General features: G+C 49.0%; 9 protein-coding genes across 20 annotated transcripts; 4 read left to right on the top strand and 5 right to left on the bottom strand.

Annotated features, from left to right (window-relative positions):
- The first annotated feature begins 231 nt into the window (after positions 1-231).
- Positions 232-17,216, top strand: NPR2 (natriuretic peptide receptor 2). Of its 3 annotated transcripts, none has more exons than XM_070431227.1 (22): positions 232-1,478; positions 2,317-2,504; positions 7,715-7,828; positions 8,125-8,260; positions 8,745-8,839; positions 9,062-9,194; positions 9,415-9,499; positions 9,977-10,097; positions 10,260-10,334; positions 10,534-10,611; positions 10,839-10,943; positions 11,065-11,136; positions 12,722-12,881; positions 13,066-13,221; positions 13,304-13,472; positions 13,625-13,771; positions 14,236-14,359; positions 14,544-14,612; positions 16,057-16,231; positions 16,303-16,401; positions 16,667-16,758; positions 16,889-17,216. In XM_070431227.1, exons 1-22 carry the CDS (start codon positions 812-814, stop codon positions 16,952-16,954), a joined length of 3,126 nt encoding a protein of 1,041 aa, XP_070287328.1. In that variant the 5' UTR covers positions 232-811; the 3' UTR covers positions 16,955-17,216. The 3 variants fall into 3 exon arrangements, with proteins under 3 accessions (XP_070287328.1, XP_070287327.1, XP_070287329.1); XM_070431226.1 differs by having other exon boundaries at positions 9,968-10,097; XM_070431228.1 differs by lacking the exon at positions 10,260-10,334.
- Positions 17,217-17,300: 84 nt separating this feature from the next.
- Positions 17,301-19,595, bottom strand: SPAG8 (sperm associated antigen 8). 2 transcript variants are annotated; one of them, XM_070431230.1, is made up of 7 exons: positions 19,542-19,595; positions 18,664-19,444; positions 18,373-18,547; positions 18,115-18,160; positions 17,917-18,031; positions 17,732-17,794; positions 17,301-17,622 (listed from the first exon to the last, which is right to left on the bottom strand). In XM_070431230.1, the coding sequence occupies exons 1-7, from the start codon at positions 19,568-19,570 to the stop codon at positions 17,434-17,436; spliced, it is 1,398 nt and encodes a 465-aa protein (XP_070287331.1). In that variant the 5' UTR covers positions 19,571-19,595; the 3' UTR covers positions 17,301-17,433. The 2 variants fall into 2 exon arrangements, with proteins under 2 accessions (XP_070287331.1, XP_070287330.1); XM_070431229.1 differs by having other exon boundaries at positions 17,732-18,031.
- Positions 19,596-20,575: 980 nt separating this feature from the next.
- On the bottom strand, positions 20,576-22,905 carry HINT2 (histidine triad nucleotide binding protein 2). The gene is made up of 5 exons (XM_070431225.1): positions 22,573-22,905; positions 21,259-21,399; positions 21,058-21,162; positions 20,880-20,952; positions 20,576-20,759 (listed from the first exon to the last, which is right to left on the bottom strand). The coding sequence occupies exons 1-5, from the start codon at positions 22,651-22,653 to the stop codon at positions 20,668-20,670; spliced, it is 492 nt and encodes a 163-aa protein (XP_070287326.1). The 5' UTR covers positions 22,654-22,905; the 3' UTR covers positions 20,576-20,667.
- A 1,647-nt stretch (positions 22,906-24,552) lies between these two features.
- FAM221B (family with sequence similarity 221 member B) lies at positions 24,553-32,019 on the bottom strand. Its single transcript, XM_070430119.1, has 7 exons — positions 31,701-32,019; positions 31,281-31,538; positions 30,963-31,106; positions 25,866-25,976; positions 25,490-25,687; positions 25,181-25,300; positions 24,553-24,818 (listed from the first exon to the last, which is right to left on the bottom strand). The coding sequence occupies exons 1-7, from the start codon at positions 32,017-32,019 to the stop codon at positions 24,781-24,783; spliced, it is 1,188 nt and encodes a 395-aa protein (XP_070286220.1). The 3' UTR covers positions 24,553-24,780.
- Positions 32,020-35,274: 3,255 nt separating this feature from the next.
- Positions 35,275-58,920, top strand: TMEM8B (transmembrane protein 8B). Of its 5 annotated transcripts, none has more exons than XM_070431218.1 (13): positions 35,275-36,004; positions 40,382-40,571; positions 41,190-41,397; positions 47,690-47,823; positions 48,142-48,410; positions 49,007-49,332; positions 52,234-52,327; positions 52,502-52,625; positions 52,715-52,857; positions 53,064-53,242; positions 57,386-57,532; positions 57,666-57,782; positions 58,033-58,920. In XM_070431218.1, the coding sequence occupies exons 1-13, from the start codon at positions 35,470-35,472 to the stop codon at positions 58,507-58,509; spliced, it is 2,943 nt and encodes a 980-aa protein (XP_070287319.1). In that variant the 5' UTR covers positions 35,275-35,469; the 3' UTR covers positions 58,510-58,920. The 5 variants fall into 5 exon arrangements, 4 of the variants coding, with proteins under 4 accessions (XP_070287319.1, XP_070287320.1, XP_070287321.1 ...); XM_070431219.1 differs by having other exon boundaries at positions 58,029-58,448; XR_011473396.1 differs by lacking the exon at positions 58,033-58,920 and having other exon boundaries at positions 57,336-57,532; positions 57,666-57,751.
- Positions 58,921-59,854: 934 nt separating this feature from the next.
- On the bottom strand, positions 59,855-60,838 carry LOC139021053 (olfactory receptor 13C7-like). The gene has a single exon (XM_070431223.1). The coding sequence runs from the start codon at positions 60,836-60,838 to the stop codon at positions 59,855-59,857; it is 984 nt and encodes a 327-aa protein (XP_070287324.1).
- Positions 60,839-67,225: 6,387 nt separating this feature from the next.
- LOC139020482 (olfactory receptor 13J1-like) lies at positions 67,226-68,233 on the bottom strand. The gene has a single exon (XM_070430118.1). The coding sequence runs from the start codon at positions 68,231-68,233 to the stop codon at positions 67,226-67,228; it is 1,008 nt and encodes a 335-aa protein (XP_070286219.1).
- Positions 68,234-91,330: 23,097 nt separating this feature from the next.
- On the top strand, positions 91,331-92,714 carry HRCT1 (histidine rich carboxyl terminus 1). Its single transcript, XM_070431224.1, has one exon. The coding sequence runs from the start codon at positions 91,881-91,883 to the stop codon at positions 92,220-92,222; it is 342 nt and encodes a 113-aa protein (XP_070287325.1). The 5' UTR covers positions 91,331-91,880; the 3' UTR covers positions 92,223-92,714.
- Positions 92,715-93,829: 1,115 nt separating this feature from the next.
- Positions 93,830-99,534, top strand: SPAAR (small regulatory polypeptide of amino acid response). Of its 5 annotated transcripts, none has more exons than XM_070431217.1 (7): positions 93,830-93,906; positions 94,420-94,552; positions 94,757-94,811; positions 95,328-95,531; positions 95,996-96,092; positions 96,651-97,535; positions 98,067-99,534. In XM_070431217.1, exon 7 carries the CDS (start codon positions 98,328-98,330, stop codon positions 98,553-98,555), a length of 228 nt encoding a protein of 75 aa, XP_070287318.1. In that variant the 5' UTR covers positions 93,830-93,906; positions 94,420-94,552; positions 94,757-94,811; positions 95,328-95,531; positions 95,996-96,092; positions 96,651-97,535; positions 98,067-98,327; the 3' UTR covers positions 98,556-99,534. The 5 variants fall into 5 exon arrangements, with proteins under 5 accessions (XP_070287318.1, XP_070287314.1, XP_070287315.1 ...); XM_070431213.1 differs by having other exon boundaries at positions 97,948-99,534; XM_070431214.1 differs by lacking the exon at positions 95,996-96,092 and having other exon boundaries at positions 97,948-99,534.
- Positions 99,535-121,896: the final 22,362 nt, after the last annotated feature.

Genomic DNA, 121,896 nt, shown 5'->3' with positions numbered 1-121,896 from the left:
AGGAGGAGGGGCTGCGGGGCGGGGGCGGGCGGCCTGCCCGGGGAGTCACACTCGGCCGCCGCCGGCGGCGCAGCGAGCGGAGACGGGCCGGGCCGCGGCGACCTGACCTGGACGAGCGGCGCCGGGGCCCAGGCGGGGGGCGGGAGGAAGCGCCGGCAGCGCCTGCAGCCGGGCCCGGAGGAGCGGAGCGGAGCGGGGACACGGGCGGGGCCGCCGCAGCTCCGGATGGGACCAGCGCCCTGGGCCCGTTAGTCCGAGCTGGAGCTTCGGAGCAGCCTTCCCCGGGAGAGTTGCCCCTGCCTTTCTCCGCCCTCCGGCCGGGCCTTGCTTCGCTGCCCGCCTGCCCATGTCCCCGTCCTTCCGCGGGGCGGGCCCCCTCCCACCTTACCCGGTGGTCCACCTTTGCGCCGCTCTCTGCCCTCCTAACCCCTCCAGCTGCGACGGCCCCCCAGGCCTTTCCTTTGTACCGGCCTCCCCCCCGGCCCCCACCCCATCGCAGCCTCGGATCCCCTTTTCCTTCTTAACTTTGGATTCAGAAGCCGACTTCACCCCACGGCCCCCATCCCAGTGGCAGCCCCTCGGCCCCTCCCTCCTCCCGCCACCCCGCTCCTAGTCCTCAGCCCTCACCCACCCCGGGGCCCTCCATCCCCCCTCTCCCCCCACCACTGTGCTCCCTGCCTGCCTGGCTCGCCCTCTCCTCTCCCCTGGCCTGGCCGTCGTCCCCGGTTCCAGGCTGGGTGGTGCTCGGGCCTGCAGGGTAGGCCAGGGTGGCCCCCGGTTCTGGGGCCGGCGGGGCTGCTGCTTCCTCCCCATGGCACTGCCATCACTCCTGCTAGTGGTGGCAGCCCTGGCAGGTGGGGTGCGTCCTCCCTTGGCTCGGAACCTGACGCTGGCGGTGGTGCTGCCAGAACACAACCTGAGCTATGCCTGGGCCTGGCCCCGGGTGGGTCCGGCGGTGGCACTAGCCGTGGAAGCGCTGGGCCGGGCACTGCCCGTGGACTTGCGGTTTGTCAGCTCCGAACTGGACGGCGCCTGCTCCGAGTACCTGGCACCCCTGCGCGCCGTGGACCTCAAGCTGTACCATGACCCCGACCTCCTGCTGGGCCCCGGGTGCGTGTACCCCGCCGCCTCCGTGGCCCGCTTTGCCTCCCACTGGCGCCTTCCCTTGCTGACGGCGGGGGCTGTGGCCTCTGGTTTTGCGGCCAAGAGTGAGCATTACCGGACCCTGGTGCGCACCGGCCCCTCTGCGCCCAAGCTGGGTGAGTTCGTGGTGACGCTACACGGGCACTTCAACTGGACGACCCGCGCGGCCCTGCTGTATCTGGACGCTCGCACGGACGACCGGCCTCACTACTTCACCGTGGAGGGCGTCTTCGAGGCCCTGCAGGGCAGCAACCTCAGCGTGCAGCACCACGTGTACGCCCGTGAGCCGGGGGGTCCTGAGCAGGCCACCCACTTCATCCGGTCCAACGGGCGCAGTGAGTGTGGCCGCGGCTCTGGGAGGGACAGGGAGGAGGGTCACCGTATTCTTGGGGCTCATCTGCGGTCGTCATGGGCAGGCGCAGATGGAGACGGGCGTGGAGGCGCTGTTTGTGGTGGTTGGGGTCCAGAAGCATGTGGACAGAGCACCTGTGTGAGGGCTAGGGCATGACACGATGGGAGCTTGCTGACGTCATAGGCAGATGTAAACAAGGAAGAAGATCGTATGAGGGGCGAAGCTTGTGTCAGGGGACAGGGTGGGGTTGGGGAGAAATTGAATTTGGGGAGCAATGAGAGTGCCCTAGAGTAGTGAATGAGTTGATGGCCACTTCAAAATGGGTGACTATCTGTGAGCAGAGACTGGGATACCAAGACCCTTTATAGTGTGGATCTATGATAAATCACTAAAACATGGATGACTTTATCAGTGGGCTTCAGGGTTCAACAGATGGGGTTGGGAAAGACATGTAAAGCTCAAACTGAGAAATTCTGAGCAGCAGTGCCTTTGAGCCCTGGGAAAGGCAGGGCAGTGGGGGAGTGAGGAGGGCTGGATGGGGAGCAGCAGGCAGGGGTCTGGGAAGAGGAGGGGCTGCAGGCTGATAGCTCCCTTCCTCTGGGGCTGGATCAGGCTCTGACCTCGGCCAGATGGTCCACACAGCCCCAGGGTACTTATGGCATAGACTCCCAGGGGCGGGTGGGGAGCATCTGTTGGGTGGTTGATAGCTTAGGGCACTCTCTTCCTTACTAATGATGGCAGTGCAGATGGTTTCAGAGAGGGGGCTGTCTGGGGACCTGGATGCGTTCTCAGGGTGCCCCCTGTTGTATACCTGCTCCCAGTTGTGTACATCTGCGGCCCTCTGGAGATGCTGCATGAGATCCTGCTCCAGGCCCAGAGGGAGAACCTGACCAATGGGGATTATGTCTTCTTTTACCTGGATGTCTTTGGGGAGAGTCTCCGTGCAGGCCGGCCTTGGCAGGACAATCGCACGTGGGAACAGGCCCAGGCCCTCAGAGAGGCCTTTCAGGTATCATTTAAGCCAAACTTGAAGGAGGTGGGGGAAATGGAGCTTCTTTGGAGATTCTCTGTCTCTCACAAGACCCCACAGGAGCCCAGGAACAGGGCAGGGATTGTGAGCTGCAGGAGTGAAAGGAACAGAGGCTTTTCTAGTCTAGTATCATTCTTTACTACTCCCTCACCTTGGTGACTCCTTTTCAGTGCGTCTGCCAAGGCTACCTCCTAGGATCCCAGAACACTGACTTTCCTAAGTGCCAGGAGTAGACCGTAGTGTGGGGGAGAAAAGTTCAGGAAAAGATCTGGTCCCAGCTGGTAGGAGGGCATGCACCCTTTTTGGAGGGGCAAGGCGCGATGTGATACAATTAGGTACAAGTGCTAGAAAAGATATGATTGTGTATCCTGGAACAGCACTAAGAACTTTAGTGGTTCAGAGGAGGGAGCGTCAATGTGGCTGGGGTTAGGGATGGCTTTTATAAAGGAAGTGAGACTGTTGTGACTTTAAAGATAGATGTCATATTCCTAGGCAGAGTGTGAGCGAGGATCCAGGCAGCCTGAGCAAAGAGAAAAAGATTGGAATGGGCATGTTTAGGGGATCAAGAAGATACTGACCTGACAAGAAAGAAGGGTTCACCTTACATAGGTACAGGAAATAATGTTTCACTGACTCATGTATGTAAGGAGAGCTCTGAGCTAAGATGTAGGCACTTGGACTTGACTGTGGATCCTTGAGATTTTTTCGTAAAGAGAAATATAACGACAGAATTCAGGTTGGATTGGAAGAAGAGGAGGCTAGAGGCAGTGAGGCCACCTGTGAAAGGTTAGAATGGAGTGAGGTGATATGACTTTGAAATAGGGTGATGATAGCAGGAATGGAAACAAATGGATTTGAGAAACAATTTGTAGGGAGAATTGACATGACTCTGTTCATTTCACTCCTCTTATCAAAACTTTCAATGCCTTATTTCCTACAGAATTAAGTCCCAACTCATTATTTTATTTAAGACCTTTTACAGTCTGTCCTCAACCTACTTTTTCAGTCTTACCTCCTACTGCCCTTCATGCCAAGACTCCAGCCCCTGACTCCTGGGCCTCTCTGCCCCCCCACCTTTGTGCTCTTTGATTATTTTGTCTGAATACTCTTCCTTCCCCCAAAAAATCTGCCTCTCAAGATCCTACCCATGAATTGTTCCCTGATCCACTCACCAATATTTCACTGACTTTTGTATGTAAGTATTTATTATTTATTTATCCATATCCCTCCTTTTCCCAAAAAGGATTTGGGATGGTGTATGGGATAACCTTAAGGTCCTTTTAGCTTGGAGATTCTTTGACTCTAAGTAGACGTTTATGAGGGTTGGACTTAGATGGCCATCTTCTCCAATGAGTAAGATTTCATGAGTAAGATTTATACATGCGATTGTGACTGACTAACGTGCATCTCACTGTGAATGACATTATCTGTTTGCATGCCTGAGAATGAGTTTGTGACTGTCACACCTGAACAGGCAGTGGCAGGACAGGTTTTATGTCATAACTTTTGCCTAAAACAGCCTTCTCACCTTTGTTCATCTGGATAATGCTTGCAGATCTTTCAAGGCTCAGACCAATTATTTTCTCTTCTTGGAAACAATCCCTGAATCCCCCGGGTAGAATGAGTTTCCTACTCTTGTGCTTAACTCTGTCTACTGTGGAGTTTATATACTATTCACTCAGTGTTTAATTCATTTGAAGGCTGACTTATTCTCTTAGTGTTTATTGAGCACCTGCTATGTCCCAGTCACTGTGCTAGGTATTGATATACAGTGGAGAACATAACAGATGAAGTCCCTGCCTTTTTGGAGCTTACATTTAGTAGAATAGACAGACATTAAGCAAACAAATACAAATATAAATGGTGATGTGTTAGTAATTTTTTAAAAAAGACAATAGACCGGTATAAAGAAGAAAAATAACAAGGGGATTGTGTTTAGCCAGTTTGGTCAAGGAAGGTCCCTAGGGCCCTCCTGGATGGAGGATCCCATAGCCTTTGGGGTGTATTTTTTCTGTGGAAGGAACACCTCTGTTTCTTGCATGAGAATTTCTATCAGCCAAGGGGCCCCAGCACTTAGGGTAGGGGGAGGAGGGATATTGTTAGCTAACAGTTCTATAAATTAATTCCCAGTTTTCCTATTCATTGTAGGCATTATTCAGACAGAAAGACAGAGGGAGAGTTTTCTTACAATACAACAGGAGGCGAAACAGGCCGTCGGGAATATGCTGATGGGAAAACCAAGGCTTGGGGTGGGGTGGGGAGGGGATGAGAGGATGAAAGGGTGTCCTCTGGCAAAGCTACTCTTGTCCTTTTCCAAAGCTGAAGCAGGGCAAGGGTGAGGGAAGTTGGGTGGTCAGGTCCAGCCAAGGATTAAAGAGCAGAGCACCCTACTCCAGAGATACCTGGCCCACTTGGGTCCCAAACCAAGCCAGTCTGAAACAGGTGGCAGCAGAGGCGAGGAGGCCTTGATACAGATGCTCAAAGCTTTCCCAGGAGGGTCTCATGTTCAAGGAAAGGTCCCAGCTCATGGAGAGCTGCTTGAGGGCAGGGATCACATTCATCGTTGTATTCCATGTGCTGAGTACGTATTTGTTGAACTGAATTAAGGTGTATGTTGGGGACAGCAGGGAGAGGGCTAGGAATTCGTCTAGACAGGAATAGAGCTGGCAGGTGCTGTAAACCAGGATGATCAACCAGGGAAGATAAGCAGATGCAGTGGAACTAAATAAGCAAATGACTAGGCTCTGAGGACCCAGAGCCCCTGACTGAGCATTTGAGGACTCCAGGGTCAGGAAGCCAGGCAGAGGCCACGACCTAGGTGGGGACACATGCAGCTAGAATGGAATAAGCACTAAACCAAGGGCTGTGTGGAAGGTGAACCTCTTGGGGAGGCCATTCTTTGTCTTTTTAAGTCACAGTGAACAGGGCTTCCTGCAGCTGCTGGAGCAGGTCGCAGTGTGGGTGGCCCCTCAGGCAGAGGCAGCCGTCTGCTGCCCTTGCACTCTTCCTGGGTGCACTCCTGGCTTCCACCGACTGCTAAACCCTTTTTTTTGTGTATGTCTGTGTGTGTGTGTTGAAACCCTTTTTTTTTGTGTATGTCTGTGTGTGTGTGTTGGGTGGGGGGATGGCGGGGGGGCGGGGGGAAGGCTTTGCTTGTTTTGTGTGTGTTTTTTTTCACCTGGGATCCATTGTGAAATAGAACATAATTACTTACCTTCACTTCTCTTTGATTCCCGCACAAGCACAGAAGCTCTTTGAAGGTTCTTCCTCCCTCCCTTCCTTCCTTCCTTCCTTCCTTCCTTCCTTCCTTCCTTCCTTCCTTCCTTCCTTCCTTCCTTTTTTACTAGCTAGTAACCCCAGCAAAACAGTCTAGTGTAGCAGTTTTTAAAGTGTGGTCTTGGGATCCTGGGGGCCCCTGAAATCCTTTTAGGCAACAGTGAGGTCAAAACTATTTTAAAAATTATACTAAGATGTTATTTGCCTCTGTCACCCTCCTTCCATGATTGTCCAGTGGAGTTTTCCAGAGGCTACGTGACGTGTGATGATGTCATCCTCTGGCAGCTATGGGAAGTGTGCTTGTGTTTAAAAAATTTGTCAGTTTTAATGTCTAACATTGTAAATATGACAGATATAGTCCAAATAAACAAAAGTTCTTTGGGGTCCTCAATAATTTTTAGCAGTGTAAAGGGGTCATGAGACCAAGAAGTTTGAGAACTGCTAGTCTAGCAAACAAACAAACCTCTCTAGGTTTACTGTCTAAAAACATGAAAAACCTACCATTAGCCTTTATATGGAAACATAAATTGTGTTAAACCTGATCTTTTCCAGCCCTTTTACTGACTTTTTCATTGTTTGCCAACAATATCCCACCCTCCTATGGTTCTTTAATTCTTGGAACAGATGTTACTCAACGAACCCTTCCGACCCCATCCTCAGTCCCTCTCTCCTTTTTAATTTTGCCCGAGAGCAGGAGGGCATTAGAAGTGTGTGATCAAAGCATCTGAATGCTCCAGTAAGAATAATTACCTCACAAAGCGAACTCCAGGCTATAATGAATGTACATTAGAAACTGGCTTCATTATTTCCTACCTGGGATACATTGATATAAAATAGATCATATGTGACATGTCTGGTATCTCTATATGGGCTTTCTGTGGCAAGAGCAAACAAAACGGATAGAAATGACTAGATTTAAACCTGTCATTTCCCAGTGTCACGTTTCACAATATATATATAGATCTGAGGTCTTTCCCTGAGGTTGCAGAGCCAGTTTCCCGTCCAAGGCAGAGGTCAGTCTCAGTGATTGTGCAGGACTGGGGTGGAGGTGGAAGCCAGTGTGTTCATCAGCTAAGAGAGCGGAAATGTGTGAGGCCAGCGGGAGTGAGGCAGACACCCCAGCGAGAGACAGGGACACACTGACTTGTGGCCAGTGAGATGTGTGCGTGGCCGAGACCAAATGTGTCGTTAACTTATCTATGAAATGTGTGTAGGCGTGTGACTGTGTGTTTCCTCTGTGACGCATGTCTATTACCTAGTGACGTGTAGGATCGTGCCAGTATGCAGGACGGTGCTGCCTATGGTACGTGTTCCACACACGTTGGATGAATGGGCTTACGGCTTTTCACAGATGGAATCACTGTCTCAAAGTATTTCCCCCAGTTGTCATAGGACCTGAAATCTCTGATTCACAGGGTGGAGGCACTGTGTTTAAATGTCCCAAATGGAAATGTAAACATTTTACTGATAATAGTAACAGTAATTAACCCCTCAGAGAGGAGCTGTTGCCCAGTGGCACCCTTGAGCAGGACCAGGTACCCAGAAGGAATGGGACAGAGATGCTGTGAGTGCTGTGGCAGCTCTGTAAGGAGGCCTAGGTGGTGTAGGGGCTTCGGAAAGATGAGGGGCTGGGCTCTGGGGATGGAAGACCAGGCTCCACTGTCCCAGAACCATCCTGTCTACTTTTCATGGAGGTGCGCCAACCCCCCCCGCAGACGTGTTAAACACACACTACACATACCCCTCACACACACGCACACAACATAGAGTTTAGCATCCTCTCAGCCTTCAGACTCACCCACGTATATTTTATATCATGTGTATTTCACCAAGTGTCCTCTCCTGCTTCCCCTCTTCCCCTAAAATCCATCTTGGACATCCTGTTCACTCTTCCCCATGTGCTGTTGGGACAGATGGTATTGGTCATCACATACCGAGAACCCCCAAATCCTGAGTATCAGGAATTCCAGAATCGCCTTCTGATAAGAGCCCGGGAAGACTTTGGTGTGGAGCTGGCCCCCTCCCTGGTGAGTAGATCTCTTTCCTGAGGATCAGGCCAGGCTTTGAGGGAAGCTCTCCTTCCTGACTCAGCATTAAGCAGTGGCCGTGGAGCCAGCCCTGCGTTGGGGGCTGTCCACTTCCATCCAGGATTTTCCTTCTGCTCTAGCATCCAGTGAGGTAGGGGTGAATCTTAGGAATGAGAGGAGGGAAGAAAGCAAACCAGAAGAGAGAAGAGGTAGAAGGAGACCCCAGCAATGGGAAAGGGGGTGGGGCCGGGGCCTGGCAGGATATTGGAGAGCACTGCTGGAGTTTCCACCCCCAGATGAACCTCATCGCCGGCTGCTTCTACGACGGGATCCTGCTATATGCCGAAGTCCTGAAGGAGACAATACAGGAAGGAGGCACCCGGGAAGATGGACTTCGAATTGTGGAAAAAATGCAGGGACGAAGATACCACGGTAATAAAGAGGGTCAGATGGAGGCCAGAGGGCTGCTATCAGGCTCAGAAGTGGAGCGGGTAGAAGAATATACAGATATCAGGCAGGGAGGAGAGTTAATAGGGATCAGAGAACATGGCAGAAGTGGACATTACTGAAAGTGGGGTTAGGGCCCTGACCAGTTTGGCCTAGTGGATAGAGCGTCGGCCTGTGGACTGAAGGGTCCTGGGTTCGATTCCAGTCAAGCATATGTACCTTGGTTCCAGACATATCCCCAGTAGGGGGTGTGCAGGAGGCAGCTAATTGATGTTTCTCTCTCACTGATGTTTCTAACTCTCTATCCCTCTGCCTTCCTCTCTGTAAAAAAATCAATAAAAATATATTTAAAGAAAATAAAAATAAAAGCAGGGTCAGGGACAGACTGTGTGGTAATTGGAGGAACTGTGGAGATAGGCGAGGGGCCTAAGGTAGATCTCAAAGTAAGGGCTATGCTTTTCTATCTCAGGTGTAACTGGACTGGTTGTTATGGACAAGAACAATGACCGGGAGACCGATTTTGTCCTATGGGCCATGGGAGACCTGGATTCCGGGGACTTTCAGGTAATGGAGGAGGAGGCAAGAAGGAGAGTGTGGGCTTTGCGAGTCCAGCTTTTAAGGGTTCAACGGGTTCAATCAGAGGAACCAGGGGCAGGGACTGTTTCCTTTACTGGAGCTGCATCTGGGTGGGTAGGAAGTTGGGGGAGAGCAGCCAAAGAGCGGGGTGCTCTGGGGAGGAGGCTGGTGGGAGCAGGCCTGTGGGCCCAGTCCTCTCTCTCCTCCCAGCCTGCAGCCCACTACTCAGGAGCTGAGAAGCAGATTTGGTGGACGGGACGGCCTATCCCCTGGGTGAAAGGGGCGCCGCCCTTGGACAATCCCCCCTGTGCCTTTGACCTGGACGACCCATCCTGTGATAAAAGTGGGTGTGTGCGGGGACTGGGAGCACTCCTTCCTCCCTTTCCTTCCCGTCCTGTCTGCCCTCACTGGCGCCCCACCTTAGCTCTACTGTTACCTCTACTTCTACACCCCTCCTTACTCTTCCCCTCAAGAAGTCTGTCTCCTCCCTGCACCTGAGCACCACCCTCCCCATGCTTACAGCCCCACACGCAGTCTTCCTCAGGGTCCCCTCTCCCCTTTAGCTCCATTTTCAACTCTGGCAATTGTGGCGCTGGGCACAGGGATCACCTTCATCATATTTGGTGTTTCCAGCTTTCTCATCTTCCGGTGAGTTCTGCGCTTTTCCACTGACTTCCCGTCTCCCACCTCCCATTGCCACCCAGCATTCTGGCTGAGGCCAGGTAGTCCCTATACCATGGGCTGGGGGCAGGCCTCTTAATTTGGAGGTTGTCTCTTGGACCTAATGTCCTCCTCTCTAGCCTTTTTCTTTCGTTGTCTTTTAGCCTCAGTGTTGTTTTCCCCCTTTCGGTTCGACACGGGGTATACCACCTAGTGATTTTGAGTGGGTCTTATAAGGGCAAAGGCGAATTTTCCATGGATGCTGCCATTTCCAGAAAAAACGTTTACCGTTGGCCTCGGTGTTTCTAAATGAGCACACGGCGTGTGTCAGATATGTCAGTCCTGGGTCTCGGGTGTAACAATAGCAGCTTCAGGAGCTGCAGGGGAGCCCCTGCAGCCCCACCGTTGGTTTATGGGATGGTAGGATCCGGCTTGCCAGGCAACTGAGGTGTGCAGTCCTTACAGAAAACTGATGCTGGAGAAGGAGCTTGCTAGCATGTTGTGGCGCATTCGCTGGGAAGAGCTGCAGTTTGGCAATTCAGAGCGATATCACAAAGGTGCAGGCAGTCGCCTCACACTGTCACTGGTGAGCCCTTGTCTCAGCTGTACCTCCGCTTTCCTTTGAGTTCCTGTCCTTTCTTACCCTGGACCTTTCCCAGCACATTGGCCTGTAATGATAGCCCCTGCACTACCACCATCATCTAATGTTCCTTTCATCCTTCCGCCTCCATGTTGCCCTTGGCCCCAGCGGGGATCCAGTTACGGCTCGCTTATGACAGCCCATGGGAAATACCAGATCTTTGCCAACACCGGTCACTTCAAGGTGAACAGTCATCCGCTTGTTCTGGTCCCCACCATTTCATCCTGTTTCATTCCCATCTGTCACCTCTTCCCATAAACCTCTGCCCCTCATAATGTTCAGCTGAGCTCCTAGATCTTCCCAGAGTTCTCCAGTATTCCTAGAACCCAGAAATGCCTTCTGATATTAATTTTTCCTTTCCCCCCTTCACTCCCACCATCAGGGAAATGTTGTTGCCATCAAACATGTGAATAAGAAGCGCATTGAGCTAACCCGGCAGGTTCTGTTTGAACTCAAACATGTACGTAAAGGTGTATGGATTGAGGGCAAGGGGTAAACAGGGACAGGGAAGAGAAAGGGGAGGACTGTGAAGAGTGAAATTGGTTAGGAGGGCAGTGGGTTCATTTATAAATGACTTTGAGTTATAAGTACAATTGAGAGAAAGGCCCTCTCGTATAGTGGTAGATTTCAGCATCTAATTTTTAGCTCTCTCAATTCTCTTTTCCTTCCCCCCCTTTTTTTTTCTAGATGAGAGATGTTCAGTTCAACCATCTCACTCGCTTCATTGGTGCTTGCATAGACCCTCCCAACATTTGCATCGTCACTGAGTATTGTACTCGTGGGAGTTTACAGGTGTGGGATAGGTGAAGGTTACAGAGGTGGAGGAGACAGGCTCAATGTTACATTGACTCCATGCAGCTGATAGCTAGTGGGACGAGGGTAGTCACATAATCCATTTCATGTCACTTGCCAGGATATTCTGGAAAATGACAGCATCAACTTGGACTGGATGTTTCGTTATTCACTCATTAATGACCTAGTTAAGGTGAGTCTTCCCTCTGACTCTTTAAGAGTTCATCCACTTTAAAATGCCTCCATTTTTCTATGTTTGTTTATGATTTCTCCTTCTAGTCCTCTCTCTATTTCCCCTATTTCTATTGTTGAGTAATAATGGGTAAACAAAGGGTCTGGGATTTTTAATTGGGGGAATGAGTTTTATCTGCCACAGACAGTCCTGTACTTATAGAGAATTTTTGTCTTTCTTCCCTAGATATCTCAAATCTCTCTCCATATTTTTTATTTATTTTTAACCCTCCAAGAGCTCATATTAAAATCTCTCAGCAGGGAAAAGATGAATGGGGTCTCCAGAAATATTTATCGCTTGTTTTTTTTTCACAATTTATTCTCTGACCAATATTTGGCACATCTGTTCTTTTGTTCAGAAAAACTGAAATGTAAAAAAGAACATTTACTAGTAAAACTAAGAGAAACCAAGGAAAATTATAGTAAACCTTTGGTATCTTCTACTATATTACGTTTCAGCTAATTTTAGGTGACCCAGAAGTCCATGGATTTGCAATGGTATAAATTTGAATCTTGCACGGGTTGGACAGATGTTTAGAAACAAGTGTCATAGTCAATAAGCTAGCCTAGTGGATCATTCGTACCACACTTAAGCCAGCTTTGGTAAAAAATAAATAAATAAGTAAATATATATATATATATATATTTTTTTTTTTTAAATTTCAGAGAGGGAGTGGGAGAGATAGAAGCATCAATAATGAGAGAGAATCATTGATTGGCTGCCTCCTGCCCTACTGGGGATAAAGCCCACAACTCGGGCATGTGCCCTGACCTGGAATTGAACCATGACCTCCTGGTTCATGAGTTAATGCTCAACTAGTGAGTCACACTGGGCCGGGCCAGCTTTGATTTTTCTGCTTAACTCTCATAAGGTTATTTTATCAGCCCTATGAGGCCAGAAGTTTCAGGCTTCTGCACTGGCTTGGCAGCTGTCTCCTACTTTTGTCCATTTCCAGGTTTTTATTTTCCCCCAAGTTTTTCTAATTTACTATTTTCTACACTTTCTCTCTGGCCTAGCATCCCCTCTGGTAGGTCAATTTCCTCCTCCATCCTTACTTGCCTACCTACACATGGGTATCCATTAAGGTTTACAACTCATTAATCTTCCTTGATACATCTAAGTACTCTTGATACTTGCTTGGGTCTCAAGTCATGTCTTCCTAAGTAGTGGCCATGCACTGGAGGCCACCATGGGTGTCATATCATTCTTGGCGTTCACTCTCATAGTTCTGCTCCCTTCACTACGCAGAAGCCCGACTGCCCTTTCCAGGCTAATAACTGACGGCTCCCCTTGCCCCTCCTCATAAGCATTTCTTCTCTCCCTAGTGCCTGGGTACCAACAGCCTGCACATGGCACAAGGAGGAGATGGTTATCCCATTCTGCCTGTCTCCTTGGGTGGAAACTGTGTACAGAAAGCCTTCCACAACTAGCTTACTGTTTTTATGGCCCCAAGATCTTTAGATAGCTGGCTAATGCCTGTCTTATGGAGAGGGGGTATCCTAAGTTAGAAATAATCCAATCTCATGACTTGATCTGTATCCTGCAGGGCATGGCCTTTCTCCATAACAGCATTATTGCATTCCATGGGAGTCTCAAGTCCTCCAACTGTGTGGTGGATAGTCGTTTTGTGCTCAAAATCACAGACTATGGCCTGGCCAGCTTCCGATCAACTACTGAACCTGATGACAGCCATGCCCTCTATGCCAGTGAGACCTCCCCCCACAACTCCTCAAACCCACTTTTATATGGCTCCTCTAGCCCTGGTCATTTCCACCTAGGGAAGGTGGGAGAGGGAGATGGTGTGACAGTAATATGGGGAGCATTATGGGGATGAGCCCAGGTGGTCTTGGGAATACCTTTTTTGAGGACCAGCCTATTCCCTCTTTTCAGAGAAGCTGTGGACTGCCCCAGAGCTACTCAATGGGAACTCCTTGCCAACCACAGGCATGCAGAAGGCTGATGTCTATAGCTTTGGGATCATATTACAGGAGATAGCACTTCGCAATGGTCCTTTCTACTTGGAGAGCCTGGACCTTAGCCCCAAAGGTGAGAGTCAATCTACTACCCCTACCCCCTCTCCCCCACCTGGGGGGCCCTGTTCTTCATCCAACCCCTTTATCTCCTTCAGAGATTGTTCAGAAGGTCAGAAATGGTCAGCGGCCATATTTTCGGCCTAGCATTGACCGGACCCAACTGAATGAGGAACTAGTTTTGCTGATGGAGCGATGTTGGGCCCAGGACCCAGCTGAGAGGCCAGACTTTGGACAGATTAAGTGCTTCATTCGCCGCTTTAACAAGTGAGAGGGCACCGAGGGGCAGGGGCTCCTCATCAGGCCTAGTGGATGAGGTGGGGCTGGTCGGGTCCAAGAGGGTGGGTTGGTTGGGTAGAAAAATACTGAGAGTCTTGAGAATCTTGGAGCAGGTACCATATTCTGGCCTTCTCCCCCAGAGAGGGTGGCACCAGCATACTGGACAATCTCCTGTTGCGCATGGAGCAGTATGCCAATAACTTGGAGAAGCTGGTGGAGGAACGCACGCAGGCCTATCTGGAGGAGAAACGCAAGGCTGAGGCTCTGCTCTACCAAATTCTACCCCAGTGAGACTTTTGTCCCCCTTCCTGACTTTTCCTTTGATATTCTGCTCTGTTGGATTCTGCCTCATCAATCTCCTGAGAACTCACCTCCCAACTGCTTTGTTACATCTGGCCACAGTGAGCCTTTGTGGCTAGAGACTATTTTCATCCGGTCTCCAAATGAGCTGTGCTACCTTCTTCTTAGGACATTGGTCTACCATGCCTTTGCTCCAGCAAGTGTATGTAGAACAATCCCAACTTGAGACATTTAGCCACCATCCCCAGGGAGCCCATTCCATTCCTCCATCGCCTTTACAGCTTACCTTGCTTGTGCTAGACTGTGCTGTCTTCCCAGCCACCTTCCTTCTCCTCCACCAGGCTCAGCTTTCATGTTAGAACTCATTTCTGATCCAGCCATACACTCCTTTCCTTTCTCCCTGTCTCCTCCTCTTTCTGAGCTTGGCTCAAACTGCACCCTTGCTTTCTAGTTCAGTGGCAGAGCAGTTAAAACGGGGAGAGACTGTACAAGCTGAGGCTTTTGACAGTGTTACCATCTACTTCAGCGACATAGTTGGCTTCACAGCTTTGTCAGCAGAGAGCACCCCCATGCAGGTAAGAGCCATGGGTGAGATTAGGGGGTGGGATAGCGACCTGGGGGAGCTTCACTGGGACATAGGGATCCTTGATAATAGGAAAGATTGGTTTGTTCTGGAGTTCCCGTGTGGCTTTTGGGTTAAGAATGCTTAGAAGGTTGGACACAAGTCTCAGGGCTTTAACTTTCCCATCCATTCATTAGGTGGTGACACTTCTTAACGACCTGTATACCTGCTTTGATGCCATAATTGACAACTTCGATGTCTACAAGGTGAGAGCTTGAGGCTACCCTTTCACTTAGACCACTTTAAAACCCAGTCTCCCTGAACCCCATACACCTTACTTGTTCTGTGGTCATTTCCCCTCCTGACTCTCCAGTATCCTAGAGCCAGAATGCCTTTTGTAGACCAATGAGGCTCTGGCACTCTCACTGTACCTTCCAGTCAAATTTCTTGTGAATCTTTAGGCTTCCCTAATGGGAACCATCACAAGATTTAGCCCCTATCTGCTACATTTTCCTGAGGGTATGAATACAGCCTATCCATCTTTTCTCTTCTCTACATCCCCTCCAGACATAGAAGAATCATACAGGATGTGGGTACAGGAATGATTAATTGGGGTGAGGGACAAGCTATGTTGTAAAAGCCTTTTGTTGAAGTCATTGAGTTGGCACAGGGTGGGCTTTATTGTGCTTGGGAGTAAAAATTACTTGGATTTGCATATTGGCTTTGTGGTTAATTGTGTGGCCTTGGGCAAGTAACAGAAGCTCCCTGTGCCTCAGATGTCTTATGTGTAATATGGGAATAGTTTTTCTTGTGGAAAGTGCTTAACATTGTGTAGCTAATATCCCTTCCTGTCCCTTTGGATTTATTCTACCATCTCTGTTATAATTGTAATATAGACCTCCCATAAGCCTTTACTAAGATTCACCAATTTTTAAAATATATTTTTATTGATTTCAGAGAGGAAAGGAGAGGGAGAGAGAGATAGAAACATCAATGATGAATCATTGATCGGCTGCCTCCTGCAGGCCCCCTACTGGGGATCGAGCCTGAAATCCTGGCATGTGCCCTTGACCGGAATTGAACCCCAGACCCTTCAGTCCGCAGGCTGATGCCATATCCACTGAGCCAAACCAGCTAGGGCTGATTCACCAATTTCTTATATATCCCCCCATTTGTTTTATTTTAAAAATCTATATAATTATTTTTTTGAAGCATTTAAGAGTAAGTTTCAGGCATAGTTCTCCTTTATCCTAAACAGTTCAATGTTTAGTCACTAAAGACAGGGACATTCTCTTACACAGCTTCAGTACAATAGACAAAACCAAGCCCCTGCCTTCTTACTTTTGACAGTTTAGACTGTCTGAGGCCCATTTCATTGGGCCTGCTTGACCTCTTCTAGCTTCTGTCCTATTTTCTTGCTTCCCATTTCCTGACAGCAGAGCCTGTTTGCCCATGTCCTGTTGCAAACAGGGTGCCCATTAATTTAGCAAACATTTACTGAGTATTCACAGGTACTGGGGAGGAGCAGGAGGGTTTAAAGATTCCCCTTCCTGCCCCCGTATTCTCAGGACCATAACACTTATTTTTCTCGTCTATGTTCTGACCTCCCAAAGGCTGTCAGGAGACAAGTGGTGTTCAGCTTGTCTCCTTGTACTCCTCCCTGGGAACTGATACAGGTACAAGTGACATTTTAATCCCCCTCTCAATCAGGTGGAGACGATTGGAGATGCCTACATGGTGGTATCTGGTCTCCCGGGCCGAAATGGTCAACGCCATGCCCCGGAAATTGCTCGTATGGCCCTAGCATTACTGGATGCAGTTTCTTCCTTCCGCATTCGCCACCGACCCCATGACCAGCTGAGGCTACGCATAGGGGTCCACACAGGTAAGGTTAACACTCACTCCAGCCCTAGTATCCACCTTCCCCAGGCTCTCCCAACCTGTGTCTCCTCATAGGGCCCGTCTGTGCTGGGGTCGTTGGCCTGAAGATGCCCCGCTATTGTCTTTTTGGAGACACGGTGAACACTGCTTCCCGAATGGAGTCTAATGGTCAAGGTGAGACATTAGCCCTCAATCTCAGCTTCAGTCTCAATCTGTGTCCCCCTTTTCTTCTTTTCAGAGTTCCTCCAAATCTCTCAATCTGAGACCACAGTTCCTGACTGCCCCATCCTTGGACATATTTAGGTTCTGGTGCATGGGCACTGGGAAGACCGAGAGCCTCCTGAGGGGTGGTGGTTGGGTAAAGCTTTCTCTGACACCACCAATTCTTCTGTTGCCTTTTCTTTTCTTCTTCTTTCCACCATTCCCCATCCCACCCCAGCCCTGAAGATCCATGTCTCCTCTACTACCAAGGATGCACTGGATGAGCTAGGATGCTTCCAGCTAGAGCTTCGGGGGGATGTGGAGATGAAGGTGATGGCAGGCCATGGGGAGAGGGTTGGAAAGGGAGGATGAAAGTGACTATGGGGATCGTGGGGGAAGAGAGGGAGATAAAGGGAATAACACAGAAGAATCTGAATTATATCCACTCCCCTACTCCCAGGGAAAAGGGAAGATGCGAACTTACTGGCTCCTAGGAGAGCGGAAAGGACCCGCTGGACTTCTGTAAACCTCAGTTCTTTTCAAGTCAGTCTCCTGCTACTGGTACCTGGGTAGGCAGTGGCTATCATCTCTCCATACACCAGACATGGACATTGTCATATGGGATGGAAACCAGCGTGCACAAAAATCCTATCTTATATGGAAGTTCTTGACCTTTGAAGCTCAGCCTTGTACATATACCTGCCCCTCTTTGGCCTGGTCCCCTTCTTCCCTACCTTCTGTATATATCTGTATCTAAACCAGAATATTTTGGTCAAATATAAAACAAACAAAAAAATAATGATGTCATAGTCGGGGTTAAGGGCAGTTCCAAGGAAATGTTATGGGTATGAACATGGAAACTCAGGGAATCACTGACTCAGGATGAGAAAGAATCCTTTATGTAAAGCCCCTTCACCAAGTATAAACAGAATTCACTTCCTCCCACCTTTCCAGTACAGACAGAAATAGATTCCATATTCCACATCTCACTTCCCTCCTCAACCCTTAGACAGTTCTACCCGCCTCACCACCCTGCCCTCTTCCCTGACAGCCAAGAGAAGAGATTTGTCCCAATTGGTGGGAATAATTCTCAGGTCCATCAGGAAAAGGCTGTTCCAGGGACAGAGGCACTGGTGTTGAGAAGCTGCAGTTCTTCCGGAATGGCGTGTCCAGTGTCTTGATGTTACTGACACCCTATAGGAATGCCAGAATAAGGACAGATCCTACTCTCTGCCAAGCCAGAAGAGAACAACCTCTTCCCTTCCTTCTTCCCCACTCCCAACATCTAGTCACCCTCACACACCGGTAGCTGTGGTGCCCTCTGTATCCAGAAAGTTTCAGGTTGCTCCTTGCAGTAGTCATGAGACTGAGAGGGAAAAATACTGAATAACTCTTGGCCTGAAGCCCCCTTTCTAAACCTCTGGGTCTGCTGCTCCCCCACAGCCCCCCAAAGCTCAGCTTTACATGTGGGGTGGAATGAGTTCTTACCTTTGTTGGGGCAGGAGCCCCTGCCTGCACCAGCTCCTTTTTGTAGTCATGGTGTGTCACAGACTCAACCTCAAATTGCTTCCTTGTCAGTTCTTGCTCTGCCTGCACCTCTTTACTATACAGTTATGGGGGCATAAAAGCTGTTCTTCCCTGGTTTTTGTCCTCCCCCTCCCCTTCCCCCTTCATCCAGACTCTCACCAGATCTGGTGGCACAGCAGTATCTCCAGCATGGCTTCACGTTTTCCTGTGGGAGTGGGGGGTGGGGGCAGGGAGTGGATAGAACTGACAAGTCTGGTTAGGAAGCAGGCGCAGAATAAACAAAGTTGAGAAAAGGAAGGAAAATTGTGGGGGGTTGCCCTTATACCCATTGGACAATCTATAGTCCCACCAGAAATTCCTTTCTCTTTTTTCTCTGACTAGTGGACTCATTCTGACCCATTCCCTCATGCTCCACACCTCGAATTGGCTGACAGCGGTTTCGTGGGGTCTGGTATGCGTCTTTCTGGGTGGTGCTGAGGGGCATGGGTGATTGGAGCTGCAGGGTTAGCAGTCCCTGGTGTCCATGTCGGAAATAGAAACTCTCGGAGCCATCCTGCATGCTTGGGACTTGATCCAGATGGTTGGTGGCTCTCTGTGGGCCCCAAGTTGAGTGATCATAATATCCTTTCTGTTACCCACTCTCATCATACTACTATCTTCCCCAGGCAACTCCTTTTAAGAAAAGGGAGTAGGTCAAAACCTGAATACCTCTTCCTCCCAGTTGTAGAGAAGGCAGTGGCCCCGTGGCAATGTTTTACTGAGAACCTCACACTTCACTTCAGCCTCAGGGGTCTTCAACAGCCCCCTTTGGGCAACAGGTTCTGAAACTGGCAAAAATGTCCAGGGTTGTTTCTGAGGCTCGCAGTATTGGTAGTGATTCCCGGAGGCATAATTAGGGACCAGCTTTGCCCCAGGATGTCTGGAGCTTGTAAGAGCGTTGGGGCTGAGCTCAGGGTCGGCACAACCAGGGCGAGAATCCAGACCAGTGCCTTTACTAGAACCATAGCCACGGCCAGGGCCAGGGCCAGATCTGGAGCCAGGAACAGGGCTAGATCTGGAGCCAGGAACAGGGCCAGATCTGGAGCTAGAAACGGGGCCAGATCTGGAGCTAGATACGGGGCCAGATCCGGAGCCAGGAACGGGGCCAGTGCTAGAGCCAGGAACGGCGCTAGGGCTAGTGTTAGGGTAATCTGTAGAACAGGGATCCCGAGCAATATAGGAAACATCAGTCTTAAAGCCAAGTCTCCCATGGCCTATCTTGTGGGTAAAACTGGGTCCAGTGCAGGGCTTCCCAACAACACTATTAGAGGAGGGGTCCGAGAGAGGGCTTCGGTCAGAATAGGGCCCTGGGGTCTTTGCAGATAATACAGCTGCTTTGGCAGTGGAGACGGCTGCAGTGGCTGCAGCAGCTGCTGACGCTGCTGCCCTTGCGGCTGCCAGGGCCCTAGGAGTGACATCCCCTTCGGAGCTGGGCAGTACGGGTAAAGATCTGAAAGAAAGCAAATGCGTCAAAAGCTCGGCAGAGGAAGGAAGTCCGCTGACTTTCCTCGTCCCCTAATGCCTGCAGCCAGAGCTGCGGCTCTCACCGCGACCTCGTAGACTCAAAGGTCTTCATCTTCGGACACCAGCTACCCGGGTTGCCATAGAGACGGCAAATAATTCCCGGAGCCTGCGCAGAACTATAGTTGGGCGGAAGTGCCGGGTGGGGGGCGGGGGCAAGTTCCCTGCGGGGCGGAAGTCTTAGAACTGGTGCGGGTCGGGAAGTTTTCTTTCCGTTTGGACTCCATTCCCTCTCATCTCCGGCTTTTAAGGTTCCGCTGATCTAAGGCCTCTCCCTCCATACGGAAGCATGATTCTTTTAAGCTTTCTAAGGTGGCTGTGTTAGAGACAGGCACAGGGCTATTATGTAGGGGATAACAGCAGCTTCCCCGTAGCTCATTCTCAAAAGTGGGGGTAGCCTTTTCAAACATTTAAGAATGAAAATACACCAGACAACAGCTCAAAGGCAGAATGGTGAGACTCAGGGATTAGTCAAAGGGTAACAGCTTTTTTGGGGTGTGATTACTTCACCCCAGTAAAAGGCCCTCACACTGACCACCCTCCTCCCAGATCCTCTTATAATTTGGATTGGCAGCTGGATAAAGGCCATGATAGAGCACATCTCACATTCAGTCTCTTTTTTTTTTTTTTTTTTTTTAAATTGATTTCAGAGAGGGAGAGGGAGAGCGAGATAGAAACATCAGTGATGACAGAGAATCATTGATTGGCTGCCTCCTGCATGCCCCATACTGGGGATCGTGCCTGCAACCCGGACATATGCCCTGACCAGGAATTGAACCGGGACTTCCTGGTTCATAGATTGATGCTCAACCACGGAGTCATGCCAGCTGGGCTTAGTCTCTTCTTATTCATTCAGGCTTATTCCTACTGCTACTTATCTGGAAGCTTGACTCAGGTGGGCCACTAGTCATGACTCACAAATCTATAGGCAAATGCTTCTTTAAATACAGGAAGGGCCTCCTTCATGTCTCTTACTCAGACCATAGTCAAAGAGGATCATAACCTTTTCCTTCCTCTTTGTGGCAAAATTTCTTTATATATTTAAGACAGAGATGCAAAATTGAGGGAGAGCAAGTTTATTAGATCACAGGGTCCCTTTCCTTCTCCCCCTTCCAATCATCCAGGCACAGGGTCCTTGGTCAGTTGGTAGGTTCAACCTGGAGGCCACTGGAGCTGTCGGCCCCCAAGCACGTGAATGTGCAGGTGATACACAGATTGTGCTCCCAGCTTCCCATCATTGATCACTGAAAGGGAGCTTGGGGTTAGTGAGTCAGGACCATGGGAAAGGTCAAAGAATGAAGATCATATTGAGAAGCAGGTATGAGAATTCATCGGTGAAGGGGCTCAATGGCTAAGCCACTCACCAAGTCGGTATCCATCTCCCAGCCCCTCAGTCTTTGCTGTCTTCTTGGCCACAAGGAGAAGGTGTCCTAGAAGCTACAGGGAAAGGGGAGGGAGACAGGTGGCTTTATTTACAAGGAGCAAAACCTCTAGATGAATCCAGGGCTTCCCCCAGCCAAACCCTTGTCCTATTCTTCCCACCTGCTGGTCTTCTTCTTCAGCCTGGCTAATCCGAGGAATGGGCTTCTTGGGAATGACCAGGAAGTGCACAGGAGCCTGAGGAGCCACATCACGGAACACGAGACACTGGGAGCAGTGACAGGCCAGAGGGCACCGTGTTACTTCCACAGGCTGGATGGTATCTATGAAATCCCTATGGGATGGGTCCTAAGGGCACCCCACCTGCTGGTCCTCATACAGAACGTCAGCTGGAAGGCTTCCATCCAGGATCCTAGAGAAGATAGTTGGGGCTGTTCCCCTAGGAGCTGCCTGCTGGGCCTTGGTCACTTCGTTTCCATCATTCACACCTGCAGCTCCTCGGACCTGAAGGTGGGTCAAAACCGAGGGAGAGAGTTGGGGCTGACAGAAGCTGGGGTCTGAAGGTCATGGACGTCACCCTTCTAAGAACCTATTCGTGGTTCCCACACCAAGGAACGGTTCTTCAGTTGCAGACCATCTGCAGCAGAGAGTAGGGTCAGAGTTAGATAACAGGCAGTAGCGTAATGGGACTCTGCAGCAGTCCCAGTGATTTCTGCTTCTAAAATGTCTAGGAAATTTAGCACTGTTCAGGGGAAAGATCCAGAATGAGAACCTGGAGACTTAGTGATTTGCCTTAGAAAAATCCCTAGTGATTTGCCTTAGAAAAATCCCTTCTCTTGGCTTCAAATGTAAAATACAGGGAGCGGTTTACATCATCTTTTAACACTACTTGGAGTTCTTTCCACATACTCTCACCTTGTTAACGTTGCCACTGATTTCCATTATTTACTTTCTGATCTTTAAGCCATGTTACCTGTTTTATTCAGATTTTAATACATTTGCCCTTTGACACAAGGGCGTCTAGGTGTCACATGTGCCCTTTGACGGTGAATTTTAACTCCAGGCCCTGAATCAGTGGAAGAGTTCAGTTCCGTGAACTCGGCCCCGGGGATTGAGGGAAGGCAAGTCCCAGTTTCCCACCAACTCAGAAAGGCTTCTCAAGTCGGTGCTGTCACACTGCGGGGGGAGGACTGGCTGAATCTGACCCCTCCAGGCGCTCTGGCCAAGTGGGGAAGACGAGAGGCTAACACTGGGACTCAGCAGAAGGCCAGGAGCCTGCAGGGCAGCAGACAGGCTGCAGGGAGACCGGAAGCTCCCTTCCTGCAGGGGGCACGAGGGGGCTGCCCGGAGCAGGCGTGGGGTAGCTGGGCTTCCGGCGGGTTTAGGAGGCAGCAGCCACTGCACGGCCCCGGCCCCGGCCTCGGCCTCGGCGCCCGGGGCTGTGCAGGGTGCAGGTCATCGCCAGCTCGCTTCTCCCGCGTCGAGGTTTCGGGGAGGACGATGCCGCGACTACCGGGCCGATCTCACCGCAGAGCCATGGAACTTGCACGCCGCGCTCCGTCCCCGCGAGGCCGCTGGGCTGTGCGCGTCTGGGGAGCCGGGGAGGAACGCGGTCCTCGGCCCTGGTGGCCGTCAGGCGCGCAGAGCCCCCTCCTGGTCCCCACGGCCGCTTCTCACCTGCGGCCCCCGCGGCCCCGCGACAGCCACAGCCCTGCGCGCCACGCGTAGCCCGGCGGCCAGCAGCCCGGCCGGCGCCATCTTCCTCTCGTCCTCGGGAACCCGTCACCCAGGTCAGTCCCGGGGCCGACCGGCCGCCGGGGCGGGGCGCCTGGGAGCGAGCGGCGGCGGCGATTGGTCCCGCCGGCTCCGAGCGCGTCGCCCCGTAGCTCGGAGGAGTGGCGGGATCTTCCTCCCCTGGGCGCCTTTGCAACTCACTCCATTGGCTTCGTCTTCTCTCAGCGGGACCGTCCCTTTTCCATTGGATCTCCTAACTGGTTTCTCCCTCCATTGGAAGGAAAGAGAGACCGGGAGGTGGGGCTGCCCCGCCGCAGTGTGGCCGCCGGCGGGGGGCGCGCTCCGGGGGCGGGGCCTTGCCTCCGGTTTGTGCTCGGCTGCTGAGCTGGGCGGAGAGGGCTGCGCCTGGTCCTGCCCACCAAGCCCGAAGGTTGTGTACCAGCGATTTCAACCCTTTCCATCTCCCGGCACACACTAATTACTAAAATCCTGCGGCACACCGAAAATACATTTTTTAGCGACCTGACCCAAAAGAGGAGGTATAATTTTGATTCATTCCCGGCACAGTTATTGTTATGCTGGCAGTTGTCCTTTTGTAATTTGGCAATGGAAAAAGGTCAGTGCCCCTGACTAAATGGGCAGCTATTGCATGGTTTAAAAATTCTTGTGGCAAGAAAAAAGAAAAAAAAATGTGGCACACCGGTTGAAAATCGCTGATCTAAGGGCAATTCTTCCTTAATGTTCTTGTTAACATTTACCCCAAGATTAAAGATTCTACAGTTTTAAGGATGGTTTTTGCATTTTTCTTTTTAACGGGAGGAGCTGGGTGTGTGTGTCCTATTTTTACCACAGGATTAATAAGCAAATGTTCTTTCCTAATTAGAAAAGGTGGGTGATAGGGTCAGCTCTGTGCCTGGTGTTTTTAGGGAGCAGAGTTAGAAGGACAAGGGAAATGTGTCATGGCTAGGTCTGAAGTATATTTCGTTCTGCTGCAATATATATTATTGACATAAGAAACATGGGGTTCACAAAATGCAAATATACTAAGGTAAATATACCAGGTAAGTTTTAGTCTGATGTTTAACACATAGGATAAAAGTCACCACTGTATTTTTAGTTTGTGTATATGTATGTTTTAGCACATAGCCTGACACATAATTTGTAGAATGAATAACATTTGGTGTTTTCTCTAATTTCTTTTTATAGTATAACTAGAGGCCCGGTGCACAAAAATTTGTGCATGGGGGGGGGGGGCCCTCAGCCCGGCCTATGCCCTCTTGCAGTCTGGGACCCCTTGGAGGATGTCCACCTGCTGGCTTATACCCGCTCCCTGGGGGATCGGGCCCAAGCTGGCAGTCAGACAGCCCTCTGGCAGCCCGGGAGCCCTCGGGGGATGTCCACTTGCCAGCAGGGAGCAGACCTAAGCTACAGTCGGACATCCTTAGTGCTGCTAAGGAGGTGGGAGAGGCTCCCACCACCACCACTGTACTGGCAGCTGCCAGCCTGGCTTGTGGCTGAGCAGAGCTCCCCCTGTGGGAGTGCACTGATCACCAGGGGGCAGCTCCTACATTGAGTGTCTTCCCCCTGGTGGTCAGTGTGTGTCATAGTGACCAGTCATTCCCAGTTGTTCTGCTGTTAGGGTCAGTTTGCATATTACCCTTTTATTATATAGGATAGAGGCCTGGTGCATGGGTGAGGGCCGGCTGGTTTGCCCTGAAGGGTGTCCCGGATCAGGGTGGGGGGTCCTGCTGGGGTGCCTGGCCAGCCTGGGTGAGGGGCTAATGGCTGTTTGCAGCTGCTCTCTGAAGTCCCCAAAGACCTTTTCATTGCAAAAGCCATTGGACACTTTTTAGCCTTTATCTTACTGGAGATCAAAGTGCATCTAACATCACGGCTTACTCCATCCTTCTTAAAACCCCCTCCCTTCTTGGCTTCTTTGAAGCCACTCTCTCCTTCTGATGCCAGGACTAGCAGGTTAAATGTGGGTGTGGTGAAGGCAGATGGCTGGATCTAGCCTCTCTCTCTTTCGCCCCCAATAGGTACTGACTCTGAGGTCTTAGAATATCTATCTCTGGGCGGGGCTATAGCTGCCCCAGACAGAGCCAGGTCAGAGTCCAGTGGCTTCTCCTTTATTGCTGATTTGGACCAAGCTCACACAGGCCTGTGCCAGCTGTTGACAGTGTCTGTCCCTGGAGGAGGGAAGAGCAGAGGTGAAAGGGTCAGGTACGGGGGTTAGCTGTAGGGCCAGGTTGGAGACTGGGTGAGTCAGGGAGCCCAGGGGGACCAGGGTGAGAGCTGGAATGGCCAGAGGGCCCCTGCTTCTGTAGGACCTTGAAGTCAGAGTTGCTGATGATGGTTTCTCGGAGGGTAGGAATCTCTGCAAAAGGCACATAGTCTGCTCCTGGGGGTGGAAACCAATGCAGGTATGGGATACAGGGGTGAATGGGGTGAGGTAGTGTTGGGTGGGATGGTTGAGGATGGGAGAGCCTTTCTGCCTGGCTTTCTGACTACAGACCCTGGAATGGATCCCTGTTCCAGGTAACCCCCTCACCGCGAGGCCTCCCTCCTCGTCGCCGGGTCTCCTCAGTCTCAAAGAAAGTCTCATGTTCCTCCCAACGCCGGTCACAGGCTGCACAGAGGAAATTTGACTCAAAGCAGTAGCAGCAACAGCCTAGGGCAAGGGACAGCCAAGAAAAGCATAGGGAAATGGGGCTTCGCCCTGGGCTGACTACATTTTTATCTCTTTCTCACCAACCACAAACCTGTCTCTCCTGCCAACTCCCAGATACTTATTCCCAAACCATATGCATCCTATCCCCACCCATGCCCACCTCTGCACTCCCTTTGTTTTAGAAGGTACCTTTGACCCTGCAGGGATGGCACCCGGTAGCTGCATGGTTTTCATGGCTGTGTTTGCAGCGACATTGGGCTCTCCAGGCCTTGGGGTCAAAGGTGGCCCTCCTCTTGAGCCAGAACTCACCCACCTCCTCTGGGCTTGACGGTATAAAGCAGAACATGAGGCAGCGGCACTGACTCACATTGCAAGGCACGGATATGTCTATGGGAATGGGGATGGGTGGTAGGATTAGACCAGCAGCTGATGGCCCTGGCCTTTCCATGCCAATGCCCTCTCCCACACCAACACACACACTTTCTCTCATATAGTCCAACACATGACAGTATAGTTATCTCTCCTCATCTGCAAGGGCTGGGAGGGATAACTCAGTTCTCCCTACCTGATATGATCCGGTGCTCTCTCAACAAGTGTCCACAAAAGCACTTGGATTCATCCCCAATTCGGAAACAGTCCCATAGATAGTGGGGGCAACGCCAACCAATGTAGAGACCTGGGAATGGTGGGATTGAGTAAAAGGATGAGTAAGAAGGAAGAATGGCCTGAGCTCCCCCAGGTGTTCTCACCTATCCCCTGGGGGTATGCCTCACCTCTACCCCCAGGTGTTCTCACCTATCCCCTGGGGGTATGCCTCACCTCTACCCCCAGGTGTTCTCACCTATCCCCTGGGGGTATGCCTCACCTCTACCCCCAGGTGTATTTATCCCTACCTATGAGTCCTCATACTAATTTAGATTTTTCTCCTCAAGGTTTTCTTATCACCCGTGAGTGTTTCAGTTCCCTTCCCACCCCAGGATCCACTCCATCTCTGTCAGCCTGTCAGAGATGACTGAACTCAGTCTTTAGTTTCTGAGCAGGAAGATAATAAATGAATTTTTTTTTTTTTTATTGCTTAAAGTATTACTAAGGGTATTACATATGTGTCCTTTTTTCCCCCCCGCCCTTGACAATCCCCTGGCCTCCCCTACCCCCCAGTGTCTTATGTCCATTGGTTATGCTTATATGCAAGCATACAAGTCCTTCGGTTGATCTCTTACCTCCCTCCCTCCTGCCCCCCAACCCTCACCGGCCTTCCCACTGCAGTTTGACAATCAGTTTGAGGCAGCTCTGCCTCTGTATCTATTATTGTTCATAAGTTTATAATGGTCTTTATTATCCATGAATGAGTGAGATCATGTGGTATTTTTCCTTCATTGACTGGCTTATTTCACTTAGCATAATGCTCTCCAGTTCCATCCATGCCGTTGCAAATGGTAAGAGTTCCTTCTTTTTTACAGCAGCATAGTATTCCATCGTGTAGATGTACCACAGTTTTCTAATCCATTCATCTACTGATGGGCACTTAGGCTGTTTCCAGATCTTAGCTATGGTGAATTGTGCTGCTATGAACATATGGGTGTATATATCCTTTCTGATTGGTGTTTCTGGTTTCTTGGGATATATTCCTAGAAGTGGGTCACAGGGTCAAATGGGAGTTCCTGAATTTTTTTTTGAAGATGAATCTGAATCCCGATGAGTTCTCTGTGACTGTTGGGATTCTCATCTCCTCCCCTCCCTATATTAGAGCTCAACTTTGGCTTCCTTGAAGTTTCTAAGGTGAGGGAAAGAGAAGATGATTGGCCAGGTGTAGAGTAGATGGTAGGGACTGGCTACTAAGGAGCATGGTTGTTGAAGGGACATGAAGAGGAGGAGGAGGTTGAGCAGGCCTGGAGTCAAAAGGAGGGCTTCCCTCAGGTTGGCACCTTCATGCTTCCCTTCTGTGTTCCTGGTATTATTAACTAGTGCCCTTGAGAAGGGCTTCCGAGGGCTCTCTGAAGGTCAGGAGAAAGAGGTAGGCCAGAAGTTATGAGTAGTAAAGACCAAAAAATAGAGGCTTTTGAGGCTAAATAAAGGGGGCATGGAAAGGAAAGAGAGGCTAAGAAGTATCCCTGAGCTCAGGCACCAGGAAGGTGCCACAACCCTTTAGAGCCTGGTTTTAGTAGTGGGATCTGAAAATGTCTCAATCTCACTGCAAGACAAGGGTGGTGGTGCTGTGTAAATGTGGGAGGAGAACCAGAGAGCACCTGCCACTCATCCTCCATGAGACCTGAGAGTACCCCAACTTCTAGCCAAGAATCCTGTATGAGTCCCCGTGGAGTGGGACCTTCAGCTGTAGCACTCTTATTCCGATTTAAAGGCTGCAATGAAGTGTCACCTCCACCAAAAAGTGTCCCTGACTTCCCCTTTTCTAGGACCCCCTCTCTTGCCTTCCATGGCTCCCTGTGCTACTCTTATCACAGTACAATGCATTGTAATGAACTGATCACTAGTATTCCTGTTAGACTGTGAGGTCCTCCAAGGAAGGGTCTATCTTTTATCTATATCTAGTCCTAGTACAGGGCATGACACAGAATAGGTGCTTGGAGAACACAGATTGTTTAACTAAATGAATGAACCAATTCCTTCAGGAAGGGAGATAATTTCTTCAGTATGCCAGGAATAACCATGAAGTTCTATAAGGAGGATGAGAAAGAATTAGTGTCCTCTGGTCTTTGACTCTGGCCAGGGCCATAATCCACAATTCTGTGCCTAATGGTCAGACTAGGTTTTCTTGTATTACCTATGATCTCTCAAGGTCAAAAGCCTGTCCAGATGTGGCTTTTGGCTTTGCTGCTTCTGTCTTGATGCTGACGGGGCCTGTAGTGCCAGTGCCCCAATACACCAGGGAATCTTGGTTGAAAGGGCAGAGTATAGAATGAGTCACAATGGGGGTGGGTAGGGACCAGGATTCTACTAGAGGAATTCTGAACTTCATCCAGAGTAGCAGGATACACTGCATGAGCAGGTGAGATGTGCAAATGAACAGGGGTCAGTGCCCAGAGATCAAGGCCTGGCCTGAGAGCCTGGGAGAGTCAAGTCCAAGCACTGATGTAGGAGTCAGTGTCCAGCTTTCAGATGAAGATTGAAGTTTGAATAGGGAGACTGGCAAACCACACCTCAGACTTGATTACAGTGGTCAGTGCCCTTTAAGTGGGACCATTGACATCTAGCTGAGTATTCCGGAATGGTGCCCTCTGCTCTCTGCCCTGATTCCAAATCCTCTTTCTGTTATGAGTGGACAAGGACTGGCAGGGGGAGGAAACATTATCTGGGATGCCATTTTGATTCTGTACAACACAGTTAATTCCATGATCATGTAATCACATTTGCATGATAACATCTCTTTGTGCTTAGAATGTCTTCATACAAGATACAGCTGTTTTTATATGAAAGATGTCTTCAACCCAGCTCTCTCTCCTGAGCTTCAGATCCATAGCGCCAGCTAGCTACTAGACTCTTTCACCAGCATGTTCCACAAGCACTTTAAATGTGTTATAATTATCCCTTCCAAACCTGGCCCTCGCCCTTTGTCTTCTGTTCATCCAACACATACTTAGCAAGCATCTACTCTTGTCTTAGGCATTCAGTTACTGACACCATTCTCCAATCAGTTAGTTAAGCCAATTACCTAGATGTCATTCCAGGCATGTTCCTTTCTCTTATCCTACACATCCAATGATCCAAAGGTTAGTTTTACCTTCTTAGCATTTCTTGAGTTTGTCTACTTTTTACTTCTACCCATTCATTTCTTATTTGGATATTAGCAGTGCCCCACAATGCAGTCTTCCTGTCTCCAGCTCTAACCTTTCTCTAGTCTATCCTACTGCCAGAGTGATCTTACAAAAACACAAATCTGTTCGTTATTGTTCCATTTAGTCTTTTGGTGACTTTAGGTTGCCCTCAGGATATAATCCCAGCTCTTGAGTTTGGTACAGAAATACCTGCACAATTCTGCCCTTCCAGAGCTGAGCGGGGCTACTCTGCCCAACACGCTATGCAGCAGGCATACTGCATTGCTTACAGTTTCCTGCTGGTGCCTGGCGCTGTCATGGCTCAGCATACCTCACGCTTTACCTGGCTGCCTCTTGCTACTCATCTTACAGATTTCAGCTGAGAAGTCATCCCTTCCAAGGCTTAATCCCCAAACTCCCACAATTGGGTGCCTTCCCTGTTTCTCTGTTCATGCAGCACTCTGGGCTGAGCTAAATTATACCAATTATTAGAATTAATTGTTATTGTCCTTTTACTTATTGGTGTCTGTCATTAAAGTGTAAATTATTTGAGGGGTCTTTGCTTGGAAACCCCATCCATACCACCAACTCCACAACTAGCTATGAGCCTCGTACATTGCTGGTGCTCAATAAATGTTGAATGAATAAGAGAAAAGCTTACACTTGATATTTCTCTACAGAGCACATGTATTGACTCTCGAGGGACAGAAGATCTCCAGTATTAGAAGAGAACCCCAAATATCTTTGTTCAGGATTGCATGACACCTAAATTTTAGTATAGAGATTCCTGTTTAAACAAGAAAATGAAGTCCAATCTCAAGAAGTACAGTGGCCTTGAAGAGTGGGGAGTAGACATGAGGTTCTAAGGAGAATGAGGGTACTGAACAGACCCTACATTTGCAAAAAGAATAAAAGTGACATAGCATGCTAAATAAGCAAACAAAGCTGGTCAATGACTGAAGACTGAGAAACAAATGAGATCACTATGACTTTCTTTTCCAGAAGTGGAGGTGGGAGGTCCCTGCATAGGGACTGAGGAAAGTAAGTTACATGGAAGAGGGATAGGACATAGAATTACCTAGTTGTCTTTATATCTTAGGCCCATCTAGTTTTGACATAACTCTACTCCCATCATAAAGAGGAAGTACGAAAAACCAAAATAAATGCAGTGACATGTTGAATTCAGTCTAGAAACACCAAAATCCTCATAGCAGGTCAGGATGACCCTCTTACTAAAGGTAACCCCTGTAGATATAAAACTCAGTAACATTGGTACACACGTTCACACACAGGATGGCATGTGTTTACAGAGTACATCTGCACACCCTTCATATAGACATAGATAAGCACAGCATGCCACTAACAGGACTGTCAGAGTACTAATCCTGGGCTGAGACTTGGAACCAACAGGGTGAGAAGATGTGACTCCTGCTCTTTGGTGGAGGCTCACAGCTCTTGGGTACTCACGTGATCATGGGTCTCATATTCAGGGGTGACTGCTTTTTAATAGAGTTCCAACAAGGGGCCCCAGGCCTTTTGCCATGTAAAAGCAACAAGTCACGTGGAGACTGTCCAGGTCCTCTTCCTTAGGGTCTGTTTGGTGCAGGCCATCTGAGCCCTAGATCTGGGGCTAGCCTGTGACCCTTCTGTTTTTAACAACTTTAGCGCAGTCACCTGTCCCTACTTGGGCTTTATATGAGTATTCACTCTTTTCATCTGCAACTATACTATCCACCGTGGCCCACCTGCCTGCTTCCCTCCCAGATTTCAGGCAGGTGGCATTGCCATGTCCACAAGGTGCAGCTCTCCACTGAATGGGCAAGTTCCCAGAAACTGATGGGCTGGAGGATGATCCTGTCACAAGCCTCTGAGAGGCTGCCTGGGCTCACCTGTCTGGGTGGCCTTCAGGGCTGCATTCTTCTCCCATTGGAAAGGATTGTTCACATGAGCACCAAACTTGTCTCTTTGCATTGCCTCAGGCACTTCCACCAGCTCTGCCTGCTTAGCAAGGACCACTGGACTGGCTGTATCACCTGGAAAGAGAGGGGGTGTGTAATCAAGGAGAAGTGAGGGGGCCCCAACACGAAGAGAAGGGGTCAAGTCAAAGAGTAACCCAATCTCCTCCTGGGGCAGGTGAAAGACAGTGATGAGAATGGGGAAAGGGTGGGAGCAATTACGGCTAACTCCTTTCTTCTCCTTCTTCTTGCCCAGATGACGTCCAGGCTGAGCCGTGTGAGTGGTGCTGACAGTGGCATCCTCCCCCTCCTTGTCCTCTCCTTCCTCTTTCCTTTCCTCTGCAAATGTGTCCAGGTGGACCTTGGCTGAAGGGTCTAAAAGGGAATACTCTGGGAGGATATCAGATTCACGGATTTGTGTGGAACTTCCTGGCCATGAGATCTCAGAGGAGAGGCCTGTCTTCAGTGCATCAGAGACATGGTCTGGTGATGAGTTATATAAAGTAAGGTCCTCTGGGACCTTAGAGTGTTCTAAAGAGGCCTTGGAGATGGAAGGCTCCAAAAGGGTTTCAGAAGTGTAGGTCTCTAAAGGGGTCTGGGAAGTGGGTGGCATCATCTGAGATTCAGAGGTGTTGAGCTCTAAAGGAGTCTCAGGGATGGAAGGCTCCAAAGGGTTTTCAGGGGTGTAGGTCTCTAACTCAGTATGGGAAGTGGGTGACATCATCTGAGATTCAGAGGTGGGGGGCTCTAAAGGCGTCTCAGAGACGGAAGGCTCCAAGGGGTTTTCAGAGGTGTAGGTCTCTAACTCAGTATGGGAAGTGGATGGCATAGTTTGAGATGCAGTGGTGTGGAGCTCTAAAGAGATATGAGAGATGGAAGGCTCCAAGGGGGTGTCAGGGATAGGGGGCTCCTGTGAGTCCTCAGCAGAGGGGTCCTTTGAAGAAGGGTGCTCCTCTGCATCCATGGTGGTATGAGGCTCTTCTGCTTCCATCTAGTGGTAGAATATGGTACAGGCTTTAGATTGGGATTGGAGGGTCTACAAATCAGGTATGGAATTAGGATATATTTTAGTGCACTTGAGATATAAGGGAGAAGCAAGATGAGCTTTGTGTTAAGGTATGCTACCAGGAGGTTCACACATGTGCCTAGACTCCATGTATGGGTTTGGAGGGAGCTGGTACTTAAAGAATGAAAGACTGAAGCAATCAGAATCCTATCAGTAGATGGTAGCAGAGGACCATGCCTCAGGAGGGAACCTGAACATAGCAACTTGGCCAGTCCAAGAGCAGGGTCCTCGGCATACCTCAGGACCATGGAGATCAGGCTGTGCAATTCCAGAGACTAGGAATACCAAGCCAAAGTGGGGGGTTTGCTCCCAAGAGTGCAGGGGGATGTCACGAAGGCAGGGCTCTGACCACAGTCTAGTTTCATCTATGGACTACCTTCCCTAGATGATGTCATTCGTGTTCAAGGCTTCAATACTGCCAGCTGTATGCTTATAATCCCTAAATCCATAATTCCAGCTCAGACCTCTTTAAACCCCTGTACTTCACACTTATACCCAACTGCCTGATGGACATCGCTAAATTATTGTCCCATAGGACATCAAAATGGACTTTGTTGCGAGTTTGATCCCCACTTGGGGTGCATACAGGAGGCATCTGATAGATGTTTCTCTCACATTGATGTTTCTCTCTCTCTCCGTTCATCTCTCTCTAAAATGAATAAAAACATATCCTCAAAAAGAAAAACAAATAACAATAAAAACATATCCTTGGTTTAGGATTAAAAAACGATAACACTTACTTGACCCTGGGAATTATCTTAGCTTTTTTCCTTTTCCTCAGCCCTTATCTTCAAATAGGCACCAGGGACTGTATTTCCTATCTTCTAAAATCTAAATATATCTCAAATCCACTCTCTCCTCTCTTTTCCCTCCAGTTTTATTCAAGTTCTCATCATTTTCTACCTGGATTATGTCAGGTATTCCTCTGGGACCTTAGAGATGACTTTGTCCCTCTGTTGCCTTTCCCAACATACTAATCCACTCACCCATTCTATCATTGATTTAGGTAACTTATACTTTTACTAGAGGCGCGGTGCATGGAGTCATGCATGGGGGTGGAGGGGCCCTCAGCCTGGCCTGCACCCTCTCACAATCCGGGACCCCTCGAGGGATGTCCAATTGCCAGTTTAGTCCCGGTCCCTGCAGGCCAGGGGGATCGGGCCTAAACCGGCAGTCGGACATCCCCCAAAGGATGTAGCAGTGCACCAAGCACTGCGCCACTTGTGCTCATCCAGGCTGCACCTGCTGCTGCAGCTGTGCTTGCCAGCGGTGAACCCAGCTTCTGGCTGAGAGGCACACTGACCACCAGGGGGCAGCTCCTGCATTGAGTGTCTGCCCCCTGGTGGTCAGTGTGCATCATAGCGACTAGTCAACCAGTCGTTTGGTCGTAATGGTTGCTTAGACTTTTATATATATAGACTAGAGGCCTGGTGCACGGATTCATGCACCAGTGGGGTCCCTTGGCCTGCCCAGTGGGGATCGGGCTGAAACTGGCAGCCCGACATTCCCCAGCGGATCCCAGAGTGCAACTCTGCAAAGTTGCTGCCTCTCAGCAGCTCCTGTATTGAGCGTCTGCCCCCTTGTGGTCAGTGCATGTCATAGCTATCAGCCGGTTGGCCAGTAGCTTAGGCTTTTATATATATAGATAAAGGGTCTAACCTTACACTTTTACTGAGACACTGTGCTCCCCACTGGACTCAATTGAAAGAATCTGGGAAGGAGACAGGTGAACCAAAATGACAATACAAATGAACTGGTATTGTGCTGGGGTAAGTTCAGGATGCTCTGAAGAGCAGGGTATGCCTAATTTCTCTTGGAAGTATATCCAAAAGAAGTGAGTACTCCTTAATGACCCAATCGTGATCTTTCTAAAATACAAACCTAACAATGGCATTTCCTTGCTTAAAAATACTCATTGACTGGCCCACGTGATTCAGTGGTTGAGCATCAACCTATGAACCAAGAAGTTAAGATTCAATTCCTGATTAGGGCACATGCCTGGGTTGCGGGTTTGATCCCCAGTAGAGGGCATGCAGGAGGCAGCCAATCAATGAAGAATCTCTCTCTCTCCCTCTACCTTCCTCTCTAAAGTCAATAAAAATATATTTTAAAAAATACTCATTGACTACGTCTAAGAATTAAGTCCAAATTTCTTGGCCCTGATATTCAAGGCCTGTCATTTGCAACAGCCTTAACTTTTCCTGCACTTGTCCCCACACCACACCCCCTCCACCCTACCTCCCCATGCTCCCGAGATACTAAATATATCACTTAAACCCATCAGAATCTTTCCAAAGGGGAAGTTTGGGACAGGAAGTAGGGGAAAGATAGCACGGTGGGAAGTAAGATGACTAGACTTGGGCAAGAAGAAAAAGGGACGGGGGCAGGGTGGAGAACCAGGGGATGGGAAGAGAGGAAGGGGAAGAAGAAGGGGAAGACTGAGGTGGGAAGGGACAGAGGTGTTCGGAAGGAAATGGGATGAGGGTTTAGAGGTGGACACTGGAGACTACATACTTTTGGGCTTTGGCTTGGCTTTTGCCAGTCCTTGGGTCAGGATCTTGCCTGAAGCTGGGCGTGGGAAGTGTTAGCCCCGAGAGTGGGCAGGCTCCTGGTTGTGGATGAAACCCGGCTGCAGGGCGCTGTGGGCTGACCGGAGAGTTGGACACCTGCAGAAATTCCCGAAGGAGCTCTAGCCAGGTCTGGGGAAGGGTGGGAGGGGGAGGAACGAGGGGGACCAGGGCGGGTGGGGAGACTTGATTGAAGCCTCTGGAACCCAGGCCGGAGGAGAAGGGATCCGTCACCAGGGCAACTGGAACGCCTCATAGTCAGCGTCAAAGGCAGCCTGGTCCCCTCGGGTGGGTGAGGTCCCCTGCGAGGGCTGCATGGTGCCTGGACGGGGCGGCGGGGTCCCTTTGAGAGGCTCGGGTAGGCTTTGCGGGTGTCTGCGAGGACATCCGTGCGCGTCTGGGTCTGCGAGGTTCTCTGCAGGGTTCCCATGAGATGTCTGCGGGCGGCCCGTGCGGTCTGCGAGCATCTGACGGGGACGAGGGGCTCGGTGCGGTGGGAAAGGCAGGACGAGGCGGAGTCTGTCCTGGGCCCAGCGGGGACCAATCGCACCGACCGAGGGGCGGAGCGCCACGACGTCAGGCCGAGGCCGCCGCGGGGCCTGGTGATCGCCGGTTCCGCGCAGCCCGGAGTCGCCCAGGCCTGAACTCCTACCCTAGTCCCCGGCTCGGCCTCAGCCGGCCCGGTCCCGGCCCCGGTCCCGGGCCCGCGAGGACACCGAGGCCACCCCCCGGGGGTGGGGAGCGGAGCCGGGGGTCAGCTCTGCGAGCGCCCGCGCTGGCCCGTCCGGCCCCGCCCCCGCCCCGGGCCATGGCCCAGCCCTTGTCCCAGCCCCTCGTCCCAGCATCCCGACCCAGGCCCAGGCCCCCGGCCCCTCCCTCGGCCTGCTTCCCAAATAGGTCCCAATCCCAGCCTGGACACCAGCGAATGCCCAGATCGAGGTCCCAACTCAGGCCCCCCCTCCAGCCTCAGACCCTGGCCGGGCCCCCATCCCCGCCTCTGCCCTTGTTCCACCTCCTGTCACAAATCCCCGCCCCACCCCGGTCCCAATCCCATCCCCAGGGTTTGCTTAAACCCAGGGCCCAAACGCTGCGCTCACTCCAGTCCCCATCACAGTCTCTTCTTCTATCCCAACCCCTGCCCCTTTGCAAGCCCCGGCGCCCAGCCCAGCCCAGCCCATTGTCTCAGCCTTTGCCCTCTGCTCTGTGTTTACCCGCGTCTCTCCCACCACCCACCCCGCTCTCTCACACCCTGCCCCTCTCCCAGCCTCGGCTCAGGTCTGGGCTCCAGCTGCCTCCAGCCCTGTTGCTGCTGTTGCTGTTTTCTGTCCTTGGCCCAGGGGCTGGTGAGTGCAGAAGCAGCGAGGACTGAGGCAGGGACGGGGTTCTGGCAGGGAGGGTGGACTGGGGGGATGCGGGAGAGGTGGGGCCTTGGTAACTAGAGCCTTGGGGAAGAAGTGGGGAGAATTGGGGAGGAGAGAGTTCTTACACATCTGAGAGGAGTTGGGAGGGTCAGAAGAGAGGTAGCTACTGTGGACTCGAGGCTCAGCAGGTCCTAGGACAGACAGGCCAAGGTTTCCTTTCCCGTGTCCGTTCTGACCCCATTTTGACACTTGCTTTTCCAAGGAAGTCTTGCTCCTGCTCATAAAGTTTGATGGGAGAGACATATTCCCACACCAGACAGCCTCTAGTCCGCTGTTGGGAAGAGTTAGCCTAAACTCTTGAGATAGTAGGCATGAAAACAGGGTTAAAAAAGCAGTTTTGAAAATAACACGTAGCAAACAGATGGACATGGGTTAGTTGCCATCATAACGAGTTTTCTTCTTGTCATGAGTTTTGTTCCAAATAAGCTGGATTTGCCTAGGAATCATTCCTGATACTTTTTTGTTTGTTTTTATTAATCCTCACCTGAGGATATTTTCCTATTGATCTTTTGGAGAGAGTGGAAGAGAGAGGGAAAGTCAGAGAGAAACAACAATATGAGAGAAACACATTAATTGGTTGCCTCCTGCACACGCCCCGACCAGGGCCCAGGCTGCAACCAAGGTATGTGCCCCCTTGGCTGGAATTGAACCCAGGACCCTTTGGTCCACAGACCGATGCTCTATCCACCGAGCCAAACCAGTTGGGCAATTCCTGACACTTTTAGAGCAGGGTTGAAACTCAGAGGCCATTTTACAGATGGGGAAACTGAGGCTCAACAGGGGAGCAATTTGCTCAAGGTCATACGGCTTGTAAATGGCAGTATTGGGGCTAGAAAAAAGTTTACTAATTACTACCCCACACTAGTTTTTTTCACTGCAATGTATGCCTAATAGGAAAACAAACCCAAGTGGGGAAAGGCTCAAAGCACAGTCTGTCCTTCCCCCTGTCTTCCCACAAGGAGGCTTCATCACACACTCTTCCTCATTTGCCAGTTGTCAGCCTAGGGCTACCATCCAGCAAGAAAGTGATTTGGATAAGAGAGGGAGAGGTCCAACTTCTTAACAGGTGGGATGTGAGAGGAGGAGAGGGGTCCTGGTCAGAGGGGTTGTGCCATAACGACGGTCCCATCCTAAGGAGACGACTATGGTCTTCATGCCCCAAACCTCAGCTACCTCTGGTGGTTGGCATTCTAGAAAGGATGGAAATGTGCCTGAGGGAATCTTTGGCACTAATAACTAACAAAGTAGCTGGGGATGGGGGCTGGGTTTCAGTGAGTTCTGGGGACCTGGTTCAGTGTACAGACTTGAGGAGATCAGTGCATCCAGAGGCCACTGCCCCAAGCTCACTGGTGTCTGGAACTTACAGGTCTGAGTGTATACCTGAGGGATCTGTGGGTATGCTGGGCATATGCAGTGTGTGTACATGACCGTGTGTTGGTGAGTGCAGGCACCTGTATGTTGTATGGGGTGCAGGTGAGCCTGTGTGTCTTCTGAGTATGTTATATTGTTGTGTAAGGGGAGGGTACGTGCTGTGGCCCACGCATGTTCTCTTCAGCTCTACCTGCTCCTGTAGGCAGAGCACTGAAGTGTTAGCTTCCCAGTGGATTGTTCCCTGTTCGGATGCCTCTCATAACACATACAAGGACTCCATCTGCCCCCAGCCTGACTCCTTGAAGGAGGGGCGGTAGCCAGGTCAGTTTTTCAGTTTGGGTGAGGGGGAGGCCCTACTGTTGAGCCCAATTCATAGCTCCCATTTTTGTCATCATGGCTTCTTTGTTCATGAGCTCACTGGGCAGGCAAGAGCTGACTCGGGGAGGAGGCTGGCTGACAGCCCCAGAGCAGTAGACAGTGGAGAGATGTGGTTTAAAGCACGCTTGTCCAGAAGCAGGTTTAAGTGGTTTGGGGAGAATTGTAATGAAGTTGGAAAAGAGTGGTGCATGGGCCCGACTGCAGGCAGGGCTGCCTTAGAGCTGTGAATAGTCACTGCCTGGGTAACTGTGGCCGGCCCTGCAGGAGTGCTCTGTGACCTAGGTCCTGTGGGGCGTGATACACTTTGCTTGAGGAGGGGCTGCCAGTGTCACAGGACCATAGCGGCAGCATCGGTCTCAATACATGCTTATTGTTGGCTTCAGTCTCATTTCAGGAATGGGAGGTACCACCTGGGTCTCCTGGTCCTTGAGCTCTGACTGCATTTGCATAACCCGGACAGGCCTTGCCATTCCAGAAAGTGACCTTTTTTTCCTACCTAGTGCTGTCATTAGCAGGGCCAGCCTCAGCCTCTGTGTGTCTGCGTGTGTGTGTGTGTGTGTATGTGTGTGTGTGTGTGTGTGTGTATTTCAGGTGGTGGAGGAGAATCGCCCAAGCTCCATTTGGAAGTACTGGGGCATCCAGGACAGATTCATCTGAGCTTGCCTGGGGCCTTCCTCATGCTTCCTGAGGGACACAGCTCTGTAGGCCCAGGTGAAAGAAACCCCAAACCAAAGCTTGGAGTGAATGGGGCCGTGCCATGTTCGTTTGGTTCACGGGGCTCTGTGTGCTCGTTTGTCCATTGTTTCCCAAAGACCATTAGCTGTTTTTCATGAGCAGCTCTCTGAGGGTCTGCTCTGGGGCCTGGCCAGGATTTCTTCCTAAGAATAGCAATGGCTCATGTGACAACCCATCCTGGTACCAGCCTTGGGGAGGAGAAGCCTCCCTGCCCCCAGCAGAGGGTGCTCCAGAGCTCTGCTTTCTTGTGACAGGAGATTAGGCTATTCAGTTCTTGGCTTTCTTGCCTTCCGGTTGTCATAGCCAGGACTCCTAGGGAACCTATCTTCCCCATAGTTGGTTCATTTCCCTTCATCCCTTTTAGAGACTTTGCCACTGCTCTCTCAGTGCTGCTCTGTGAGCCTCTGGTTCCTGGGCAGTGCTCAGCTTGCAAGGTGGCACGTCTTCCTTGTTGACAGTAGAGACTAACCAAGTGGTCTGAACTGGACAGACTAGTCCTTGGGTGTATCCATGGCCTTTGAAGATGAGCACAGGCCCATCTAGGGCCTGTGGCCTCCACTTCTCTGCAGGGTAACTCTTGAAGTTGCTGCAGCTCAGTGGGGTCAACCTTAACCAGGATGCATCCTTCAGCCGCCTCCTTTTTCCCAGATGCCTCTTTCTCTGTTATTTCAAAGACCTCATTTTTGGAGTTAAATCTCCCATTTCCAGAGAGGGAGATTGTCAGACTAGGTAAGCCCTGTGGGTATTTACTATTTGGCTGAAAACTGCCCCGACCCCTGAAGCTGTGATTTCCTAACTGTCTCACCTGCATTGGAGGCATCTTCTGGCCTTCTCTGGGGCCAGCCTTCAATCTCCAGGCTGTCAGATTCCCCAGAACTTTGCCTGCCATTAGGGACTCTGCTATCCAGCTGAGCTACTGGGTTATTTTCACTGTTACAGCAGTCCTAGCTGCTGACACCAGACTTTCCTATTCACCTTGGCTTTACTCCTAACAGCCATCATCAGGTATCTTAGCATTTCATTTAGAGACAACCCTCTCCCTCCTCCTGCTCTGCATATGAATATTCCCAAGAGGTTTGAGATTCCATAAGGTCACCAGCTGACTGCCTCCCTGGGGCTCCCTCTGGGAAGCCCCTCTGGCTGCTTATTATGAGCCCTAGAGGGCCTGGTGACTCTCTTTCCTTCCCTCCCAGGAGCTTTGTGGTGGCCTGCCAGCTCCTGTCCTTGCCTCTGCCACCCAAGCAGGTCCCTTGCAGACTCACCACACTTTCCCCTTCCCCCTCCTGCCCTGAGCCACTATACAGACAGCTCTTGTGAAGCTTCTGAGGATTTTTACTGCTCCTGACCACAGGGGAACAGAACGGGGAAGAAAATAAACAAGGAAGTTACACAGTTTCATGCTGACTCCCGAGCCCCACAGGTGGAGCTCTAGCCAGCTCAGTGGCCTAAGAGCCTGTGCCAACACACACACTCGCATGCTCACTGTCCACACCTCTGTTTTGTTAGGCTTGGTAACAGCAGAACAATGACTCCTAAGTGAGGGGAGCTGTGGGGTCATATAAAGGGCCCTGGTTTTGGATTTATACAGATCTAGGTTTAAGCCTCAGTTCCCTTATCTATAAAAACAGGTCATTTTTTCAAGGTCATTGTAAGGATTAAAGCAGATGATGGTTAGGGCAGCAGGAGACCCAGTTCCCATCTCAGACAAGAGCATTTGTTGAGTTGGTGCTATTGGTGAGGAAGACTGGTGTGCCTGCTGCTTAACGGAAATGCCCTCTATCCTACCTGCCCCTTTCTTTCTCGCCTGCTCCCCAGGAGGCCTCTTCCTGACCGATTACTCCACCTGCTCACCCCGCAAGCTGAGTCCTTTCCGCTCCTTTGCCAGCACCGAACTCTTCCACTTCCATGTTCCTGAGGACACATTCCTGGCTGTTTGGAACCTCATCATCTTCAAGGAGCAGGGGGGATCCTTTGGGGACCACTGCCCAGACCAAAGTGTGACTGTGTGAGTGTCTGAGTTGACCTCCTGACCCTCACTTCTAACCCCAGACCGCTTTCCAAACAAAAGTGTGACTTTATGAGTATCTAAACTGACCCCTGGCCCCTGACCCCTGACCCTTGTTGAGGTTGCAGTATGACTGAGTGAGGGCCAAGACCTCTGTTTCATGATTACTTCAAGACCAAAATGTGACCGTGTGAGTGCCTGAGCCGACCTTTTACCCCTCTGTGCTGACCCCTACCTGGATCCACTTTGTTGTATGTATCAGTATAGGGCGGTGATGGCGAACCTTTTGAGCTCGGCGTGTCAGCATTTTGAAAAACCCTAACTTAACTCTGGTGCCGTGTCACATATAGAAATTTTTTGATATTTGCAACTATAGTAGAACAAAGACTTATATTTTTGATATTTATTTTATATATTTAAATGCCATTTAACAAAGAAAAATCAACCAAAAAAATGAGTTCGCGTGTCACCTCTGACATGCGTGTCATAGGTTCGCCATCACTGGTATAGGGAATCTACTTATTTGCTGGTGATGAGTGACTGTTCTCCTTTCTTTTCCCCATTTCTCATCTCCCACCTCATTGCCTGCTTTCCTCCTCTCCTCATTCTGGTCCCCAGGTATTTCCGGTCTGGGGCACCCCCTGTCATCAATCCCCTGCACACACACTTCCCAGGGGACACGGCTGTGCCTGGGGTTTTCTCACTGACCCTCAGCTGGACACTGCCCAACCGCACGTCAGGCATCTTTAACGTCAGCAGCCCCTTACCTGGGGACTGGTTCTTGGCTGCCCACCTTCCCCAGGCCCACGGCCACATCTCTGTCAAGGTGGGTTGATGTTGTCTAGGGCAGGAGAGGTCAGAGCTGCTTCTCCATCTCTGCTGAATTCCCCTCATGGTTACCTGGGACACCAGCCTTGTACCAGGATGGGAAACTGCATGAGGGTGGCTGGGATGGACCCTAGTTAGAGGCCAGCAGGTCACTTGGTGGGTCAAGACCTACAGGAGGCAATTTGGGAACCTTAGGAGGACGTGGTGGGTCCATGTAAGCTGAAAGGCAAGTTCAGAGTCTGCAGTCAGCCAGAGGCCCCGGCACTGCAGAGTACTGTCCCTTCCTATTGGAAGCTACAAGGGTTAATCGAGGTGATCAGAAGCCACTCGGGACAAGTCAAATGCTGCTGCACAAACCCAAGATAGCCCCGCCGACTCTTGTAGGCTACGGCCCAGTCAGTCCATCTGGGAGAATGCATTCCTCTCCTATCATGATTTCAGCTCCCTTCACCCTCGGGAAGACCATGCAAGACCACTCTGGGGTAGGGAGGACCTTCCTGTTAAAAGGAGGCTTTGGGCAGCTGGTGTCCATCCAGACTGTTGCCTACCTTTCCTACAGATATCTGTACTGATTTCATAGAGCAGAGGTGGTTAACATCTGAAGTGTATGTTCAAAGGTCAGCATGCTTTTCCCAGCCGGTTTGGAGGGGAAGGAAATGCCACAAAGGTTTCCTGCCACTCCCGGGTGTTGGGTAGACTTCCTCCTTGTAGTGATAGGATCGATAGTTTTCTTACTCCTGTCGGCGGGAAGGAAGGGTGTGATAAGCTGGTCATTGTCAAGGGTGGGATGGCCAAGTGTGTGTGGGCCAGTGGTAAGGACTAAGCATGAGCAGAGAGAGGACTTAAAGAACAGGATGCTAAAGAACATGAATGCTATCATGGTTTGGCCACTGAGAATTGAGAGGGACATAAATTCCCAATCAGGTGAAGATTTGATCTGGAGATCTCTCTCCAGGCTGAGTTCCTTGCCGGGAGGAGCTCTGTGGCTGTGGTAGACTCACCTCTCTTCCTCCTACTGTAGCTGAATGAGCTGAGAATCCCACAGGGACACGTGTACTGGTACTGCTGTTTTCAGAATGGGAACTAGGGCTGACGGAATGTCTGGAGGCCTCAGTGATAGGCTGTTTTTCCTGAGAGGGATGCACAAGAGAACTTACTGTCAAAGTCTGGGAGCCCTCTGGATGAAAGCATGTTGGGCGCTCACCTGGATATGGCTCTGGGTTCTAGGTAGGTCTTGACTCCTATCAGAACTAAGGGTTATTCTATTTGGAGAACTGTCTTAGGTCTTTGGTCAAATTCCAGAGAGCCAGTTCCTGATCCTAACTCTGATCCTGGACTTTCTTTGTGAGGACTGGCAGGGAAAATCTTTCTGAAGCTCTGCTCTGGTTATCCAAAAACTTTTCTGGGTGGTAAGGAGGAAATAGGGACCTAGGCCTAGGTTGATATTATGGGAGCTGAAGCCTAGTTAGGAGAGGTCAGACCAGGTTTGGTTGACATACCCATTTGCAACTAGATATAGCAAGAGGGGCGTGGGGGACTTGGTACTGCAAGCTGGAGCCCTAGCAGCAGAGCTCCCTGCAGTGTGGTGAGACTAGAGAGAAGAGGGCACAGTTACACCTTGCCCATGAGACCTGGACACCATGAGAGATATAGCTCTTCAGTTAGGCCTGTTCTAGAGGTTCAAGGGGTGAGGATGGGGAAGGAAGGATCATCTTTGTAGTCCCTCTGAGAATTTGACTACCTTTAGGAATCTTAAATGGGCCTCTAAGGATTCTTTAAGTTTTTTGGTTAATTCCCTAGATTCTAGCCTGTGGGTAGATTATCCAGAACCTTTCTCCAGGGCTCCATCTTCTCAAATTGCTTTTTCCTTATTCCAGGTCTTGACTTCCTGTGAAGACCAATAGGAAGTATTGTGGGTTCAGGGATATCCTTGGGTGGGGACTGAAAAGTCCTAGCAATAAGAAGGCAGGACTGTTCCTAGGGCCCTCCTTAGTTTTGGGGGTAAGCTCAGACCTTCCTTTAGACCTTAGTCCTTGAGTACCTGCTTTGTCCCAGGCCTTGGGTTGAGTGCTAGGGACACAGATAAATAAGACGTATGGTAGTGAGATCTAAGAGGTGTTTTGAGAGGACAAAGGAGAGATGGCTAACTCCGCTTGTAGAGGTGGTCTTAGGAAACTGTTAGAAGGTGAGGCCTGAAGTTGAGAAGGCAAGGAAAGGCATTGCAGGGTAGGTGTAGCATGGGCTAAAGCTTGAGAGCTGTAGTGATTCAGTGTGGGGTGGTTGTTGGGATGGGTAAGGGAGTGGGAGGGGCGAGCAGAGGCCAGATCATGAAGGATCTAGAAGTTTGAACTTTATCCTGAGAGTGATAGAAAACCTTAGGAGGTTGTTAAAGGGAAGTGACTTATCTGGTCCAGGCCACTGTCCTGAGCTCTGGTCCCACACTTCTGCTAGCCAATGTGTCTGTGTTATTCACCACTGTATTCCCAGCACCCAGCACAGAGCCTGGCACATCGTGGGGGTGTGGCAAATTTTTGTTGCCCTTCTGCCATCTTCTCAAACTCATATTGTCCAAAACTGATCTCACTTCTCCTTTCCTCTCCGCTTTCTATCAACCTCTTCCATCTTGACCCATGCCCTCCATCTCCTTGCCTTTCCTGTCTCGGAACATGTGTTCATCCTGTGATGTCCAGCTGCCAGTCTGCCCTAAAGGGCTGGCCTTTGAACTGTGGGTAACATCTGGCACCCAAATGGCTCATTATGGGAAAGTTCTCCAAAATATCTGAGGCACAGTTCTCCTTGAATGCTTCCTCTCCCAGTCTAAGATTTGAAAGTAACTGACAGCAGGTAAAATTATGAAAACCACGATAAGGAAACCAAATAAGCAGATTGTACAGAAGAAAGGATTTGGTTGAATCCATCAACTAGGATGAAACATGGCTCAGTATCTCAACTGAAGAGGTTAAAATCTGCTAACAGCGCTCATTATGCTCTTCCTCCTCCTCAATTATTTTGTTTGTGTTTTGAATAGGTAATAAATGCACCTGGTACAACATTCGAAAGGTACAAAAGGCAGTGAAAAGTAAGTCTTCCTTTTCCCTTGCCTCCCCTCCAGTTCCCACTTCCCCTCTCCAGAGTTAACTAGTAACTAGCTGTTAGTAAGTTCCTTATGTCACTCTTCCCTTCTTGAAGGGCTCTTCTCTTGGCCTTCACAGAACTCTCCCGGTTTTCCTCCTGCCCACTGCCCACTCCTTCTCTGCCTCCCTTTCCTGGCGTCTTCTCTGCTTGATCAAACACATTGTGGGGCTTCAATGCTTGGTCCTGGGAAAACTCCTTTCTTATTTATCTATTCTCTTATTAGGTATCTCCAGCACAATAGTTTTAAGTACCACTTATAAGTTATAACTTATAACCTATAAGTTAATGCCTTCCAAGTGTATTCAGTGAGTCCTAATTTCTTTGAATCTCAGACTTTATATCCACCTGCTTACTTGACATGTTCGATTAGATATCTAAGAAATGTCTCAAATTAGCCTGTACAAATTAAAACAAAGCTGAAAGCAAAAATCTCTTCAGTTCCCATTTCACTTCTCCCAGTCCAAGTCTTTTCTTTCTTTAGTCTTCTCAGTGAATGGCACTGCCATTCACTGATTGCTCAAGCTCCATATTGAGATGTCATACTTGATTCTTCTCCCCCCCTCACTTCTCTACAATCAATTCATAAAGAAAAGTCTCATTGACTCTATTTCTAAAAGCATGTCCTTTATGCATCTACTTCTATTTCCACTCTTAGCACACCTGCCCTCAGCTTTCTCCTGGGCCACCACAGTAACCTTTGAAGTGGTTTCCCTGCTACCACTCTTGTCCCCTGTAGTCTGTCCAACACTCATTTATGTACATGTTGATTACTGCTGACCAACGGTGGGTCAGGGACTGCCATGTAGTGGGTACTGGGATATTCTCACGAAGAGGGCCAAGTGGTTTTGGGGCATCTTCAGTCTGCAAGCTCCATCCAGAGCCTGGGACTGGCCCCCCTGCTTAGGCCTTTCTAAAGAGACCCGGCCCAGCCATACTAGGACAGTCACAGAATCAATCTAGGGTGTTCTGTTCCAGCTCCTTTCAGACTGTTTCCCACACCACTTCTCACTTTGCCCCTCTTGGTTTCCCAAGTTCCCGGGCTTTGGCCCTGTTCCTTCCATGACCGCTGACGTTGACTCAGTTCGGACTCTCACTTGGCTTTTGCCTTGGCTGTTGTTGAGGACTTTCATTCAGGTGCCTTTCATTAGCCCCATCACAGGGTGAAGGTGCTGAATCTCTGCACCTTCCCTGGTCTCCACTGAGTGCGCCTCTCTACAACAAGGAGGGCTATTGGATGTGCACCTTATACAGGGAGGAGCACATCTTAACCACTGAGGTATGCCCACTGATCCTTCAGTGAAACCACTAGCAAGCAATATATGGAGCTTTTCTTTCCCCAAACTGTCCAAGAAGGAAATGGGCCCCCTCCCGAGCATGGGCGCCCGCCCTTGGGGATCATTCACCACAAGATGGCTGTGGGTGATTCCTGTTGTGGGAAGTGGGGTTGATGAAATGACTTGTGCTAGTAGTTCTGGTCCTTAGGGTTTGATATCAAAGATGAGGGACATTTGCTTTGGATATCAGAGATTGCGGTCCCTGAGAAATGAGGGGTTTAGGAGTTCTCTGAAGGTACACTCCTTTTTTTTTGTTTGTTTTTTTTTATATACTCTTTTTGATCTTTTTGATATCCACTCTTTAACTCAGCAGATATTTTTTTAGCATCTAGACCAGGGGTGGGCAAACTTTTTGACTCGAGGGCCACAATAGGTTCTTAAACTGGACCGGAGGGCCGGAACAAAAGCATGGATGGAGTGTTTGTGTGAACTAATATAAATTCAAAGTAAACATCATTACATAAAAGGGTACGGTCTTTTTTTTTTTTTAGTTTTATCCATTTCAAACGGGCCGGATCCGGCCCTCGGGCCGTAGTTTGCCCACGGCTGTTCTAGTGTTTGCCAGGTGGTGTGCTAGGCACTGGGGATGCAGTGATGCAAAAATCACAGGGAGATTCCAGGCAGACGGTGATGGGACTTTCTGGCCTTGCATCCTTCAAGGCCGCCTTCCAGCTTTCCTGGAACTCTGTGCCTTGGCTGGCTAGTCCCATGGCGTGGAACTCAGTGGCATGTCAGAGCCTGGAACTTATGCAGAACAGGTTTAGAGATACGTCTCGGTCAGAATAAACACATAAGTGAACAGTGGCCTCTAGTTTATTGGGCCGCACAAGGTCCTCTAATCTCAGAAGATCAGAGAACCCTAATCAGGCGGCCCCTCCTCCCCTGAACTGCGCCACCTGCAGGGCTTAGATGCTGCAAACGCTGCAGAGAAGGAACTGGAGTCAATGGGACTGTCCGCTGAAGCTGTGTGGGTTAGGGGTGGTGTCAGCTGAGAAGGGCTAGGGGTCTGATCCAGAAGAGCAGGGAGATGTGGCTGTGCTCTAGCCTGAGCAGAAGGAGCAGATGTACCTGTGGGCCCCTTGAGACAGAGCAGTGGGAGGGGAGACAGAAGGCAGGCGTTGGCTTCATAAACGTCAGAGCTGCCCTCAGCTTGTTGATTCATTTCTTCATTGATTCCAGCAAACTCATCTGTGAGGTGTACACTTTATAGTAGGCTCTGTGTCTGAGGAACAAAAATAAGACCAGGTTTCTATTCTCAAGTTGTGTACAGTCTGGAGGTTGCCTGGGAGGTAAAGAGTGGCCCTTCCCGGGGGGTATTAGAGCAGAGCATGGACAGGTGCGTGGAAAGGGCAGGTGGGGAATAAAGGAAATTAGACTCACATTGTGGGGGAGGGAGGAGGTTTGGATTGGAGGCCGTTATGCAGCTTTACAATGCCCAAAGAGAGCCAGTGTTGTAAGGTCCTGAGGGTTTGGTGGGGGGTTGGGGTGGTTTGAAATTGCTTTGAGGGGCTGTTCAGGAATGCTCAGGAGGAGGGGTTAGATTGCAGACGGAGCAGGTTGGGCCTGATTGTCAGAAGGGCCTGGTTTTGAATCCCAAACTTCAGCCAAGGCTGAGGATCACAGCAGATCCTGCAGATCCAGGAGGGACAGAGCTAATGCAGCAGGAAGGACCCAGAACTTAGACCTCAGTCACTGCCCTGGGAGCAGGAGGCCAGAGGAGGTGTCCCCCTCCCCCGCCCTCCCATTGGCCATTTCTGTTCGCCTTGCTTTAGCAGCACCCTTGCTGTCTCTCCCCTCCTGCCACCCCTGCTTTTGTCTTAGGGTCTCCAGGATGAGTGTCAGTACCTCCTTCAGCCGCAGCTGATTGTCCGGCGTTTACTGGACGTTGCTGTGCTGGTGCCTGGCCGTCCCTCAGAGCAAACCCTCTCCCCCCACAATCGCTCAGCCCTATACAAGTAAGTTGAGTCCCCACCCCCCAAACCTCGCCCTTTCCTTCTTCCCTCCCTGACCTCAAATAGGGAACAGGGTTTTCTTGGCCTCTAAGCCCATCTGTCCGTTCCTGCTGTCCCTCTGGCCACCCTGGACTGCTGGGCCACCCAGAGCCCCCGGGGTGGGTTGGACTCCTGCCTCCCTCTCCCCCAGCACAGAGAGGAGGACCTGAAAAGGCCTCCCATTCTCGTGTCCCTAACTCCTCTTTGCCCCCTTCTTCCTAGTGTTTCCCTCCTTCTCGTGTCCCTCTCACCTTTCTCACCCCCAAACTCTCCTCTGCCCAGGGTCTTTGTGCCCAGCTTCACTTACAGGGTTTCAGCACAGTTGGTGTGTGTGGGGGGCCGAGGGGCATCCGCCTGCCCCCTGACACTTCGCCTACGTCCCAAGGCCCCACCCCTGCACAACTCAAGCTCTGTGGCATGTGGAGGTGCCTCGGTATGCCAGCTGGAGCTAGCACTGCCCCCTTGGGGGCGCTGGGTCTACGTGCGTGTGGAGACACCGTCCCGGGGCTCTGGCAGGACCATCCGCTTCCAGCTGTGTGTGCGGTTGCAAGGTCAGAAGCCCACATCTGCCCCAGCCACCCAGCTCGTGTTGATATCTGTGACTGGGAAGAGGCATGCATGGTGGCCGTGACCATTGCCCCTCTGCCACGTCCCTACAATCTCCCTGACCCCACCCAGGCCCCTTCACACTCCCTGAAGCCCTTCCACTTGGAGCTTGAAGTCATTGGAAAGCCTTCAGATCATTTTCCCACCACTTGGGGCTCACGAAGGGCCCTGATTACTCTCCTTAATTTAATCTCTCTTTCAGTTTCCTGAGTAGGCAGGCACAGCTAGGACCTCTGGGACACTGGCCTTGCAAAAGCCCATGCAAGTCAGTGAGGGGGCAGTCATCTGTTTCAACATGTCCTTTGGGAGGGAGAGATGACCTTGATTCCCTCCAACATGACATGCTATTAGCTGTGACAGTAGGAAATCCCGGGGCCCTGTCCTGTGACCCTGGATGCCCCATACTCCCAAGGGACATTTGATTCTAGTTCTCACCCCTCCCACCCTTTGCTAAATCCTGTCTGGCTCAGATCTGGTTTGTGGTGGGGCTGAAGGGCTGTGAGGGTGGCAGGCCTCAGCTCTGATCTCCTTTGCTCCACAGAGTGCCCGAAGCCCAACCTGTCTCGTGCCCTGGCCCCTGGAGCTGCCATGAACATGCCCCAGTCACTGGGCAACCAACCACTGCCCCTAGAGCCACCATCCCTTGGTGCCCCCGTGGAAGGGCCTGGGGCCACATCTCCACCTGAGCACTGCTGGCCAGTGCGCCCGACTCTGCGCAATGAGCTGGACACCTTCTCCGTCCACTTCTACATCTTCTTTGGCCCCAGCGTGGCCCTCCCCCCTGAGCGCCCTGCTGTGTTTGGCCTGAGGCTGCTGCCGGTGCTGGACAGTGGAGGTGTCCTTAGCCTGGAGCTCCATCTCAATGCGGTACTTTGTGGAGATGGGAGGTTGCCCCTGGGGGGGAACTTGAAAAAGAGAGTGACAAGTGTGGAAGACTATGCAGGTTGCTTTCACCCAACTTTAAGATTAGAAACCATGTCAGCCCAATTCTGGTCAACAAACATGCCCTGGGTATTGACTGTACTGCAAATGGGCAATTCAGAATGGTCCCGATTTCCCCAGTTTTGTAGCTGAACCGCCCACTGACCAAGGGCCTCTCTCTATGGCAGGTGTTCACTTTTCTTGCTTATCTCCTGTGATGGGGAGTTCACCTACAGAGGCCATGTTTAGACAGCTCCCATTGCTAATGGCAGTCTTGACATTCCATGCAAACCTACCTCTGTGGATTTTTATGATCTGATCTTTGTTTTGCCCCAGAAGCTATATTTCAGTGAATCTATCCCAGTCCTTTTAAAAAAAAGTTAATAGACTTGATTTTTTCAGAGCAGTGTTATAGAAAAACTGAGTGGAAAGTACCGAGAGTTTCCATGTCCCCCCTCTTACCTCACACAGTCTCCCCAATTATTCACATCTTGTATTACTGGGGTGCATTTGTTATATCCCTGGCCTATTTTAGCAGCCCTTCAGATGCCCCTCAACCTTCTCAAAGCTGAAAAATATCAGCATCTTAGAGCTTTCCCCATCCTCTGCTGTCTCCTTTGGTCAAACCTCTGGTCAGCATGTCTCTGAAATAAATGGTCTGAAGTGGTCTGACCATGGTGTGTGTGCAGCCTGTAATTATATCACCTCTTTCTGCTCCTGCATCACACCGCTCACCTGCAGTTTGGGGTGAATAAAGATCTCTCGGTCTTTTTCCTTTCCTTCCTTTTTATTTTCTTCAAAAAACAATTTTATTCATTTACTTTTTAATTACAGAAGTAACAGAATCACATGTAAAGCTTTGGAAAATAGAGGAAGACACCCTCATAAAACAGCTGCTTAGTCCTTGGTGTGTATCTTCCCAGTCCCTTTCCATATTAACTTCTTATGTATCTAATTGTAACCAAGGGGCATACATATTTTGTGCCCTGCGCCTGGTTCATGTGACCTGCCGCCAATTCCCAGCTCATATTTTTGTAGTGAACTTTTTAACCCCCATGGAAGAATTTATGTTCATCTTTGAGGCATTGTCTAAAGACACTGGTTTGGGTCTTGGGCTTTCTCCACTATGGTAATTCACATACTTGAAAAGCCAGCCTTCTGTACCTCTTAGTCATTATTTTCAGCATTGGGTAAGACTGGGCTGAGGGCAGAGTCCTGTGTCAGGCCATTAGCAACTCTCTTAGGTTAGCATTGATCCAGTAGGATCCCTCAGCCAGGGATCCTTTTAATTCTACTATCCCCCAGCTCTGGGGCAGGGACCATTTTCCTATGCACCGACCTGAGATCTGGTCTGTGGCTCGATGTGGTCTTCTATGGTACATGGCTCAGAACTTTCAAGTGCTCCTGCTGGTCAGGACAAAGCTGATTCTTCAACTTGAAGATGCTCCTTATTTTTATACCCAAATTCTGTTTGACTCTGTTCTGGCTAAACACTGTATGTTGTGTTTGCTATTGCCATGCCTTTGGGCAATGACAGTGAAGTCTTGATTTGACCTTGATGCTGTAGAGCCCATATCCGAGACCAGCCGCACCCATACTTGTTCTTCCTCAGTATCCTGAGAGTAGAGGCTCAGTCCTGGGCAGCCCCTTACCCTGTCCCTCTCTGCATTCTTGCCCATTTACTCTAATGGGCATCTATCTACTTACATTCTATCTATCTGCATGCTATGACCCTTGCTACACACCTCAGATAGCTGTTGTATTTATTCTGAAAGGAATCTTGGCACATCTACTCTGATCTTTCCAAGTATTTTGTCTTTTCCCCCCTTGGATCAAGAACTGGTCATTTGGACCAGAGAACTGTATACTTAGAGAACATTTATATCTTTGGCTCCCTGCCCCCCGAGAAAGACTTTATTGCCCAGAGCTTGCATGGAGGAAAGCTGTGAGCAAGTTGTATGAAATTCAGTCTTGCTGTTGCGGACAGGATGCATAACAGCACACATGCTTCTTTGATGAGGACTTACCTGAGAACTTCTGGATGCTGTACTTCTGTGCCTCTGATTAGCCTTTATCTGATGGACTTACAAATCTGATCACTCATCATGTTTCCTTCTTTGCTTTGGTTGCTTGGGAAGTCAGCATCAAATCTATGGCCCACATTTAGGAGCAAATTTTATCGTTCTATCCCGAGTTTTCAATTTCCCTCATGCATTTATTTTATCTTATATGTATTTAATAAGCTGCCTCAAATCCTTCTGGAGGTGAGCTTATGGCAACCTGCTACCTTTATTCCTTTAGACAACCCTTTACATTTACTCCTGTGGATATCCGGTTTCTTTAAATCCCAGCCAGGCTGCTACATTTAATCCCTCAGGCATTCTATTACCACCGCGAGTACCTGATCATTTCACCGGAGGAAGAGTACATTTCTTTACATGCCTCCTGCCCTCAGACTCCGGTGAAGAGGTGAAGGTGACTGAAAACCTTACAGTTACCTTTGTTCACAACTAGTTTCTATATCCAGCAACAGCACCTCTTCCCTTCCCCGCAACAAGCTAGATAAGATTGAAAAAAGGGGGTCTTCTCTTTAGCCTGAACAGTTTAAAAATTCTGCCCAAAGGATTCAGAATTGGGCCTTGCCTTTTCACCAGTCTTTGAGGCATCTCGGATGTGGGGGATTTGGTGTTTGCCAAGGTTCTGTGTTCTAAAAAGGGAGGAGAGATTGGCTTTGGTGTTGAGCACCGGCAGGAATGTGAGGTCCCTGGAGGATTTTGGAGTCTGGGGTGGTGGTGGTGGTAGGACCCGGTGGGTAGGACAGCTTCATCTTCACTCCGCCCTCCCCAGAGCTCCCTGCGCCAGGAAAATGTGACCGTGTTTGGATGCCTGACTCACGAGGTGCCTTTGAGCCTGGGGGATGCAGCAGTGACTTGTTCCAAAGGTGAGGAGGAGGAAGGGGGAGGGAGAGAAGGCTGGTAGTCCCGAGCAGGGGGCGGGCATGGGGTGGGGGGTGGCGTGGAGGAAGGATGGGCTGGGTCTCGGGGAAGCGGGCCGGGCGCAGGTGAGTGAGGATTCTTTACCTTTCTCTCCTGGCCCCTGCCCCCTCTGCCCCCAGAGTCCCTTGCTGGCTTCCTCCTCTCGGTCAGCGCCACATCCAGAGTGGCCAGGCTGCGAATCCCGTTCCCACAGACCGGGACGTGGTTCCTGACCCTCCGCTCCCTGTGCGGGGCGGGGCCTCGGTGAGCGGCTGGCGGCGGGGCGCGGCGGGGCGCGGCGGGGCGGCGCGGGAGGTGGCGCCGAGCCCCCGTGACCCCCAGTGTGTGCACAGGTTTGTGCGGTGCCGGAACGCCACTGCCGAGGTGCGGCTGCGCACCTTCCTGTCCCCGTGTGTGGACGACTGCGGGCCCTACGGCCAGTGCAAGCTGCTGCGCACGCACAACTACCTGTACGCGGCCTGCGAGTGCAAGGCCGGTGAGCGCTCGGGGCGGCCGGGAGCCTGCGACGGGAGGGGCGGCCACCGGCACTGAGGCTGGGTGTGCAGAGAACGGGAGGGCGGTGCTAGGGTGAGACCACCCTCCCGGGGCAGGGGCACAGGGCTTAGCTAGAGGCCCCCAGCCGAAGGGTCTGCTGTCCTCACGACTGCCTCCATACCCACCCTGTGCCTTCCCCGCCCGCAGGGTGGCGGGGCTGGGGCTGCACCGACAGCGCGGATGCGCTCACCTACGGGTTCCAGCTGCTGTCCACACTCCTGCTCTGCCTGAGCAACCTCATGTTCTTGCCACCCGTGGTCCTGGCCATTCGGAGCCGGTATGTTCTGGAAGCTGCTGTCTACACCTTCACCATGTTCTTCTCCACGGTATGTGATGGCGTCAATGTCTTCACCGAGTCCTTATCCATGTGGTGGGTGAGGTTCTGCATTTCCCCCGTGTTCTCCACTGGTTTGGGGATGTCTGTACCTGTATAATACGAGGATGTCTCCAATTCACTGTCTTCTATAGCAGCGCTTCCCTACCTTTTCATCTCAGGGCATGCATAGAATACGGTCATTTTTGTAAGGCACATTGGGGTCAATGAACATCCTGTTGGCAACTTAAAATAACCAACTGCCAGCCACTGCAGACTTTGTGGGTCTCTAGTTGTCTCACGCCCTGCCTGCCCACCCTGAGGGCCAGGGACCTTTACCCCAGTACGCTGGCTGGCCCCGTAACTGCTCTGCAGTGTGAGATTGTGCCTTCACGGGAGAGGTCTGCATGGGGCAGGAGACCTGCACTGTCACCTGCGTTTCTACATGGGAAGTCATCCGTTTCATCACGTTCTTTCATGATGTGAGGGCTAGCAATACAGTGTTCGTGTTCTCCATCACACTGGGGATTTCCACAACCTCAGAACATTCTTTTTTATGGTCTGAAAAGGTATCTCCCCATTCAGTAGCCATGGCATCCTTGAATTATCATGGGAACTTTAGGAAGGAAGGGGGATCTATAATTGGGTAATTGATAGAAACCTCTGGCTATTAGAATCCTAAGAAACTTTACCGATTCAACTATGTTCTGAGGCCTCATGGGAAGTGGCAATGTCCTATAAAATCCCAGCCCAAAGGAGCATATTTTGATGAAGATTAATTTAGTTTGAAACCCATCTCCTCCCATTATAGAATCTCCACCGTCTCTTCTCTGTGCCTTCCCATTCTTTCATAATCATATACATTCATATTACAAGTGTGCATCACAGATATTCTAAGGAAAGGTAGAGGAGTGAGTCTGCTAATGTGACTTAACCTCCATTAGACTCCCTCCCCTCCACCAAGTTCTGCATCTAGGGAGCTTTTCATCTCATCTCTGGGCTCTTGGTGTCTTGTGGCATACGGTGCCTGCCGATGAGCACCACAAAAAAATCTTAGATGGACTCAGACTCTCCTCATGTCTTGGCAACAAAGATATCACAATAACCAATAAGTGCATCTCTTTTGTTCAACATTATAGATCAGACATATGTCCAAATTAAAAATATATATATACTGCCTGGTCAGCATGACTCGGGATGAGCGTTGACTTATGAGCCAGGAGGTCACGGTTTGATTCCTGGTCAGGGCATATATCTGGGTTGCAGGCTCAATTCCCAGTGGTGGGCTTGCAGGAGGCAGCCGATCAATGATTCGCTCTCATCATTGATGTTTCTATGTCTTTTGCTCTCTACCTTCCTCTCTGAAATCAATAAAAATATATTTTTAAAAAATCCTGCTTATCACTTAGGAGAAAGGGGGGAGATGTCCTGACACGGAGGGTCCTGTCATACATAGGTCCCTCCTTGGACGTTCCTCCACAGATAAGGAAGAGTAGCCTGATCCATGCCATGTGGAGAGCACATTCCGGTTTTGCTTTACTGCCCCCCTTTTTAGACCTGCTCTGACAGTGCCTCCTTCTATTTTTATATTAGACACTGTTTCTCTTCTTTTATTGCCAGATGCCCTTATACTGTTGCTCACCAAATCCTCCAGCAACAGCTGTTCCACCAGCCCACTCTTGGCTGCAAGCTGATCTAATGTGCTTCACAATTAGTAAGAGTACCTAAGTATATCAGGAGCCTGGAGCATGAGGGGGAGAGCGTATGTGTTCTGCATTTTGCATAAGCATCCTGGGCATTGTCTCCAGCATATTCAGTTCCGGATGACTCCTCATTTCCTGGATATAATGGCAGATCAAACACAGGGAGCCTAAAGTGCCTGGCATCACATACAGAGCTTCTACTTTCTGAAATAAGGCAATAGCAAAAGATCAAGAAAAATATACTGGCTCTGAGGTATTGCCTAAAGTCCTGCTATACCTCCTGTTCTTTTCCACCTGGGCCAAAATGTAGAGCTACTAGTTTTCCAGTCTTCTCAGGTAGGTTCCCTGTTGCTCCTCTTCTCCCATTCTTTACTTAGTTTAGATTTATTCTGTTCCTAAGCAGTCTTCATTTAAGGACCCATTGGTCATGTTGCAGGTCAAGTACCAGGATAGCAGATGACAGTGTTCTCTGTCTTCAAATCCAGGACAGTCTACACTTGGGAGCAGTGCAATAAATTCTTATCCGGAACATAGGAACAGACATTAGGTTTGTTCTTCAGGAGTTAAAAATGTAAAATGTAAATATGTAAAATACTTAAAATGTAAAATAGATAAGAGTTTGGGATATAATGCTTTCCCCTCCTAAATTATTCTTTCTGATCTCGTCCCCACCTTCTTGTTAACTCATTCAAACAGGAGACTAGGTTCTCCCGTTTCCATTCTTCCCAGAAGTTCAAGAGACCCTGTTCCTGCCAGTGAAGGAACAACTTGTGATGTTGCTCAGCTCTCTCTTTTCTCAGCTGTGGACTGGATGTCCCTGTCCTCTTCCCACGCCCAAGGCCATACCCCGGAGGGCCTGGAGACCTGCCTCACCAAGGTCTGTAAGGCTACTGCTCGTTGAGATTCACAGCCCTGTGACTTAGGATTGCCTTTTAGTAGAATGATGAAGAAACTGGCCTGGGCTGAAAGTAGTGCCTATAGGGTCCCTTTAGTCAATGAGCAAGACACTTCAAAAGCCACCTTTAGATGCCATAGCACTTAACCTTCTCGCCCCAGCTTCAGTTCATCCTGGTGTTCAGTCCAACCCTGGAAACTATACCAACTTGTTTCTCCTTTCAAGAGATGCCCTCAAAAGCCATGGCTTCCAGAGGACTGATTCACAGAGATCTTAAACTTTTTTGATCCCCTAAAATCTGCTGGCATGCTTTAAGCTCAGCTCCAGTGGTTGCTTTTGATCAAGTTTACATAGGTCAAAACCTTTCTCTTCAAATATAGCATCTTAGTTTTCTTAACCCGGCTTCCATCACTATCACAACCCATTCTTCCTGATGGAGCAAGGATTATGTCAGGAGATGGGAGGAGTCAGCATGCTGTTGCGGTGTTTGTCCTCGGTCTGGAGCTGTTTCCTCAGAGCTCTGTCCAGTATCTTTTCCTTGGGTGGTCTTATAAGGCAAATGACAGAAATCCTCAGAGGGACATGTGTTCCCATCATCTTTGTACCAAAGATATTCTTACAACCATACATGTTCTTAGTGTTTGGCTTTAATAAATACTCAAATCACAATAAATTTTGTAAGAAGGTCAGAGAAAAGTGACAGCAAAAGTTCCAAGACAATGAGAACTCAGGTAACTCCTGGGTAACCTTTTCACATTAAGGGAACATAGGATGTCAGAGGCTATGATAGCATGGTCCAGAGAGGCACAGGGATGGGGACCACAGACCAAGGGGGCTGATGGTACACTGTGACTCTTTAATTGAGGTGCCCGGAATAGCTTGATACAGTACCATGTGTTCCCTGCACCCCTCTCTGAATCTCCTCAATACCCTACTCTTTACCGCGTTCCCCACAGTGTAGGAGAGCTGGACACTGTCCCATCCCCATATTGTTTCCCATGGTGTGAAGACCATGCTCTTCTCCCTGGCTGTAGGGACTGCCTTTTTTCTTACTGTGTCTACCATGGCATTGGGTAGGAGGTAATGAAGAGGGCCAGTTAGTGAGCCAAACTCAGAGTCTGAGCTATCAGGCGAGACTGGGACATGCTAGGGAGGCTCGGGGTCTGGGTTGGCTAGAGTCTAGCCCCAGAGCTTGGGTCGAGGATGAGGATTGTAGATAGACCCACAGCAAGCATGAGGAAATGGGCAAGGATTGGCCTCAGCTTGAAAGAGCTGGACCTCCCTGGCCTGATGTTCTCCACAGCACGTTCCAGAAGCGGGAAGATTAGGAAGGCGAGGTTGAAGGTCAGGGATGCCAGTTACATACAGCTTATGAGGCAGAACGGGCCTCCCTGCCCTATTTTTCTCAGGAGTGGGGAGTGGGGCATTTCCCAAATCTGACTTCTGACCTCTGCTTCTCCAGCAGCAGCCCGTCACCACCCTTGTGGCCTCTTTCTTCTGTCTTGTAGACCTGGACCTCTCCCCCAGTTCTCTCAACGCCTGTCATTTCTTTCTCCAGTTCTATCATGCCTGTGACCAGCCAGGCATTGTGGTTTTCTGCATCATGGACTACGATGTGCTACAGTTTTGTGATTTCCTGGGCTCCTTAATGTCCGTGTGGGTCACTGTCATTGCCATGGCTCGTTTACAGCCTGTGGTCAAGCAGGTCAGTCCAGAATGGGCCCTGGGGGACAATCAGAGCTAAAGTCGACTTGAAACTCATTCCCGACCTCTCCCTGAGGACATTGCCAAGTGCCTCTCTCCATCCTGGCCCAGCCTCTAGAGTCCTGTTTCTCTAGGTGCTGTATTTGCTGGGGGCTATGCTGCTGTCCATGGCTCTGCAGCTTGACCGGCATGGACTCTGGAACCTGCTTGGACCTAGTCTCTTCGCCCTGGGGATCTTGGCTACAGCCTGGGTAAGGGCGGGGAGAGCTGTGGGTGGGGCATCCTAGCAGGACTTGGGTTCAGGGCCCTGGGTATCTGGTCCCCAATTTAAGGTGGGCTAAGACCCTTTCACCATCACTGTTGTGCTCATGGTGCCCATCCTAGTCTGAGGTACCTTCCTGTCACAACCATGGCTCAGGGGAAGCCTGAGAGTGACCGGCTCTGGCTTGGGTTCCAGGGCCTCCCATTCCTGAGCCCCACTTCTCTGCCTCCTCCAGACAGTACGCAGCGTCCGCCGTCGGCACTGCTACCCACCCACATGGCGCCGCTGGCTTTTCTACCTGTGCCCTGGCAGCCTTATTGCAGGCAGTGCCATCCTGCTCTATGCTTTTGTGGAGACACGAGACAACTACTTCTACATTCACAGCATTTGGCATATGCTCATCGCTGGCAGTGTGGGCTTCTTGCTGCCCCCTCGTGCCAAGACTGACCACCGGGTTCCACCTGGAGCTCGGGCCCGGGGCTGCGGTTACCAGCTGTGCATCAATGAGCAGGAGGAGCTGGGCCTTGTGGGCCCAGGAGGGGCCCCTGTCAGCAGTATCTGTACCAGCTGAGAGGGGCTTTGAGTCTGGCCCTTGGAACATGAACCCTTCCCAGAGCGCAAAGAGCCCTTCCTGGGTTTTTCCAGGCAGTGCGTGCGGAGCTTTCCCAGGGATGAGAGACAAGTTGTGTTTCTTGAGGACTTGGTGTCTTCCTTGACATGGAACTCTTCCAGGGACCTGGCACACTTCCTGAAGATTGGAGCCATCCTGCATCCATTGAGTCTTTCAGGGCTGTAGCCTGTGCAGGGCCTCAGAGCCCCTAAGGACCAGCAGTCCCTCCGAGGGCGTGGAGCCCCTCCCAGGGATACGGAGCCCTCCTGAGGACACGGATTCCCCTGGGGAGACAAAGCCCTCCCAGGACATGGCATCATTCCTGAGGAAGTGAGGTCCATTTTGGGGAAACTGAGTCTCCAGATCTTCCAGCAGCTCAGCAACTCTGGCCTCAGGCCTCCTTCCCAGAAGCAGCATCTGTGCTGGGCTGTGCTGGGAGGGGACATGCAGCACAGATGGGACTGGGACTAGGGCTGGTATCTTGAATTGATGCAGGTGGAGTCTGGTGTGTCTCCAATGAAGTATTTGCTGGTTCTGTGCTGCCTTTTTTTCTGGGGCCAATGTGTGGGGAGGGGAGGGAAAGAGGGACCCTGAGGAGGTCAGCATGGGTGATGGGAGGCCAGCTGAATGAACTGCTGGAGCTACTGTCTGAGGCTGCAGTCCTATTGTGTCAGGCTGCACAGCTGGGAATAGGGAGTTGTGAGTGGGTGAGTCTGTGTGTGAATGAGTGAGTCTTTGTGTGTGTGTGTTGAGTGTGGTACCCTCAACAAGGGAGGAGGCTGAGGTCCTAGAAAATTGGACTAGCAGGTACAAAGCTCAGATGGGAAGGAATTGTCACAAAAATGTAACTTCTGTTTTGAGCCCCATTTTGCCTGAGTGCCAGAAGGATCATATTTTGTCAATTTGGGATTTCTTCTCTTTCCACAAGAGTCACAGCTGCGTCCCAAGGGTTTACGTGGTGCAAAGATGTTGGGAGCATGTTCTTTCTGGTCACCTCAGTCTGTAGGCACCTACCCCCTGAGATTGACATCATTCCGGCTGGCCATCAGTCAGCAGAGCAGGTAGGTCATGCTGGAGCAGATTTCTGGTCCTATCTGTGTAACCCCTTTTAGTCCTGAGGCTCTCTACCACTTCTGTGCCACATGCAAAGACAGACCTTGGCTACCCAGACACACCTTGAAGCCACTTAAAATGTAAATGGAAGTAGCATGCTACTTCTGAGTGGAAGCTTGAAGAGTCAGTGCAGGCCTTGTCATTTTCTCTTTTCCTATTGTCCTGGTGACCAGCAATGTCCCAGTAGTTGCTCTATTACTCTGAGTCCCAGAGGGGTGAAGATGATGATAGAACAGACCCCTCCCCAGCCAACCTCTAATGGGCCTGTAGCATGAGCGAGAAATAACTCTTTGTGGTCGTAAGCCACTGAAATTTTGAAGTTATCACCATATTATAACCTAGACTCTCCTGCCGAATAGAGGTTGAGAACAGGAGAAGCGGGGCATTTTCCTGCAGAACAGATCTCCCCCCAGCAGAGCTATGGCAGCAGCTTTTACCTCTGCATTTCTCAGGCTGTAAATGATGGGGTTCAGTGAGGGTGTCACGACCCCATAGAACAATGCAATAATCTTATCCAAGTCAGGGTCCTTGGCCTTGGGCTTAAAGTACATGAAGGAGATAGTCCCATAGAAAACCACTACCACTGTGAGGTGGGCAGAGCAGGTGGAGAAGGCTTTGCGCCGGCCTGCAGCAGAGGGCACCCTAAGGATGGCATTAAGGATGAAAATGTAGGACATGCAGATGAGCAGGAGCGGGGCCAGTGACAGGACAGCTGTGGCCACCATTAAAAGCAATGCATTGAGAGAGATGTCCCCACAGGCCAGTTTCAGCACTGCCAAGATCTCACAGAAGAAGTGGTTAATGACATGGTGGCCACAGAACGGGAGGCTCCAGGTGACAATGGACTGCAGCAATGAGTTGGCAAAGCCCGTTCCCCAGCTCAGCACTGCCATCCGCACGCACGTCTGCCCACTCATGAGTTCTGGGTACCTAAGCGGCTGGCAGATAGCCACGTAACGGTCATATGCCATCACAGCCAAGAGCACGCACTCCGTGGAGCCCAGTGCCAGGGTCAGGTACATCTGCAGGGCACAGCCAGGGAAGGAGATGGTCCTTTGGGCTTCCAGGAAGTTGACCAGCATGAAAGGCACGAAGGAGGATGTGCCACAGATGTCCAAGAGAGAGAGGTTGCTGAGAAAGAAGTACATGGGGCTGTGCAGGCGGGGGTCCAGCATGTTCAGCCCAATGAGGAGGGCATTCCCCAGCACGTTCACAGAGTAGATGCCCAGGCAGAGCACAAACAGGACCATCTCTATGTTATGGTGGCCGTGTAGGCCCAGCAGGACATATTCTGTCACGGCTGTCTCGTTGGCCCCACCCATCTCATTTTTTCTCCTTTCAAATCTGGGCCACACAGGTGTTGGGAAAAGCTCTGGCTGGCCTGGGAGCCAGGCAACCTGAATACGTGCCCTGGGGCAGGTCAGCCCCACCTCTGGAATTTAGTTTCACCATCTGTATATTGAGAGACTTAGACTGAAGGTCTACAAGCTGGCCTTCTCGGCTCTGCAGTTCTGACTCAACTCAGGGGAGATGAGATACATTCTAGTCCCTTCAGCTCTTTTATGGTTCCCCCCAGGGTGGGCTCGGGAGACAGTGGAGTAGGATTCATGTTTGATAAGCTCCGCTAGAATTTAGAGTTCTTGGCTGTTAACAGGAAACTCTAGGTCAGTGGTTCTCAACCTTCCTAATGCCGAGACCCTTTAATACAGCTCCTCATGTTGTGGTGACCCCCAACCATAAAATTATTTTCGTTGCTACTTCATAACTGTAATTTTGCTACTGTTATGAATCGTCATGTAAATATCTGATATGCAGGATGTATTTAGGCGACCCCTGTGAAAGGGTCGTTCGACGCCCAAAGGGGTCGCGACCCCCAGGTTGAGAACCGCTGCTCTAGGTCATGACTTCATATGGCTGAGTCGTGCACATCGCTTCAGATTCATTCATTGGTGAATATTTTTGCTACTCTGCGCTAGGTATTGTTTAGGTGCTGGGGCTACAGCAGTAAGGAAATAAGTGGACAGAAAGATGCCACACCTGTCACGAGGGCTCCCTCTTCCCTGGACGAGGGGAGATGAGCTCTGTAAGGCAGGAGGGTGCTGGATGGTGCTCACCGAGTGTTCCTTTTGGCCCTTAAGGGTTGAACATTTCCACTCACAGGGTGCGTAGCCTGGTTTCTGGTCATCACTCCTTAAGGAACCATAGACCCTCTGCTGATTTTTAAAAAGAACAGCATATCCCAGCAGAGCCACTGGCCACAGGATTGAATCCAAGTAGCTCCTCCTTGACCTCCATATTGCTTTTTAGGATGGACGGGACGGGCACGGACGTCACACAGGAGGGAAGACCCGGCTCTCATCTCGCCGAATGGTTAGTCACTGACTAGTTTATACAGGGAGGGCGAGCAGAGGCTGCAGTCTTCGCCCAGGTGCTTTCATTGCTGTCCTGGCAGGACTCACCGCCAGTGTCAGGTACTCACAGGAGGAAGCGGAAATGTCCCCAAGGCCGTCTTGTTAAGCAGCAAAGCTGCCTTATGACCCAGGTGACCTCTGGTCTAAAGGAGAAATAGAAGCTGAGTGTGACTTCCATTCAGAAGATATAACCGCCCCCAGCCCCTTCCCTCTGGGAGTGACTGTGAGGCCAGTGTCCTGGGACAGCATTGGAGCCCTGCCTGTCCCTCAGGGATGGATTTGCCCCCCATTCTCCCTCCTTAACTGCATCTGTGTGTAGGCACAAAGGGGCTCACCCTCTACTTAGCAGACTTTGTTTTTTTCCCAGTGCTACATCTTTGCCCAAGAATTTTCCTTTTGTAGGCATGCCCTCCCTCCCTTCCCCAGTGGGGGCATTCCTGCTCATTCCTCAGAGCCCAGCTTCATCGCTCCTTTCTTCTCCCGCCTGCTCCCTGCAGTCACCTGCTCTCTTCTGATGCTTTTAGCCCTTCGCCATCCCGCTGTGTTCATGTGTGGTGTGCTCTGTACTGTCTCCTCTGCTGCACTCGTGAGCAGGACTCTGTCTCCTTCCTCTCAGCACTTCCTACAGCGAGTACTGCCCAGAGCAGTCACTGAACAGATAATCAAGATTCGAAAAACGTAGTTTGGCATCCAGCGTCAGCACTAGCTGGCTGTGTGATATTGATCAAGTCACTTGACCTCTCTGAGACTCAGTTTCCTTTTGAGAAATGGAGATGCTCAGAGGAAACATGCATGCAAAGGTGCAGGGAGCTGCCCAGCACTAGCAAGTTGTTACTGAGGCTCCAGATCAAAGGATTTGTCTTCAGCCATAAGTACCTGTTGGGCTCGGCACCTCTGGGGGTGATGACCAGAAATCAGGCTTACACGCCCTGTGGAGTGGGAATGTTCGACCTTTAGGTCAGTGTCTGTCATCACCCCCTCTCTCCCCAGAGCCTGCGCTGGTTTCCTTATTCCTCCATCCTGAATAAGGGTGATATTAAGGGAATTTCTCATGCTACACCCCCATTGTAGGTTTCCAGGGGGCTCTGTTCCATGTCGTCCTCCTCAGAGACCTGGCTGATGGAGGCTCCACTATCGGAAGTGTCACCAGTTGGTATGGCTTGGGAAGAACACACTAGAACAGCGGTTCTCAACCTGTGGGTCGCCACCCCTTTGGGGGTTGAACGACCCTTTCACAGGGGTCGCCTAAGACCATCGGAAAACACATATATAATTACATATTGTTTTTGTGATTAATCACTATGCTTTAATTATGTTCAATTTGTAACAATGAGATTGGGGTCACCACAACATGAGGAACTGTATTGAAGGGTCTCGGCATTAGGAAGGTTGAGAACCACTGCACTAGAGCATCTCATACCAGCAGTTAAATGCTCTGACCCAGTAAAGGTGTGTTTCACATCCACCCACAATCCACTGGCCCTGTGTAATCCTACCACATGCTCAGGAGGAGGAGAACTGGAAATATAGCTGAGTGTTTGGGTATGATGACTTCCATAATACACAGAAAAACACTGCATCTATCAGCCAGTGCCTCGCTCTGTCATGCCCTGGAAAATCAGGTTCACAGAGAGATAGGAGTGTTTCTGAGATAGTTGTCTAATTCCACTCCCCAGATCCACCCCCTGAGAGACAGGGTGATGCCATGAACTGGGACTGGGAGTGAGGGAACTGGGTTGATTCTTGCCTTTCTTCTGGTTCTGTTCTATGACCTTGGTCAGATTTCTCCCTTGGTGAAATGGAGCCATTCACTTAGGCAGCCTCTGGTCCTCTGTAACCTCCAGACATTTCCTCACATCCTTCCATCAACTTCCCAATCATGAAGTCTAACAGACCCAGGGTTATTTTTCAAGGTCAATATCAATTTCATTAGCTGATAAATTTCATACTTACTTTAGGCTTCACAAATTATTTTATAAGAAAGGTGAATGACTAGCAAGATGAAAGCTTGGTTTTCAGTTTCCCTGACACGCAGGATCTCAGATTCCTGCATCACTTCCTCCTTGCTGTATAGCAGAGCAGGTGAGCATGGGGTTTGGAGTCAGACTGACCAGGACCCAAATCCCAGGTCCCACTCGCTAACAGTTCCCTCAGCCCTACCTTCCTTACCTGTAGTGCGGAGATAAGAACAGTATTTCCTTGTGAGGTTATTGTGAGGATCCAGTGAGATGATGCATGCGAAGCTCTCAGCACAGAGCCTGACGCATGGTAAGGAATCAATACGTGGTAGCTGATATTCTTAGTATTATGTCCTCTTTCCCAAGCAGATACTCTGATTTGTACATGTTTAAAATCATGTAAACTGAGAGGAGTCAGCATGTTACGGATTCTCCTTACCTCCTCCCTGTTGGCCCAGTGGCATCAGTGCATGCGGGTCGCTGGAGTGGGCTGCCAGGTGAGCTGAACCGAGAGCAGAGCTGGGAAGTGCCGAGTTCATTACCAGCAGACACCCTTGTGCAGGGAGGGGCCAGGGCCGTGCCCACGAGGACCAGCCTCCTGATACCTGCCATATAGACAACTTGCCTGCTCCCTGCCTTCAGGGACTTTGCAGTCCCTGCCCAATTTAAAGTTCAAACCCTGCAACTACACAAGATTGCAGGCTTGGCAGCTGTGGGGCTTCAGAGACCCCGGGCTCCGTGTGCTGTCCCTGGGAGGGGGTTGGAGCGGGCACAAGAGAGACACTGGACAGAGAATCTGAAGATTGGGTTTCTTTGCAGTCCTGCCCTTTTGGGACTGAAGGTTGGGGACCATGGCTCCTCTGCCCTGGACCTGGGCATCCTGGTCTGTGAAATGGCTGTCTTCTTCCAGGATTGTTGTAAGGACCTGGATTCATGAAAGTGTAAGAAAAGCAAATTGCTGTATGGGGTATGAGATCCCAAGCACTTGTGAGGGACCATTAAGTCCGGGATTTAGCCAGGTGCATGAGGTCTACGGGTTTCTTTCCCCCTTCCCTTCTCAATCCCTTCTCTTTCCTTTTCTGTTTCCTTCCCACAATAAAAAATAAGTTGACCCAGTTTAGGGACTAAAAAACAGTTTTAAGTAAAGCAGCAGCTGATGCAAAATTTTCCATTATACTTGGCTTTTGGAATTTTTTATCAAGAATACAGGTGAAGATTGTGACCACTTAGTTTTTTTTCTTTTAAAGTTATTTTTTAAAAATTTTATTGAATTTATTTGGGGGACATTGATTAATAAAATTATATAGGTTTGGACTCCGCCAGGATTTATTTAAACATTCTTCTATGGTTAGACATTGAGATTCTTACAATTTTTTGTTACTATAAACAATCCTATGATTAATATTCTTGTATATAATTCTTTGTGCCTGTAATTATCTTCTTAGACTTATTCCTAGAAGTAGAGGTGTTGGTCAGAGGGTCTGGAAGTTTTTAAGTCTCTTGATTCATACTCCAACTTACTCTGCAGGAAATTCATATCAGTTTATTCCCATTCCCACCAGCAGTATATGACATTACCTACTTCAACGCACCTTAATTAACAATAGACATTTAAAAAATTCTTTGCCAGTTTCATGGGTGGAGAATTGTATATAATCAGTGGCCTTTCTAACTGTAAATGTGATTTAAAACCCCCAATGCCCATAGGATGAAGTCCGAACTCCTATAGTGGCACCGAAGGCCCCGCAGAACGTCTTGGCTGGCAGCCTTCACCCTGGCTTGGTTGAGAGGGTTGGGGTGCAGGGAGCGGGGTGCTTCTCTCCTCAGTGCCTCTGTTCTGACCAACAGAAGTAGAAAGAGGGACGGAGGGGAACAAGGACTCAAGCAAGGGCTGTGCTTACCTGCTTGGAGGCCAAGACCAGCTCTCCCGTCATACAGATGGTGCCTCCGAGACCAGAGCGGGCAGGGAATGGAGATGCTGTGAGAGTCGGGGCCCACTTCTGTGTTCACTGAGCTCTCAGCAGGGAAAGCTGGGAAGCGGCTGAGCACCGGGAAGAGTCGGCTATGGCAGGATGTCAGGGGGATGGGACGAGGAACTGTAGAGCAAGCCTCCCCAAAGCCAGGTGAGGCCTGGATGCTGCACAGGGAGGTGCTGGCAGCTGCTGCTACTAAGGGAAGATGGGGGAATCCAGGCCCTGGGCTGCTCCAGGTGACTGTTGTCCTGGCAGCTGGGCAGGCCTGGAAATCTTGGACTTGAGGCCTCATCACTGCCTCTACTGTCATCTCCCAGGGGCTCTAGGTCTTGCCTGTCATCTGTGCACTCCATCTAGCTCTGCTCAGATTTAGGAAGAACCCCAGGCTCTGCCATTATTATCCCCACATTGACACTATCATTTGTTTATTGAGGAATCCTATGAGGGGCCTGGGTAGGGCAGGGCTGAACTTTGGAAAAGAGTGGAATTCGACACTCCCTGCTCTGACAGTAATACTGAAAATAGAGCAGGAGGAGCCAAGTGGGGTGGCTTCCAGGAGGAGGTGGCATTTGTGCTGGGCTTTGAGGGTTAGGCACCCCTTTTACACGTGGAGTTGTGTGCTGGGCCGGGGCTGCTTTGTGGGAAGAACCAGGAAGAGCACCGAGCTGGGCAGTGCTGGGTGTTACCGAGGCCCCACTTGGCTGGGGTGTGTGGCTGTCAGGAGTGAGAATGGGCGGCGGCTGCGGGGTTGGTCAGGGCCTCGGATGCCCACTGAAGAGGTAGTACTTCGTCCTGAGAGCAGTGGGGAGCCAGTTAGGGGTTTCAGTCAGGAGAGTGACATGATCACGTGTGCTTTTTCAAAAGATCTCCTGGCTGCCCCTGGGAGGAGAGATTGGAAAGAGGAGTAAGACTGGAATGTGGCCCTGCCGGCGTGGCTCAGTGGTTGAGCGTTGACCTATGAGCTAGGAGGTCATGGTTCTATTCCCAGTCGGGGCACATGCCCGGGTTGTGGGTTCGATCCCCAGTGTGGAGCATGCAAGAGGCAGCCGATCGGTGATTCTCTCTCATCATTGATGTTTCTATCTCTCCTTCTTCTCTGAAATCAATAAAATAATATTTAAAAAAAATAAAGACTGGAATCTGGAGCCAGCCAGGAGGCTGGCAAACATGCAGGGAGTGATGCTGAGAGCTGGCCAAGGGCAATACCGGGGAAGGAGCAGAGAGGGCGACTGTGAGCTATTCTCTGCACATCGGTGGGACTTGGTGCTGCCTTTCTGGGATGAAGATTCCAGAAACACAGCCCTGTGCCCCACACCATCCTCACTTTAGGCACATGAGGCCTCGCCTACTGACTTGCAGGCCCTCCCTCACTTGGAGGACCATCTCCTGCCCCACACCTTCCTGGCAGCCTCCTTCACCTCCTTGTTCCTCAGGCTGTAGATGACAGGGTTCAGCATGGGCGTGACCACGGCGTAGAGGACTGTGAAGACCTCATCTGAGACGCGGGCCTCCTTGCTCTTGGGCTTCATGTACATGAAGATGACAGTGCCATAGAAAAGCAGCACCACAGCCAGGTGCGCCGAGCAGGTGGAGAAGGCTTTGCGGCGCCCGGCAGCTGAGGGCACCCTCAGGATGGTGGCCAGGATCAGCGTGTAGGACAGGCAGATGAATGCCAGGGGCACGGGCAGCAGCAGAATGGCGCCCACCAGCAGGAGGGCCTCGCTGACTGACGTGTCACCACATGCCAGCTTCAGCACGGCCAGGATCTCACAGGTGAAGTGACCGACCACGCGGTGGCCACAGAAGGGCAGCCTCATGGCGATGACCGTCTCAGTCACTGACTTGAAGAGACAGAGGACCCAGGCGGCTCCTGCCAGCAACCAGCAGAGCCGCTGGCTCATGAGCACCGGGTACCTGAGTGGCCGGCAAATGGCCAGGTAGCGATCGTAGGCCATGATGGCCAGCAGCAGACACTCTGTGGAGCCTGTGGACAGGCTCAGACACATCTGGATGGCGCAGCCAATAAAGGAGATGGTCTTCCGGGTCGACAGGAGGTGGACCAGCATCAGGGGCACGAAGGTGGACGTGTAGCAGATGTCCAGGATGGAGAGGTTGCCCAGGAAAAAGTACATGGGTGTGTGCAGGTGGACATCCAGCACGCTCACCGCTACGATGGCCGTGTTCCCCAGCAGAGTCACCAGGTACATGGCCGCGCACAGCGGGAAGAGCAGGCGCTCCAGGGATGGGTAGCCAGAGAATCCTTTCAGAACGAACTCAGAGACCTCTGTCCTATTGACCAGCCCCACAGCTGCAGTGGAGGGAAAGAGGGTGTAGGAGGGCGGGGAGCCCACAGAGCCTCTTTGGGGATGAGGCATATTGCTCTGACACACACGCTCTCTGTGACAACACCGGGGCTGCAAGGGAAGCCCGGGTCTCGGGTGCCAGAAGGAAGCCAGTGCCGGCAGCCGGGGGAAGGAAGGCCTACTCTTGCATGGATTTCGTGCATTGGGCCTCTAGAGTGAACATAAAAACCAATTAGTGATTCTGTTTATTGTCAAAATGCAGAGCAGTGATGGCGAACCTATGACACGTGTGTCAGAGGTGACACTCGAACTCATTTTTTTGGTTGATTTTTCTTTGTTAAATGGCACTTAAATATATAAAATAAATATCAGAAATATAAATCTTTGTTTTACTATGGTTGCAAGTATCAAAAAATTTCTCTATGTGACACGGCACCAGAGTTAAGTTAGGGTTTTTCAAAATGCTGACACGCCGAGCTCAAAAGGTTCGCCATCACTGCCCTAGGTGGAGGCCCTTCCCTGACGTTCCCCTGCAATATTCTCACTAGCTGAGGGGCATGATTCAGTCTTTCCTTAGTGCCAGGTACTTGGCATGGTGTCAGTAAACCCACGGGACATACTGCCCAAGCCTGGGTCTGGACTAAGCACCAATTCCTGTCAGCGATTCCCTTGCATGAGACGATTTGCTGCTTTTAGTCTTCCTGTGTTTATTCTTTCTGGAATCAAGAAGTGATTGAGTTCCTACTACGTACAGACATCATGCTAGGCATTAGGGGAACAACTGAGGACACAGTGCCCCAGGTCACTGAATCAAAACCATCCCCAGGTAGAAAGCTTCTCCAATCTCCACGCCTCGCCTCATCCTGCTTCTGTGTGCATGCCCCCAGTACAGGAAGCCCATTACTCCCGCAGACATATTTTTACACAGGGTCCAGGGCTCTGGACCCTACTTCAGGGGATAAAGGGCCACTTATGCAGTAAGGAGAGCTCTGACCTAGCTCTGGACTTCAGATAGAAGGTCTTGCCTCAGTCTGATTGTGTATAGAGACATTGTGGGCTCAGGGGAGGATGAGCTTTGAGCTTCCTCCAAGACTCAGCTGGGAAACTCTGAGGCTGGGTTCCTGGAGACGCACCCCATGCAGCAGTGTCAGTAGTGGCAGGCACTGTGCCAGGGCTGGGGGGAGGTACAGCGGTGGTGGTGTGCTTTCCTGCAGCCGCTGTGTCTAGGTCAGGCCACAGCCTCCTCTTTATATGGCTCCACATACTATAGTTTATCCCCTAAATACTAGCAAATGTCTGCAGCCATTGGCTACCTGCTGGAAAACACTCACATAGGGTCATCACATATGCACCCACTTACATGTGTGTGCACAAACACCTGTTTGACACCCAGGTACACACATATGTGCCTAGGAGTTTACATGCACACATAGGCTCATGTGTGTACATGAACAGTCATTCCCATGAGAGTATGTACATATGTAGAGGAATTCACTCTTGCCCTCTCTTACACACACACACACACACACACACACACACACACGGAACAGACCCTTGGACCTGTGGCCAGGCTGCCAGAGGCCTGGCAGGACTGCTTCTCCCTGGGAGGAGGTTTGTGGAGACCAGGTCGGCCATGGAAATGTCACTAGAGAAGGAACAGCCCTGAGGGTGGGGAGCAAACTCTGCCTGGGATGAACCCGGAGGACAAAGGAACCTCAGAACAGGGACAGAGTCACCAAACCAGCTGAGTGTCTTGTCCTGCCTTCCCGTGCTGCTGAGGACCTGGGCCTCCCTCTCGCCTCCCTCTCTGCCTGCCCTCGCTGGGGTGGGGTCTTTGGGAAGAGGATCAGAAGGGTGTGGCTGAGGAGCTCTGGTTCCCAAAGCAGGGCAGGGGCTTTGTCTGCAGAGCCCACGGTGGCCATCCTGCCTTCACTTCTCTCCTGGCTACAAAAATCGGTTCAAATGCCACCTCCCCGGGAGCCTTTCTTTATCCTCTCCCGGCCACCCCGAGCCTCTCTCCTCTGTGCCCACAGCCCTGCGTCTGCACCTCTAGGATGGTGCTCCCTTTCTCCCTAACTTCCTGCCTGTTGCCTGTCCCTGCCAGCCCACAGGGATGCCACCGGCCTCTTCTCACCCAGGTTCTGAAGGCCAACTTGAAGCTCCCAGCCTGGCCACAGCCAACTTCTCCCTGTCTTGTGACTTCCTGGGGCTAAGACAAGTTGGGAACGAGCGGGCTGCCGAATATGAGCTGTTCCTAGCCTAGCTGACACCTCGGAGCTGGGAGGGCTCTTACAGACCAGCAAGGCCAGCCCCTTGTTATCTGAGGGGAAATGGAGGCCCAGAGAGGGGAAGGGGCTTGCCCAACATCACACAGTGGGTTCGAGGGGGAAGCCAAGGCTCCAGTGATTCCCTGGGATCCTGTCTCCGAGCCTAGACCCCCTTCCACTGCCCCACATCCCCATTTTTTCACTTACCTTCAGGTTCTTCCAGATGCATATCGCGGCCTCCTTGAGGGATGTTTCAGAGGGTGTGAGACCAGGGACCTTCTGTGGCTGGAGCCGGAAAAACGCAGGTCAAATAACGCCCAAACCCTGGTGGGAGGACATGGGGTTTCATGCTGACCCAGCTTCCCAAGCTGAGGAACCGTGCCTAGACTTCCGTAGAATTCAGTGAAGAGTTTGCAACTTAATAAAACTAAGTGGAACTTTTAGAATTTGGTGGAATTAGACAAAGTGCTTAGACTTCAGTGGGGTTCTCCAAAGTGTGTCAGGTTTGGTAGGATTAGGAAATTCTGTTAGGCTTGAGACTGAATGGGATCCCCAATAGTTTACTGTGGGCAGCCAGGACTCCCTGACCTGGACAGCTACCCGCTCCATCCTGGATGACAGCCTCCCGGGGAGCAGGCAGAATGAAAGAGGCGCCTTTCAAAGCTCCCTGTGTGCCAAGGGACTGCACAATCCCCAAGGCAATGTAGAGGGAGAGGGGAAATGTGCCCAACTTAGAAACTTTGGGGTGCTTCAGGGATGGTGTCCCAAAGACCTAATTACGCAGAGTCTATTTGGAAACCTTAATTGGTGTGAAAAAGTTGGAGGAAGTGGCTCAGGGCCAGGGATCCACCCTCGCAGGTCAGCCCCTAGACAGTGCTGGCCCAGGAACATTTATGGAATGAATAAATGAATAATAGATGAATAATTAAATGAATGCATGAGTGCCCTAACCTGTTTGGCTCAGAAAGTAAAGTATTGAGTCCTTGGCACCAGCCTAGTTTGGAGGCTCAACAGTTGTTTGGAGATCTTCCTGAAAAGTTGTAGAAGATGGAACTTGTATAAGTTTAAATGAAAATACACTCTTAAAAGCACTTAAAACCAGAGAAAGTGCCACCCTGAAAGAGGTATTAATGAAAAAATGGTTAAGCAAATGAGCTTGGGTTGTTGGAGGAAACTACAGCCAAACAAATAAAAAAGGAATTACTGCAGCAAGGGGGGCAGGAGGTATCCTCAGTCCAGAGGCAAGGGGAGCAGGAGGAGGCAACCATCAGGATGGCTGGTTAGGGACTCTAATTTGCAGCAAGTGGGCAGGCTCAGGTAGTAAGCATGAGATATTTTCCCTCAGACTGAGTCCATCATTGTTAATGCTGGAACCAGAGACTCATAGAAGTCCCTAGAGGAATGAGGAACCACCAAGCCCCTCCATTATAATTCCTGAAGATAAGAAATGGAAGCTGAATCCACAGACAGATCAATAGAGAATCTTAAGTCAGAAGACATGCCTACCAATAAGAATAAATAACACCAGAGAAGAGGGAACCAACCCAACAAAGAGGAAATAACATTGAAGGAAACAATAAAGTAAGCAGACAACTTCGAGAGAAGTGTGATTAATACCATCAGAGGGACAAGAATAGATTTTTCATCCATGGAAAAATAACAAGCTAATCCTATATAATAAAAGCGTAATATGCAAATCGACTGAACAGCGGAATGACCGGTCGCTATGACACGCACTGACCACCAGGGGGCAGACGCTCAATGCAGGAGCTGCCACCTGGTGGTCAGTGCGCTTCCACAGGGGGAGCGCCACTCAACCAGAAGCCGGGTTCACAGCTGGTAAGCACAGTGGTGGTGGCGGGAGCCTCTCCCGCCTCCACAGCAGCCCTAAGGATGTCTGACTGATAGTTTTGGCCAGGGGTCCTCAAACTTTTTAAACAGGGGGCCAGTTCACTGTCCCTCAGACCGTTGGAGGGAGGGACTATAGTTTAAAAAAAAACTATGAACAAATTCCTATGCACACTGCACATATCTTATTTTGAAGTAAAAAAACAAAACGGGAACAAATACAATATTTGTATTTGCATGTGGCCCGTGGGCCGTAGTTTGAGGACCCCTGGTTTAGGCTGTGCCTAAGCCATCAGTTGGACATTCCTTGAGGGCTCCTGGATGCAAGAGGGTGCAGGCCAGGCTGAGGGACCTCCCCACCCCTGAGTGCACGAATTTCATGCACCGGGCCTCTAGTCTATAATAATAAAAGCATAATATGCTAATTAGACTGGATGTCCTTCTGGACAACCTTCCAGACAACGCCGGGGCTGCAAGGGAAGCCCCGGTCTCGGGTGCCAGAAGGAAGCCAGTGCCGGCAGCCGGGGGAAGGAAGGCCTACTCTTGCATGGATTTCGTGCATTGGGCCTCTAGTGTGAACATAAAAACCAATTAGTGATTCTGTTTATTGTCGAAATAAAAACAAACAAAAGCCTCTGTGAATTAGCTGAGTATGAATAGATACATTTGAAGAGTAGATTATCAAGCCAGAGGGTCAAATTAAGGAATACTTCCAAATGCACTGCAAAAAGGTGAATATGTGGGAAAGAAATATCAAGTGATAGTTTAACAGTTTCATCCCAAATAATAGGAATTCGAGGTGGATCGAATGGAAAGAATGAGGACCAGGGGAAGAAATTATTTATTATTTATCTATCTATCTGTCTATCATCATCTATCTGTATTTGCAGAAGAAAATTTATCAGGGCTGAAGAATCATTTTATTGTACAGATTGCAAGGTCCCACCAAACGGATTGGAGGAATACAAACATAATACCACTCTCACCTAAACATAACATGTTTCGGAGCTCCACTGAAGAAAATTCCTAAATTCCCCAAAGAGAAAAAACAAATTTCTTACCAAGGTTCAAAACCATATCGACTTCAGACTTCCCATCCTATATCCACTGGGACATCTATTAGGCACTGAAAGGTAACTTGGCAGAAACAAAGCTATTGGTAATCCTCCAACCCTCTAGTCTTCCCACATCTCTGTACTTTTTAAGCTAAAATCTTAGTAATTATACTTATTTTTCTTTCCATCAGCAATCTAGTCACTCCATCGACAAGCCTTACTGACTTCACTAGCAAGTGAGTCTGCCTGCTCTTCTCCTCTTTACCATGACCAGCTGGTCCCATCCAATATCTTCTACCCCAGGCCACCTGGTTGGTGGTGACCATCCCCCTCCACTCTCCTGGCTTACTCTCCTCTCCCTCTGCCCTCTTCCTCTAACCATGTAGTCCTTCTCCTTCCCCAAACAAGCCACACTCATTCTTACCTGAGCTTTTTGTTCCTTTTAATTGGAAACTCCTTCACCCCCCACCTCCAACTCCAGATATTTACATGTTGACTCTTCGTTCAGATCTCAGTTCAAAAGTTACCATGTCAGAAAAAAACTTTCCCAATATAATTTTTCTATATGTTTAACTAATTTCCCTAGTAGATTTGTTGAAAATGCCATTCCTTTCCCAACAATTTACAATGCCAGCTCTATCATAAGTCAATTTTCCCCATATGTGTGAGTCTTTTTTGAGTTCTTAATAATGGTCTATTTGTTTATCATTGCAACAATATTGCATTAGCTTTCAAATAATTGTTGATGTCTGATAAGCTGCCTTGTTATTCTCCTTCATGAGAGCCTTGATGGTTTCATATATGTTTTAGAATCAGCTTGACAAGTTCTAAAAAATAAAAAGAAAACCTTTCACAATTCTTATGAAAGAAGAATTTTCATAAGAATTGTGTTGGAGTTATAGATCAATTGAGGGGTAACTGATACTAAGTCTTCTAGTTCTATGAATGTAGTACTATATTACTCCATTTACTTTCTTTTCTTTTTACTATAAATATGTATTTTATTGTGGTGATCTACACATAACAAAATTTACCATTTTGAACCCTAACCCTGACCAAAAAAATTTACCATCTTAACTGTGCATTTTTAATGCATAGTTCAGAAGTATTAAATACCTTCATATTATTGTGCAACCATCTCCGTCATCCATCCTCTTAACCCTTTTCATCTTGTAAAACTGAAAATCTATACTTTCCCATAGCCCTTGGCAACCACCATTACAATTTCTGTCTTTATGATTCTGACTACACTAGGTACCTCATATACGTGGAACCATACAGTATTTGTCTTCCTGTGACTAGCTTATTTCACTTAGCATAATGTTCCATCCATGTTGTACAATATTTTCCTTCCTTTTAAAGACTGAATAAAATTCTGTTGTAGGTATATGCCATCTTTTGCTTATTTATCAACTGATGAACACTTGCGTTGTTTCCATGTTTTAGCTATTTCATGCTGCTATGAACATGGGTGAACAAACAAATACCTCTTTGAGACTCTGCTTCAATTTTGGGGGGGATATATATCCACAAGTGGAGTGGCTATATCATATGGTAATTCTATTTTTAATTTTTGAGGAAGCTCCATACTGTCTTCCACAGCAGCTGTACCATTTTACATTCCTACCAACATTGCAGAAAGGTTTCATTTTCTCCACATTCTTGTTAACACTTGTTATTTTCTGTTTTGTTTTTATAGTAGCCATCCTAATGGGTATGAAATGGCATCTCATTTGATATGAAATGCAAATCCCCAATAGTTAGTGATATTGAGCAAATTTTCATGTGTTTATTGGCTATTCATATGCTTTTTTTGGAGAAATGTTTATTCAGGTCCTTTGCCTCCCTCTTAGTCTTCACTCCTTTACCTGTCCCTCAACCAAGGCCTTCTGGAATCTGCGGAATGTTGGTACCTCCATGTCCTCACCCAGAGTTATGTGGGACACCCACCCACACTCCCCACCTCCCATAGTTCCAGCCCCTGAGAGCAGACCAGAGGGATGACTCATTTTTACTGGGTACCACCCCAAATTTTCTGTTCCTGTGGCATTTTAGGGCCTCCTGCTGGAGGCTGGCACCCTGAGCTCTAGAGACAGGCTCCCAGTAGGCCAGTTCGGCTGGGCTAATTGAATACTGCCAGAGACAGTCTTCATAATGAGACAGGGTTTCTGCTGGGGCCAAGCCCTTGGGTGTCCCTTACTGTCCCAGGGTGCTTTCCCCACCTTTAAGGTTTCTGAGGAATTAGATTATGTGACTCAACACCCCAGGAAGCTCCTTGGTTTTGCCTCCAGAGACATAATGGTGCTGCCCCTATGTGGGTCGGAGAACAGGCCTCGCAGTGCTTATCCAGAGCGTGTGTCTTCTTCTACTTCCGGGTTTTTCAACAGGCACACTTCCGGTGTTTTGCTCATTGTGGGGTGTTCATCATCCCTGGTTTCTGAATGCGCAATGCTGACCCTGCCTCCCTAGTCATCCTGACAACCTCAAATGCCCTCATATATGTTCAAATGTAATCTAGGAAGGCCTAATTCAAACATCTAATGCAAAAGGCACCAGGTGAACACTCACAAACAAGGAAGTCACTGAGATTCATGCTGAAATCATCCAATCTTTTCAATTCTGACTTGGCTTGTCCCTAGGACCTTGAGGCTGTGACTGTGTTTGATTCATCTCTGCCTCTCCCAGCACATGAAGTGTGAGTGAGCAAAGGAACAGGACCAGTGGCTGCTGGATGCTCTAGAGGGCGCTGTCCAGTAGAAATACAAGGCAAGTCAAGTATCTATTTTAAAATTTTCTGGTAGACACATTAAAAAAGTTAAAAGAAACAGGTGAAATTTATCTTAAGAACGTATTTTATTTAACCCAGTATATCAAAAATTATAATTTCCAACATACAAATAAGATGAAAATTATTAATGAGGTATTTTACATTCTTTTGTGTACGAAGGATTTTGAAATTTGAAGTCTATATCACACATGCAGAACCTCTCAAGTCAGACTAGCCACATTCCTTGTGCTCAGTAGCCATGTGGCTAGTGACTACCACATGGCTCAGCCCTAGAAAACTATATTACCCTATTCCCCCACCCCCAACTATTGCCTACATTTTTTTTGTGTGTGTGAGAATTTTCAAACACATAGAAAGATTGAAAAAAATTGTAGCATGAATAGCCATAAAAAGTAAAACCTAGTTTCTGCAATTGTTGAGGATTTGTGTTATCATGTATCAATTCATCTATTCAACCATCTTTTAAAAAATCTATTATTGCCTTTTTTTTTTTTTTTTTTTGGTAAAGGACAGTTTGGAAAGCCACTCAGGAAACTAGTAACTCTTTGGATATTCTTCTACAAAAACCTAATCAGGAGTTTTTTTTGTTTTTTTGTTTTTTTTTTATTAAATTTTTATTGTTCAGATTACATTTGTTCCTCTTCCCCCCCCCCCCATAACTCCCCTCCTTCCAGTTCCCGCCCCACCCTCCGCCCTCACTCCCCACCCACTGTCCTCATCCATAGGTGCACGATTTTTGTCCAGTCTCTTCTCGAATCTCCCATTCCCCTTTCCCCCCCAAAAATAGTCAGTCCATTCCCTTTCTATGTCCCTGATTCATTATAATCACCAGTTCATTCTGTACATCAGATTATTTATTCACTTGATTCTTAGATTCACTTGTTGATAGATGCATGTTTGTTGTTCACAATTTGTATCTTTACCTTTTTCTTCTTCCTCTTCTTAAAGGATACCTTTCAGTATTTCGTATAATACTGGTTTAGTGGTGATGAACTCCTTTAGCTTTTCCTTGTCTGTGAAGCTCTTTATCTGACCTTCAGTTCTGAATGATAGCTTTGCTGGATAAAGTAATCTTGGTTGTAGGTTCTTGGTATTCAGCACTTTGAATATTTCTTGCCATTCCCTTCTGGCCTGCAAAGTTTCTGTTGAGAAATCAGCTGACAGTCGTATGGGTATTCCCTTGTAGGTAATTGAGTCTCTTTCTCTTGCTGCTTTTAAGATTCTCTCTTTGTCTTTTGCTCTTGGCATTTTAATTATGATGTGTCTTGGTGTGGTCCTCTTTGGATTCCTTTTGTTTGGGGTTCTCTGCGCTTCTTGGACCTGTAAGTCCATTTCTTTCACCAGGTGGGGGAAGTTTTCTGCCATTATTTCTTGAAATAGGTTTTCAATATCTTGCTGTCTTTCATCTTCTGGCACCCCTATTATTCTGATGTTGGTACGCTTGAAACTGTCCCAGAGGCTCCTTACACTATCTTCACACTTTCGGATTCTTTTTTCATTTTGCTTTTCCAGTTGGGTGTTTTTTGTCAAATCTTTGGTTTGATTCTTGTGCTCCTCTGGTCTGCTATTGGGTATAATATTCTTTATTTCAGTCCGTGTATGCTTACTTTCTAATTTCTTTATCGTAGCATCGAGGGTCTCATTAGTTTTCGTGAGGCTCTGCACAAATTTATGGCAAGCCCTCAAAATTGCGATTCTTAGCTCCATATCCTCCATTTCTGTCATGTTTTTTTGTCTCCGCATCTTTTATGCTTTCTTGGTGCACCCCCTTGTGGTCTTTGTGCGCAGTCTTGTTCTAGCCAAGCCTTAATTGTTGTAGTTAACACTAGAGGGATTTGACCACCAGGCCGACTGGCTGCAGGAAACAGCTGTGTGGAAAACGTCTGCCTTCTGGGGAGGCGCTAATCCAGCCTTTGCCTGAGGCGATCGGCAAATGGCTGTGCGCAGGGTTTGGGCGGGGCGGGATCCACAGGGCGGGCGGAGGGAGCAGTTATGGCCGCTCTCAGTCCCGTTCCCAGAGGCTCTGCTTCTCAGAACCCCGGCAGCCGCTGCAAACCTCAGAGAGAAAGCTGCCCTCAGGTTCCAACTGATGCCGGATAATCCCGCTTCTCCCGATTGAGTCTGAGTCCCTAGAGACTCGCCCGGATCTGGAGCCCAGAGTCTGAGACTCACTCCCGACTGAAAACGACAACCGCGCCCTCAGCCACCAGCCCGGGCACCTCGGTACCTTTGTATTTTCCACACTGCGCCGCCTCTGAGCCTCGGTTTGCTGTTCTCTTTCCTTCTAGTTGTAGAGTCTCTCTTCAGCCAGCTTTCCTGTGGTTCTGGGTGATGTCCGTTCCGTCTTTTAGTTGTATTTTTGAACTGGTTGTTAGCGGCAGCGGTCTCCGGTGTTTACCTACGCCGCCATCTTGGTCTCCTCCTAATCAGGAGTTTTTTAAAATTTTAGGTCCAAAGTCCTTGAAAGGCTCCTCCTTTTTTCTCCATTATCCTCTCATGTCCTTTCCCTTCAGTGTGGGTTCTCAGAAACAAGCTTCTCTCTCCCACTGGAGGGCAAACTTCCCGAGGGAGGCCTCGTGCCTCCTTCAGTTCCAGCTCTCAGTCTCGCACAGTGTCGCGTGGGTTACAGGTAGGCTTTGGGGTCAGGCAGCCCTGGGCTTGATTCTAGCTCTGCCACTTCTGGCTATGTGACCCACAGCAGGTGCTCTAGCTCTAAGCTTCACGTGCAATGGAAAAATGATTGAGTTGTTGTGAGGTTTAAGTAAGATAAGTGTTAGTGTATTGTAGCAAGCATTAAAAGATCAAGTTGGGGAGGGAAGGGAGAGGAGCTTATTGCTCACGAATGACCCCTTCCTTCGCAATTTCCTGGGGCCTTGTGAACACTTAGGTCCGAGAATCTACCTGGTACATTATGATCATTTACATTTCCGGCTCTATGTAAAAGTGCATGGAGGGCAATGACAGTGAATTTCTCCCCCAGGTTTCAGCACTAAACACAGGGAGGGCCCGGCCGGCATGGTTCAGTGGTTGAGCATCAACCTATGAACCAGAAGGTCACAGTTCGACTCTTGGTCAGGGTACATGCCCGGGTTGCAGGCTCCTTTCTCAGTCAGGGTGTGCAGGAGATAGCCAGTCAATTATTCTCTCTCATCATTGATGTTTCTGTCTCTCTCTCCCTCTCTGAAATCAATAAAAATATATTTAAAAATAAAATAAACACAGGGAGGGATGAGTAGGCAAAGCACAGAGGATTTTTAGGCCAGTGAAACCATTCTGGAGGACACTATAATGGTGGATACTTGGCATTATATATCTGTCCCAACCCTTAGCATGTACACCACCAAGAGTCAAGCCGAATGTAAACTATGGACTTCAGGTGACTATGATGTGTCAATGCAGGTTTCATTGATAGTAACAAAGGTGCCACCGTGGTGCCAGATATTGATAATGGGAAAGCTGTTTGTGTGGAGGGCAGGAGGTATATGGGAAATTTCTGTACCGTCCATTCCATTTTTCTATGAATCTAAAACTGCTCTAAAAAGTAAAGTCTATTTTTAAAAGATAAAGAAAATAATCTTACTATTAACAGGAGCTGCTTAAACTGTTTCAAAGAATAGAGAAACCTTTATTTTAAATGTGTACAATTTACTTTATAAAATCAGCACAACCCTGATACCAAACCTGGCAGCCATGGCACAAAACACTACAGACAAATCTCAAAATTCTAAAAGATACATAAAATTTGTATTCTTAGTAGACTAGTGAGAGATAAGTACTCCATAAATAAGTAAATATTATTCTAGAAATGTGAGGGTGGTTTGATAGTTTTAGAAATCTATTGTAATCTATATATATAAAAGGCTAAGTGACTGACCATTCAACCAACCGACCGGCCGGTACGTATAATGTGCACTGGCAATTTAAAAATAAATATTGACTCACATATTTCTATTATAGAGAAAGGGCAAATAATGATATTAAAATATTTTGTATTTTAATTTTATAATACTATATTATATAAACTACTACAGGCCTGATGCACGAAAATTCGTGCAAGAGTAGGCCTTCCTTCCCCCGGCTGCTGGCACTGGCTTCCCTCCGGCACCTGGGACCCGGGCAGCTCCCCCCCCCCCCCCCCCCCCCGCCCCAGCTTCGTCCAGAAGGACATCTGGTCTAATTAGCATATTTACCCTTTTATTATTATAGATTCTGACATGTAATTTTTTGCAGTAACATAATTACTGCACGAATCTTCTAATTAATTTCCTTTCAAGGCCACTAGTTAATTACATAAGTGGGCGAAAAAAGTAAAACCAAATAGCTCTTGGCTACCACTGATCCTTTTATCTTCTCCATAGATTTGCCTTTTCCAGAATACCATAGAGTTGGATTCAGACAGTGTGTAGCTTTCTCAGATCGGCTTCTTTCACTTACTAATGTGCAGTTAAGTTTCCTCCATGTCTTTTCATGGCTTGATAGCTCCTTTCTTTTCAGTGCTGAATAATATTCCATTGTCTGAAGGCACCTTGTTTTGTGATTTATTCACTCACCTACCAAAGAACATCGTGGTTGCTTCCAAGTTTTGGCAATTATGAATTAAAATGTATAAAGTAAAACACTTTCTTCTAAACGTTTTTTCATGTAACATTTTTTTTTATGTTAAAATTTCACTTGGATATACCCAGAGGGTCTGGCCTGGCCTCTTCAGTTTGCCTCGTACTCAGTGCACCTTTGATCTAAAGACTTAATTCTTTGGTCAGGAAGTTTTCTAAACTTCTTTGATGATTGCTTCTCCATGGGCTCTGTTCTCTACTCCTGGAATGACTATTATATAACTGTGTTTGTTTTCTGGGCATCTCCTCTCTCTCTCCCTTTCTCAATATCTTTATTATTTTTTTCAGAGTTCTGGGGAGGGTTCTCAAAGCAGTCTTTCCTGATTTTGTTTTTAATCTGAAGTAAATTTCCTGTTTTGTATATTTTCCCCAAATTTACGTATGAATGAAAATTCATGATTGAATATTATTTAGAATATAAATTTGGGGATTGACTATTTCTCGGATTTTTAGATTCTAGTGACCTTCGTAATAAGGATAGAATATCTTACATATTTTTCCTATGTCTAGTAATTTTTCTCTATTTGCTGACTTTACAGAGGGGCCTAGATTTATGTGTGTTTGGGATTGGAACTTGAAATGGTCCTAGAAAAGGTTACATAGGTAATTTTCTCGCGTGTTGGCACCAGGCAATGGAGAAAGGAAAGAAAAACAACCCACGCTAACGCGGTTGTTTAGGTTTAGTTTTCTAGATCGGGAGATCCAGTTGGCCATGCTTAGGGACGGAGAGCCCTGAGAAGAGGAGAGAAGTTTGTTGCTGTGCTGGGCAGTTTGCTTTTTAGTATCTGCTGAGGCAGCCCAAGGTTAGCTGGGGGAGCGTCTCCCTTCTCTGACTGACATGAAAGCCCAGATTAGGAACCTGCTGGCCCGTGTCCCTGCTTTTCTGTGCAAAACAAAAGATGGTCTGAGCCTTGGCCACCTGCTCAGTGAGAAGACACTTTTGCAGTTCCCAAGCCACTCAACCTGTTACCTGCCTGTGCCTATCTGACTCTTATTCCTGGTCCTGGCCATCTATCATAGGGCCTAGGCAGGCTGGTCCTCCATCACTTCCCAGGGCTGACCTTCCTTGATCTGCGCTAGATATTGTATAAATTCTAGTTATGGGCCAGAATTGGGAACAGAGGGAAGTTAACTGCGTAGGTTCAAGTTATGATCTACTAACAAAAATCAGGGTACTATCCTTTCGACAGGTCAGAAGATGAAACTGATTTATTTATTGTGTGACCACTAGGTGGTGCCACCAATTAGTGAAAACAATGGCTGCTGGCCCTCGACAACCCAGAACCACTTGCAGCGAGTACAGCACAAGTTTGTGAGATTGTTTGGAACTTGCATGCACTTGTGATGCGTGCATGAGTGTGTATGCACATATTTCGTGATGCATGAGTTTGCCTATGAGCAATGTTGGTTTACAAGTGCACACACACACACATGCAAGAACATGTATAATCTGTGGACCCTGGAAAGCTATGGGTGTAAAGGTAAATGATGTGAACTCCAAGGCTGACCCGTCAGCCATGTGGTCTCGAATCCTGGTCCTGAACAGCTAGGAAGGTTGCTTGTGGAGTATGCAGGAGACCCCATCCTAGAGAAACAGCGACAGCACCACAGGGCAGCTTTCCTGAGGAAGGGGATCCTAGACACAGCCATGGGTTCCTTCAAAGTCATCAGTCCTACAAGCCCCGTGTCCAGCCAGGCCTCCGAGAAGGTCTCAGTCACCTCCGAAGTCTCAACACCTTTCCGGGAGTGCCCAGAGCGTCTAATAACATGTTCCCTTGGGGTCCTATCTTCTGTCCAGGTGGGGAGTGACCCTGCACCTGAGAAAATAAATGTCCTGTGTCCATGTGTGTGAGGGGGTGGGGGCTCCCCCTAACCCCTGCTCCCTCAGGCCATCCACATCCACACATCCTCCTCCCTCCTATCTCTGGGAAGGTCCCCAGCGGATCTCAGACTCTCTCTCTGGATACTCTCTCCCTCCAGGAGTCGTGCTGTCTTGATTGCCTGCTAGAGAGGGTGGCCCACAAAGCTGGGGGCCTTAGATACGTCCCTTCCCTTCTCTGGCCTCAGTTTCCCAACTCTCAGTGAGGGCGGGGTCTGGGTGACTCTGAGAGGCCCTTTGTGCTGATCGAAGTCCTGCAAGTCTGCCGGCTGCAGGGCTCTGCCCCTCCAGGGCTGCGGTGGTGTGGGAGTCTTCTTGGAAAAGCTCAGAAGGAGAAAGTTCCTCCCCCTCCTTCTAGCAGACTTGCCTCCTTAACAGGCCCCCAGGGAAAGCAGCTGGGCTCCCAGGACCCCAGGAGAAAGTTGTCACTCAGCATCATTAAAAGTTCAAGTGGCTTCCGCTGGGGAGGTGACAGTCCCAGGGTTCATTAGACCTGCTGTCCCCTGAGTCCAATTTGGTTGAAGGAATGTTTGGCATTTTCTTCCAGAGGAGGTTTTCACTAAGGGTTGGAGGCCTCCCTGCGAGAGCTCATCCCCCATAGAGGTCAGAGAGGAAAGGTCCCTGGGGGTCACCTCTTGCCTTAGCACTTTTCCGGAGGAGGAGGCAGGCTGGGTCAGGGCAAGCGCTTGCCCAAGGCCACATGGAGTCAGCCTTGCCAGCTGCTGGCACATTCCTCAGGCGCACCCCCAGGAAGGAGCAGAGAGGAAAGGGCAGGGAACGCAGCAGGGAGGGCCACTGGGGACCAGTAATCTGGGGGGTGCAGGCACAGAACTGCAGTTTGGGGGGGGCCCTGTGTGAGGAGGAGCTTTGAGAACATCCTGCCAAGCTCACCGCACATAGGGCTGCCCAGGGAGACAGTGGGCACCCAGCCCTGAGGTGTGAGAGTCAAATGGACAAGTGCTTATCTAGGATGGATGGAGGGGATGCGGGGCAAGGAGGGGAGAGGAGTCTGCCACTGCGCAGGTCCTGCCTGCTCGGTCAGTTCTCCACGAGCAGGAAGAGCATGTCCAGGCTGCTGGGCAGGGGGCTGAGACGGGGAACAGGCATCCTGCCGTTTAAGGCAAGTCGAGACTGTTGAACTGGAAACCAGGAAGCTGATACTGGGCCTGGCCTCTCTGAGCTCAGCAGCGTCTTTCCTGCCTCCTGCAGTCAAGGGCTAACACCCAGATCCTCTTGGCTCCCAGACCTGGCAGGACGGATGAGTTAGAGACAGTTGTTAGCCTCCCTAAAGATGAAAATCCGTCTGCTGTGCCTCACAGAGCTCCTGGAGTGTGGGACCATTTGACATCACCTGACCCAGAGGACTCTGGTCTGCAGGACAGGGGGCCAGGCTCTCACATGACAAGGTCTCCCAACTCATCTAGTTCAAACGCCACTGCAATTGGTAGGGGGAAAGGGCACACAATAAGAATAGGACCACAGTTGTGTAATGATTACTCAGCTTACTAGCTACAGATAAGAGTTTTTCTTACAGACCCTGGAAACTGGAGGATGTGCTGCAAGAAGGAAAACAGAGCTGTAATCTTCCTTATCCTATATAATAAAAGCCTAATATGCTAAGTGTTCGGCTGCCTGGTCGGCTGTTCAACCAATCAAAGCGTAATAGGCTAATGATATGCTAAGGCTGCTCAACTGCTCGCTATGATGTGCACTGACCACCAGGGGACAGACTCTCCAATCCGTAGGTTATCTTGCTGCTGGGGTCCGGCTGATCAGGACTGAGCAAGATGGACTGGACACGCCCTGGAGCCCTCCCGCGGTCCCTCCCTGGCTGGCCAACCTCCCGTGTCCCTCCCCGGCCCCGATTGTGCATCAGTGGGGTCCCTCGGCCTGGCCTGCACCCTCTCGCAATCCGGGACCCCTCAGGGGATGTCAGAGAGCTGGTTTCGGCCTGATCCCACAAGCCAGGCTGAGGGACCCCACTGGCGCACGAATTCACGCACTGGGCCTCTAGTCTATATACTAGTATATAAAAGCCTAAGTGACCAAACAACCGAACAACCGAATGACCAGTCGACCGGTCACTATGACATGCACTGACCACCAGGGGGCAGATGCTCAATGTAGGAGCTGCCCCTGGTGATCAGTGTGCTCCCACAGTGTGAGCACCACTCAGCTGACCAACAGCTGGTGAGTCCTGCTGCATTGGCACCAGCCTCTCCCAATTGGGACTGACTGTGCCCACGGTAAGCATAGCAGAGCCGGGATGAGCGGGAGGGGCAGGCAGGAGCCGCAGGCGGCGTTGGACTGCCGCAGGCCTGTGGGGATCGGGCTGAAACCTGCAGTCCAACATCCCCCTAGGGGTCCCGGATTGCAAGAGGGCGCAGGCCAGGCTGAGGGACCCCACCAGTGCACGAATCCATGTACCAGGCCTCTAGTCCCTATATAATCAGCCAGCTAGTAGGAGGTATTAGAGCAGATTTTTCATGGATGACCTGCTGTTGTCCCCTACTGCTAGCATTATTGAAATAGACACTCATATATGATTCAACCCTGTCTCTGCTTAATTGGCTCAAATAGTGACAGGCAACCTGGACCCATTTGTTGTCTGGCTTTATTTTCCGGCGACTCTGGTGGGATCACAGGCAGGGAACTCCTCTGGGGTGAGTACCGGGGATCCCTCTTGCTGCCTTGACTGGAGATTCTTGGGGCTGAAATCTGGACTTTTTTTATTTGCAGCACTGCCAGGAATTTTCCTCTGGAGTCCCTCTCTCAGCCCTGTCACTTACGTTGAATGAAGTGTTTTTGTCTGATACACATTTGCTGCCTCTCGTCTGGGCTTCTTTGTAAGGCGGGAGGCATTCACCGCCTTTCACGTGGGCCAGCCTGGTCAGCTCTGGGTAGCAAGAGACCTCCAGCGGTCCTTGCCTCGTCTCCGAGCCTTAGCCTGATCCATCTGGGACGAGAGACATTGCTCTGTTTCCGTGTTTGTTTGCTTTTTAAATGCGAGGTATTCTGAGGTTTCTATGGCGGGACAGATAAGCAGCATGTCGTACAGCTCTTGTCTGTGGGCTGTGTGTGCCTGCAAATATTGTCCATGGGTCTCTGTTGATTATTGTTCGGTTTAATTTGTTTTAAAGATGGGGGCATGAACCATTGGTTGGGGCCCCAGCTGCATGTGGCTGGCTGAACCCACGGCAGGGATCGCAGGAACTTCCCAGCAGCTGCTGAGAGTTCTGAATCTCGGGACCCTGCCTTCTCTCCCTCTCAAGGCATAAGCCGCCTGCAACACTTAGCTAGTGAGAGTTGTTGTCTGTCTGTCTATAACGTATGGTTGCTGATGTTCTTTGCTTGCTTTCTTGTCTTTTGGGGACTTAGTTTGCTCTTTACCATTTTATGAACACAGGGAGTCCTCTGTCTCTGCTGTTTGGGCTTTGTGCCACTCGGCCCAAATGTCATTTGCTGTGCTGGGTTAGTGTGCGATAAGCTTCTAAGGCTAATGTCCCAGTACCCCCTTTTGAAAGTACTCATTTATTTATTTTAGGGGTTGTTTTTATTTCTGTTTTGAAATAGGATAAGATCTCTTCTTACATGCAAGATTTCATGTTGTTACATCATAAGGATTCTATTCAGAAAGAAAAATATGAGAAATAAAACTTCTCCCCCCTGTTCTTTCTCCAGCCCCCTAAAAGTGGTCAAGATCATGTTATTCCTGTTACAAAATCTGCCAAGAAAATGCCTTGGGTAATAATAAATGGCTTTAAAAATCTCATAAAATTGTTAAGACATAATAAATAAATATAACTATAATGAAGGGGCTTGGATAAAGCTTTTCAGTAATAATTATATATATATAGATATAGATATCTATATCTATATCTATATCTATATCTATATCTATATATCTATATATACATATACATATATATATATATATATATATTCCTATATATATATACATCTATATATACAGATATATATATATTCCTAAACATAGTTTTCTAAAGTCCTTGGTAACTTGAAACTTTGGAATTTGCTGGGTTTAATGGTAAAAATTATTGAATATTTAGGTATTCTGAAATAACAGGATAGTGCAATATTAATTAATCTGAGTTTGCCTACTTTTGGCTTCTTACAACAGAGAATCTAGAGGATGGGTTTGAATCTGTTAATGAATATGTTTTGTATTTGATTTAAAATATTAGAGGTTTGGTGCACGAAATTCGTGCACTGGAGGGGGGTGTCCCTCAGTCCGGCCTGTGCCCTCTCTCAATCTGGAACCCCATGGGGAATTGGGCCTAAACTGCAGTCGGACATCCCCCAAGGGATGTAGCAGTATGCCAAGTGGCAGGCAGCCAGGGAGGAGCCAGAACTGGGGCCAGGCACTGCGCTGCTCATGCTCATCCCAGCCTGCTTCGCCTGCTGTGCCTGCTGTGCCTGCTGCCACCACTCAGTAGTGCTGCCACCGAATTGGGAGAGGCTCTCGCTGCCACAGCTGCTCTTGCCAGCCGTGAGCCCGGCTTCTGGCTGAGCGGCGCTCCCCCTGTGGGAGTGCATTGACCACCAGGGGGAAGCTCCTGTGTTGAGCGTCTGCCCCCTGTTGTTCAGTGCGCATCACAGCGACTGGTCGACTGGTTGTTCCGGTCGTTCTGGTCATTCTGACTTAATGGTTGCTTAGGCTTTTATCTATCTATCTATCTATATATATATATATATATATATATATAGAGAGAGAGAGAGAGAGAGAGAGAGATCTCTTTAAAATGTGGATGTATTGCTAATCAGAGGAATGTTAATTACTCACTTGTCACCAAAGGGTCAAGGTTTCTAAGAATTAAGAATTCTAATTAAATTGGAAAGAAATTATATGATTTTGGTAATATAGAATTGAAACTAGATGGTTCTAAAGTTGATTATTTCTGAATGAGCTAAGAAAAAGAACACTGAAACGGACTAGGAAAATTGCAGAGAACCTGTGCAAGTTGAAAAGAAATTGTATGGAGGGAAGAAGAAAAAAGAAACATATAGGTAAATTGAATAATACATTTAATTAGATAAATGAATCTAAAGTAAACTAATACGAAACTCTTTTGGTCCCTTTCCAGTCTGTTAAAAGGGAAAAAGTTTTTTTTCTGTATTTGCTTAGAAAGCAAAAGTTCTATAAATTATTGAAATGATTATATACTATGTTATATTAATCAGGTACTTGCTTACTTTTTAAAAAGCCATCTTCTTAATCATGGGAATTGAAGTTTTGCTAGCCTATGTTTGTGTTTAATACCCTTCTGTTGTCACTTTGAATGAATAAATAATTTAATACTGTTTTATAATAATAATATAACTTTTTGATCAAATATGTTTGACAACCTTCCCAGGGTTTGAATTTTAAAAAACTTTTTCTTGACCTAGAATTGGCTTTAGGTCATTTCAGTAGGTTGTGGAATGCCTCACAGATTTGTTTTCTCTTCTTATGAAGGAAAATTTTATGCCTAAGGTACATGGGAAGCTTTGTCAAATAAAGAAATAACAACTATATTCTATTTATATGTGCATATTGTTAAAATGAATGTTCTGGAGATTACATAAAAATCTCCAGGAGTCTATAAATTCTGATATACTTTCATTTGTAACTCTAATTGTTACTCTGGAATATTGTGTTTTGCAGAAAGGATAGAGTTCCATGTCAATTACATTACAATAAAATCCATAAATGTGTCATTTTATTTTCTTAACTTAATTTAACTTTATTTTATTTTTTAAAGTAAACAAAGAATGTTATATTTTTGTAGTAAAATATAATTACAAAGTTGACTCAAGAACATATAAAAGACATTTATAGACTGATACCCATAGAAGGTACAAAAAAATAGTCAATCATCTACCCTAAGAAAAGTCTATTTTAAGATGGTATGTAAGGCAAATTGTACTGAGCTTTCAGCAAACAGATTATTCTCAGGCTGTACAATCAGAGCATAGTAAAAAGAGTTTCTAAGCCCCTTTTTACAAGGCCAGCTTTATCATTTACAGCAAGTCGGCCTGCACACACACACACACACACACACACAAAATCTGTGTCATTTTAAATTTCTTCTTGTCATTTAGAGACAGTCACTGTTTTGTTATAATGCATTTGCAAAAATGTTACATCTTCTGAGAGATCCATGGAAAGGACTCTGACATTTTAAATTACATAACTCTGAGAATAGATTTTTCAGATCATCCCCTTCTAACTGGATGAAAATGAATAGAACTCTATAGAGTATCTGGATTTATAGAAGTACTGGCAAGAATAATCAGTACAAACAAAAATTTAATATGGGACTGGATGAACTGAAAATAATTATAGTTTTTATAATTTTTGTTGTTGAAAGTATTGCTGATTTTTAATCTTTTTGTTTTTCAGACATAAGGAAACTTGTTTCTTTTCTTAAAGCAATTTGGTAAGTTATACTTTCATAACCAATATTGAGGCATTTGCGTTTTTCTTCTTACCTGATCCATCTGGAATTTGGAAACTCTTAATGAGTGAGTATTATTGTTCTCATAGCAACATATTTGTTTAGATAAATCCAATAAGAATATAATTCCTTCATAACAGGTCATAAAGCCAGTTTCCAAGTGTGGTTTTATTAACCAAGACTTTGACTGGAATGTCATGTATGAGAGAGACACTCCAGGACTCTGGATGTCACCAGAAAGTTTTGAGGAATGAAGATTGACTTTGAAGGGATAAGCCCTTGGAGAAATAGCCTGGTACGTTCCTTGGTCACATGGTTCATGGCAGTCTTTCTAAGTAAGTGCTTTCCTGAAAGATGGCAAGGAGGAACCTCAAGACACCTTTGGGACCTCAAGGACTTGAGGACACGACCAAAACATACAGTTATTCCAGGCAACCGTGGCTTTGGCTTCTCTGCCCTGAGGGGCCTACAGCTCACTAGAGCTCAATCTAAGATTCCTTATAAATTAATGAAATTCCAGCAAAGCAAATTCGAGAAAGCCTGTGTGATCAATTTGATCAATTACTACTCTTGTTGTGTTTATGCAAATAGTCAGGCCAAACAAAAAATTAGACTTGATGTAATCTCTGAAAAAAAGGGTAATCTTAGGGAGAAAAAATGTGCTTCATTTGAAACCATGATGTCCAATTGTGGGTATTAGGTTCCAGTACAATTAACTGTCTTCAAAATTTTATTTTCAAGGCTGTGTTTGTGTATGTCATACAGGCCTCAGCCCTGATGACATCAGCAGAAATGTTCTAACTACAGACAATCTATCAGATTGTCACTGTATGATTTCATTTCCGTGGAAGCCTTATATCTGAAAATCTTACTGATTTATGATTTACTGTATGCACTAACCTTTGTGTTTTGTTTGCTTCTGTTTTCATAGAATGTATGCCTAAATTTACCCGATTCCTTGCTCACACAGTATAGGTCTCACTGTAGAAGCCATTTGCATCACTGTGTCCTAAAAGTAAGACTCAAAATGGTTTAGACTTATTGAGTCAATGGAACATAGACGTTTACTCTTGGCTTCAGTTAAAACTACTTTCCCCTTTTTGGCTCCCTCTTTCTTTTGTCAGACAGGGAGGATTTCAGGACTCCGCCCCCCATCAGCAAGAAGCAGTTATAGAAGAGACCAACGCCCCTTTTTCCTGAAAGGGTTCAGAGCCAAAAATCCATAAGGGGAAATTATAATAGTCCAGGAATAATACAATTCAGCAGCAAGACACTTTCCATATAAAACTAATCTCATAGATATAAGATGATAATATTGATGGCGGGGGCGGGGGAGTCGTAGAGGGAAGGGCACACAATAAGAATAGGGCCACAGTTGTTTAATGATTATTGACCTTACTAACTATAGATAAGTTTTCTTACAGACCCTGGAAAACTGGAGGATGTACAGTGGTTCTCAACCTTGGCTGTGCATTAGAATCACCTGGGAATCTTTTTAAAATCCTGGTTTCGCCCTAACTGGTTTGGCTCAGTGGATAGAGCATTGGCCTGCGGACTGAAAGGTCCCAGGTTTGATTCCGGTCAAGGGCATATACCTTGGTTGTGGGCACATCCCCAGTAGGAGGTGTGCGGGAGGCAGCTGATCAATGTTTCTAACTCTCTATCTCTCTCCCTTCCTCTCTGTAAAAAGTCAATAAAACATATTTTAAAAAAAAAATCCTGATTTCTGGGCCTCTGGGTGATTCTAATGTGCAGCCAAAGTTGAGAACCACTGTGCTAGAAGAAAAACAGAGCTGTAAAAAGATAGGAGACACCTGGATGAGTTCATTGCTCAGAAAAGAAAATGCATTTTGAGAACAGAGGACAGGACTCTCTTTGATTTGGTTGCTGTGCCTAGACCCTGACCCCCTCCGGGAGTTTGCCGCAGGAATGCTGACGATTCTCAGGTTCCAAGAACTGGCCAAGCTGGGTTTTAACACCATTGAAACGTCAAGATCCTGGAAAGAGACACAGGACCACAGACCCTGCAGCCACCCCTCTGTTCCCCTTGCATGCAGCCTTTCTTCCTGGTCCCTGTTTAAGCCAGCTAGTAGGAGGTGCTCGAGCAGATTTTTGTGGATGACCTGCTGCCCTCCCATACTGCCGGCATTATTGGAATAAACACTCTTGTATGATTCAACCCTGTCTCTGCTTAATTGGCTCAAGTAGTGGCAGGAAACCCTGACGCATTTGTTGTCTGGTTTCACAATAATATTGATGGCACACGTGTTAGGAACTGGTTTAAGTGCTTTATGTATCTTAACTCCTGAATCCTCAGAAAATCCTACGAGGAAAGATACTCTTATTAGCCATTTTACAGATGAAGAAACGGAGGGACGGAGAGGAGGTGACTTGTGCAGTCACAGAGCTAGTGAGTCGTGTGGTTCCAGAACCCATGTTCTTAGTCACTGTACTTTATTGTCTCTAAAAGAGGGAGGAGCTGAGGCCCGGGGAGGGGAAAGGGCAGGCCCAGGCACTTGGCCAGGCAGCGGGGATGGGGGCCTACGCTTCTTATCTGCAGGCTCAGGGCTCTTCCCTCCACAGCCCTCCGCCTCTGTCCTCACCCAGCCTCCCCTCAGAGTTAACAGTTGCCTGGAGTCGCCCTTGGCCTGTAGCTCCAGCCCAAAGAGGCTGTGTCCACATTCCCTGGCTGCTATCCAGCCTGCAGGAGCTGAGACAACAAAGTCCAGTGACTGTGAGGGCTGAGCAGAGGCCGCCGGAGGGGAGGAAGCAGCAGAAGCCACTAAGCAGAGGGGACTCTCCAGCTCCCAGATGTTCGGGCTCCTGGGGACCACGACTCTCGTGGGCTTGATCGCAGGCGCTGCTCTGGCCGTTCTGCTGCTGCTGCTGGTGCTGGCCACCTGCCTGCACGGTGGACAGCAGGACCATGATGTGGAGATGAACCGTCCAGCTGTAAGGAGACACCGAGTTCGGCACACCCGGCCTTGGTTCTTCCCAGCCCGGGGCCGCCTGGGACACTTCCACCATCCCCACCATCCCCACTATCCGGGCCATGGGCCTCACATGCACCATGCGGGACTGCACCACCAGCATCTGCACCACCACCACCGCCCCCACCAGACCCACCTCCACACCCACCGAGGCCGCCGCTGATGCCCGTGGACGGCAGCCACTGCCTGCCCTACCGCCTCCAGGATGTGTGGACCCCATGTTCCGGTGCAGAAGGGCACCTCTGTGTGTGAACACGGGACTGCGCCGCGGTCCTGCTTGGGCTTCATTTGCATACGGTGCCCCAGTGAGCTGTGGAGCAGAGGACAGGATGGAGGAACACCTGGGGTGGCCCTGCTCATGCTGCAGGGTGAGGAGGGTGAGAGCAGGGGTGATCTGTGGGGGATGGACGCCACCTTGTGACTGTAACTTCCAGTGGGCACCTGCAGTGCCCCGGTGCACGCTGATGCGTGGAAGATGTGCTGTGCTCTCTCTGAAGTGCTCCCCTCTGACATCCTCCCCTCTGGCTTGGGGGTGGGGGTAGCTGGGAGGGGCCCTGGCAATGCCCTTTCATTTGGACAAGGCAGTATGAGGCTGCACAGTTAATTCACGGGTGTCTGAATACAAAAATAAAAATAAAAACCACCAAGAAGCTTTGTGAAGAGGCTCTTGATTACAACTCAAGTGGGAGGGAGGGAGGGAGGGAGCAGCCAGGCCTGAGTCTGCATTGCCCTGGGACCTCCCTCTCTGATGGGAAGTGAGTGCCTGGGGTGGTGGCTTCTGGCTGGGGTTTGAGGGCTGGTTGTGCAGTGGGGGAAACTGGGTGGGCTCTGCAGTGCCCGGTGGACAGTAGGTGAGGAAGGCATGGGGCCCAAGTTCTAAGGGAGGATTTAAGGCTTGGGTGCAGCCCTGTCCAGAGGGGGCTTTTACCCTTGCTGGTTTGCTTAGTGGGTAGAGCTTCGGACTGACTGAAGGGTGAAGGTTCGATTCCGGTCATGGGCACGTACCTCAGTTGCAAGCTTGATCCCTGGCCTTGGTCAGGGCGTGTGCAGGAGGCAACCAATCAATGTGTCTCTCTCACATCAATGTTTCTCTCTCTCTGTTTCTCCCCTCCTTCCACTCTCTAAAAATCAAGGAAAAATACCCTCGGTGAGGATTAACAAGAACCCTCCCCCCCAAAAAAAACACAGAGGGGGCTCTCTGTGTGCCAGTGGGGCTCTGTGGTATAGTCCGGGGCCTCAGAAAGAGGAGGGCCGAGCCACCCAGGCTGGGCCAGGGCTCTACCTACCGTGCTCTTTCCAGCCCATTTTCAGGGCAGACTGAGCTCTGGGACCTGCAGAGCCCCTCTCCGAGGGCATATTGAATTCAGTGTTTCCTTGGTAACTGGGTCAGGGTTTCTTATCCAGACCTTGAGTCTCCAGCAGCCTGCCCTCCTGGTGCCTGTGTGTGGCCATGGGGTTGGGGGGTGGGGGGGTGCTCTTTAAATTGGAGATGTGGTGCTGGGTGGTCTTGGAGAGTGCTTGCCTCCTGGGGTCTCAGTTTCCTCTTCCCTAAAGTGGGACAGATAACAGAGACTCCTTGCCGAAGCCGAAGCCTGGAGGGAGGCCGGCTGGGAGGCGAGTTCCCAAACATCCCAGGAATAGCTGGCAGAATTCCACACAGGGTGGAGGAAGTCCTGTTCCAGGCCTGCAGCCTGGGCCTGTGAGCTGAGTGGGAAGTGGAGGGAGGAGAGGCCTGGGGGCCTGGGGAGGGGCCTGAGAGCAGGCCAGAAAGTCAGGGGCCTGCTGACTCACAGGGACAGGACAGAGCAGAACGTCCTGTTTCTTTTCTGTTTCCCTGTGGATTCTCTGTGAGTGCTTGGGTTGGGGGCACGGGGGCGAGGGAGGCAAATTCACACGGACAGTCACACTAGACTTCTGGGATGGGAAAGTGGACCCCGTGTTCCCTGTGTTGTTGATTTAATCTCTGCAGTGTCCTTCCAATCCGCCTCCCCTCCCCCGCCCCAGTGCCCACCCTGGCTCATCCCCCAGCCTGGGGCCCTGTCCAGCCCAGCCGCTTTCTGAAGCATCTCCATGGGACAGCCGGAGGGGATGGGAGGGAATGCTGAAACTCCCCATTGCCCTTGGGATGAAGTCTCTGCCTCTTGGTTGGCCATTCAAGGCCCCTGGTCTGGTTTGCGCCTATCCCCATGCTCTTTGTTCCATTCACACTGCTTCAGTCTCAACCCCCCAAACACCCTGCACTTTACCCTCTCTGTGTCTTTGTCCAAGAAGAAGCCCTCCCATGGGTTTCCAACTTTATTATTATTGTTGTTGTTATTATTTCTTTTGGAGCACCGACCACACTTTATCTCTCTCCCCAGAGATTTACGGCAGGATTCAAGGGCCCTGCCCTCATAGAGCTGAGAAATCTCTGAGGGCTCCCTGCCCCCCAGCACAGAACCGGCCCACACAACAGATCCTCAGGAAGGATTCTCCCCTGGAGACTCTGGAAAAGTAAATGCGATTGGGAGTGGGGCCTGAGGGACACCAAGTAGAGCACAGGGCCCTGGGGGATTAGGTCTTTGGGCTCCTGGGGCTCCCAGGGGCCTCCTGCTCCATCTCCCTAGTGTTGGGGGTGGGGTGGGGTCTGAAAGGCAGGAAACATTTAACAGGTGGAGGCTGCAGCTCTCTGGCCATCTCCCCCTCCTCTCTCTGCAGAGCCCACGGCAGTTCTTTATGGCAGGATGCCTGCATCACCTTTTCCCTTGTTAATGTAAGTGGGATGTATGGAAGGTGGTCTTTTTTCTGGTCATTTGATGAAGATGATGCTGGAGGACACATACGTATCTAAGTGATAGACATCTTTTGGCATCTGCGGCTCGGGGGCAGGGGCTGTATATCACAGGATTACAAAAGACACAACTCTAAGAGAAGGGGTGGAAAATACCCTTAGGACAAACGCCTCTGAATTGTGGGCAAAGGTTGATGGCTGTCTTGCTCTTCTCAACTCTCCTGATAATGCCCATAAACGGAAAGAGACTGTTGAGGATGGTTGGGGGCGAGGATGGATGGGGGAGAGGGTACTGAGCTGGGAGGAGGTTGAGGCTACCCTGGCTGGCCTCCTGGGCTCCACCTCCTGCAGCCCATCTCTAGGTGGATAAGCTCTGGGACCCGCAGAAGCCCCACTCCTGCAGGAGGTGTCTGAACTTGGTCCATCTTTATCGATGTTTTTGTTGTTGTTGTTGTTTGCCCTGGGCTTGAGATGCCACATTGGTCATTCCATTTGCAGATTGCCCGTGTGAGGTCCATGAAGACTGCTAAGAGCCCTCGAAGCAGACTGTGCAGTCCTCACTGTATAACTGGGGTCCCTCTCATTATGCCACAAATACTGAGTGCCTATTATGAGGATGGACCAGAAGGCCCGTTTTACAGGTGAATCCAAGGAGGGTCCCCAATCTCAGAAACAGAAAAGGAAATCAACACAAGGCTGAAGGTAAGAGGCCTGAACCCTTGTACTTTATTGTAATTTTTATTAATTTCAGAGAGGAAGGGAGGGGGAGAGAGAGAGAGAAACATCAACGATGAGAGAGAATCATTGATCAGCTGCCTCCTGCATGCCCCCTACTGGGGATCAAGCCTGCAACCCAGGCATGTGCTCTGAACGGGAATTGAACCATGACCTCCTGGTTCCTACGTTGACGCTCAATCACTGATCCACGCCAGCTGGGCTAGTTTTTAAAATGCTGAACAATGCACACCTACCACAGCTGGCCTCCAACTCCATTCACCCACAAAGAACAGGCAAATGAGAAGTCAAAGGAACAAATAACCCAGCTTGAAACCAGGTCTGCCTGATACCCTCTATCTCCTGAATTGACTAGTTGATCTTGGTAATTCGATCTGAAACCACCAGCACCAGATTGGCTCCTCACATTTCCTTCTCTCTGGTTGTCCCAGTTAATACAAGTAATTCCAGGTGTCCGGCTTCCAGGCACGGCCCCGGCTTGCTCCATGCGCCCCCTCTGCCCTCTCTGAGGAGGCGCCCCGAGCCCAGGTTTGTTCAATCATCTTAGAAAAGGGAAGAGTGGGGATTTGACAGGGCATCCCACTGCCAGTAGTCACTCTCCCATTCTATGTGTAGGCAGTACTTTAGCTGCTACTAAAGAAAGTTTACCGGGGCCTTGGAGAAATCGCAAAGGACCCAGGCTGTGTGACCGCAGGTTAGCCCTTAGCCCTCTCTGAGGCTCCATACTCTGATCAGTAAAACTGTAGAACGAGGGGACTGCTCTGTGGAAATATAACCGGACAATCAATGGGTCTGGGCTGCCTGTCACTACTTGAACCAATCAAGCAGAGACAGGGTTGAATCATATATGAGTGTTTATTGCAGTATGGGAGAGCAGCAGGTCATCCACAAAAATCTGCTACCTTTCCCCATAAACCAGCTGCTTATATTGGGTAGAAGGGCAAAGATTACGTGGGAAAGCAAGAATGACAGGCCTGGGGAAGCAGGCAAGGTCTCATGGTTACAGGCAAGAGGGCTGGGGGCTGCAAAGGGCGGTGCCTCCGGGACTAGGTTGGTTCAGCCAGGAGGCTGTAAATCTTTCCATAGTGATCGGCAGTTCTCGGCAAAGGAGGATGGCCCGCCTTCCCATGCCAGCTCCCATGTCCCAGGGCAAACAGCTCTCAGCCAGGTTGGAATGTGCTTTCTCTAATCGGAACAGAACTATTATGGTAAACAGAGCATGATTCGTATTTCTTATCATTGTAGCTAGTCCCCCCTATTCCACTCTGCCCCCAACAGAAAGCATTGAACTAGGAGGGAAGGCCAGTAAGCCCCTCTTCGGCCATTTGGTGCTCTTGTTATCACTACAAATTAGCCACAGGCCACAGGTGTGCTGTAACCGCTGCTTACCAGCACCTGAGTCTGTAAAAGGGAGACGAAACCACTTCACAGAGTTGCTGGACCAATTATGTGAGCGAGTGCCTGGCTGTGCCCTCTACCCGGAATTATTGTTTCTCACTACTCCACTGCTCAGAGTTTGGGCAGGGTGGGGCCAATAACCCAGTCTTCTTTTTAGACGTGGTGGTGGCCTCAGGAGGTTCTGGCTGTGACAGGGCTGTGACCCAGAGAGTGTCAGGATGGAGCCCCGTCTGGCAGACCACTCAGTGGCCTGGGCCTGGCTCGCCCTCACCCAGTGAAGTGGAGAACCTGGGGGCAGGGCTGGAATGGCCTGGGTGTGCTTGGGTGGTGGGGTGAGTGCAGTCACCAAGGGCGACAGGCAGCTGCGCAGGCCCTGGGCCCCCACTCACCACGGGAGGAAGGCATTCGGGAAGTGATCTCAGCCACTCAGACATCTTGGAGCCTGGGCCCAGGCTGGACCAAGGCGGCAGCACCAGGGTTGGGCATGCCGTGACCTGGCTCCCGGGGTGGCCGCCAGGTCAGGAGACCATGGAACCACATACAGTCAGAGCTGTTGTTCCAGACAAGCCCAGGGTAAGTGTTCACAGCATCTGAGCGTGAGCAGGGGCGTGAGCGGGCGGCACAGAGGGCTGGGGGCCGGCACAGCAGAGGGCTTCCCTTTGTAGGACAAAGGCCACACGTCCTGGCCTTATCTAAACACACTCTCCAACCCCAAGCAGGAAAGGAGGCCGCATGAAGCAGGCCTCCCCCACCGCCCTGCCCCAGGCCCCTATGGACTCACAGACGCCCCCACTGTGTCAGCGTTGGCATTGTCTTCTGTCCACCTGTGTCCCTGCCCCCAGCACAGGCCAGGGTCTCAGGAGGCAGCAGATTCAAGGACTGGCCCAAGGTTCCTCAGGGGAGGAGCCCAGGCTGATCCCGGATCCGCAGGACGGGGAGTTTTTTGTCTTTTGTCTGAGTGTACAAACTCTCCTCAAATCCGCAGGCGTCGCCAGAGGGCCGGGTTGGCAAGGCTCCCTGTGAGCAGCCCTCTGCCCCCTCCTCCCAGCTCCTCCGAGTTCGGGAGACTTGAGCGCACATCTTTCAGGTCAGCGTTTCTTCCAGAGACGGCCAGTGGAGTTGACCGCAGCTCTCAGAAGCCTGGACAGGCTTAGGAAACAGTGACCGAGGCCAGAGCAGTGCCATGCAGAGCGCCCCACGGTCTCGAGGGGGCATGACCCAGGACCCCACACCAGTATCTTCTTAGAAGACTGCAGGGACCCACCCGGCTGGGAGAGCCACCAAGAGCCCTGGTTCGGTTCTGATGGGGAGCTAAGGCTTCCGGCTGCACCCCAGGTTACTCAGTGGCCAGCTGCCACCGGGGCCATGGAGACGGCTGTGATCGGCATGGTGGCCGTGCTGTTTGTGGTCACCGTGGCCATCACCTGCATCCTCTGCTGCTTCAGCTGTGAATCGAAGGCCCCGGATCCTCAGCGGGGGCCTGGCCACAGCTTCACAGTGGCCACGTTTCACCAGGAGGCTTCTCTCTTCACGGGGCCAGCTCGCCATGCCCAGGCAGTGGCGGGTGCCCGGGACTTCTGGACCTTCATGTGAGGCCTCACAGCCCCCAGGATTTGCTCTGCTGGTGGGTCAGACTCACCCCCCAACAAGCCTTCCCTGATGTCCCACTCCTCCAAGTCTGGCATTCCTGACCTTCCCTGCCTGTGTCCAGCAATCTCCCTGTTGCATCCCATCCCGGGTTGCTGTGCCCTGTGGCCCAGGAGATCCACCCTGATGGGACCCGGTGGAGTCAGCCCTGATCCCCAAGAGCTCCACTGGACCCCGCCCACAGGATGGGGCTTCGGAGCGGTCTGAAGAGTGAGTGACCAAACAGTGTTGGATTGCACGGTGGGCCATCTCTTCTGATCGGCAGGGGAACTGGAATCTATCGGAAGCAGATTCTGTTAACTCAGGTTTATCCCAGGATGCCTACAAACTGGTTCTATTGCCACCAGAGGAAGCAGCGCCCTCAAGTGGACGCTTCGTACAAACCACTTCTTGCCTGCTCCCCTCGCTGAGCCTTTTTGCTACTTGCATGTGCAGATCCCACAGAGCCCAGCCTTGAGGCCAGCCCCTGCCAGTTGCCTGAAATCAGCCCTGCCATGCTGAAACCAAAGGGCTACGCGTGATTTATTTTATAATTGAAGATGTATATCCTTTTATGGGTCTCCCAAGAGTCGGGGTTGGAAAACCACAAAAGGAAGCAGAAGAGAAAACCAGAGTCGCGGAAAGGATGAGAGGTTTGTTAACAGGAAAGCCAGAAAGAAGACTTGGAAACCTATTTTGAGAGAGACTTGATTACTCTTTTCTTAGTGGTCACTTCTATTCGTAGAGAATGTGAGTGATTTGAGCCCGGAATGACAGAACATCAGGAACTCAAAGACAATGCCAACGCCAGATAAGCTAAAACGTTACATCGAGAGCATGTAACAGCGCTCTTGTTTCCATCACAAAGAACGGCTCAGATCTTTTTCTTAGAAAATCTGTTTTCTCTGTACCCACGAAATAAATGCTGTGCCATATTTAGAGGATAGTTTGGAAGGTACAAAATTCTGAGTCTCCTCTCCTGGCTAGCAGTCTCTATTCAGGACTGGCCCTGAGGGTGCCCAGACTGGCCACCTTGGCCATGTGGCTGCCACAGGAAGGACTTGGAGAGAGAGGCTGGGGCTGCAGAGGCTCAGAGGGGTGAGGGGCCAATAGAGTCAGGGTGATGCAGAGGGATGGAGTGGATGAGCTTGGGGAGGGGAGGGGCACAGCCCAGGGAGGGAGCTCCTGGGGACCGTGTCTTGGTCGCTTTGGACCTAGAGCTCCCGAGCAGGGCCTTCCTAGATGCGTGTGGAAGGGAACGTTGGCTGCAGGGAGGACCTGGGGACTGAGTAAAGGGAACCGCTGTAGGTCGTGTTCTCTGAAAGTGACTGAGATGGAGTTTGGGATGCAAGATGTTACAGGGATCAATGCCTGTGAGGGGAAGGAGGGAGCAAACTGGATAGAGGTCCTTCCTTGAAGGGGCCATGGTGGGTGCATCTCCGCAGGAACTCGGCAGGGGCCTGTTCTCAGAGGCACCCAGACCAGTCAGAGATGAGTGACCGTGTCCAGCACAGAGAAATGCCTGGAAACCAGAGCTCCAGGTGGGCAGAGACGGGGGTGCAAGATCTGCAAGGGATGAAGAGTCGGCCTCCAGTGCTCCCTGCCCTCAGACAGAGCCGGCTCTGCCCAGGTCAGGCCTCCTTCAGCTGGACCCAATATTAGGACCCCAGACCCAGGGCTCTGTCCCTATACTGTGTGCGCACAACCCTCCCTGGGTCAGTGGAGGGCGGGGCCTGTAGGCTGGAATCACACATGTCATTCTGAAAACAAAGCAATAGGGGTGGGTGGGGTGGGAGTCACAGCCTTACTCTGCAGGTGATGGGCAGTCGTCCAGCCCTGCCCCAGGAGAGCGGGGAGCTTGAGAAGGGGAAGTCGGGGCCAGCACCTGGGCAGCTGACAAAAGAAGGAGCAACTGGAGATACAGGAAGGTGGGGAGCTAGGGGGGGGAGGGCAGAGAAGCAGGGAATAGGGTTGTGCGATTTAGCAAATAAAAATACAGGACATCCCCAGTTAATTTTAATCTCAGGCAGCAAATAATTTTCAGTATAAATTATGTCCCATGTAATATGTGGGACATACTTATATGAAACATATGTTGGGGGCCGATATTTTACCTGGCAACCCTGCAAAGGAGAGAGTGGTTCTCAGAGAGGGTGGGCCAACTAGTGGGAAGCATCAGCGAAGGCGAGCTCAGAGAAGAGACCTTGGATTTTGCAACACGACAGTTGACAGTGACCTTGGTGAGAACAATCTGAGTGAAGGAGCAGCCCTACCGTGGTGTGCTTGGATAGGGTGTGTGCACGTGGGGGCATATGCACCTGGGGGGTGTGTGCACGTGGGGGGCGTGTGCACGTGGGGGCTTGTGCATGTGAGGGGACATGTGCACGTGGGGGGCGTGTGCACGTGAGGGGGCATGTGCACGTGGGGGGCGTGTGCATGTGGGGGTGTGTGTGCACTTGGGGGGCGTGTGCATGTGGGGGGCGTGTGCACGTGGGGGGTGTGCTTGTGGGGGGGTGTGCACGTGGGTGCGAGGGCCGTGGAGTCAGTGGGACCTGAGGAAGGAAAGGTCGCAGTTGCAGGTCATTTGAAAGGAAGGACAGAGATGTATTGTGGCTAGGGCGGCACTGCACCGAGGGGGAGTTTATTATTATTCTTTTAAATTAGGGAGGGAGGTTGAGCCCATGTAAGGCCCAAGGGAGAAGGATTGGAGAGGAAGATGCTGAGCGCACCAGCAAGGAAGAGACCCTTGGAAGAGGCCCCTGGGGAGGCCTGGGAGCAGCACACAGGAGCGGTCGGGCGGGGAAGGCCCGGATGTGGGTGGGGCCGGGGAATGCTGCAGGAAGGATGTTGGGGTACAGGCAAAGGCCGCTTGTGTGCGTGTCGGGGTGAGAAAGGAGGTGAAGGTGTCATGCCAGATGGTCTGTTTTCTCCATCTGCGCAGCGGTGGGTACGGGGAGGGGTGAGGTAAGGAGAGGCTGGGATGATGACCCAGAGAGGGGGTGAGCGGCTGCAACAGTCCTGCTTTTCTTTTTTCTTTCTTTCTTTTTTTAAAAAATATATTTTATTGATTTTTTACAGAGAGGAAGGGAGAGGGATAGAGAGTTTGAAACATCGATGAGAGAGAAACATCGATCAGCTGCCTCCTGCACACCCCCTACTGGGGATGTGCCCTCAACCAAGGTACATGCCCTTGATCGGAATCGAACCTGGGACCCTTCAGTCCGCAGGCCGACGATCTATCCACTGAGCCAAACCGGTTAGGGCAGTCCTGCTTTTCTTACGTGTGTGGAGTGTGTGGGTGTGGGCATGAGAATGAGTGTGGGGTGTGTGGTGTGAGTGGGGAGTAGCCATGGGGTGTGTGTGATGTGTATGGTGTGTGTGTACGCATGTGTGGTGTGTGAGTGCTTGGTGTGTGAGCATGCGTGTTGTGTGCTGTGTGTATGTTGTGGTGTGTCTTGGCCCAAAATGCTCCTGCCATTCCGCCCAGTGCAGCCCACTGTGTCCGGGACAGGCCAGCCAGAAGCTCCTCTATCCCCAGGAGAGGGAGGTGGCAGTGCAGGGACAGGGACGTGGGTTGGCACCGGAACCCAGCAAAGCCCGGAGTGTGCTTATCTGGTGGCAGCGAGGGAAGGGGTCACTCCGGGTCACCCTGGAATCGGGCGGAGCCACAGTGAGCCCAGGCCGCCCAGTTCCAAATCCAGCTCCTCTCTGTTCGCTCTGCTATTACTGGTTCCTAGTTCTCGGCCTCCTACTACGCAGGGGCTGTGCTTTCTATATCCCCTCTAGGTGCTCACAGCAGCCTGTCACCCCCAGGCGTGCCCACTCTGAGGTGCTTTGGGCCAATGCCCCCCAGCAGTGCCGCCCCAGGGACTAAGGAAGCCAAGCTGCCCCCCTTCCCTCCGCACATGGGGTCTGCGTCAGGCACCCTCAGCAGACTTGCTGCATGTCTTCAGGAGGAACGGCCAGAGCACCTGAGATTTGATTTGCTCTGGGTTTCCCTGGACAAAAGCCTTGCTCACACCTGCCCCCACCTCCATCTCTGACTTTGAGGAAGGAAGGGATCTCTGCCATACACAGATCTCACGGGCAGCCCACAGCCTCACCCAGATAACACCTGGTGAGGGCGGACTTCCAGGCTGATGCCTGAGCCCTGAGCCGGCCACCAGGCCTCCCAGGGCTTCTCTCGGCAGATGCCACTGCCCTCCACGCAAGGTCCTGCTTCCCCCTCACCTCCTAGGGCTTCCCTCCCAGCTGCACCCCTCCCCCCTGCTGTGCTCTACCCAGCCCTATCCTCGCCCCACCCCACCACGAACTTGCTGGGCCTCAGTTTCCCTGGCTGCACAGGGGAGATGAGGATCCTGTCCTGCATTGTCAAGAGGATATCTGAGAGGGGGAGACCTGCAAAGCCCAGCTGTTGGGAGGAGCTCACCCCACCCCGCTCTTTCTCCACATCCTGCCTGCAATTAGGGGGGCATTTCTCTCTGGGACAAGGTGGATTCTGGAGTCAGAAGGCCCTGAAATAACATGTTTCTGGAAAAGTACCTTCCTTAAAGGAAACCACTTGTTCCAAGGAGAAAAGGGTCCTCGTGCCTTGCAGGTCCCAGTTCCCCCCAGGACAGGACACTTGAAAAGACAAGCACTGCTATACACACACACACACACTCGCACATGCACACACACACCACATACATACACACACCACACACACACACCACACACACACACCACACACACACACACAAACACTCGCACATGCACACACACACCACATACATACACACATCACACACATACACACACCACACACACACACATACACACACTCGCACATGCACACACACACACACACACACTCATCCAGTGCATTTGTAACAGTGAAAACTTAGACACAGCCAGAACACCAATCAAGAGAGACGGGCTGGTCCAGCAAAGCCTAGCACAGCCATAACATTGAACACAGGCTTAAAACAATGAGGTGGATTTATTGTTGTTAATCCTCACTCAAGGACATTTTTCAGTTGATTTTTAGAGAGTGGGAGGAATGGGAAGAGCCAGAGAGAGGGAAACATCAGTAGAAGAGAGACACATGGATTGGGTTCCTCCCGCACGCACCCTGACCAGGGCTGGGGGTCAAGCCTACAACCAAGGTCCTTGACCGGAGTCAAACCCGGGACCCTCAGTCCACAGGCCAATGCTCTAGCCACTGAGCCGAACTGGCTAGGGCAGATTTAAACTCGACGTGAAAGGGCATTCATCATCTCAGTAAGTAAAAGTAGAGCCAATGAGAGAACAAAAAATGCCATGTAGTAAAATTGCATTTTTGTTAAAATGCACTTAGATGCATGGAAGATGCATAGAAAAAAGCTGCATGTCTAGGCCTTAACTGGTGATTGCCTCTGGGTGGGTGGGACTGTTTGTATTTCAAATGTTTTCCTTTTTTGTTTATTTTATTTCCTGTAACGAATGGTTTGTTTTTGAATAAGAAAAAAACAGGAAACTAACAAAGGAAACAAGTTATTTTTTAAAAATTATAAACCAACTTCAATCACAAATAGAAATACAAAAACACAGTCAAACGAAGACATAGAAATGGTGACAGATAAACTCTCTGGGGACAGAGGAGCACAGACAGGGGTAGAAAACACACACACACCACACACATACACATACACACACACACACCCCTTCTGCCTCATTCTCACAGTGGAGGTACCCAGGAGAGTGGGGTAATGGCTGCTAAGTTTCCAGAAAATGCTGGGATCTGGAGCGAGGGCGACTGAGGAACTTCTGGGCCTGAGGGGTGTGTTTGGGGGGTGGAGAGCAGAGGGAGTGTCCTGGGACCCCCCCTAGCCTGGGGTCAGGCCTGGCTGCCCCACATCCGCCCCCGGCCTCCTAAGACAGCACATGGATCCTGATCCGAGGTCCAGGCCAGGCTGCAGAACCGGCCAAGGAGCTCCTCCCCCAGCTGTAGAGGTGACATCAGGGCCCATTGCTGGGAGGGGCTTCCTTGCCACCACTTGTGACTTCCTGGCCGAGGCCTTTCCAGCCGCCCACAGGCCCCACTTAGGAATCCAGGGCTGTGGTGCATCACACAGAGAGGCCCTGTGTCCTCGGGAACTTCGGAGATGCAGGCCCAGCGCTGCCCTCAGCCTGACCCTCCTCACCCCCTCCCATCCCCACTGTCCTGTCCGTGCACAGACCTCACCACTGCAGTTCACTCTGACAGTGTCCTGGCCCCCAGAAGGCTCTTTCTCAGGCACAGATCTGACCTCCTTAGAAGGCTGCTGTGAGGGCTGTTCCCCTTCAGACTTGGTATCTGTGGTTGGCATAATACTGGCCTCCCAAAGGCGTCCACATCCTTATCCCCAGAACCTGTGACTGTGGCACATTACCCGACACAGGGAATTCCAGTTGCTAACCAGCTGGCCTAAAAGGAGGGCTGCCCTGGATTACCCAGGTGGGCCCAATGTCATCAAAAGGCAATCAAGGGGCCCTTAACCTGGAAGAGGGAGGCAGGGCAGTCAGGGGACAGGGATGGGATGTGAGAAAGACTCGGGGATGGAAGGGGCCAGCTCTGCAGAGACCTGGCCTCGAACCCAGGAGTCCCATCCTGGACGCTGACCTCCAGAACTGTAAGATAACACCCTTATCTACCTAGCATTTGTTACAATAGGTGTGTTGTTTTAAGCCTCTGAGTGTGTGGTCATTTGTTACAGCAGCGAAGTATCTTTAACCTTTAGTGCTCACCAAGATTTAGGCTTGGATTTGCTCTGCTTGTCAATCCCATGCTTCGGAACAGAGGAAGGTGGCCTCAGAGGAGCTGCAGTCTGGGAGCTGAAGGAGGCTGTTGGGCTCGGGCTGGGTGGGCTGGACGAGCTTACAGATACAGGTGGGGTGACAAGTCGCACTTCTCAGGTGCTGGCGCCAGCAGGATGAGGTCCACAGTGTGGAGATGGGCAGGCCCTGTGCTGGGCGCTGTGCAGTGGGCACCCCCAGCGACCCCAGTTGTACCCTATGCAAGCACCCACACAAGTGTGCACACATCTCTGTCCAAGGGCCTTCTTGCAGTCTTCTCCTTTTTCTTTAATTTATTGGTTTTAGAAAGAGAGATGAAGGAGAAAGAGAGAGACAAACATTTATGGGAAAGAGATATGTCTCTCAGTTGCCTCCCGTACCTGCCCGGGCCCAGGATCAAACCTGCAGCCCAGGTATGTGCCCCGACTGGGAATCGAACCCTCAATCTTTCTGGTGTCCCAGGTGACGCTCCAACCAACCGAGTCATCCCCCTGGGCCATTGATTGCTTCTTGTATGTGCCCTGACCAGGGGTTGAACTATTATTCTTAATAGTAAAACATTATGAGTTCCAAGAATCCATCTATAGGGAAATAAAAAAATTACAGTACATCCACAAAATGAATTAATAGCCATTACAAAACGAACTAACTTGGAAACTGCCCATTATAAATAGAGGGGGAAAAACCAGCCAGTTACAACATGGTTTCATAAAAAAAAAAAGAGCCATAAAGAGATATCCCTTCTCCCCAAGGAAACAAAAAGAGAAGCAAGAACACTCCTAAATTACACGTGTGTGAATGTATAAGTCAAGAAAAGTCTGGAAGGATATGGTTGCCACCGGGACCACAGGCCTGGAGGGAGGAGGAAGCCTGCTTTGTTTACTTCTGTATTTGGATTTATTTTCACAAGCATGTGTTGGTTTTTGTTAGATGTGATAATGTTGTTTTTTTAAAAGATGGTACAAAGGTTAAGACAAGCAAACTTTGCTGTTACTGTTCAGTAAATGGTTTTTGTTTGCAAAAGAGCTCTCTGGGTTGAGCAATACCAGAGCTCCACTAAGCAAGAACTCTCCAGACCACAGATGAACCGAATCAACCCCCTTCTCTAGGCGCCTGCGCTCAGCCTGGGAATGAGGCAGCACGAGTTCCCGAGGAAAACGTGGCGTCCTGCACGCCCTCCCGCCCGCCCGTGCGGCTGTGTGATCTGACGTTTGCAGAGGGAACTGACGCCTGCCTCTACGTGTTGCGGCAGTTCTAGACTGAAATACAACGTTCTGGCCCCCCTTTCAGTGAACTTTGAACTTCCTCATAATTCACACTGCCCTTTTTTAGAATCCATAACTCTCACGTGAGAGAGAGAATGTTTGATCCCAACTAGTTATTGAATGACTCTAATGTAAACCCAAGGTATTGCTGATATTGAAGGCCCAGCCCTTAAAAGGGATAGGCACTGGCAGAGAGAGGAAGGGGGGGGGGGGGCGGGGGCGTGGTGAGAAAGAGAGACAGAGAGACCAAGACACCAAGACCCAGGAAGGCGGCCAGGCTGGCTGTGGAGCCTGGGGCTCCAGCCCTTGCTCTCTCCACGGTACTCAGGACACAGGCTGTAGCAGGTGTGTGAGGTCTAGCACCTCACACTCCACCAGGTGCCCCAGGTTCCCAAAGCTGCTCAGCAGCAGCGTCTCCCACATGAGCCTGGGCCCCAGGAGAGCTGTGTCGACTGCAGCTGACAGACCAGGAAACCAAGGCTCAGTGACACCAAAGTGACAGGCCCCACGTCACTCGGCGGCTTGGCCCCAAAGGTCAGGACAGAATCACGTCTCCTTTTTCTTTGTCTCCACAGCCAGAGCGTCGCTTTGACCTCTTTTATATCTTCTCTTCCCAGCATAGGTTTTGTTTGCTAGAAAGAAGCCTGCTGCGTTAAACCGCTTGCAAGTCAATGATCCAGAATAAGGTGTCCAAATTCCAAACTGATGCTAATACTTAGCATCCAGTAACGGTGCATTGGGACCCAGGAACTCTCAGGAATTCCTGAGATCAGAAATGGTTCTGCATTTTTAGAACATTTTATTTACAGGACTTTTAAACAATGAGTGACCATAAGAAGAAACAGTGAATAAATTTCTGTGATAGGGTGATGCTAAATTTCAGATGTTTTCAGTAAAAAGTATGTTTTATAGTTTACTACTATGAACCAATACATTGTGACAGGATTATTTCAATAGCATGTAAAGATGATTTGTACCTGATACAGACATATTATAGAAAACATTAGAAAGAAGAGAACATTAACACAGATAAATGCCAAATAAAAATTGAAAGAGAATATCACAAATATTTAAAATTTAAAAATTATTACGTAATAACGAACTTTAGCCCGAGCCAGTTTGGCTCAGTGGATAGAGTTTCGGACTGAGGGGTTCTGGGTTCGATTCTGGTCAAGGGCACATGTCTGGGTTGCGGGCTCGATCCTCAATGGAGGGCATGCAGGAGGCAGCCAATCAATGATTCTCTCTCATCATTGATATTGCTATCTCTCTGTCCCTCTCCCTTCCTCTCTGAAATCAACAAAACTTCTAAAAAAGAACTTTAATAACACAAAGCATTAATTGCTCCATCTGATAATTTTGAACTTGTTTTGTGACATATTCCAGACACAGAACACTTTCTTTTATTTTGCATTAATGTTGGTTAAGTTAAGAATGTCTCAAACGTCTTTCAGTTGAGTGTTAAGGCACATATTGCTTCATAAAAGCTCATTTCCTTTTTTAAATTTTTTATTGTTATTACATATGTATCCTTATCCCCACATTACCCTCATCCCCCCCCCACTCATGCCCTCACCCTCATTTCCTTTTTTTTTTTTTTTTAAATTGATTTTAGCCCTAACCGGTTTGGCTCAGTGGATAGAGCGTCGGCCTGTGGACTCAAGGGTCTCAGGTTCGATTCCAGTCAAGGGCATGTACCTTGGTTGCGGGCACATCCCCAGTGGGAAGTGTGCAGGAGGCAGCTGATAGGTGTTTCTCTCTCATCGATGTTTCTAACTCTCTATCCCTCTCCCTTCCTCTCTGTAAAAAATAAGTAAAATATATTTTTTTAAAAAAGTTATTCAACTTGAAATAAAAAAATTTTAAAAAAATTGATTTTAGAGAGAAGAAGGAACATAGGAGAGGGGGAGAGAGAGAGAGAGAAACGCCGATTCTTGTTCCACTTATTTATGCATTCATTGGTTGGCTCCTGTATGAGCACTGACCAGGGATCAGAAACTTTGGTGCATTGGGACGTTTTCTAACCTACTGAGCCACACCGGCCGAGCTCATTTTATTTTTTAAAAATACTTTTTTATTGATTTCATAGAGGAAGGGAGAGGGGAGAGAGAGATAGAAACATCAATGATGAGAATCATTGGTAGGCTGCCTCCTGCACGCCCCCTACTGGGGATGGAGCGCGCAACTTGGGCATGTGCTTTTAACCAGAATCGAACCTGGGACCCTTCAGTCCGCAGGCCAACGCTCTATCCACTGAGCCAGGGCTCGTTTCCTTTTTTAACGAGAAAAAATGTTTTGTCTGCTGCCCTAGTCTTGATTTTGCTGCTGAGTTCAATATTGCTTTTGCTGACCCAGATGTGAGGGCAGTTTCTGATTTCACGTTGGATGTTCTGCAGCAATCACATCTTCTTTTTACAGCTCTTCAGTTAGGTACTTACACATAATTGTAGCCTGTAGTGAATATTCAAACACTTGGAAATGCCAGTGACTATTATTGGGAAATTTTCAAGTAACATTAACGTTCATATCTACTAGCAATATTGATAGCACTACACAGATTCATTTGCTGAAATTGCCAATATAGCGGGCTTATTTTGCTTCTAAAATGTGTTATTTTTGTGTGACAATACTCAAAGGATTTGTATAAGTATCCTATAAGTATAAACTTACTAACATTTATTTTATTTATAAAAATGGCTTACTGTTTGAAGTAGCACAGGCCACAAGCACACACTTATAACTAGTGTGTGTGCTGGTAAACTGACTCTCTGAAAAAAAAAAGTAAAAAAAACCCCTGATATGTAACACTTGACAGTTTCTGAAGGGAAGTATAAATACTTCCGTGATCAATTCCCGGTTACCTGTGTGATGTCGCTGAGAGTCACAAAGAGATGTGCATGACGGGCTCTCTCCAGCCTGTGTGTCAGCTCCAGCGCACTATTGCTTATAATGTGACACCAGCCACAGGAGAGGGCACTTAGATGAGGACCACCTAGTCTTAACAACTCCATATAAGTCTCCATTTAAGAAACATTTAGCCCGGCCAGTATTGTTCAGTGGTTGAACATCGACCTATGAACCAGGAGGTCATGGTTCAATTCCCAGTCAGGGCACATGCCCGGCTTGCGGGCTCGATCTCAAGTGGGGAACATGCAGGAGGCAGCCGATCAGTGAGTCTCTATCATCATTGATGTTTCTATCTCTCTTTCCCTCTCCTAATAAAAATATATTAAAAACAAAACCTTTATACATCTGTGAAATCTGAAAATCTGGTAACCACGGGCAAGATGGATGAGATGACAACCACTGGTCTCTCTGGCGACCTTTCACGGAGCTGGAGTTTATGGGAATGGCCACTAGATGTCACTCTTGCATACCTACAGCAGCTGGGTAATTTCACAGTGCAAATTACAGAAACCAGAAATGGGGTCCACTTACTTTACAGTAAATTAAACTTTATTGACAGAGTGTTCTTTTTCCACATACAGATAGTTTCTGATAAACACTTATTTTTATTAACGTTGGAAAACAAAATTAATTTTCAAAGTTCTATTCTTAAAATGAGCATGATTACTTTCCTAATTGCTCTCTTTAAATAGGCTCCAATATACTCAGAAACTTACTGTACTTACAACAAACTGTTTCTCTCGGACAAGAGCCTCTTTTTTTTTTTTTTTTTTTTTTAATCTTTATTGTTCAGATAATTACATTTGTTCCTCTTTTTTCCCCCCATAACTCCCCTCCTTCCAGCTCCCACCCCACCCTCCACCCTCACTCCCCACCCACTGAGTTCATCCATAGGTGCATGATTTTTGACCAGTCTCTTCCCGAATCTCCCATTCCCCTTTCCCCCCCAAGAATAGTCAGTCCATTCCCTTTCTATGTCCCTGATTCATTATAGTCACCAGTTCATTCTGTACATCAGGTTATTTATTCACTTGATTCTTAGATTCATTTGTTGATAGATGCATATTTGTTGTTCATAATTTGTATCTTTACCTTTTTCTTCTTCCTCTTCTTAAAGGATACCTTTCAGCATTTCATATAATACTGGTTTGGCGGTGATGAACTCCTTTAGTTTTTCCTTATCTGTGAAGCTCTTTATCTGACCTTCAATTCTGAATGATAGCTTTGCTGGATAAAGTAATCTTGGTTGTAGGTTCTTGGTATTCAGCACTTTGAATATTTCTTGCCATTCCCTTCTGGCCTGCAAAGTTTCTGTTGAGAAATCAGCTGACAGTCGTATGGGTATTCCCTTGTAGGTAATTGAGCCTCTTTCTCTTGCTGCTTTTAAGATTTTCTCTTTGTCTTTTGCTCTTGGCATTTTAATGATGATGTGTCTTGGTGTGGTCCTCTTTGGATTCCTTTTGTTTGGGGTTCTCTTCGCTTCTTGGACCTGTAAGTCCATTTCTTTCACTAGGTGAGGGAAGTTTTCTGCCATTATTTCTTGAAATAGGTTTTCAATATCTTGCTGTCTCTCATCTTCTGGCACTCCAATAATTCTGATATTAGACCGCTTAAAGCTGTCCCAGAGGCTCCTTACGCTGTCTTCACACTTTTGGATTCTTTTTTCATTATGCTTTTCCAATTGGGTGTTTTTTGTCGAATCTTTGGTTTGATTCTTGCACTCCTCTGGTCTGCTATTGGGTATAATATTCTTTATTTCAGTCCGTGTATGCTTACTTTCTAATTTCTTTATCGTAGCATCGAGGGTCTCATTAGTTTTCGTGAGGCTCTGCACAAATTTATGGCAAGCCCTCAAAATTGCGATTCTTAGCTCCATATCCTCCATTTCTGTCATGTTTTTTTGTCTCCGCATCTTTTATGCTTTCTTGGTGCACCCCCTTGTGGTCTCTGTGCGCAGTCTTGTTCTAGCCAAGCCTTAATTGTTGTAGTTAACACTAGAGGGATTTGACCATCAGGCCGACTGGCGGTGGAAATCAGCTGTGGGAAAACTTCAGTCCTCAGGGGAGGTGCTAGTCCAGCCCTTGCCTGAGGCGATCGGCAAATGGTTGTGCGCAGGGTTTGGGCGGGGCGGGCTCAACAGGGCGGGGGGGAGGGAGCAGCTATGGCCGCTCTCAGTCCAATCGCTGCAAACCTCGGAGGGGCCGTAGCCAGACAGTCCCGCTTCTCCCGTTTGAGTCTGGGTCCCTAGAGACTCGCCCGGATCTGTAGCCCAGAGTCTGAGACTCGCTCCTGATTGAAAACGACAATCACGCCCTCAGCCGCCAGCCCGCTTTGCGCGCGCACCCTCACCACCGCACCGCCGTACCTTTAAATTTTCCACACTGCGCCTCCGCTGAGCGTCGGAATGCTGTTGTTCTTGCTTCTAGTTGAAGAGACTCTCCTCAGCCAGCCTTCCCGTGGTTCTGGTTGATGTCCGCTCCGACTTTTAGTTGTATTTTTGAAGTGGTTGTCCACGGCAGCAGTCTCTGGTGTTTTACCTATGCCGCCATCTTCGATTCTCCTCGGACAAGAGCCTCTTGAGCTGATATCTTGATTCATGTGAGCAGAGACCATGGCCTGTCCATTTTCACAGAGCACACAGCATCTGGCGCAATGCCATGTTTAATGTAATGATAATCACCTCCATTTATCTAGTGGTTTACACTTCACAAAGCCTTGATAGTTTACTCCCTCTCAAGGGTAGTTCAAGCTTGTCCTTCTTTGTAATAAGCCAAAGTCTAATGTACATTCTTTATAATAAAAGCTTCCTACTTAATTCAATAATGAATGGTTACTGAGCACTACCACGTGCTAAGCACTATAGTATAGTGTGCCCTGTGCTGGGTACTGTGTGTGAGCAATGAAGGCCTTTCCCCCAGGGAGTGAACATTCAATGGGGAGGTAGTCAACAAGCAAACCAATGAAGAGATGATTTGTCAGGGAGAATGAGAATTATGGACAAGGATAAAGCAGTAGGGGGATGGAAAGCAATGGGAGGGTTTCACCTTAGGCAGGTGAGCAGGTGCCCTTCATGCAGAGACCCGAGTGGTGTGCAGGGGAGCACAGTGTGACCATCTGGATGAAGCACATTCCAGGTCTTGGGGCCGAAAGGAGCGTGGAGGTTTGACCCCAAGGAAGGAGCTTGGAAGGACATCAGTGTGGCTGGAGGGGAGGCCAGGAGGGACAAGTTGTGGGAGATGAGGTTGGAGAGTTGGACGGGACACAGATTGTGTGGGAGCTGGGCTTTATTCCCAAGCGTGACAAGAAGCCATTGGAGGATTTTGAGCTGGGGAGAAACATGCTCTGAAATGGGAAGCATGGCCTGCAAGGAAGCATGGGCACCAACGGAAGGGGGTGCAACCTGGCTATGCATTGAAGGGGGCAGACAGGACTCCCTGAGGCGTTGGATGTAGAGGGTGAGGGAAGGTAAGCAAGGATGGTGCATAGGTCTTTGGCCTGGGCAACCAGGTGGGGGACGGTGGCCCCATTTACTTACACGGTAAAGACGGAGGCTGGGACAATTGTAAGAGGGGCACTGACACACAGAGTTCTATTTGGGACTTGTTAAGCTTGAAGGTTCTACAGTGGGGCCTTGACTTACGAGTGTCCCGACTAACGAGTTTTTCGAGATACAAGCCGTCTCTTGGCCGATTTTTTGCTTTGAGTTGCGAGCTAAAATTCGGGTTACGAGCCAGCTTCAGATACCCCACCGCTAGTTGACGCAGCGAACGTCACAGTGAACGCCACAACATCAGCCCAGCATCACGTGTCTCACTTGTTCACTTTAATGATTTGACATACGAGTAATTTGAGTTACGAGCTCGGTCACGGAATGAATTAAACTCGTAAGTCAAGGCCCCACTGTATTTTGCATCCAAGAACAGACAGGTGCTTATTCAAGTCTGGATTTCGGAGGATGGGTAGGTGCTGGCCAGGTTGCTCTGAGACCCTTTATTGTGAATCTCTGCTACTGGGCAGCTTAGATACAATAGGAGCATTTAACTTACTCCAGTGGCACCTAGAAATTTAGTACCTTCACTGTGTTTCAGCTGAAATGTGTAGTAAGTTTTACACCTACCAAAGCTGTGAGACATACGAACAATATGTTTCAAAACATACAAAGCATAATTCTGAGAAGTTAAAGAGTACAATTTTCTGTTAAATTTATTTAACTAATTTAGAAGTTACTTTGCTTCTGAAGGACAGTTGTATCGACTTGCGAGAGACTTCCTTGAGCCCCTGCTGGTGAGAGTGTGCGGGCCCACATACCTGTTGAACCAGCAATCCCCTTCTGCAAGTCAGTCTTAAGAAAATAATCAAAGTGGATCAAGTTTTCTGAGCAAAGATGTTCATCTCATCATTATTTACAAGAGAAACATTGGAAACAAAGTAACTGCCCACCAATTCATGGCAACTCAGTAATTATGGCATGTTCATGGAATTAGAAATTCACACATTAAAAGGACATCAACAAAGGTTTTTTTTATTAACACGGCAGGGATCGATATGATATAAAATTAAGTGAATCATAGGTATAACTGTACACCTCTAATCTCAATCACATTTAAAAAAGCTGTGTAGCCGAAACCGGTTTGGCTCAGTGGATAGAGCGTCGGCCTGCGGACTGAAAGGTCCCAGGTTCGATTCCGGTCAAGGGCATGTACCTGGGTTGCGGGCACATCCCCAGTAGGAGATGTGCAGGAGGCAGCTGATCGATGTTTCTCTGTCATCGATGTTTCTAACTCTCTATCTCTCTCCCTTCCTCTCTGTAAAAAAAAAAAAAAAAAAAAAAGCTGTGTATAAAAATGACCAAACAGAGGGACATTACTTCCAACTGTTTAGAGCAGTTAAACCCAGAGGATATAATTCCTTCTAATACTGCTTTGGTTTTGTCCAAACTTCCCACACTGGGCATCTCAAAATAAACCATCATTTGGAGTGAAAGCAACACCAACAAAAAGGGAAAATGGAAAGACTAGCCTTGGCCTGGGCATCAGAAGGAGAGGATTTGGGTCCAGAGCCTTGGCTCACCCTTGGAGCATGAGGAACCCCATTCCTTCTCGGAGTCTCAGGCTTCTCACCTGCAACGTGTGGAAAGAAGTCCAGCCCTCTCCCTCTGTGAGATCATGAGGAGCTCTAGCATTATGCCCGCAGAGGGGCTGGTCTCAGAGCAACTCAAAGTATGGAGCGTGCCGTTTCCACTCCAAGGCTCTAGGGACAACGGCCTATTTACCCACGAGCGAGCGCAGTTAGGGGCGGAAGGTAACTGAAGGGGGAGCAGGGTTCACAGGCACACTCTGTGAGACAGCTGGAAACTTCAGATTTGGAAATGACCAGATATTCGGTGATATTAAGAAATTACTTAAAATTTTTACACATGGTAATAGTCTTATGTCATTGCCTTTTAGATATGAGTGTATCTACGACACATATCTTATTGGTGTAATGAGACAGTGTTTGGGATTTGCCTCAAGATAATGATGGGTTCAGAGAAGTCGATAAAGATGGTTGGTCATGAGATGGTCATTGTTGAAGCTGAGTGATTAAGTAGGCCATGATTATCCACGAAATGATTTTAGTTTTGTATATGTTTAAAATTATTCATAATTTCAAGGTCAAGTAACTTGCCTACCTTTTTGTGCTTAGCAAGTGTGGAGTGAGAATTGGAACCGAGGGCTGTTTTTCTCGAAAGCCTGTGTTCTTTACGGCTGTGCTACTCGGCCTGTTTCCACGCCATCCGGGCGGGCTGTTCCCCCAGCATCCTCCCCTCAGGCTCCGCCCTCTGTTTGGATAACTCCTGAGTGAGGGCATCCCACTGGAAGATTCCTTCCCAGGATGAGCTGTAGCTTCGAGCCCCTCCGTCTGGTTTCTTGCCTGGCCACAGCCACCCCAGGGCAGGCTAGGCTAGGCAGGCTCTCCTGGCTCCAAAGTGTTCTGTGCTTCTTCCAGGGCACTTACCACACTTCGAACTGCTCCTTCACTGTCCACCTGCTCTTGGCTGTAGCTCCCTGGAGGCAGGGCCTTGCTCGCGGCACTCACTGCTCTGTTGCTCCATGCTCAGGCTGTTTGCCTGAGGTATATGGATATGGAGGGACCCTCAGCATGGCCAGGCTACTATATAAAGATGAGTTCCACCCTAGCTGGTTTGGCTCAGTGGCTAGAGCGTCGGCCTGCAGACTGAAAGGTCCCAGGTTCGATTGCAGTCAAGGGCATATGCCCGGGTTGCAGCTCGATCCCCAATAGGGGGCGTGCAGGAGGCAGCCGATCAATATGAACTTTAATATTCTAGGTACATCTTATAAGTGGAATTATACAGTATTTGTCTTATTTGACTGGCTTATTTCACTTTGCCTAATATCTTCAAGTTTCATCCATGTAGTGTGTTCTCATCATTGATGTTTCTATCTCTCTCTCCTTCTCCCTTCCTCTCTGAAAGCAATAAAAAAATATTTTTTAAAAAATGAGTTTCCTGGAGGGTTGGCCTGCTGAAAGGCCTCAGGTCAGAGGACACAGAGAGACCTCAGCCCTAAGCCCATGGGGCTTGCTCTGGGTTGGAGACTCACATGGTGGGAAGGGTATATAGGGGACACTGCGAGAATTAAATTATTTCTATGGGGCTTGACGTTTTAGAGGAAACTGTGTATTGTCGGTTATCTTCCGGGCAATAGAAAATGAAAAACAGTGAATGCAAGCGTGAGGTGTTTAATTTTGCCAACAAACTTGCCACCTTGACCCTAGATTGTACTGGGATTCTGTTAGAATTGCGTCATTGTTTTGTCTGCTTGCTGCTTTTGTTTTATGTGGAAAAGCTCCTGAGATTTTTGGCCAAAGGGACTGAAATTACAGATAATGCTCCTAGGATGCAAGATAGATGTGGGAGAGCTGCTGGGTGTGTGTGGAGGGTACCCGGCTGAGGGGTTTCTGCAGTTTGGAACGGCTCTCAGCTGACTATGCGATCTTGTTCCCGGGGACTGTGAGAGCTCACGGGCTCACAGAAACCGCCACACTTAACGGGTTGGGTAAAAGTTGTTGATGGCAATGCTTGCTGTATTTTCTAATGATAACTTTAATTTATGATTATTTTTCTTTTTAACTTTGTAAATTCAAAGATAAAATACATTTAAAAGGAAACTTGAGTTTGCTATCTGGGGAGACTAAGAGGATAGATTTTTATTTTTTATCTTTAAAAAATGTGTGTTCAAACATTAACTGATGAACAAGGACTGATCCAGAGATGGAGAGGCATTGATTGGACTGTCGGGCCTTGGAGGGAAGGTAGGGGAGGGTGGGGGTGAGGGGGAAAGATCAACCAAAGGACTTACATGCTTACATGCAAGCATATAGGTCTAACCAATGGACACGGACAACGGGGTGGTGAGGGCATGAGCTGGGGGGGGGGGGGGGAGGGGGGTAACGTGGGTATAAGGACACATATGTAATATCTTAATCAATAAAAAAATATATTTAAAAAAATAAATAAAATAAAATAAAATAATAAAAAATGTGTGTTCAATTTAAGATCTGGAAACAGCCCAAGTGCCCATCAGTAGACAAGCGAATAAAAAAGCTGTGGTACCTTTATACCATGAACTATTATGCAGCAGTGGGAAAAAAAAGAATCTCTTACCCTTTGAGACAGCATGGAGGGACCTGGAGAGTATCATGCTAAGTGAAACAAGTCAGGGAAAGACAAGTATCACGTGATCTCACTCATATGTGGAATCTAATGAACAAAATAAACTGATGAACGGAGTGGATCCAGAGACATGGAAGCATGGAACAGAGTGTGGAATCTTAGGGGGAAGGCGGGGGAGGGTGGATGGGTGGGAGGTGATCAACCAAAGACCTTGTATGCATATATGCACAACGCATGGACACACACAATAGGGTGATGTAGGCCTGTGGTGAGGGGCGGGGCTGGCTGGAGAGGGTCAATGGGGGGAAAAGGAGGACATATATAATACTTTCAACAATAAAGATTTTAAGAAAAAGAACTTTAAAAAATACCATTCTAAAAATAATAATAAAAATAAAAAATGTGGGTTTATTCTTTAAGAATAGAAAGTAATTTCTAATACCCTATATTCAGACTTTATTGCTATTTTCCATTTTTATTTATGTTGTTCATTATGAAAGTAACATTTTTTATTTATAAGATTAAGTTGGTGTAGTTTTATTGTGATATTTTATATATATAAAATATATAAATATATATAAAAATATATAATAATACTTGACATTCTTAAGTGTTCAGTGGCATTAAGTGCACTCACAGTGTTGGACTACCGTCGCCACCATCCAGCTCCAGAACTTCTCTCGTTTTCCCGAACTGCAACTCCATATCCATTAAACACTAACTCCCCATCCCCCACTCCCAGCCCCTGGCCACCACTGTTCTACTTTCTGTCTCTATGAACTTTAATATTCTAGGTACATCTTATAAGTGGAATCATACAGTATTTGTCTTATTTGGCTGACTTATTTCACTTAGCCTAATGTCTTCAAGTTTCATCCATGTAGTGTGTCAGAATTTTCTTTCTTTTTAAACATTTTTAAATTCAAAAATATGTTTTAATTGATTTCAGAGAGGAAGGAAGAGGGAGATAGGAAATTCAATGATGCGAGAGAATAATTGATTGGCTGCCTTCTGCACGCGCGCCCCCCTCAGGCCCAGGGATCAAGCCCAAAACCCAGGCAGGTGCCCTGACCGGGAATCGAACCGTGACCTCCTGGTTCATAGGTCCACGCTCAACCACTGAGTCATGCCCTCCAGGCAACAATAAATACATAAAAAAGTGTAAGTATGTCCCAAAGTATATAGACCTATTTATATTAAAAAATATTCATTGTTTATCCGAAATTCAAATTGAATAATTGAATTGGCTCCCGCCCCCCCCCCCCCCCCCCCCCCCCCTCCAAATCTGGCAACCCAACAGCAAATGCATGGGGACTCCACTTGTGAAACAGGACTTTTAACCTTCAGGCTCCTTAGTTTTCTCTCTTGGAAGATGGTTGAATTTTCTTTTCTTTTTTTTTAAAAATTATTTTTATTCTTAACATATATATTTTTATTGATTTCAGAGAGGAAAGGAGGGGGAGAGAGAAGATAGAAACATCAATGATGAGAGAGAATCATTGATTGGCTGTCTCCTGCATGCCCCCCACTGGGGATGGAGCCTGCAACCTGGGCATGTGCCCTTGACTGGAATCGAACCTGGGACCCTTCAGTCCACAGGCTGACGCTCTATCCACTGAGCCAAACTGGCTAGGGATGAATTTTCTTTTCTTTATTCAGTCCACTTATCCTTCATGTCTACCTAATATTATAGCATTATATTGAAAAAATTGACCTGGTTTACATTAGCACCAACAGAATATAAGAGTATTTATTTCCCGCATCAACATCAGATATGATAGCTTTTAATTTTGGCTAATCGCCAGGACAGAAAGTTTGAGAATAGCTGGTTTAGAGTACTTTTTAAATGAGACAAACCTTACTTTTATGATGCTTAGCATCAAAGTTTTATTTATAAAGAATTTTAGATTTTATTCCACATGGTAAAGGTTTGTACAATGAAATGTAACAACTTAAAACACATTAGCTGTTTTTAAATTCCAGCACTGGCTTTCCCAGCTACTTCCAACAAAAGTGATCTTTTCTGTGCATACTCAAGTCAAAGCTCAAGAATTTCAAATTAGCAAAAGCCAATATTTACATTTGAAAAGAAAACATTTGAACTCAGAACCCATTAAGATAAAAAAGTTAACAAACTGAAGATGCCTTGTTAGTTGGTGGCAACATCTAGGTCAGATAACTTACAGTGACTTAAAACAGCATTCCCTCTAGCTTTGTGCAATCATATTTTTAATTATTGCAATGAAGATTTAAAACAACAACAACCCTAGTCTCTTTCATCTACATTTCCAAGAAAAGCTGTTGAAAGAACCAATTTCTGTTCAGTTGTTTTTTCCTTTGCTTATTAAAAAAAAAAAGTGTCAGGAATCCCACCCCACCCTGCTGCTGGGTAAGAGTCAATCATTTATTATTCCTGGATCAAACACAAGCATTCATGCCTATGAAAACATTTTCCAATGAATGGGATCTTGGTCTCCACTAAAAACAAAAAATGGCTAAAAAGAGACTTCAATTTATTTTCAAGTTCTATGACTAAATTCCTGTAATTCCTAACGGGTGAAAATATTGGCATTTTACTTAGGATTGGATTTACTTCTTTGGTGTCTTCCGAGAGGTGCTATTGAGAGCTATTTGTGGCTAGCTTTTTAAGAGACCAGCTGGACCTCAAGTGGAATGAATATTGACACTGACATACAATGCACAAGGGAAGGCAGGAGAGAGAATGGAACACTTTAAAAAAATAACTTAATATAACCAATTTTTACTCCAAACGTTTAATATTTGGCAAATCAAAAAGGCTACTTTCTCAAAATGACCAAACTTATAGCTGAACCCTTTGTTTGTATTTTTATATTAAACCAGGAATTATATATCTTATCAAAGTTCTTATCTTACCAACTAATTCAATTAACATCACCAAATACAATCAATCTCAACATACTTCATGGTCTTCCTTTCCTCAAACCTAATCAGTTATAAACTTTATTCATCCTCTAGTAATCAATATATCCCCTAAGCCAGTGATGGCGAACCTTTTGAGCTCGGCATGTCAGCATTTTGAAAAACCCTAACTTAGCTCTGGTGCTGTGTCACATATAGAAATTTTTTGATATTTGCAACCACAGTAAAACAAAGACTTATATTTTTGATATTTATTTTATGTATTTAAATGCCATTTAACAAAGAAAAATCAACCAAAAAAATGAGTTCGCGTGTCACCTCTGACACGCGTGTCATAGGTTCGCCATCACTGCCCTAAGCTAATCACCTTCCAGAGTGATCAAACCCCTTTTCCAAACATTCCCAATCATCTAGTCAGCCACGATCCAGCAGTCATTCATGAAAAAAATGTTATTGTGGCAGAGACCAATAATCTTTCAATATCCATTTTTCATTCTTCCCTTTCACTAATAGAAACCCCTAAATTTTAACTGAGTTCCTGGCTTCCCAGCTAAACATGATATTTCCCACCATCCTTTGCTTCTGGGTGTGACCACATGACTAAACGTTGGCCAATGGAATTGAATGGAAATGATGTTTTCAACTTCTGGGTCAAGTCCTTGAGATAAAAACTGTCCATTCCTTCTCTGTGCCCCTTTCTTTGGGATAAAGTGTTTAAAATAAAGTGGTGAACAAGCTCTGATCATTTGAATGAAAACAATGGACTAGGGGAGAGTGGAGCAAAAAAGAAAGAACTGGGGCCCGGCCAGTGTGGCTCTGTGGTTGAGTGTCGACCTATGAACCAGAAGGACAGGGTTCAAGTCCCAGTCAGGGCACGTGCTTGGGTTGCTCAATCCCCAGTAGGGGGTGTGCAGGAGGCAGCTGATCAATGATTGTCTCTCATCATTAATGTTTCTCTCTCCCTCTCCCTCCCACTTCCTCTCTGAAATCAATCCTATATAGTAAAAGCCTAATATGCTAAGTGTCCGGTCGACTAGTGGGCCATTCAACTAATCAACGTGTAATATGCTAATGATATGCTAAGGCTCCTCAAGTGCTCGCTATGACATGCACTGACCACCAGGGGGCAGACAGTCAACTGGTTGACCAGTTGCTATGATGTGCACTGACCACCAGGGGGCAGACACTTCAACCCGTGGGTCAGCTTGCTGCTGGAGTCAGGCTGATCAGAACTGAGAGAGATGGGTCAGACACACCCTGGAGCCCTCCTGCGGTCCCTGCCTGGCTAGCCAACCTCCCATGCCCCTCCCTGCCCTGATCATGCACCGGTAGGGTCCCTCAGCCTGGCCTGCGCCCTCAGCCGTATTACAGCGATGCTCTGCTATACTCAGTTAAACTTCATCCGCACGGATACATACCCATGTCTTTATGTTTATTTGAGTCTTTGTGGGTTTTAGCCAATGGGTTTCTAGTCATTTCCTCTTAGTGGTAAGAGGCCAAACCTTTGTCCTTAGGATCACAAATTCCACATGTTGACAATGTTGTCTTCTGTCTACAGCAAGGAAGAGTGGCAGGTGCAATGAGTCCCAAGGACTTAAATTTTCCGGCTGCTTCCATTGGTTCCCAAGATAGTAGCCATGAGCTCCATGAGGCAATGTAACTTCATCTTTACTCTGCAGACTCTACAGTGTAGAGAGCATTGCTAATCCAAAAAAATACACCTACCTTTGCTTAAATATGCCAATTCTTTCCTGAAAAATTTATT

Source organism: Myotis yumanensis, unplaced genomic scaffold, assembly GCF_028538775.1.
Source record: "Myotis yumanensis isolate MYYU_CA2020_CCGP unplaced genomic scaffold, mMyoYum1.0.hap1 SCAF_12, whole genome shotgun sequence".
NCBI lineage: Eukaryota > Metazoa > Chordata > Mammalia > Chiroptera > Vespertilionidae > Myotis > Myotis yumanensis.
This window is presented reverse-complemented; position numbering and strand designations above follow the sequence as displayed.

Bases quoted from the DNA above. Each gene is read 5' to 3' on its own strand.
- NPR2 (XM_070431226.1), top strand. From the start codon at position 812: ATGGCACTGCCATCACTCCTGCTAGTGGTGGCAGCCCTGGCAGGTGGG. The intron at 10,335-10,533 runs GTGAACAGTCAT...TCCCACCATCAG, and splicing joins CCAACACCGGTCACTTCAAG to GGAAATGTTGTTGCCATCAA. The intron at 14,360-14,543 runs GTAAGAGCCATG...TCCATTCATTAG, and splicing joins CAGAGAGCACCCCCATGCAG to GTGGTGACACTTCTTAACGA.
- SPAG8 (XM_070431229.1), bottom strand. From the start codon at position 19,570: ATGAAGACCTTTGAGTCTACGAGGTCGCG. The intron at 18,032-18,114 runs GTGAGAGTCTGG...ATAACTGTATAG, and splicing joins CTGCTGTGCCACCAGATCTG to TAAAGAGGTGCAGGCAGAGC. The intron at 17,623-17,731 runs GTGTGTGAGGGT...GCATTCCTATAG, and splicing joins AGAGGGCACCACAGCTACCG to GGTGTCAGTAACATCAAGAC.
- HINT2 (XM_070431225.1), bottom strand. From the start codon at position 22,653: ATGGCGCCGGCCGGGCTGCTGGCCGCCGGGCTACGCGTGGCGCGCAGG. The intron at 20,953-21,057 runs GTGGGAAGAATA...CTTTCCCTGTAG, and splicing joins CTGAAGAAGAAGACCAGCAG to CTTCTAGGACACCTTCTCCT. The intron at 20,760-20,879 runs GTGAGTGGCTTA...GCTCCCTTTCAG, and splicing joins GGGAGATGGATACCGACTTG to TGATCAATGATGGGAAGCTG.
- FAM221B (XM_070430119.1), bottom strand. From the start codon at position 32,019: ATGGAAGCAGAAGAGCCTCATACCACCATGGATGCAGAGGAGCACCCT. The intron at 25,977-30,962 runs GTGAGCCCAGGC...CACCATTCCCAG, and splicing joins CCTGAAGGCCACCCAGACAG to GTCTCTACATTGGTTGGCGT. The intron at 25,301-25,489 runs GTACCTTCTAAA...CCCTTGCCCTAG, and splicing joins CCATCCCTGCAGGGTCAAAG to GCTGTTGCTGCTACTGCTTT.
- TMEM8B (XM_070431218.1), top strand. From the start codon at position 35,470: ATGGCCCAGCCCTTGTCCCAGCCCCTCGTCCCAGCATCCCGACCCAGG. The intron at 52,858-53,063 runs GTGAGCGCTCGG...CCCCGCCCGCAG, and splicing joins GGCCTGCGAGTGCAAGGCCG to GGTGGCGGGGCTGGGGCTGC. The intron at 57,533-57,665 runs GTCAGTCCAGAA...CTGTTTCTCTAG, and splicing joins TACAGCCTGTGGTCAAGCAG to GTGCTGTATTTGCTGGGGGC.
- LOC139021053 (XM_070431223.1), bottom strand. From the start codon at position 60,838: ATGGGTGGGGCCAACGAGACAGCCGTGACAGAATATGTCCTGCTGGGC.
- LOC139020482 (XM_070430118.1), bottom strand. From the start codon at position 68,233: ATGCCTCATCCCCAAAGAGGCTCTGTGGGCTCCCCGCCCTCCTACACC.
- HRCT1 (XM_070431224.1), top strand. From the start codon at position 91,881: ATGTTCGGGCTCCTGGGGACCACGACTCTCGTGGGCTTGATCGCAGGC.
- SPAAR (XM_070431216.1), top strand. From the start codon at position 98,328: ATGGAGACGGCTGTGATCGGCATGGTGGCCGTGCTGTTTGTGGTCACC.